Source organism: Sorex araneus, chromosome 6, assembly GCF_027595985.1.
Source record: "Sorex araneus isolate mSorAra2 chromosome 6, mSorAra2.pri, whole genome shotgun sequence".
Taxonomy (NCBI): Eukaryota; Metazoa; Chordata; class Mammalia; order Eulipotyphla; family Soricidae; genus Sorex; species Sorex araneus.
Window position 1 is genome coordinate 154,707,089 of NC_073307.1, and position 121,896 is coordinate 154,828,984.

A 121,896-nucleotide genomic window follows, 5' to 3' on the forward strand; every position below is an offset into this window, starting at 1 on the left:
GCACCCACCCTACACCACCAGGATCTGAGCACAGAGCCAGGAATAGCCCCTGAACTCCAGGTGTTCCCCCAAACCCCAAACAGAGTAGTTAGAACTATGAAGTTGAAGTGCTTCTGTACTTTGTTTTTATATACAGACTTTGTTTTTCCTGTTATTACTCTCTTTCTCTCCCCCCTCTCCCTCTCTCTCCCTCTCCTTCTCTTTCTCTCTCTCCCCTCTCTCCCTCTCTCTCCCTCTTCTTCTCTCTCTCCCCCCTCTCTCCCTCTCTCTCTCTCTCCTTCTCTCTTTCTCTCCCCCTCTCTCCCCCCTTTCTCCCTCTCCTTCTCTCTTTCTCTCCCCCTCTCTCCCTCTCCTTCTCTCTTTCTCTCCTCCTCTCTCCCCTTGTCTCCCTCTCTCTCCCTCTCCTTCTCTCTCTCCCCCCTCTTTCCCTCTCTCTCTCCCTCTCCTTCTCTCTTTCTCTCCTCCTCTCTCCCCTTGTCTCCCTCTCTCTCTCTCCCTCCCTCTCCTTCTCTCTCTCTCCCCCCTCTCTCCCTCTCTCTCTCCCTCTCCTCTCTCTTTGGGTTTGGGGGCTCCACCCAGCGATGATCAGGACTTACTCCTGACTGTGCCCAGCAGGCTCTCTCCCAGCAGCTCTTGGGGGGAGCATGTGGGAATAAGCAAGCACCTTTCCTGCGTGCTTTTTTTTTCTTTTGCTCTTTTGCTTTTTGAGTCACATCCAGCAATGCACAGGGGTTACTCCTGGCTCTGCACTCAGGAATTACTCCTGGCGGTGCTTGGGGAACCATACAGGATGCCAGGGATGGAACCAGGATGGGCTGTGTGCTAGGAAAACGCCTTCCCCGTTGTACTATCCCTCCAGCCCCGACGTCATTATTGTCTAAACAGATGCAGTGTAATGCTATTACACGGCATGTACATGGTATTAGGTTTTGTAAACAATTTGTGATGGTTTAAAAAAAAACAAAACAGGAGGAGAGGAGGAGGAGGAGGAGGGAAAGGAGGAGTCTGGGTTAGTTTAAAACATTAGGTCATTTTACTAAGTAGGGGACCTGAACACCCACAGTGCTTGGTATGTTGGGGTACGGAGAGGGGCGTCCTTGAAACAAACTACCCCCTTTTCGATAGGAAAAACAACACAGCACTCAGGGTCGCACTAGCGTGCAGCCTCTGGAAGCCTCTGGAAGCCTCTGGAAGTCTGTGCCAGCCTTCCAGGAGAGACTGCACATCCGGAAAGAAGGGCTGAGGTGCTGGGGGCCTGGAAGAACACGGAGCACTGGCCCGAGGGAAGTGTGGGCGCCAGTCACACTAATTACAAGCCCTGGGGTAGGCTCATCCATCACGCGGGGGTGACAGGCTGGCCGCAGCCCACCCGGCCCCCGGCCCCCTCCATCCCCCCTGAGTGACCGCCCATGGGCCCCACAGGGTCAGAAGCCCTCCGTCCTCTCCTGAAACGTAAACGAGGCGGTGCTCAGCTGTTAGCCGCCTGCTCTCCCGTGCTCTGAGCACTCCCGGGAAGGGGCTCCGACTGGCTGAGCCCCTTCCCCGCTGGGTCTTTACCCTGCACCTCCCACTGGGCTTCATGGTCAGTGTGGAAAGTCCTGAAACTTTGAGGTTTAGGTAATTCAGGGATTTGCTATTGTTCTGCCAGATCTGCCAAATAAAGGTTAGGGCGCTTTTAAGAAGGGGTGGGTGCTCGGTCAGCCCCTCACCCCCGCCGCCCCCTCCCACCCGAGCCTCAGAAGGCAGGAGGTGGATTTGAATGGGGAGGGGGTCTGCTTCCTGCTGCTTCTCCCAAGGCTGCCCAGACCCAGCGAGCTCCCTAACTCACCCGCTCAGGTTCCCAGCACTGGCTGCCTCCTGAGCGGTTCCTCTGGGCACAGCTTCCCCATCATCCCGCTGTAACCAGCAGTTGTGCTCAGGGTGGACACATCGGCCCTAAAGGCCACGGGTCAGAGGCCCAGCTGAAGATGCATGACAAGGGCCAGAGAGAAGCACAGCAGGTAGGGCGCCCACCTTGCACGTGGTCTATGTGGGTTCAATCCTCGGCATTCCATCAGTGTCCCCCCAAGCCTGCCAGGAGTCAGAGTCAGCCCTGAGCACCACTGGGTATGCCCCCCCCAAATGAAAATGCACACAGCAGGGGCTGGAGTGATAGCACAGCGGGTAGGGCGTTTGCTTTGCACACTGCCAACCGGGGTTCGATTCCCTGCATCCCATAGGGTCCCCTGAGCACTGCCAGGAGTAATTCCTGAGTGCAGAGCCAGGAATAACCCCTGTGCATCGCCGGATGTGACCCAAAAAGCAAAGAAAAAAAAAGAAGAAGAAAGAAAATGCACAGCGGGTAGGGCATTTGCCTTGCACGCGACTGACCTGGGTTTGATTCCCAGCATCCCATATGGTTCCCTGAGCACCACTAGGAGTAATTCCTGAGAGCATGAGCCAGGAGTAACCCCTGTAGATGGCCGGGTATGACCCAAAAAGAAAATAAAAAAAAAAAGCAGGGCAAGCATGGGAGGGGGGCTGAGGCTCAGGGGGGCTTCATAGTACTGAGTGGCTGTGGTCGCTGTCTGCCCGACTATGGGTTGGCCCCAGGGTCCGTCGTTCCTGCCTGGGCCCACCAAGGCGGCCCTCTAGCTGCGTGGCCCTGCAGTGTCCAGGCGGTGCCTCTGGGCCCAGGGCAGTGCGGGGACCTTCCAGGAACCACCCCCCCGCTTCCCTCCGGGAAGATCCGGGAGGGAGCACGCCTTTGTGCCCTGCCGGCACGCACAGAGCCTGCCCCTGTGGGCAAAAGCCACACAAAGCAAGACCAGGAAAAGGCGCTGGGGCCTTCCCGAGCGGCGGTCACACATCTCACCGCTGCCGTTCGGCCGAGTGCAGGGCGCTGCCCCGCCCCCCAGAAGTGGTCCCTGCCCTTCGCAGCCAATCGCGGCTGCGCCTCCTCCCGCGCGCCTCTCAGCACGCACGCCTTTGTGTCATCTGCTCTGCGCTCCTGCCTTTTCTCTCCACCTCCCCGACCCCCCCCTAAACCCTCCCACCCCCAAGAAGCTCCTGGGAAGCCGTCTAGGACCGTAAATGTCTTCTAAACGCGTTTGATTGAAAGCGTGCACCATCCATGGTAAAAGACTGCAGGTGATGGCACGGCTGTGATTCTTGTTGATGTGGCTCCTCAGAAGCCACTGGAGGAAGTGGGGGGGGGACCCCAAAGGGATGCTGTTATTCCCGGGGCTGCCGTCAGCTGGGGGGTGAGCCTGCAAGTTGTCTTTCAACCAGAGAAAAAAATCCCATTTCGATCTGGGCGATGTCCCTCCTGGCTGCTGCCTCCTTTGGTTAGGAGGTTCAAGATTTAGGGCTCTCTGGAGCCAGAGAGATAGGACAGCGGGGAGGGCGTTGGCCTCACCCACGACGGACCTGCCCGGCATCCCATCTGACGGTCCCCTGAGCCAGCCAGGAGTGAGGACTGAATGCAGGGTCGGGAGTAATCCCTGAGCCCCCTCGGGCGTGGCCCCCAAACCAAAATCAATACATGAAAATAAGAATAAAAGAGTAAGCCTTGACATTTCTTAATTTTATTTTATTTTCTCTTTTGCTTTTTGGGACACACCCAGTGATGCACAGGTGGGAGGCTGGGAATGCACGCATCAGCCTCGTGCAAGGCGAATGTCCTACCCGCTGTGTTATCACTCCAGCCCCTCCCCTTTTTTTTTTTTTTTTGCTTTTTGGGTTACACCCGGCGATGCTCAGGGGTTACTCCTGGCTCTGCACTCAGGATTACCCCTGGTGGTGCTCAGGGGACCATATGGGATGCTGGGAATCGAACCTGGGTCGGCCGCATGCAAGGCAAACACCCTACCCGCTGTGCTATCGCTCCAGCCTCTCCAGCCCCAATTTTATTTTATTTTATTTTATTTTATTTTTAGATAAATCAATATTTCTTTATTCAGTATTATTATATTCTTGCTAACATATATTTTTTGTTTAATTTTTTTATTAGTTTATTTTTAATTAGAGAGTCATCGTGAGGGTACAGTTACTGATCCATACATCTTTGTGCTCATGTTTCCCCCATACAAAGTTCGATAACCCATCCCTTCACCAGTGCCCATTCTCCACCACCAGTAAACCCAACATCCCTCCCCCCCTCCCCAGTCCCAGTCTCCCCCCACCCCACCCTGCCACTATGGCAGGGAATTCCCCTTTGTTCTCTCTCTCTGATTAGGTGTTGTGGCTTGCAATAAAGGTGTTGAGTGGCCAGTGTTCAGTCTCTAGTCTGTATTCGGCCTGCATCACCCTTCCCCCACATGACCTCCAACCACATCAAAATAACTTTTTAAGGTTGTGCCGGTGCTGGCTCTCTGAGGTTACACAGGGCTGGCTCTCTGAGGTTGCACAGGGCTGGCTCTCTGAGGTTACTCAGGTGCTGGCTCTCGGAGGTTGCACAGGGCTGGCTCTCTGAGGTTACACAGGGCTGGCTCTCTGAGGTTACACAGGGCTGGCTCTCTGAGGTTACACAGGGCTGGCTCTCTGAGGTTACACAGGGCTGGCTCTCTGAGGTTACTCAGGTGCTGGCTCTCTGAGGTTACACAGGTGCTGGCTCTCTGAGGTTACACAGGGCTGGCTCTCTGAGGTTACTCAGGTGCTGGCTCTCTGAGGTTACACAGGGCTGGCTCTCTGAGGTTACACAGGTGCTGGCTCTCTGAGGTTACACAGGTGCTGGCTCTCTGAGGTTACACAGGGCTGGCTCTCTGAGGTTACACAGGTGCTGGCTCTCTGAGGTTACACAGGGCTGGCTCTCTGAGGTTACACAGGTGCTGGCTCTCTGAGGTTACACAGGGCTGGCTCTCTGAGGTTACACAGGGCTGGCTCTCTGAGGTTACTCAGGTGCTGGCTCTCTGAGGTTACTCTGGTGCTGGCTCTCTGAGGTTACTCAGGTGCTGGCTCTCTGAGGTTACACAGGTGCTGGCTCTCTGAGGTTACACAGGTGCTGGCTCTCTGAGGTTACACAGTGCTGGCTCTCTGAGGTTACTCAGGTGCTGGCTCTCTGAGGTTACACAGGTGCTGGCTCTCTGAGGTTACTCTGGTGCTGGCTCTCTGAGGTTACACAGAGCTGGCTCTCTGAGGTTACTCAGGTGCTGGCTCTCTGAGGTTACTCTGGTGCTGGCTCTCTGAGGTTACACAGGGCTGGCTCTCTGAGGTTACACAGGGCTGGCTCTCTGAGGTTACTCAGGTGCTGGCTCTCTGAGGTTACTCTGGTGCTGGCTCTCTGAGGTTACACAGGTGCTGGCTCTCTGAGGTTACACAGGTGCTGGCTCTCTGAGGTTACACAGTGCTGGCTCTCTGAGGTTACTCAGGTGCTGGCTCTCTGAGGTTACTCAGGTGCTGGCTCTCTGAGGTTACACAGGTGCTGGCTCTCTGAGGTTACTCTGGTGCTGGCTCTCTGAGGTTACACAGAGCTGGCTCTCTGAGGTTACTCAGGTGCTGGCTCTCTGAGGTTACTCTGGTGCTGGCTCTCTGAGGTTACACAGGTGCTGGCTCTCTGAGGTTACACAGGTGCTGGCTCTCTGAGAGAAAAGGCCGCGCGGCTCGGATCTGTCCCAGTCCCGAATCCTGGAGCCGTGTTAGTTGCTGCTCAGTGTCGCCAGGGTTCCATCCAGAGAAGGTGTGCAGGCGGCACCTCCTCCCTCCGGCCCCCCGGTGTTGCTGGCCCCGATTCAGGTCCGGAGCATTGTCCGGGCCGCATTGCTCACCAGAATGCCTGACGCTTCTCTGTGGATTGTGGCATCAAGATGGCCGTCGATGTTCTCCCGGTCGCTGATGTGCTGTAGGTTGCAGCCCGTGTCCTCGCGGCTCAGGTCCGTGTCGGGCCGGTAGGACTCGAGGCGCGAGTGGGCATTCCTCCGGAGCTTGGGGCTGGACGACACGCAGCACGAGGTCGTGTTCCCCATCTTCGGCGGCCCTGCGGCGCCTGCGGCTCTGGCCTTCCTCGCCGTCCCCCGGCGCGGGGCGCGGGCCCCAATTTTATTTTTAAGTGAATCACCAACACAGTTACAAAGTTGTTCAGCTTTGGGTTTCAGTCATCCCATCTTTTTTTTTGTTTGTTTTTTATTTTATTGAATCACCGTGAGATAGTTACAAGCTTTCATGTTTGGGTTACAATCACTCAATGATCAAACACCCATCCCTCCACCAGTGCACATTCCCCACCACCAATATCCCCAGTATACCCCCCCCTTTCCCACCCTCCCCCTGCCTCCATGGCAGACAATATTCCCCATACTCACTCTCCACTTTTGGGCATTATTGCTTGCAACACAGACACTGAGAGGTCATCATGTTTGGTCCATTATCTACTTTCGGCACACATCTCCCATCCCGACTGATTCCTCCAGCCATCATTTTCTCAGTGATCCTTTCTTTATTCCATCTGCCTTCTCCTCTCTGCTCATGAAGCAGTCTTCCAGCTACGGGTCAATCCCCCTGGCCCTTGTCTCTACTGTCCTTGGGTGTCAGTCTCATGTGATACTATTCTATACTCCACAAATGAGTGCACTCCTTCTATGTCTGTCCCTCTCTCTCTGTCAGTCATCCCATATAACACCCATCTCTTCACCAGGGTACATTTCTCACCAATGTCCCTAATTTCCCTTCAGCCACCCCTCTACCACCCAGCCCCCTCACCCCTCCACCCTGTTTCTTTCTTCCATTCTGCCTCTACCTTCACTCTCTCTCTCTCTCTCTCTCTCTCTCTCTCTCTCTCTCTCTCTCTCTCTCTCTCTCCCTCTCTCTCTCTCTATCTATCTATCTCAGCCTTTTGCTATATGCTTATCATCTTTTGTTCTTGCTTTTTGGGCCACCCCTGTCAGTGCTCAAGGGTTACTCCTGGCTCTGCACTCAGAAGTTACACCTGATGGTGGGGGACCCTATGGGTGGTCAGGAATGGAACCTGGATCGACGGTGTGCAAGTCAGGCACCTTATCCACTGTACTATCTCCCCAGCCCTCTTTTTTTTTTTTTTAAACGCACCATTCCCAGAACCCATGCTGCCCCAGGAATTTGCTGGTAGTACAGGAGCACAGGTGTGCACCGTGGGAAAGGAGAGGTCAGAGAAGTGTCTGTGCCTCCTGCCGGGACTCCTTCGGGCTTCTCTGTTACCACCGTGCTCATGGCCCTCTGCCTCAGGTGAGAGGGGCCCGGGGCCTCCCTCCATCCACCTGCGAGTGCAGAGGGCAAGGCCCAAGTTGAGAGAAGTTCCTCTGGCTTTTCAGGCCCGCCGAACTTAGCGTGGCAAACCCCCTCCCCCACCCTGTGGACAGCCTTGCTGCAAGGGGTCCTCACCCCTTCCTTTGTTTCTTTTTTTTTCCTTTTTGGGTCACACCCAGCGATGCACAGGGGTCACTCCTGGCTCTGCACTCAGGAATTACCCCTGGCGGTGCTCAGGGGACCATATAGGATGCTGGGAATGGAACCCGGGTCGGCCTCGTGCAAGGCAAACGCCCTACCCGCTGTGCTATCGCTCCAGCCCCTCACCCCTTCCTTTGTAACAGAACCCCAGCTGCGGGCCAGAGAGAGAGAGCACCATCACTCCACTTCGGGCCGAAGTTTTGGATGTAGCCTGATGAGAAACCGTGAGCAGAGTAACCAGCTAAGCCCTCATGCGTCCCCGAGCCGCAGGGACAGAGAAGGCAATCCCTCCGGCCCTCGGGTTGGAACTTGCCTCTTACTACAGCCGACTTTCTCATGATGGCTTCACCAACATTTTGCTTTAAAGTGGCATATGTAGATTTTTCAAGAGAGTACAGCAGGCAGGGCTCTTGCCTTGCATGTGGCCTGCCTGGGTTCAATTCCCGAACACCCCTTACTGTCCCCAGAGCCCTGCCAGCAGTGATCCAGGAGTTCAGAGCCAGAAATAAACCCTAAGCACCGCCAGGTAGGTTTGGCCCAGAAAAAGAAAGAAAGAAAGAAAAAAAAGTTTTGGAGCTGCGCTAGGCAGCGCTCAGGTATGACAGCCAGGGGTCACTGGTGCCTCTGCTTACGGGACCACATGTACCAGGGAATGATCCAGGGCTGACGGCATGCAAAACAAGTGTCTTACCTTCTTAACTGTTCTAGAATCACCTCAATTAATTATTTCTCACACCCGGTCTTGCTGGCTTTCACGATGCAAACTGCCAGGTTGGAGATGCCCACATTGTAAGGAACACTGAGACCACAGCACCTCGACCCTCAGACCAACAGCCTTCAAGGAACTGAGCCCTCATTTGTGGAATATAGAATAACATAATATGAGACTGACACCCAAGGACAATAAACACAAGGGCCAGGAATATTGCCCCATAGTTGGAAGCTTGCCTCATAAATGGGGGAGAAGGCAGCTGGAATAGAGAAGGGGTCACTGAGTCAATGATGGTTGGAGGAATCCTTCAGGATGGGAGATGTGTGCTGAAAGTAGATAAAGGACCTAATGTGATAGTCGCTCAGTATCTGTATTGCAAGCCATAATGCCCAAAAGTAGAGTGAGAGTATGGGGGAAATTGTCTACCATGGAGGTAGAGAGAGGGTTTGAAGGGGGGCGGGTGTATACTGGGGACATTGGTGGTGGAAAATGTGCACTGGTGGAGGGATGTGACCCATACAATTGAGTTTCATTGTATGACTGAAACTCAAACATGAAGGTTTTGTAACTCTATCTTATGGTGATTCAGTTAAAAAGAAGAAGGAGGAGGAGAAGGAGGAGGAGGAGGAGGAGGAGGAAGAAGAAGAAGAAGAAGAGAAGGAGAAGAAGAAGAGAAGGAGAGGAAGAGGAAGAGGAAGAGGAAGAAGAGGAAGAAGAGGAAGAAGAAGAAGAAGAAGAAGAAGAAGAAGAAGAAGAAGAAGAAGAAGAAGAAGAAGAAGAAGAAGAAGAAGAAGAAGAAGAAGAAGAAGAAGAAGAAGAAGAAGAAGAAGAAGAAGAAGAAGAAGAAGAAGAAGAAGAAGAAGAAGAAGAAGAAGAAGAAGAAGAAGAAGAAGAAGAAGAAGAAGAAGAAGAAGAAGAAGAATTATCAAATAAATTTAAAATGGCTTGAAAAAAAAAAAAAGGAACTGAGCCCTGCCAGCGACCACCATCATGGGCTTGGGAAAAAGTCCTGCCCCCGTGAGCCTTCAGATGAGACCCCAGTTCTGGGTAAAGCTTTGATTGTAGCCTGACGAGAAATCATAAGCAGAATAAGCAGCCAAGCCCCGCACACGTTCCTGAGCCACAGGAAAAGAGAATTGGGGAGCGGGTCCTACCCAGCATCCCTCGGGGCCACTCCTGGCTCTGTGCCAGAGGTCTCTTCCAGGTCCGTGCTCAGGGGCCATGCCCGGTGCTGTTCTGGGCAACTTATGTACCAGGTTTTCTAGATCAGGTTTGCAGGTGCAAGTGCATGCAAGGTAAACACCTTAACCTACTAAGGTCTTAAGCAACAGTTTTGGGTAAACTTCTTACCCAAATAAGTTTATAGAAAACCGATACACCTGGTTCTGTGACTGTTCCTGCAGGGCCAGGGGAAGGGAGCTTCATGGGGAACTTGGCGACTGAATATAGAGGTCAGAGGCTCTCCCAGAAACAAAGCTGAGTGGTAAATTGAAGGGGGGCAAAATCTGAGCATGTGAGAACCTCCGAGGTCTACCTTAGTTGGCTCTGTAGGAATCACCTGCAAACACACCTGGAGATATGGATGTGACAGCGGGTCCTGCCTAAGGGGCGGCTGAAACCTTAAGACTAGACAAAACTGGGGCTGGAGCGATAGCACAGCAGGTAGGGCATTTGCCTTGCACGTGGCCGACCCGGGTTCAATTCCCAGCATCCCATATGGTCCCCCGAGCACCGCCAGGAGTAATTCCTGAGTGTATGAACCAGGAGAAACCCCTGTGCATCGCCGGTTGTGACCCAAAAAAAGCAAAAAAAAAAAAAACCAAAACTAGATGAAACTGTCTCCATAGAGAGAAAAGTCGGGGAGAGACCTCTTGAGAAATTCTGTCACTATCACTGTCACTGTCATCCCATTGCTCATCAATTTGCTTGAGCGGGCACCAGTAACATCTCCATTTTTTTTTTTGAGACTTGTTGTTACTGTTTTTGGCATATCGAATACGCCACGGGTAGCTTGCCAGGCTCTGCCATGTGGGCGAGATACTCTCAGTAGCTTGCCGGGCTCTCCGAGAGGGATGGAGGAATCAAACCTGGGTCGGCCGCGTGCAAGGCAAAAAAAGCCCTACCCGCTGTGCTATCGCTCCAGCCCTTTGAGAAATTATTAATTTCTAATTATCAATTGAAATTTATCATTAATTCACCAATAATTAAAGTACAGATAGAAAAAGAGACAGCGGGGAGAGGGTTTGCCTTGCACGCAGTCAATCTGGGTTCGATCCCCAGCACCTCCTATGGGCTCCCAAGCACGCTAGAAGTAATTGCTGTATGCAGAGCCAGGAATAACCCCGGGGCATCTCCAGGTGTGACCCCAAAAAATTTAAAAAAATTTTTAAAAAGAAAGGAACAAAAAAGAGACGAGGGTGAGGGCAGAGATATAGGAAGACATTAAATACGCTTGATAGTAGACAAATTCTCTTCATGTGGTCAGTGAGCTACACATTGAATGGGTCCCAACATGAACATTGCTGTTGAAAACAGTCATGTGGATATCTGAGCAACCCTGGTGGTTGGCTTTTTTTAATGGGGGCCAGAGTGACAGCATAGCGGGGAGGGAGTTTGCCTTGCACGCCTCCTGCCCGGTTTCAATCCTCAGCATCCCAGATGGTTTCCCAAGCACTGACAGGAGTGATCCCCTGAGTGTGGAGCCAGGAGTAACCCTAAGCATCACCAGATGCAGCCCCAAAACCAAATAAAATAAATAAATACAAAGAGACCATGGTGGAAGAGGAGGAGGTGGAGGAGAAGGAGGACCAAGGACAAATTCTTACAGAATGTATAGTGTTTAGGTGACAAGGGGAAGAAGAAGACTCCAGGAGAAGAGAGCTAAAATGAGATAGTCATTGAGGAAGGAGGGAACCCAAAGGAAGCCAGCTCCCCCAGAAATCATGGAAACCTCCAGATTGATAGGATCGATTAAGGAGAGGTTGGATACTGTGAGGCTTGAAGTGAAGGTTGGATCAGCAATCAGGAGGTCATTGGTGGTCCTGGAGGAATGACACTGAGCATAAAGTCCAGGCTGAGGACTTATTACAGGAGTTTAAGGATGGGAAGGAGAACTGTAGAAAGACTAGCTTTGCTAGAAGTTTCTTTTTGTTGTTGATGTTGCTATTGTTGATTTTTTTTTTTTTTGCCACACCTGGCAATACTCAGGGCTTACTCCTGCCTCTACACTCAGGAATTATTATTCCTGGTGGTATTTGGGGAGTCATATGGGATGCTGGGGATGGAACCCAGGGCAGCCGTGAGCAAGGCAAACGCCCGACCTGCTGTACTATTTCTCCAGTCCTGCACTATGAGAAACTTCAAGAGAGGCTGTGGGAAGACCTGAGCAGTGAAGGCTGGAGTGGACAGTCAGGACTATGTCCTACTCACATCTCAGGATCATTGTCGTCTTTTTTCCATGTCCCTTCTTTTCTGCTGATATTTTCATTGTTGGCAGAGAGTCTCTCATCCTTGTGCCTGGCTGTCTTCCTTGGGGCCCCTCGGAGGGGATGGGCTCCAGCTTCCCTCCTCACCCCGAGCAGAGCTCCCGGTGGCCGAAGACCTCCGGAGCCTAGCCATAGCCATGCTCAAGGCCCCTCTCCACAAGTTAGGACGAGCCTCATGCATGAAGGTACTGGCAGAGGAACCCAGGTGTATGGGACCTGGGGCTGAGACCTCCAAGCCTGCTCAATCGGGACCAGGCCTCTTCCGCCCAGATTTCCCATTTTCCAGTAGCTAGCCAGTCACACCCAGGGACTGCCTGCCTGCTGCCCCTGCCACCCCCACCCCCATGCCGTGCCATGTAATCCCATCAGTGGCCAACATCCAGAGACTTAAAAGCAAGCTCCCAGAATCCCAGAAGCCTACTTCTCCTCTGGGAGAAACTGGCAAGAGTTTCCTGCCCACATGGGAGAGCCTGGCAAACTCCCCCTGGTATATCCATATGCCAAAACCAGTAACAATGCTGGGCTGGAGCAATAGCACAGCGGGTAGGGCGTTTGCCTTGCACGCGGCTGACCTGGGTTCGATTCCCAGCATCCCATATGGTCCCCTGAGCACCGCCAGGAGTAATTCCTGAGTGCATGAGCCAGGAGTAACCCCTGTGCATCGCCGGGTGTGACCCAAAAAGCAAAATAAATAAATAAATAAAGTTAAAAAAAAAAACCGTAACAATGCTGGGTCTCATTCCCCATGAAAAAGCCTCCAATGCAGCACCGTTGGGAAGGATGAGCAAAGAGAGACTTCTAAAATCTCAGGGCTAGGATGAATGGAGATGTTACTGAGACCACTCGAGAAATTTGACGATCAACGGGATGATGATGATGATGATGATGATGATGATGATGATTTTCATTGTTGTTGAGATGACTGGGAAATCACATGCAGCGCACGCACACAGACACACACACACAGAGCTGTGTTGCTTGTGGAAGTGGCATACGTAGGTCGTGATGCTTGCACTCGTGCTCACCAGGGGGCAGAACCAAGCCCATTCAGGATTTGCTGTGGTCCTCACATGGATACTCATGAGCATCAACCTGTACACTCCTGGCCATGGTGCTCACACAGCTTGAGTGTGGTTGGCCGCAAGGCTCCAGAGACCATACCCTCCGTGACGGTGCTCAGGGCCTGGGCAGCTGAGCCTCATGCGTCCCAGCCTCAGGCTTGCTGTGCAGACACTCTGCCACTGTGCCGTCTTCTGGAACCTGATGGCTGCCACTCTCATCTTTCTGAGCAGTCATACAGCGGGGAAGGCACTTGCCTTGCACGGTGGCTGATTCAGGTTTGATCCCCAACACCCCACATGTTCACCTGAGCCCCACTAAGACTGATCTCTGAGCACACAGCCAGGAGTAATCTCTGAGCACTCTCAGGTGTGTCTTCCCAAAACTAACCATCTTTCTGTGATAACAGAGATAAAAACAGCTCACAAAACTAAACGTAAGCAAAACTTTTATCGTAAAGAGCCAGTTAAGAAATCGTCAGAGCAAACTGCCTCCAGGTGCCATTTAAGCGCATTGACGACCAAGATCCAGAGACTCATGAATGAATCTCGGAAGACTGTAGCTCACCACCAATTATTTAAAGTTTTAGATATCCAGGAGCGTGTGGCCACTATTGCAGCTGCGCGACATCCTATGCTATTCATAACAAGCTATACAAAATAAATTATTTAGCATCTGCCTGTGGGGCAGGCTTCAGTAGTGGTGAGAAAATTCAAAAAATGGTGGAGGGAAGGGGTAATGGTGGTGGGATTCATGTTGAAATATTGAATGTAATCAATTACTGTGAACAACTTTATGAAGATAAAATTGTTTTCAATTTTATTTTTTGATTTTTATGTTTTTGCTTTTTGGTCACACCCAGGGATGCTCAGAGGTTACTCCTGGCTCTGCATTCAGGAATTACTCCTGGCGGGGCTTGGGGGAGCATATGGGATGCCGGGGATCAAACCCAGGTTGGCCACGTGCAAGGCAAACGCCCTACCCACTGTACTATTGCTCCGGTCCCAAAATTGAAAAAAATTTTTAAAAAAGAAATAGTCTGAGATTTGCTGGCCATCTGGTCTCTGTCACAACTACTCCACTCTGTCATTGTAGCTCCAGATTGACATTCGAACACTTCACTTTTGAAAAGCAGGCAGACGGCAGTATTTGGCCTGTGCTTTGGCTTATGAAGAGGGACCCAAGAAAGGGGCAGTCCTAGTGCCTACCCTATTGAGGGCCCAGTGGTCCACTCACCCATACCTGCTTCTGCTTGCGTTTATTTACTTCTTTATATATTTTTTTTTTTACTTTTTGGGTCACACCCTGTGATGCTCAGGGGTTACTCTTGGCTCAGGCACTCAGGAATTACTCCTTGCGGCGCTTGGGGAACCATATGGGATGCTGGGAATCGAACCCAGGGCGGCTGCGTGCAAGTCAAACGCTCTCCCCGCTGTGCTATCGCTCCAGCCCCTCTGCTTGCATTTAAATGGCCCACCCCGCATCAAATCTCAAAAAGAAGCCCCCGCCACACCAAACCACATAGGCCAGGTGCTATGGTTTGAATCATCCTAGTGATACAAGTGCTGGAGTGTGTGGCCACATCTGCAGCCACTTCACATCTCCGAAGTTCACAGTCTAACAGTCTCGTAGGAACAGGATGAACACAATGACACAGCAGTGTAGAAGCCCACTAAGCTCAATTAGTGAAAACAATACCACAGATGCTCCACTAGCACTTAACAGCTCATCAAATCCTTGGACAATAACTTTAGTAAACCTCTTATGACATATGGGCTGGAGCGATAGCACAGCGGGTAGGGCTTTTGCCTTGCATGCGGCCGACCTGGGTTCGATTCCTCCACCCCTCTCGGAGAGCCCGGCAAGCTACCGAGAGTATTTCACCTGCACGGCAGAGCCTGGCAAACTACTCCTGGCACATTCGATATGCCAAAAACAGTAACAACAAGTCTCACAATGGAGACATTACTGGTGCCCGCTTGAGCAAATTGATGAGCAACGGGATGACAGTGATACAGTGGTTATGACATACATGTTGTAACAAGCAATCTAAAGTCAATTATTTAGTGCCTGTCAAGGGGGCAATTTAGGGGCATGGGTGGGTAACATGGGACACTGGTGGAAGGAAGACCACACCCACACTAGTGGTGGGATTGGTGTTGGAATATTGAATGACTGAAATGACTGTATAATAAACAGTTTTGTGAATCATGGTGTTTGAAGTGGGAAAAGCAAAAGGGGCCCCAGATATAATAAAGGGGGCAACAGATGAAACAAGACTAGGATTAAAACCTCAGGGAGGGGCTGGAGCAATAGTACAGTGGGTAGGGCGTTTGTCTTGCATGCGGCCGACCCGGGTTCGATTCCCAGCATCCCATATGGTCCCCTGAGCACTGCCAGGAGTGATTCCTGAGTGTAGAGCCAGGAGTCAGCCCTGAGCATCATCGGGTGTGACCCAACCCCCCCCCCAAAAAAAAAAACCCTCAGGGAAATTTGCCTGAGAAAGAAGGGGGTCTTGACCATCTCTTTGGGGGTCTTCATTGCAGTTTGACTTCCTCTTTTTTTTTTTTTTTTGGTGCTCTGAGGTCATTCCTGGCTGAGCTTGGGGGATCCCTGTGGGCTGCAAGGGCTCCAACCCTGGTGAGCTGCATGCAGGGCAAGCATCTTACCCGCGGTACTATCTCTCTGCCCGCTAGCTTCCTCCTTATGTGTCTGTTCTGGATCAGCTGCGAGCTCCTAGAGGCCAGGAACGTTTCCCGGAAACAAAAAGCCTACCACATCCAAGGGGTTAGAGAGACAGAGGGACCTTACAGTGGGAGGAGAACCAGGTACGGATGAAAAGGCCTCCACGGACTCAGTAAATGAGAAACCATGCCGGGGCTGGAGAGATAGCACAGCGGGTAGGGCGTTTGCCTTGCACGCAGTCGACCCGGGTTCAAATCCCAGCATCCCATATGGTCCCCTGAACACGGCCAGGGGTAATTCCAGAGTGCAGAGCCAGGAGTAACCCCTGTGCATCGCCAGGTGTGACCCAAAAAGCAAAAAAAAAAAAAAAAAAAAAAAAGAGAGAGAGAAACCATGCCATCAGCCATTCGCAGCGAGGCTACCTCCGTGGATATTCCGGGAGGGAGGGAACCATCCGTTCTCCGCATTTGGGATCCGGTCCTTCCTAGAAGCTCAGGAACAGAAAAGATGGTCTCCCCTCCTCTCCCACACCCGTGCCAGGATTATCGAATTCAATGTGGTGGACCCAAGTCGGAGAGCTGGGGATTAAGGAGGAATGCAAAAGGGGGTACTTCCAGGGTGCACTCGGAGCTGCTAGGTTCGGGGAGAGCCAGGGAAGGGAGGCGGCTGTAAGGCCCAGGTGCGTTCGTTCTGGAACTCGGTAGGAGGAGGGGAGGATGTGGAGGTGGGGTAGGGTGGCTGGGAGCCAAATAACTCCTGGGTACATTTTTCCACACTCCTGTAACAGGTTGGACCATGTTTGGGCTGTTCCTGAGCTCCACGTTCCACCCTTCCCTGAGGACGGGTGGGGGCTAGGCAGGCCGGCAGAGTGCGGAAGGGGGAGTGGGACAACGGGAGCCGTCTGTGTGCAGTGCACGCCCGGGCTCAGTGCACGTCCCTTCTCAGAGACGATGTCTGAGCTGAGAGGGTGGTAGGAGGGCCCGAGGCGGGTCAGGGACTGGAGCGGTGAGAGTCTGGGGGACACGGGTGGGAGTGTCTGTGCGGGGACTGCAGCCTGAGGTAGAGGCAGCAGGGGTAGCTGGACGGATAAGTGGGGGTGTCTCTCGGCGGGGAAATGGTCTAGGGGGTGTTTTTTTGTTTTTTTTTTTTTTTTGCTTTTTGGGTCACACCCAGTGATGCTCAGGGGTTACTCCTGGCTCTGCACTCAGGAATTACCCCTGGCAGTGCTCAGGGGACCATATGGGATGCTGGGAATCGAACCCGGGTCGGCCGCGTGCAAGGCAAACGCCCTACCCGCTGTGCTATCACTCCAGCCCCGGTCTAGGGGGTGTTTTCATGAAAAATGACGTCACGAGCTGAGCAGAGGCTAGAGGGGCACGTTCAAGACTACCCTCCCCGGGGCTGGAGCGATGGCACAGCGGGTAGTATTTGTCTTGCACGCAGCCAACCTGGATTTGATTCCCAGCATCCCAGAAGGTCCTCTGAGCACCGCCAGGAGTGATTCCTGAGTGCAGAGCCAGGAGTAACCCCTGTGCATCGCCGGGTGTGACCCAAAAAGAAAAAAAAAAAAAACCTGCCACGCAGATCGCCTGCACTGGACTGGAGAGGGGGAGTGGGTGTAGGAGGTGAAGTGCTCGTCTCTACCTTGCCCGGATCCGTACCTCAACACCACCAGGCATCTCTCCTGAGCACAGAACCAGGAGTAGCTCCTGAGCACCTCTAGAGAGGGACCCTCCTAAAAGCATAACTCCCTAAAAAAAAAAAAAAAAACTGAACTCTTCCCCTACCCCTGCCATATCTGTCCCAGCCTGCCTTCTCATTCTTATTTATTTTTTCTTTTTGTTTTGGGCCACTCCCAGCAGTGCTCAGCGACCACTCTCCTGGCTCTGTGCTCAGGGATCACTCCTGGCAGGCTTGGGGGACCATCTGGGGAATCATCTGAGAATCTGGGTCAGGGCTAGAGCGATAGTACAGTAGGTAGGGCGTTTGCCTTGCATGCGGTTGACCCGGGTTCTCAGCATCCCAGATGGCCTCCCGAGCACCCCCAGGAGTAGTTCCTGAGTGCAGAACCTGGAGTAACCCCTGAGCATTGCCAGGTTTGACCCCAAAAAGCCAAACATCACTAAATAAATAAAACCCAGGGACTGGAGCAATACCACAGCGGGTAGGGCATTTGCCTTGCACGCAGCCAACCCGGGTTTGATTCCCAGCATCCCATATAGTCCCCTGAGCACCGCTAGGAGTGATTCCTGAGTGAAGAGCCAGAAGTAACCCCTGAGCATTGCCGGGTGTCACCCAAAAAGTTAAAAAAAAAAAAACCAGCAAATTAAAAAAAAAATTAAGGGGCTGGAGCAATAGCACAGCAGGTAGGGCGTTTGCCTTGCACTCGGTTGACCCAGGTTTGATTCCCAGCATCCCATATGGTCCCCTGAGCACAGCCAGGAGTAATTCCTGAGTGTAGAGCCAGGAGTAACCCCTGTGCATTGCCGGGTGTGACCCCCCAAAAAAATGCAAAAAAAAATTAATAACCCGGGTTAGCTCCATACAAGGCAAATGTCGTCCATGCTGGACCATCGCTCTGGCCCTCCCGTCTCATTCTTGCTACTCTCCTCACTCATCCTAAGCTCCCCCTGAATTCCCAGCCAATCCCGGATCACAGATGCCCCAATTCAGCCCGCATGTTGGTCCTTCTCCTTGGCAGTTCCTTATCCTCCCTCCCATTACCTAGTGTCTAAGATCTTTCTCTTCTTCCAGGCTTCGATGCTCTTTCTTCCAGGAAACCTCTTTAGATTTCATTCTCTGTTGAGAGCAATCCTTCCCTCCTCCAGTCGCCGTATCTGTGGCCCAACTCCTGAGAGGTCATTTAGTGATGTCCACCTGAGAGGAAAGGAATATAGAGGGCAGAAGTCCTCCCCCAGGTGACTCTGGGTCTTCCTTGCACCCGGAGCTTCTCACGCAGGCAGAGACCCTCAGGAAGTGAGGGCTGGACACATACCGTGCAAGCTGAGTCGGGGGCAGCAATGCACTCTGCCGGGCTCGGGGTCCTGGTGGCAGCCAACTTAGCCTGCAGCTACCAGCATCCTGGGGCCCTTCTCTTTCAGAAGCCCCAACCCCTTGCTGATGCCACGTCCTGTTCAGCCATTAATGTCACAGTGGTGTCTCTCAAACACATTGGTGCAGGGACGGGACTCTGGCTGCCCCTATTTTTGGATCCCAGGAAAATCCAGGAGCTCCAGGTGTGTGAGTGCAGGTTAGAGAACCTCCCTGGCCCTTCTGTGGAGTTGGCAGTGTCTTAGTATGAGACAAACTCCTTTCCAGCCCAATTCACACTTGTGCCTGTACATTCGTTGAGAAGTACAATCTTTTCTTTTTTAAAAAAATGTTTTATTAGTGGGGCTGGAGCAATAGCACAGCAGGTAGGGCGTTTGCCTTGCATGCGGCAGACCCGGGTTTGATTCCCAGCATCCCATATGCCCGCCCCCCCCCAGAACCACCAAGAGTAATTCCTGAGTGCATGAGCCAGGAATAACCCCTGTGCATCGCCAGGTGTGACCCAAAAAAGAAAATAAATAAATAAATAAATAAATTTTTTATTAGTGAATCACCGTGAGGTACAGTTACAAACTTACGAACTTCTGTGTTTGCATTTCAGTCATACAATGATCGTTTACCCATCCCTGCACCAGTGCCCATTCTCCTCCACCACTGTTCCCAGTATCCCTCCCCAACCCTGCCTCTGCGGCAGGGCATTCCCTTTTGTTCTCTCTCCTTTTGGGTGTTGGTTTGCAACAGAGTTATTGGGTGGCCTTCATGTTCAGTCTACGGTCTACTTTCAGCACGAGTCTTTCAACCCGAATGGGTCCTCCCAACATCCTCTACTTGGTGTTCCCTTCTCTATCCTAACCCTTGTACTACCAAATGTAATATATATGTATCTTTTTTTTTTTTCCAGCTTTTTGGGTCATACCTGGTGATGCTCAGGACTTACTCTTGGCTCTGCACTCAGCAATTATTCCTGGTAGTGCTCGGGATGCTGGGGATCGAACCCAGATTGGCTACATGCAAGGCAAAAGCCCTCTCAACTGGACTATCACTCTGCCCCTTGTATGTAGGTATATTAACACCTGTACTATCAAGAGAGAATAGAGGAGCAGGAGCAATAGCACAGCAGGTAGGGCGTTTGCCTTGCACACGGCCAACCCGGGTTCGATTCCCAGCATCCCATATGGTCACCTGAGCACCAGCAGGAGTAATTCCTGAGTGCAAAGCCAGGAGTAACCCCTGTGCATCGCCGGGTGTGATCCAAAAAGAAAAAAAAAATACAATAAAGACTAAATTGTCTAAAAAAAAAAAGAGAGAGAGAGAAAATAGAGGTTAGAGAGATAGTACAATGGGTATGGTGTCTGCCTCTCACATGGCCACCTCAGGTTCGAGCATGGCATTGTATAGGGTTCCACAAGCATTGTCAGGAGTGACCCTTGAGCACAGAGCCAGGAAGTAATCCCTGAGCACTGCCAGGTATGGCCCCAAACAAACAAAAAGGGGCTAAGAACTTTGCTGCACACATGGCTGAACCCCCAGTTCAATCCCTGGCACCACATCATATATCCCCCTGTGCACCTCCAGGAATGGTCCCTGAGCACAGAGCCAGGAGTGGTCCCTGAGCACCGCTGGGTGTGCCCCTCAATGTTGCGGTATGGGGTGTGTGCCCCTTAGCTCTCTGGCCAGAACAGACATGGGAAATCTTGGACAATCTTTTTTTTTTTTTTCTTTTCAAAGAAAGGGGCTGGAGCCATAGCACAGCAGGTAGGGCATTTGCCTTACATGCATCCAACCCAGGTTCGATCCACGGCATTCCATATGGTCCCCCAAGCACCATCAGGAGTGATTCTGAGTGCAGAGCCAGGACTGCACTGAGAATCGCTGGGTGTGACTCAAAAAGAAAAAAAAAAGAAAGAAAACGAAAAAAAGAAATGGGCAATTTTATGGAGAGTGCTAGTAGGGATCTGAACCTTGTTTCCTGGCCACTGACGCCTAGGACTTGCAATTTCCATTCTGGGGGCATCTAGAGTGTTCTGTAGCTGATTGAAGACAAAGAATAAGGCCTCCCCCTGCCTCCCCCCAGTCCCTAAGCAGGGGTCATAAAATGTGGTTGGTGGGCAGGACCAAGGGATTCTAGACTTGTACCAAGGAAGACAGTAGCCAGAGGTTATTTTAAATGAAATAAAATTTGAAAGGCCCCCCCAATCCCTGCAGCTGCACGTGGCTGGTGGCTACCATCTTGGATGACATTTTCCATCCTCATGTGCAAACTTCTATAGGACAGGGCTCTTCTAGACCCCCCCCTTTTTTTTTTGTTTCCAAGAGAAAGAAAGAAACTGAGGCCCGGAGTGGGTGGACGACCTGAAGGAGCATGCTACAGGCAGCTACACCCACCCCGCCCCTCGCCCCCCGCCCCCAGACCTTTCCTGTCCCCCCCTTGCTGCCTCTTCCACCCAGGCCTCGGGAGAGGGAGCTGAGGGCCCCTTGGCGGCGGGGCTGGTCTGGGGGCCGTGTGAGACGGAGCAGAGCTCCAGATGCTGCACATTCCTGGGAGGGTCAGACCTGCCCCGCGGCCCTCGGGGAACCAGCTCTTTCTCCAGAGCCCCAGATCCTCTTTCCGGAACTGCCCCGCTTCCTGCGCAGCCCCGGAGAGCGGGTGGGGAGGTCCCGGGGCGCTCGGGAGGCCCGGGGGGAAGGGGGAAGGGGGAGGAGAGGGGGAGGAGAGGGGGAAGGGAAGGAGGGGGCTGCAAGAGCGCGCGCGTTCCCGGGGGCCGAGGGTCCTCCTGGCGCAGGAAATCGCACCTCGCCCTCGCCTCTGCCGAGGTGCCTGGAAAGTGCGGCGCCGGGGGGCCCGGGACGCAGCGGCCCTCGGCCCGGCCCCACGCCCCGGGGCCGCATTTGGCGGGAAGCGCGTGTGCCCACACCTGCAGCCGGGTGGGTGCGTGCGTGCGTGCGTGTCCGCGCGTGGGGCGGCCGGGCGGCCGGGCGGCGGGCGGGGCGGGGAGGCGTCCCGGGCGGGGGGCGGGGGCGGGGGCGGAGGGGCGCCCGGGAGCGCCCTGACCTCGCCGGCTGCTGCTCGGAGGCGGAGGGGGATGGGGCGGGGGGGGGGGGCAGAGGGGAGCCGCGCAGCCAATGGGCGGGAGGATCTCGTTTCAAAAGGGTTAACCCGCAGCCAATGGGAGCCCGGGGGAGCGGATCCTGCTCACTCCATTCAAGAATCCCAAGTATTCAAGATGGACGGCAGGGAGTGTGGAAGGAGAAAGGGGGCGCGGGGGGCCCGAGGCCTGGGCGCCGGGGTCCGCGCGGCGCGGGGAGCCGGAGCGCGGCCCGGGAGCGCGGCGCGGGGCGCGGGGCCGGCGGGCGGCCGCGGGGGGCGCGGGGCCGGGGGGCGCGGAGCCCGGGGGGGCGGGCAGGGCCGCGGGAAGAGCCCGGGCAGGAGGAGGTGGCGGGGCCGAGCCAGGCTCCGAAGCGCCCGTGCGGGGAGCGGAGCGCCCCGGAGGGTAACGCCGCCGCCTCTCGGCTCTGCGCTGGCGCGGGGAGGGGGCGGCCGGGGGGCTCTCCCCGGCGCCTCTCCCGCATCCATTCTCTTCCCCCTCGTGGGCATCTTTTTGATTCCCTTTGGAAACATCCCTACCTGGGTCGCCCCGGGCCTGGCCGGCGGCGGTGGCTTCCCTGGTCTTTTTTTTTTTTTTTCCTACTTGGGGGTGGGTGTGGTGGGGATGGTGGAGGAGGGGGGGCGCCCTGGGGTGTGTGGGTGGGTGGATGTTGGGGTTCAGGGGCTTGGAGCAGGGCAGTGTGTGTATGTGTATGTGTGTGTGTGTATGGGCGGGGGGGGGGCGTCCTGCCAACTGAGAAGTTGTGGGGTGAGCCGAGGGGGCCGTGAGTGGGGGGGAGGCCGGCTCTGGAGCTGAGAGTTGTCGGGGGGCATCCCGGGGGTGTGGGGGAGCTGCGCGCCCACGCGCCCCTGCGTGCTGTCGGGGTAAGTGCGGGAAAGGGCTGAGTCGTGCGGCGAGTGTGCCAGAGAGTTGGTGCGTGCGCGCGTGTGGTCCAGCCTGGAGGTGTGCGTGGGGGGTGTGGGGGGGCGCACGGCGGGGGGTTGGAGGGAGAGCGCCCCTCACCCCCCTTTCTCATCCCATTCACAGAACTTAGCTTTCAGGACTCTCCTGGCCTCCTCCTCCTCCTCCTCCTGGTCGCCATGGCTGCGAGGAGGGGGTGGGAGGAGACAGTTGGGGCCACCCCGTGCCCCCGCCGCTCCAGCTAACCCTCCACCTGCCCTTTCTCTCCCTTCCACAGGCTGGGCCCCAGCCCCTGCTGCTCGGGGGGCCGGGGCCGGAAGATGGTGGCCAATGAGGAGGGGGAGTGGGGAGAACTTGAGCCGGGCCTCCCCTCCCCCATTTCCTCCTTTGGAAGGAGCTGGGGGGTGGCTCCAGGGCCGCGGTGGGGGAGGGGCCCCGCGGGCTGCTGAATGGCAGGGCCCCGCTGCAGGGCCTGGGGAGCCCGGACCCAGCCCCTCGTGCCGCTCTGCTCCAGGGGCGCGCCGGAGACGGAGACACCAGCCCCTGGCCCCGGTTGGCACCATCGAGTTCCCAGCTGGGCCGGCTTGACCCAAACCCAGGCGCCCGGGCCTGAAGGCTGACCCCCAGCTCGGCCTCGGTGTCCGCCCACCGGAGCTGGACTGGGGGTTAGGAGGGCCTCCGGGTTTGCAGATGTCAGGGACGAGGCTGGAGGGGAATCTCGGAGCCTAAGGGGTGACGGGCACCTCCCAGAGGTGCGCCCGGGACTCTGCCAGGCTCTGATCCTTTGGCTGGGGGGGTGGGAGGGGGGATGTGCCCCCAGGGCAGGCTCCTGGCGCTGGGCTTTAATCCCTGGCAGGACTTTTGTCCATCCTGGCCATGCTCAGGAGTGATTCCTGCCCCAGGAATCACTCCTGGGGGTGCTCGGGGGACCATGTTGGATGCCAGAGGTGGAACCCCGGTCGGGTGTGTGCAAGGCAAGTGCCCTCTGCGCTCTACTACTGCTCTGGCCCCCTTGGGTAAAACTGGGAACTCTCCAGATTCAAATCTCACCGCCCAAAGCCTGCCCTGAGGCTCCATCCAAGAGAGGGGGACCCACCCCCCAACCCTCACTCAAGGCCTCACCGTTTTTGTTGAATTCATAGACTTTGAGGAATTCCCCAAGGAGATGGGTGGGGGGAGGCAGAGCTGGTACCTCAAGTCCTAAGAAGCTTCTCTGCTACCTGGGGACCGGGAACTCCCCCTCTCTCCCTCCTGAACATTCACTAAGGCGCAGAACTCTCCGGCACCAGAGTTGGACAGGTCAGGGAGCGTCCAAGTAGGAAATCAGAGAATTGTGACCCTCGCCAGCCCCCAAAGGGCAGTGAGTGGTTCCCTCGATGAGAGTTCGCGGCTCCCCACAATTGGCGGGGTTCCTGCTAGCCTCTTATCCCTGAAGTGCCAGGCTCGAGGTGTTAGCCACCCCCTTCAACCCAGCACCCCCTGTCCCCACCACCCTCGGGAACGCGAGGCGGAGGGTGGAGGTGAAGGGCTGAGCGGGCCGGGAGCGGCGGGGCGCGGGGAGGCAGGGCCAGCTCCCCTCCACTGCTGGCCGGAGCTCTTTTCACATTGTGCTACTGTCTGCACCTGTCACTAGCAGTGCAATGTTAAAAGGGCATTGGCCGGGTAGTGCTCCTCAGCGCTGCCTGCCTCCTCGGCGTCCGCTCTTCCTCTCCCATCGGGTACCAGCCTGCGGCCCTCCTGGGTAGCAGGGAAGCCTTCAGGTCACAGTCATGCTAGGAGCTGCTGTTGACAGGGCCTGAGTTTTTGGGGGGTGGTGGGGGGGGTTTGGAATTGGAGGCACATCTGGCAGTGCACTAGGGCTTCCTCCGGGCTCGGGGCTGATACCACTCCCGGTGGTGTTTGGGAGACCCAGGGTGTGGGGTGCTGGGGATAGAACCGGGGTCTGCCGCCTGCAAGGCTATCGCCCTACCTGCTGTATTCCGGGCACACGGGGCCAGGCATTCCCCGTAAGGTGTTGAACCCAGATAACTCGAGAAGCCTGCACCCATTTCGCAGAGTCAAAACTAGAGCCCCAGAGGTTGGCTTTTGGTGGTTCTGGTTTGAGTTGGGGGCCACACCCTGTAAATACTCAGGACTTGCTCCTGGGGGGACCAGGGATTGAACCCTTGGTTGGTCCTGTGCAGGAGCAAGCACCCTGCTCGCTGTACTATCGTCTCTCTGGCTCAGGCCTGCAAGGTTTACGCAGAACTGGACCGTGAACAGCAGAGCTGACCTCTCCGCGGGGCCGGCTGGCATCATCCCTTTGTGCATCCATGTGGAGAGGTGTGAGAGTAGGTTCTCCACGTGCAGGGCTCCTGCGTGGCCGGCGGCGGGCTAGGGCGCCATCTGCAGGTTGTCTGCGGGTACGTCTCCAGCTCTCAGCTTTTTAAGGATAAAAGCGGTGGTTTAGCTTTGGCTAAAGAAGGAAACCTAGGACGGGAGGGTGGGTGGAGAAGATGTGGGGAGCAGCATTCTGGGGACCCAAATAGACTCTAGGAAGAAAAGGTGCCAGGGAAAGGAAGATGGGCTAACCTGAAAGGCTGTCTCCCTGGAACCAGAATCTCTTGCCCCCCTGGCGTGCCAGGCCTCTAACTCCTACAGCCTGGGTCAAGGACATAGACAGGAAACATCCCCCTCCCAATTCTCCCTGACTCACGCACTGCCCGGCGGGAGCCCGTGGGAGCAGGGCAGCTTGATAATGCTGCATCTGGGTGTCCGCATTTGCCCCATGACCTGATCATCTTTGAGACTAAGAGGCATCCCTGAGCCAAGCCCACAGAAGGAGCTTTCTGGGAGAGTCCCTGGAACTTGAGAGCAGTGACAGTGCCATTTGCTGGTTCCCTCCCTGCCTTCTCCTCGGGAGCGCTGGTTCTGTGTACGGCGCTTCAAGGAGGCAGCTAGTCTTTGCCTGATTTTCAAGGTCAGAGCGTGGTGCTGGCAAGGCTCCTTGAACTTGGGTGCAGGAAGCAGGACTGAAAGGGGCAGGTTTTCGGGGTTCCTGGCTGGAGCCTGAGGGCAGGGGTGGGTGTTCTCAGCATCCCCACAGACCCCACCCTTAATGAGGGTTCTCTTAATTAGAGGTTCCGGATATCTCTTCATTTATATATTTTTGCTTTTGGACCACACCTCGCTATGCTCAGGGCTTACTTCTGGCTCTGTGCTCAGGGATCAGTCCTGGTAGGGCTCTGGGGACCAGACGGGGTTCCAGTGATTGAACCCACTTTGCCCTTGTGCAAGGCTAGTGCCCCACCCGCTAGACTATCTCTGCAGTCCCAGCATCATTCTTTTTTTTTTTTCTTTTTCACTTTTTGGGTCACATCCAACAATGCTCAGGGGTGCTCAGGGACCATATGGGATGTCGGGGATCAAGCCCAGGTCAGTCACGTACAAGGCGAGCACCTTACCCGCTGTGCTCTTCTTCCCACCCCACCATCCTTCTTTCATTACCTCTCACACCAGTTTGCTCTTGCCACTCAGCCTTTTAAATTGACAGCATTTGAGGCACTAGTGCAAGAACATTTCCATTTGAGAGCCTCTCTGGGCACAAAACAGTCATTTGATGAGGACATGCTGCTCTTGAACACATACACATAAATTTTCCACTGTTTTCCCAAGGCCCTGAGTAAGATTCGCTGTTTGTGAGCCCCCGGTCCTTGCTGCCACTGTCTCAGACACATGCACCTACATGACAGAGAACCTCAGGGTCACTGAGCTGAAGGCACTTGACACGGTTGGCCTGAAATAGTCCCCCTCCATGTGCTCCTGCCCTTTGTAACCCCAACTTCCCATCCTGGGGTGCTGCCAGAGTCATCACTTCCACAAAACCCTTCCAACTCCAGCCTCAACCTCCCCCTTAGACACCCTCCCCCCCCCAGCGGCCTCTCCTACTGACATCCCCTGATTACTCACTGTTCTTCCATTAGACTAGACAAAAGCTCCCTGAAATCAGACCTCAGCTGCCTTGTTCTCCAGTGCAGCCTCATTGCTTAAGCCAAGCCAAGGAACAGGCACTCGAAAGACAGAAAGACATTCACAGTTACCGATGGATGAATCTGGAAGTACGAAGCTACCTTACCGGGCAAGTGATTGAACAAGTGATTTGGTTTTGTTTGGGGGGGGGGTACACCCAGAATTCTGCACTCAGAGATCACTCCTGGCGGGACTCCGAGGTCCCTATGGGGTGCCAGGAATTGAACCTGAGTCAGCAGTGTACAAGGGCAAACACCTTACCCATTGTATAATAGCTCCAGTCAAGTGATTTTTATGGTTTTTTTTTTCCTTTTTGGGTCACACCCAGCAATGCTTAGGTTACTCCTGGCTGTGTACTCAGGAATTATTCCTGGCATTGCTCAGGGGAACCATGTGGGATGCTAGGGATTGAACCTGGGTTGGCTGCTTGCAAGGCAAACACCCTGCCTGATAGACTCTTGCTCTGGCCCCAACAAGTGATTTTTAAGGTGGCTACCACATCCGCCCTGCATTTTGTTGATGATGTAACAGTCTCAGAAATTTCATATCATTGCCCCTCAAAGACATATGGACCACGTGATACTGCCATTATGAGCTGTTTGGTCCCCCTTGTGTCAACTTACAGGGTACTGCCTTGGCTAGCTGATTAATTGGCAAGGGCACCCACACCCGGCAGTGCTCAGGGCTTATTCCTGGCTCTGTATTAAGGGATCACTCCTTGCAGGGCTTGAGGAACCATATAAGATGCCAAGGATTGAACCCAGGAGGGCTGCTTGCAAAGCAAGTGCCTTACCTGCTGGGCGCTATCTGAAGATTTTTGAGTGGGGAGGGGGGGATGTCACACCCGGTGATACTCAGGTTACTCCTGGCAGTGCTCTGGTGGACCGTATGGGATGCAGGGGATCAAATGTGGGTTGTCCACGAACAAGGCAAAACTCGCTACTCGCTGTGCTATCCCTCTGGCACCTGAAGATTTTAAAAAAATCATTGAATGTGGCTCTGAGCTGATCAAACCTGGCTGAAATGCAGTGAGACCAACTTAACCCTTGTTCTAGGATGAGTCTCTTCCAGGTGCCAATTCTGGATCTGAGCAAAGGGGGACTCAATTGTCCGGGACTTCGGAAGGGGGGCGTTTTGGGTGCTCCCGCTAGAGGGAAGATTGTTCAAAAAGCCATCAGCCTTAGGGCCCGGGAATGTGGCCCAGGAGAAGAGCACTATGGCCTTGCATTTGTGAAGTCCAGGATTTTGATTCCCAGGACCACAACAAAGAAGGGAAATAAGCCATGCCTGGTTTCTTAGCCTCACCTGGAAACACATTCTGGGCTGAAAGCGCCTGTGGTCTCGACCCAGACAAAGCAATTGCTGCCCCCTAGTGGCTGGAAGACACAGGTTCCCCCAAGAGGGGTGTGTGTCTGTCTGTCCCTGGGATGCACCAGGCGCCAGGAAGGAAAGTCAGAGGACAGGAGTCCCTCGAGGTGGCTTTTTGCCCTTTTTATTAAAAATAGACCCAAACACTTTATGTATCATACAAAAGTTTCATTCGCTGGTGGCAGCCACGAGGAAGCCTGGCCCCGCAGCTCTGATTCCCCACCTCCCCTCTGAGGGACCGGGCCCCAGGGAGCCATAGTTGGACCTCAGAGAACATTCTGGAAAACAGCCAGTTGGCGGTGGGGCCCTGTCTAGGGCCGCTTGCCCCACCCACCCCATGGCAAAGGTTAGATACTCGAAAGTGCCTCTTTTAGTGCCAAGATAAACTAAACAAGTGGAGTGAAATGGAAACCCCTGCATTTCTCTCTTTCCCAGGGCCTGGGATTTGGGGAGGCGGGGGGGGGGTTGGGGGGTTCCCCTCCACCCCTCACCCCAGTCCTTTTCCTATATGAACGTGGATGGGTGGGAAACTTCACCCTCAGAGACCCTGGGATCTCCCGGTGTCTGAGGCCAAAACTTCACTCACCCAGGCCTTGTGGCATCTGTTCATCTGTGGCCTGGGATGGGCTCCTCAGCCTCTGCCCCCCGCTGTCTGCCTGAGTCTCCGCCCTGCTGGCGGCTCTAAACGGGAGGAGGACCTTGGGGCGGCCAGGTCCGCCCCCTGCCATCCCTTTCCCCTCGTGCTGTCTCCCTGACTACTGCCCACTCCTGAGCCTTGAACACCCCGGGGGTACCCCAGACCCCTGCTGCAGAGGGGCAGGGAATGATGAGGTGGAGGCGGGGGAGGGTTGGGCTGGAGCCGGCTTCCCCCCAGGGCTGGGGCTGGACTCATGCTGGTATGGACTGCTTGACAGGGCCAGGGGACAGGAGGGGGGGCGGGGGGCCATGCGGAGGGAGGGCGCAGCCTGCGGGCGCCCCTCAGTCCCAGCCGTTGTCCTTCACCATATGTGACATCTCAATGATGTACTTCCCTTCCTTGTACTTCTGGCTCGTCTCAAAAGCTTGTTCCTGGGGGAGGAGAGGCCTCTATGGATAAAGGATCAAAGGTACATGGCCCCTGCCCCACCCAGGTCAGTGACTAGGCCCTATGGAGCCAGGGGGCCCCCCGGGGAATGTGAGAGGGTGGATGGGGCGGGGGTGGCCCCCCAGGTACTTACATACTTCCAACCCAGCGTGGTCTTGCAGCTCTCGCAGAATATGTCCGCGACCGAGTGCAGGCCGGTGAGCAGGAGACGCTGTTCGGCCGGCCCGCAGCCCACGTTGACCCTGTCCCAGGAAACAGGAAGGGCCGGGCCCCCAGTGGGGTTGCCCTGTCAGTCCAGCCCCCGGGGGGCACCCTGGGGGACCTCCACGTGGAGACCTTCACCCACCCATCCAACTGGTCACCCGCAGCTTAGGACCAGCGCCTGGGCCTTCTTCCAAAGCCGGAGGGGAGGGAGGCAGGGTTGGGTCCAGACTCCCCCCACCGCCATGGAACCCCAGAGGGGAGAGGCACTCCCAGAAGGCGCAAAGCTTGCATGGCCCCGTGGACCCCCTGGTCCTCCACCCCCCCCATCCCCCAGCGAGAGCGGGCACGGGGAGGGAGGTAGACTCACACGGAATTAAACAGGTAAGCTCGCCCATGGCTGCCCTGGAAGGACTGCAGGAGACAGGACAGAGGTCACAGCCGTTCCGTCCCGCTCCCCCTGGGGCTCCCCCCTCCCCCACCCCGCACACGCACACCGGCCTACCTTGGAGATAAGCTCATCGTGCTTGGCCAGGTGCGCGCGGCAGTGCACGCAGCTGTAAGTGCGGTGGCAGCGGGGCAGGTAGCTGCGGAAGGTCTTGGTGGGGAGGCAGGCGGGGGCCGGGCCGGGGTCGCAGCTGGGCATGACGGGCTGCAGCACGATGCCCTGGCGGGCGGGCGGGGCCGGCGCCGTGCAGCCCCCGCACAGACGGTCGCAGGTGAAGCAGCGGAGCAGGTTGGCTAGAGCCGTGTTTCAGGGCAGGAGGAGTGCGGGGGGGCTGCCCGGCCAGGGCCCCCCCAGACGTGAAGCAGATAGAAATGGATGTCACCTGGCGGAGAGGAAGCCCCGGGGGGTTGAGGGCGCGGAGCAGCGTGAGGGGGGGGATGCTGCCCCCGCCGCTCCGCCCGCCCGCCCCCATCCCACCCCCACGAGCCTCCCCCGCGCCCGGTCCGCTCCCGCCAGCCTGGCGGCCCGTGCCAGGCCCCCCGGTGCCACCGCCCGGCGCCCTCCTGGGGCGCGAGCAGCCTCCACCATTTTCCACTGAGAGCTGCGCGCCGGCCCCGGCGCTGCCATGGGAGCCGCGTGCCCCGCCAGGGCCCCGGCCCGGGTGCCCAGCGCTCTAGTGGGGGTGGCGGAGACCGGCAGCCCCCTACGCGCGGGGGCGCTGCGTCCCTGGGGTGGTCGGCGCAAACTTGGGGGGCACCTGGCCGGGGTTGGGTTTGCTTTTTTTTTCCCCCCCATGGTGCGGGGCCTCCTGCAGTGCCGCGCGCGGGGTCCTCGCTGGCCTTTGCCGGCCGGGCAGCGGGCAGGTGCGCGCATCCCAGAACACAGCACCCCGCCGCGCCACCCCGGGCCACCGTGACACGGCCGGGGCGTGTCGCCGGCCCAGCGCTGCACCTTGCCAGTGCCCCGAAGCAGCATCGATGTCGCCGGCCGGCCGGGCCAGTGTCTCCCTCTGCTGCTCGCGGCTAACTGTTGCCGTCGCTAAGTTAAGGCCTCGCTGGCGGAGGAGGGCGGCCAACCTTGGGAGAGGAAAAAGCGCTTTTCCTCCGGGCGCCTCTGCCAGCAGCGAGGCGGGGGTCCCCTGGGAAATCGGGGCCACGTGAGGGAGGCGGCTGGCACTCCTGGGCCCGGCGGGGCTGTGCGCTGGAGTGTGGGAGCAGCAGAAGGGCAGGTGTGTGTGTGGGGTGGGGGGAAGGGGAGGTTGGGGGTGCCGGGGTGGTACGAGTCTCTAAAGATGGACTTGGAGACCCAAGGCAGGGAAGGTTCTTTCCCATCTTCTCCCACTGGCTGGGTCCAAGCAGCCGCGTCTGGGTTGACTTAAGAGATCAAAAAAAAATTGTCGCTGGGTTGTGATGGGGATAAAACTGAGGGTGATGTGGGTATCGGGCCAAACTCCAGCCCTGGCAGTGGCTGAGGGGCTGGGGCAGCGGATAGGACGGGAGGAGCCCTCTGCTGTCAATGATAAGCAGGAGGGGGTTGGGGTGGGGGCAGGACCTCCTGGCTCCTTGGGGGGGCGGGGGGGGGGGCGGTTGACCAAATCTGGTTCCCAGACGAAGGTGGATGCGCCCGCTGTTCCAGGCCATTAAAGCCAAGTGAGAGGCCAGGGCCAAGTGGGCTTCTGTCCTCCGGGGTGGCCAGGCGTACCCCGGCTCTTCCAGCCTCTCAGCGAATTCCCGAGAGCGTCTGAGGATCTTCGGGGGTCAGTCCCCCGCCCCCCGGCCGTGCGTGGGGGTGGGGGGCGGGAAGAACGCCTTGGGCTGAGTGCCATGTGACGTTGGGTCCTGGCCAGCGTCCCTCTGCAAGTCGCCCTCCAACTTTGCCTGCGTGTTCCCCTTGGCCGCCGCCGTCCCCCTTGCACACCTTCCTGGGGCGGTCCTATGCGTGCCGGAGTTGGGGGGGGGGAGGGCTCCCCTCCGCTGCCTCCCCATCCAGCCCTGGAGAGGCGGTGCCCCTAGGCCGGAGTAGCCCCCTTGGGAGCAGAGGAGGTCATTTCCCATCCCAGGGCGAAGCCAGGGGGGCAAACGACGGGGGTGTGGAGGGGATGGGGGGAGGTCGCGGGAGGACAAAGGCCAGTTGAGCAGGGGCGGAGGGTGGGGGGGAAGATAGCCTCCAAAAGAGCCTGCCAGAGCTGGACGGTGGGGGGGGATCGTCAGGGGGAGGGGGGTGATGCTGAGCAACCAGCGCGGACAGCCCCGCCGAGGCGGCGGCTCAAGGAGCCAGGTGCAAGTCCCGTGCCTCTTGGGGTGGGGGCCGAAGGGGGGGGACACCTGCTCACAGCGGATTTTCTCATCTGCTGGATGGAGGCTGGCGGGGGCCCCCTCCCCCGGGCTGGCAGTCGCAGTATGGTATGGTCCAAAGAATGAGCAGCGCAGGCAGCTCCCAGGGCGGGTTCTTGGTGGGGGGGGGGGGTCTGCACCAGCCGCAAAACAATAAACAGCGATGCCTGACGCCAGAGTTGCCAGGGAAGGGGATCGGAGTGCGGGAACCGGCGGAGCCTGGCGAGGGATGGAGGAGCCGAGAGAAGAGCGGCGGCGGCGGCAGCGGGGAGGGGGAAGGGAGGACAAAGGGTGCATGAATAATGCTTTTGCCAAGGGGAGAAAGCAACACGCAGCAGGGGGAAGAAATTGGCAAAGGGGGGGAGGAGGTAGAAATTCATTCGGAGAAGGGCTGCCCCCTCACCTTGAGGTCGGCTCCAGAGATCCGTCTAGCTCTCTCTCTCTCTCTATTTCTCAATCTCTCTGATCACTCTTCTCTCTTCTCTCCGCTCCTTCAATTGGGAAGGGAAGGGGGGGCGGGGAAGGGTAGTTAGGGGCTCCGGACGATGGGGGGGGGATTGCAAAGCTGGCCAGCTGCGGGGGGCCAGAGGTTGTCTCTCCTCTGTACCTCGGTCTGTGGGTGAATGTAGCTGTGTGTTGTGGAACTGCATCATAACACTGTGACTCATCCGTCCCCCCACCCCCCTCACCTCCCACGTCAGAGCAGGGCTGGGAGACACAGGAGGCGGTGGGGAGGGAGGGAGGGAGGCGGGCATCGAGGGATGGGGCAGGGGGAGTCGGGCAGGGGCGCTGAGGAGGAGGGGCGGGTGCCCGAGGGCTGGCTGGAGGGCGAAGACCCGGAGTCAAGGCAGCGGGACCGAGGAGAGGGGAGGAATCTTGGGGAAGGATCAGGATGGAGTCCCGGTGACTGGGCTGGAGGCAGCAAGGTGGGTGACAGTGAAAGAGGGATGCAGGGAATCTGCCACGCACGCACACTCGGGGTGAGACATTTCCTATTCCTGCTCCGAAGGCAGCCCTGACTCAGAAAGATCTGCTACTTGTCCCGAATGCCAAACTGAGTCCCCCCAAAATGCCACCCGACCCTCTCCACCAAGCTGGTACCGGGCACCTCCACTCTCACAGCCTCAACTTAATAACCGACACCCCCTCCCCCCCACCGCCGGCCCGGGCGTCACAGAACAGTTCTGACAACCTGACATACAGCCTATCTTATCAATTACCTCCAAACGTCGGGCGCTTGGTGAACAGACACCCCCATTACATAAGGCTCTCCTGGGCTGTAAACTTTCTGAAGCAGGTCCGGGAAACTGCATCCTAGCTCTGCAGTGCCGCTGCTCGCGAGCACAGCGCCTTCCTACTGGAGATGCTCATACCAAAAAAAAAAAAAAAAAAAAAAACCCAACCACCAAATAAACGGGTGAGTTGAGTTCTTCAGCGTGCCCCACTTGGCCCTCAAAGGGACAGGCACTGGAGTCCCGGCTCTGCTAATCAGGTCGCCAGGAACCAGTGGGCAAGTTACCGGACCTCTTTGGGTCCCTGTATTCAAATGAAGCTGATAGTATTGACCTCCTGGAGATGTGACGTGAGACAACATATAAACTCCAAAAAAAGCCCTTGGCACGTGTAAGAGGCACTCGGTCCAATTGCGGCTCCTATTATTTCAAGATAATGTTCTTTTTTTGTTTTCTCCTGTTCTTCTGAACCACTCGACTGTGCTCGAGGCTTGCTCCTGGCTCTGAGGTCAGGGATCACTGTTGGCGGGGCTCAGGGGGACTCTATGGGGTGCCGGGAATCGAACCTGGCATGGGCTGGCTGCAAGGTCAGAGCCTAACCTTTCCAAACCGGCCCCTCCACATAGCGTTAATTAAATGTCCTCAAAATCTAGATAGGATTTCAAATTCTTCTATGTCAAGAGACACAAGCCACATTTGGGAACTGTAAGGAAACGACATCTTTCAGTACAATTTTTCTATGACCTTCCAGTTATACTTAACAGAACTCAGAATATTTCCCCATGTATGCCACTCAACTATACGGGCACAGGAAATACCCTCCAGGGTAAAAGCCCCCATTTCTAATGGACTAATATTTAAAAAAATGAAGTGTGGGGCTGGAGTGATAGCATAGCGGGTGGGCGTTTGCCTTGCACACAGCCAACCCGGGTTCGATTCCCAGCATCCCATGTGGTCTCCTGAGCATGGCCAGGGGTAATTCCTGAGTGCAGAGCCAGGAGTGACCCCTGAGCATCGCTGGGTGTGACCCCAAAGGAAAAAAAAAGTGAAGTAAAGATAGGGATGTTTAAAAAAAAAAAAGGAGCCTTAGAGTGTTTATTTACTTGGATGATTTTATTTTGGCTGGTTATTTTTTTCAGCGGTAACCTTTGCCCCCTTAAAGGTTAGGTCAGTAGATAGGAAGATGGGAAGCATCATCCGAGCTGTATATGGAAAAATAAAGACCACCAGTGCTTGGTGAAAGATAAATGTGGGAAAGGGAACAGAAAGATAGTACAGGGGGTAGGACTCTCACCTAGCATGTGGTCAGCCCACAGTTTTTTGTTTTTTTTTTTAATGGTAGATTTAATGATTTTATTTTTTATTTATTTTTTTTCTTTTTGGGTCACACCCGGCTATGCTCAGGGGTTATTCCTGGCTTTTGCACTCAGGATTTACTCCTGGCGGTGCTCAGGGGACCATATGGGATGCTGGGAATCGAACCCGGGTCGGCCGCGTGCAAGGCAAATGCCCTACCCGCTGTGCTATAGCCCCAGCCCCACAACCCCCAGTTTGATCCCTGGCACAGCATAGCCTTTCTGAGCACCTCAGGGAGTGATCCTTAAGAACTGAGCCAGCTGTAAACCCTGAGCACAGCTGGATGCAGCCCAAGAAAACAGAAGGAGGCAAAATGAAGGGGCCAGAGAGAGTGGGTAGGGCAATTACCTTGCACACAGCTGACCTAGGTTCAGTCCCTGGCACCGCTAAGTATGATACGAAGGAATGATTCCTGAACACAGACCCAGCAGTAAGCACTGAGCACCACTGGGTGTGGCCATAAAACAAAAGGAAGCCAAAGGGAGGGCTGGAGAGGTAGTACAAAGGGTAAGACTTGCAAGCAGTGGAGGAGGGGGGGGCGGGGCTTGAGGGAAAAATCCGGAGCACTACAAATGGCCCCTTCCCTCCTCCTCTCAGGAGTGAGTCCTGAACACTGGTGTACCCCAAAAATCCGAAGCCAAAAGTTGCAGCAGTAGCAGCATCAGTGGAGAGAGGTCCAGAGTGCGAGCGTGGTGTCTCAGCTCCCTAAAAGTTCAGCTTGAGAAGGCTGCACAGTATCCAAATAAAGTTGACCTTCAGTAATTGGGAGAAATTGCCTCCAGGGAGAGGGTGTGGAGGTGAAGAAACAGATCTGGAAGAGAGGCCTTGGAAACCGGAGGATGAGCTCACTCAAGGGGGGGAAATTTGCAAAGGAAGCCCGGGAGCTGAACATTTGAAGCCTGGCAAAAGGTTAGGGAAACACATAGTCGCTAATTGGAGAACTAATGCATGCCTGGTGAATGAATGAAGTAATCAAAGCAAACCATCAAAGGAACCAAGTGTGCATGGCACTGCTTATAAAGTGAGTGTTAAGGTGGGGCCAGTGGGAAAGACAACCCGGGAAAGCTTCCCAGGCGGCTCAGACCAGATTCACCATGTGATCTGGACAGAAAAGAAAAAAAAGTATTCATCTATAAAGTAGGGATGATGATTATAGAAAGTACTTCTCAGAGGAGAATTAAATACATCCGTATTTGATAGAGCCCTGGAAACAATGTCTGGCATCCAACATTATAGGTTTTTGCTTTTATTGTCATAAAAAAAAGTTGGACTCTTGAGACTGGAGAGAGTGTTTAGCCAGTAGGGGACTTAACTTGCACGTGGTTGAACAGGGTTTGATCCCTGGCATCCCATATGGTCCCCCGAGCATCTCCAGGAATGATACCTGAGCACAGAGCCAGGAGTATCCGTGAGCATCGCCAGTGTGCACACCACAACCCCCCCCCGAAAAAAAAAATTTGTACCCGAGGCCAAAATCCTGAGTATGAACCCAAGCTTGGGCAAGTTCCTCCACCTCTCTTACTCAGCCTCATCTGATTAAGGCTCTTTAAGGAGGAACCTGAAAGTTCTTAGGATGGCTAACATTATTATAGCACCCTCTTCTCACTCTATAATGGAAACTTAAGTGAACATCACATGATCAGTTACAGGAATTGGGCTTAAGTTAGCACTTTACATGTATCTTTGCCTTCCATCTTTAAAACAACTTTAGCGACTGGGTAGTTATTTTTTATTTATTTATTTTTTGCTTTTTGGGTCACACCTAGCGATGCACAAGGGTTACTCCTGGCTCATACACTCAGGAATTACTCCTGGCAGTGCTCAGGGGACCATATGGGATGCTGGGAATCAAACCTAGGTCGGCCGCGTGCAGGGCAAACGCCCTACCCACTGTGCTACTGCTCCAGCCCCAGGGTACTGTTATTTTTTCTTTTTATTTTAATGAATCCCCGCACAGCAGAGCCTTGCAAGCTACCTGTGGCGTATTCAATATGCCAAAACCAGTAACAAGAAGTCTCACAATGGAGACGTTACTGGTGCCCACTAGAGCAACTCCATGAACAACGGGAGGACAGTGCTACAGTGCTTTAGTACTTTAATGAATCACCGTGAGATAGCTACAGACTTACAAACCGGCATGATTACATTTTGGTCATACGATGTTCGAGTACCCATCTCTCCACCTGTACCCATTCTCCATCACCAATGTTTCCACTATCCCTCCCTGGGTACTGTTACTATCCTTACTCTACACACCAGAAACTGGGTCTGAATTTATGCCTGTGATCTGCCCAGTCACAGAGGGAGCAAGTAGCACAGCAAAGAACTCAAAACTGGGGTTGGAGCGATAGCATAGCGGGTAGGGCGTTTGCCTTGCACGCAGCCGACCCGGGTTCTAATCCCAGCATCCCATATGGTCCCCTGAGCACCGCCAGGGGTAATTCCTGAGTGAAGAGCCAGGAGTAACCCCTGTGCATCGCCGGGTGTGACCCAAAAACCAAAAAAAAAAGAACTCAAAACTGCAAAGCGCCAAGTCTAGAGAAAATAATGTCTGAGGGGGTAAAATGATCTGGACAACTGTCAGGACCCTGGAAAACTGTCAGGGAGTTAGGGAGGGAAACAGTCCCCAACCAAACGCCAGGCTCAGGGGGAGAGGTTATTATAGCAAAGACTTTTATAGAGCAAATGGAAAAAATGCCTAAACTTTTATTATCAAAAACTTTTAAATATGCCAAATCCCAAAAAACATGTCGGACAGGGTTTAACAAATCCAGATTAGATTCTAACACGCTGTTTTCCCCCCAGTTCCTACTTCATCCTCCGCCCGCCCCCACCCCCGCCCCCTCGGGACTTAATTTCTTCATTTCTTCGCAGGTGGTCCAGCAGGCTCTCAAGGGACCTAGACAGTGGCACCTTCCCGTCACCTTTCCCTTTCCCAGGCTGCAGGTGAGCTGGAGCACAGGGTCAAGAGTTCGCACGCACCGTGCGCCCCTCCCCCCCAGGCCTCGCGGATCCTTGGACCCTCCACCTGTCTCCGCCCCACGTGGGGGCGTGGCCACGCTCTCTCCTCCTCCCTCCACCCTTCCGGCTACGCCACAATGACGGCCTCCGCCCCGCCCACCTTTGACGTCACGAACAAAATGGTTCTTAACTACAACTCCCAGAAGGCCAAGCGGCTGCGCTCGCGCGAGCCTTCGAAACCCAACTACAGATCCCAAGGGGCGTCGCGAGACTTCGGCTCCCGGCACTGAGCAGGCGCGGAACCGTCTCCGTTTCCGGCGTGGGTCGCGGCTGGCGCGTCTGGCACTGAAAGTCCGTTCGGGACTGCCTCAGTTTACCAGGAACTTCTTCGAGGCTGTGCCAGGTGAGTTCATTAAAACTCCTGAATTTCAGCCCGCCACCTCCTTGGGGCCTCGGCAGATTTCGGTGCTTGAGGAGACTTGGCTAAGTGCTGTCCGTCGAGCTCGTGTTCGGCTTTGGACATAATGCTTCACTGTTGGAAGTAATTCTGGAAATGTTTTGGGAATAATTCTCGGCACTTTATGAATTGACGAAGGCGAGTTAGTTTTCCTGCCAGCGATTGCTGTTGATCCCCCAAAACACAGTCCCCCACGCCCCTTGTTCCTTTTGTTTTTTGGGCCAGGCTCGGGGATGCTCAGGGCTTACTCCCGCTGACTCTGCACTCAGGATTTATTCCAGGCGCGCTCAGGGGACGATCTGGGATGCCGGGGATCGAGCTTGGGTCGGCCGTGTGCACGGCAAGCGCCCTGCCTGCTGTGCTATCTTTCCAGCCCCCCAAAACACACTTTATATGAGGAAATTCAAGTGTCTCTGCGTGACAGCTGTAAAAAGGGTTCAGAGGGGCTGGGGTGATAGCATAGCGGGTAGGGCGTTTGCCTTGGCACGCGGCCGACCCGGGTTCAAATCCCAGCATCCCATATGGTCCCCTGAGCACAGCCAGGAGTAATTCCTGAGTGCAGAGCCAGGAATAACCCCTGTGCATCGCCAGGTGTGACCCAAAAACCAACAAAAATTTAAAAAAATAAAAAAGAAAATAAAAAGTGTTCAGAGATGTTAAAAGATGTGTCGCAAGACACTAATTATTGTAATTGCTGACCCGGGCTCTTAATGTTGTTTTCCAAGTTTCTTCACAGCTGTTGTGCTCCCCCCCCCCCCTACTAGCTTATTGTGTATTGCAGATGCCCTCACTAGCATCCCAGTGAGTGAAGGAAGCAACGGAAGTGATAGATTTTTGTCAACCTGTAGATAGCAACTAGCACTGTATCACTGTCCTCCCATTGTTCATCGATTTGCTCGAGTGGGCACCAGTGACGTCTGCATTGTGAGACTTGTTGTTACTGTTTTTTGGCATATCGAATGTGCCAGGGGTAGCTTGCCAGGCTCTGCCATGCAGGTGGGGCGGGATACTCTTGGTAGCTTGCAGGGCTCTCCGAGAGGGACGGAGGAATCCAGCCCGGGTTGGCCACGTGCAAGGCAAACGCCCTACCCACTGTGCTATCGCTCCAGTTCCTAGATGTATTTATTGAGATGTTTATAGGTTTCTTGACCCTACTCTTAGATTCCAGATTTAGCAGTACTAAACAAAAGTGCTCAATCCTTGGGGGCTGGAGCGATAGCACAGCGGGTAGGGCGTTTGCCTTGCACGCGGCCGACCCAGGTTCAAATCCCAGCATCCCATATGGTCCCCTGAGCACCGCCAGGAGTAATTCCTGAGTGCAGAGCCAGGAGTAACCCCTGTGCATCACCAGGTGTGACCCAAAAAGAAAAAAAAAAAAGAAAAAAAACCAAAAGTGCTCAATCCTTAACATTCTAGAGGGAATAAATATAGTGTGACTTTATTTAGAAAAAAAATAAGGCAAGGTAAGGGGAAACATCGCATTTCACTGCATAATATTTCTTTTTTTTTTTGGCTTTATTATTATTTTGCCAAAAATGAAGATAAAGGCGTCAGAGCAATAGTACAACAGGTAGGTCATTTGTCTTGCAAGTGACTGACCTGGGTTCAATTGTGGTACCTTATATGGTCCCCAAGACCCTACGCCTGAATGGAGAGACATAAGTAAGCCCTGAGCATTGCTGTGGGACTGTGACCCCAAACAAAACAAAAATCAAAAAATGGGATTCAACTAATATTTAAAGCTTGCCTGCCTTCCTCCCTCTTTTTGTTTTTGTGGTCCTTCTTATATGGACCACATTTGGCTGTGCTCAGAACTCTGCACTCAGGGATCACTCGTGGGAGGGCTTGGGGAGTCATATGAGGTGCCAGGGATCAGACTTCAGTTGGCTGTGTACAAGGCAAGTGCTCTACCTCTGTACTATCTCTCTGGCCCCCTATTTTAAGCTTTTAAAAAAAGTTTGTGCTGGGGCCAGAGCGATAGCACAGCGGGTAGGGCGTTTGCCTTGCACGCGGCCGACCCGGGTTCGATCCCCGGCATCCCATATGGTCCCCCAAGCACCGCCAGGAGTAATTCCTGAGTGCAAAGCCAGGAGTAACCCCTGAGCATCGCTGGGTGTGACCCAAAAAGCAAAAAAAAAAAAAAAAAAAAAGTTTGTGCTGTCAGGGCTGGAGCGATGGTGCCAGGGTTGGCACACTTGCCCTGCAAACAGCTGACGGGTTGGATTCCTGGCACCACATAAAGGTTCCCAGCCCCACCAGGGATGATTCCTGAGCTCAGGACCAGAAGTGAGTCCTGAGCACTGCAGAGTGTAGCCCAGCCTCCCCCAAATCTTGCTGGTATCACTGAAAAGAAAATTGGGTTAAAAAAAAAAAAATAGGACGCAGTGCGGCTGGAGCAATAGCACAGCGGGGAGGGTGTTTGCCTTGCATGTGGCTGACCCAGGTTCGATTCCCAGCATCCCATATGGTCCCCCGAGCACTGCCAGCGGTAATTCCTGAGTGCAGAGCCAGCAGTGACCCCTGTGCATCACCGGGTATGACCCAAAAAGCAAAAAAAAATAGGGCGCAGTGATAATGAGGGGTGCGGTGGTGGTAATACCATAAAATAGGCACCCACTAAAGATTTTGAATGTAGTCCTAACTCATGTTTCGATCTGATTAATTTGTATTCAAGTCACAGCAGCCGCACAGGAAAGATGGGAGAGGAGGCCAATGACGACAAGAAACCAACAACCAAATTTGAGCTGGAGCGAGAGACCGAACTTCGCTTTGAGGTGGAGGCATCTCAGTCGGTTCAGCTGGAGCTGCTGGCTGGCATGGCAGAAATCTTCGGCACGGAGCTGACCCGGAACAAGAAGTTCACTTTTGATGCCGGTGCCAAAGTGGCTGTCTTCACGTGGCACGGCTGTTCTGTCCAGCTCAGTGGCCGCACCGAGGTGGCTTACGTGTCCAAGGATACCCCCATGTTGCTTTACCTCAACACCCACACAGCCCTGGAGCAGATGCGAAGGCAGGCGGAGAAGGAAGAAGAGCGAGGCCCCCGCGTGATGGTTGTGGGTCCCACGGATGTGGGCAAGTCCACGGTGTGTCGTCTGCTGCTCAATTACGCAGTTCGCTTGGGTCGCCGACCCACTTACGTGGAGCTGGATGTGGGCCAGGGCTCGGTGTCCATCCCCGGGACCATGGGCGCCCTCTACATTGAGAGGCCTGCGGATGTTGAAGAAGGATTCTCTATCCAAGCGCCTCTGGTGTATCATTTTGGCTCCACCACTCCCGGTACCAATATCAAGCTTTACAACAAGGTTAGAGCCGGAGCTGAAGCGTGGGGCGGTGGGAAAGGTCGAAAGCTGCTGCGTCCCGCGCAGCCAACTTGAACGTGGGCCCGAGGGAGGGAATGAGAGCTGAAGACAGGGCAGGGAGGACCGTACGGAACATACAACGACTTTATTCCAAAGCTCATTTTGTTTTACGGTATGAATACTCTGTGGGAAAGCCGAGGGTTCCAAGTTTGAGCGAGCTCCGTTATCTGTTGTTCTGTCTTGCAGCTGTGTATGCGAGTAGTTCCTTGAACTCTCAGGAATGAGAATGTGACCCCTGGCCTGGCCAAGGCGGATCAGGTGCAGCCTTCCCTTCTGTCCGCTTAACAGGGTCAGCCGCCAGGGTGACTCCTACACGCCCAGTTTTCTCCCTGCTCAATCCCTTCTCAGGGACCAAGGCCAGTCCCCAACAGAAAGCTGTGCTAGGTTGCTGGTTAGAATGGCCGGCAAACTTGGTCTTTGCTTCTTCCCAGCTGCCCCACGGTTTTGGAAAAGCATAGTGAGATATGCCAGCCTGAGGGTTGGAGCGATAGCACAGCGGGTAGGCATTTGCCTCACATGTGGCTGACCCAGGTTCAATTCCCAGGATCCCCTGTGGTCACCCAAGCACTGCCAGGAGTAATTACTGAGTACAGAGCTAGGAGTATTCCCTGTGTATCGCCGGGTGTGACCCTCCCCCCAAAAAAAGCAAAAAAAAGATATGCCAGCCTGAGATAGTCGTTTCCATGGGCTTATTTTCAGTAATTTGTTAAATTTCCACTGACGACCTGAGATGGGGACAGAAGTAACGAAATAAGTAATTGAGGGGTTAGAGAGATAATATGGGGGTCAAGATGCTTAGCTTGGGGCTGAAGTGATAGTACAGTGGGGAGGGTATTTGTCTTGCATGTGGCTGACCTGGGTTCGATTCCCAGCATCCCACATGGTCCACCAAGCACCGCCAGGAGTGATTCTTGAGGACATAATCCAGGAGTAACCCCTGTGCAATGCTGGGTGTGACCCAAAAAGCAAAAAAAAAAAAAAAAAAGATGTTTGCCTTGGGTTGGAGAGATAGTATGGTGGACAGGATGCTTTCCTTGCATGCAGCCAACATGGGTTTGATCTCCGGCACCCCGTATTGCCCCCCAGCAGTGCCAGGAGGGATTTCTGAGTGCAGAGTCAGGAGTAACCCCTAAACATCGCTGGATGTGACCTCCCCCACCCCAAATACAAAATAAACAGAGATGATGATTGGCTTGCATGTGACCCACCCGCATTTGGTCCCTGGCATCACATGGTCCCTCTCTCCAACCTCCAGCACCACTGGAGATGACCCAAGTTCCCTCTTCCCCCACCCAAAAAAAGTCCAGGGGACAAAATAGCTTGGCTTTGCTGGGGTGGCCAGTTTGGTAACCGTTCCCTCACCGTGGTTCTTTGCTTCCGCAGATCACGTCTCGGTTAGCTCATGTGTTCAATCAGAGGTGTGAGGTGAACCGAAGGGCTTCTGTGAGCGGCTGCGTCATCAACACCTGCGGCTGGGTCAAGGGCTCCGGCTACCACGCCCTCGTGCACGCCGCCTCGGCTTTTGAGGTGGACGTGGTGGTGGTTCTGGATCAAGAGCGACTCTACAATGAACTGAAACGGGACCTGCCGCACTTTGTCCGCACCGTGCTGCTCCCCAAATCCGGGGGTGTGGTCGAGCGCTCCAAGGACTTCCGGAGAGAGTGCCGAGACGAGCGTATTCGGGAGTATTTCTATGGCTTCCGGGGCTGTTTCTACCCCCACGCCTTCAATGTCAAATTCTCGGACGTGAAAATCTACAAGGTTGGGGCCCCCACCATCCCAGACTCCTGTTTGCCCTTGGGCATGTCTCAGGAGGACAATCAGCTCAAGCTGGTGCCCGTCACCCCCGGCCGCGACATGGTGCACCACCTCCTGAGCGTCAGCACTGCCGAGGGCACCGAGGAGAACCTCTCCGAGACCAGCGTGGCCGGCTTCATCGTGGTGACCAGCGTGGACCTGGAGCACCAGGTGTTCACAGTTCTCTCTCCGGCCCCCCGCCCGCTGCCCAAGAACTTTCTTCTCATCATGGACATCCGGTTCATGGACCTTAAGTAGAGGAAGGAAGCCCTGCTCCAGAAAGATCTTCTGGCCGTCACCAAGACAGACGGGCTAAGGCGTGAGACTCTCTTGAAGGCGGAGCAGTAAAGGCAAGACTAGCAAAAGCCTAGATGCTACCTCTTAAAACGGTGGGTCGTTGAACCTAAAGGAAAAACCAAACCATAGAAATCCAGGTGGGGTTTGAGATCACCCAAGGCGCCACTTTAAATCCTCTGAGGCACTGGAGAATCCAGTTTCTTTCACTGTGATAACATGTGGACTACTTTTTACTGTGGATTTTTTTCCCCTCCACTGTTTTATATTGTATATCTTATTTGTTACTCATCTAGGATTAGAGATGATATCAGAACTCCTTCCAATAAAGTTGCAATTTGGGAAAATAAATATTTTTACTATATCACGGGATTTGGTATAATTTTTAAAAATTAATTTTCTGTATGTTACAGAAACATTAGAATGATTTATTGGTACACGGTTAGACGAGAGGAAGGCAAGAACCAGTGACAAGCCAAGCAGGTGGCTTTATGGTGATTCCACTTGACTCTGTACCCAGCACTTAGATGCTAAATGTCTCTTTAATGCCGAGTTTGCTTTGAAGAACTAAAGAGCCTACTGATAAACCTGGGATGAGGTCACAGATCTAGAGTTTTCCAGAGTTAGCTCATGTCTCAGTTGTGGCTGTCTTGTTTGATTTTTTTTTTTTTAATTTTGGGGCCACACCCAGCAGTGCTCAGGGCTTACTCCTGTCTCTGCCTCAGGAATTCCTTCTGGCGCTGGTAGGGATGCTGCGGGTCAAACCCGGTTGGACACAGCCTCGTGTTTGATTTCCGTGTTTGATTTCTCATTGGAAACACTATCGCTGAGTTACATCCTGGGCCAAATCAAAGGTGTAGATTGATCTTTCGGATGATCTTACTAGGAAAGCCCTTTTTCTTTGAACTCTTACAAGTAACTTTAATCACCCAAGTTTGGACTTAATAAAGCCCTTTGGGGCTGGAGCGATAGCACAGTGGGTAGGGCGTTTGCCTTGCATCGAACCCGGGTTCGATTCCTGGTATCTCATATGGCCCCCTGAGCACCGCCAGGAGTAGTTCCTGAGTGCAGAGCCAGGAGTAACCCCTGTGCATCGCCCTGGCGGTCCTCAAGGACCACTCATAGTGGGGCCTGAGAGACTACACAGGGGCCCAGGGTTTGATCCCAGCTCAGTCACATTACAAGACAAGCAACCTACTCACTGTATCTATACAACTCCCCTTCACTTTTTGTTTTCTAACTTTTTTTTTTTTTTTGGCTTTTTGGGTCACACCCAGGCGGTGCTCAGGGGACCATATAGGATGCTGGGGATCAAACCTACGTTAGCTTTGTGCAAGGCAAATGCCCTCTCCACTGTGCTATCACTCCGCCCCTCCCCTTCACTTTTTTGTTGTCATTTTGGGAGCACAGCTGGTGGCGCTCGGGGCTTTTTCCTGGCTCTGTTCAGGGATCACTTTTTTTTTTTTTTTCTTTTTGGGTCACACCCGGCATTGCACAGGGGTTACTCCTAGTTCATGCATTCAGGAATTACTCCTGGCGGTGCTCGGGGGACCATATGGGATGCTGGGAATTGAACCCGGATCGGCCACGTGCAAGGCAAACGCCCTACCCACTGTTATCGCGCCAGCCCCTCGGGGATCACTCTTGGTGGTGCTCAGGAGACACTTCTTTGGGTTTTGGTTTTGATCAATACCCAGAGTTGCTAACAGCTTAATATCCCTGGCTCTTGCACTCAGGGATCACTCCTGGCAGTGTTCTGGAGACCATAGGTAGTGCCAGGGATCAAACTTCAGCTCCTATACTATCTCTGACCCCTCATCCGTTCATTTTTTTCCCTCACAAATATTTATCACACAGCCAGCCACTATTTGTCAGGAACGATCCTGGCTGGGGAACAAGACGTAATTTTCAGAAGCCAGACCAGATAGCTCCACAGACTAGAGTATGCATGCGGAAGGCCTGGCTTTAATCCCCTGCACCACATGGCCTCTGAGCACCATTTGGATGTAACCTAAAAACCAGAGAGAAGAAAAAAATTAGAAACTTTCCTTGTAAGGCAAAAATCAGTGCTATACAGAAATTTAAAAGTGGGCTGTGGGAGGCCAGAGCATTATTAATACAGTGAAGCTACCTGTGTGCCTTGCATGCAGCCAACCTGAGCTCAAAGCCAGGAGTACTCTAATCCCCGAACACTGTCTGGTGTGACCAATAAACCAAAACCCCCAAAAAGCACTGGGCCGTGGGGTGGAGAGATAGTGAAAGATAGTGGGTAGGAGTTGCTTTGCTTGCAGCAGGCAGTTAAATCCCCAGCACCCCAGACGGTCTCCCCAAGCCCTACCAGGAGTGGTCCCTGAGCACTGCAGGGGCCCAGAACCGAAAAAAAAAAAAAAGGCTGGAGACATAAGATAGTACAGCAGGGGCTGGAGCAATAGCACAGCGGGTAGGGCATTTGTCTTGCACACGGCCGTCCCGGGTTCGATTCCCAGCATCCCACATGGTCCCCTGAGCACTGCCAGGGGTAATTCCTGGGTGCAGAGCCAAGAGTAACTCCTGTTCATCGCCAGGTGTGGCCCAAAAAGAAAAAAAAAAAAGTACAGCAGGTAAGGCAGCTGACCTGGGTTTGAACCCTGACATCACAGATGGTCCCCCAGGACCACCAGGAGTGATCCCTGAGCACAACGGTGTGGTTAAGAAACAAAAATAATAAAACCCTAGAAATTTGAAATACGGGCGCTGAGACTGTAACTCAATGGTAGAGAACATGCTGTACACCTACAAGATCCTGGGCTGGGTGCCTGGTTCTTCCTCCATGAGATAGATTGCGATACTTTTTGGAGCGGCCTCACCCAGCATCACTTCCCAGCCTCTAGTATGGGTCACTGAGAAGTCCTGCCTCCTAGTTACCTGCTTAGCAACCTGTTTATGCTCCCAACTTTCTCACCATACTCACAGGGTGGTGATTTATTTATTTATTTATTTATTTATTCATTCATTCATTTATTTTGCTTTTTGGGTCACTCCCGGCATTGTACAGGGCTTACTCCTGGCTCTGCACTCAGGGATCACTCCTGATGGGTTTAGGGGGAACATATAGGATGCTGGGGATTGAACCAGGGTTGGCCGGGTGCTATACCCACTGTACTATTATTGCTACAGCCCCTGGTTGGATACTTTTTTGCTATTTATTTTTGCTTGTTGTTTTGGTGGGGTTTTTCTTTTTGTGTGTGTGTGGGGGTTGGGGTGGATAATGGTGATGGTAGTAGGGCATATTCAGCACTCCTGGCTGTGTACTCAGGAATCATTCCTGATGATTCAGGGAGCCATATGAAACGCAGAGGATGGAACCCAGGTCAGCCACAAGCAAGGCAAGCGCTCTACCCACTGTGCTCTCTCTCTGGTCCTTAATGCATTGCACTGGGGATCAAAATCACTACCCCTGGGGCTAGAGTGATAACACAGCAGGTAGGGTGTTTGGCCTTGTATGTGGCCGACCCAGGTTTGATTCCCAGCATCCCATATGGTCCCCTGAGCACTGCTAGGAGTAATTGCTGAGTGCATGAGCCAGGAGTAACCCCTGTGCATTGCTGGGTGTGACCCAAAAAGTAAAAGAAATAAGTAAATAAATAAATCACCACCCTGGGGGGCTGGAGCAATAGCACAGCGGGTAGGGCATTTGCCTTGCACTCGGCCGACCCGGGTTCAATTCCCAGCATCCCATATGGTCCCCTGAGCACCTCCAGGAGTAATTCCTGAGTGCATGAGCCAGGAGTGACCCCTGTGCATTGCCAGGTGTGACCCAAAAAGCAAAAAAAAAAATTAAAAAAAATAAATCACCACCCTGTGATCATGGTGAGAAAGTTGGGAGCATAAACAGGTTGCTAAGCAGGTAACTACGAGGAAGGAACTCTCAGTGACCCATACTAGAGGCTGGGGAGTGATGCATGGCCCATAAATCATAAGTTATGATTCAGAACGGAACAGAAGGACCCGAACCAACCTGTTGCCTAGGCTGGAAGGGGAGAGAGGCCACCGAAACAATGAGTAGATTAATAAATACACGGGACCTAAAACAGAATTATCCACCACAAGGAGTCCCAGCCACGGTCCCTCTCTTAGTCCCATGTTTTGCCCCTTCTGACTCAATGTACTCAGTATATTGTCATTAAGTCTAAGTAACCAATCAGGAAACCCCTTTAGAGAGAAAAGTGCCTGCCACAGAAGAAGGCTGGGGAAGGGTGGGGGTTGGTAGGAGGGAAACTGGGGACACTGATGCTGGGAAATGTACACTGGCGGAGGGTTGGGTGTTGAAACACTGTATGACTGAAATCTTATCATGAACAGCTCTGTAAAGGTCTTATCTCACAGTGATTCAACAACAACAAAAATCTTGAAAAAAAAATAGCCTTTCGGGACTGGAGCAATAGCACAGCGGGTAGGGCGTTTGTTTGCCTTGCATGCGGCCGACCCGGGTTTGATTCCCAGCATCCCATATGGTCCCTTGAGCACCGCCAGGAGTAATTCCTGAGTGCAGAGCCAGGAGTGATCCCTGTGCATCGCCCGGTGTGACCCAAAAAGCAAAAAAAAAAAAAAAATCGCCTTTCTTCTGCTTTTCTCCCCTTTATCCCACAAGAGTGTGCTTGGGGCCACAATTTCAGGTGATTGCCTGATTGAGGTCCTTCTTGACATAAAATAATGAGAAATCTTGCTTTCTCACCTAAAGATGCTTTCATGCAATTGATGAAGCGAATTCTGTTACAATAGTTGGATACATGCAAGGTCACACTGAGCTGCATCCCTGGTCAATGAGGGCTATTGTAATTTTATTTGGTGCGGGTAGGGGTGGAACTGTGCCACATCTGACTGTGCTCAGGACTTTCTTCCTGGCGCATATGCTGCCCGAGCCCATGTGCTGCTTGTGTCCTTGTGGCGGGGCACATGCGGTGCCTGAGCACAGGTGTCGCCCGCATCTGCCCTCTCGAGAGGTGGACTTTCCTGCTTCCATGTCTAATGCTGGAATGTGTGTAGGGGCTCTCCCCGCCCTTGGAGAAGCCTGAGTTCTCTCTTGAGCGAGTCACTCTCTGCTCTCTCCCACTTTCTCTCCCTCCTTCCCTTCAAAACCTCCAGTAAAAACTGTAAAATTAAAAAAAAAAAAAAGACAAGACTTTCTTGGGGCTGGAGCAATAGCACATCAGGTAGGGCGTTTGCCTTGCATGCAGCCGACCCAGGTTCGATTCCCAGCATCCCATATAGTCCCCTGAGCACTGCCAGGACTAAATCCTGAGTGCAAAGCCAGGAGTAACCCCTGTGTGTCCAGGTGTGACCCAAAAAGAAAAAAAGAAAGTCTTTCTGACTCTGTGCTCAGGGGTCGCTCCTGGCAGCCTGGCAGAGCTTGGAGACCGTAAATGTGCTGTGGATTGAACCTGGGTCGGCTGTGTGCAAGGAAGCACCTTACCTGCTGTACTATCTCCAGCCTCTGGGAAGGCTAGTTTAAACTGAGTGGCCAGGTAGGGTGGCCTGAGCATCTATTTTGAACTAAGATTGAAATGGTGTGGGGATTCACTGGAAGAGGGGATGTCCTAGAGTGGTCAGCTATAACAAAGTACCGTGAACAGCAGCTTACAAACATTGGAAATTTCTCAGTTCTGGAGACTAGGGAGTCAGATATCAGGAGTCAGAATGCTTAAGGTCTGATGAAGGCGGGGCTGGAGTGGTAGTACAGCAGATAGGGCGTTTGTGGGTTCAATTCCCAGCATCCCATATGGTCCCCCAGCACCACCAGGAGTAATTCCTGAGTGCAGAGCCAGGAGTAACGCCTGAGCATTGCTGGCTGGGACCCAAAAAGCAATAAATGAATAAATAAATAAATAAATAAATCTAATGAAAGCTTGTTTCTGAGTTGCTGATTGCCCACTAAACTGTCTTCATGTGGTGACAGGGGCAGGGGAGCACTTGTCCTCTTAGAGAGGTACTGCTCCATTCAAGAAGGCTGTACTAGGGGTCAGAGTGATAGCACAGAGGGAAGGGCATTTGCCTTGCATCTGGCCAACCAGGGTTCAATCCCGGCATCCCATACATCCCCAAGCACTGCCAGGAGTAATCTTTGAACCTCGCTGGCTGTGACCCAAAAGCAAAACAGAAAAATAGGCTTTCTCTAGCTGGAGAGATAGCTCAGTGGACTGGAGTGCATGCTTTGAAAGAGGCCTGGGTTCAGTCCTGGTATCACAAGGTCCACAAAGTACAGCCAGGGTAGTCCTGGGTGTGGCCCCCCTCCCAAAACAAGAAAGGCAGCTGCTGGTTCTACCTGCATGACCTATCACCTAAGCACCTCTCAGAGGTCCCGCCTCTTAGTACCATTGTTTGGGGTTTGAATTTCAACATATTTGAGGAATATTAGGACATTTGGACCATAGCAACTTATATACAAAGGAAGGTGTGTAATCTAATTTACGTTTTGAGAAAATCATCTGTGCAGAGTGAATTATAGACAAGAATAGAAAGACAATGGGCTGGAGAGATAGTACAGGCAGGCACTTGCCTTGCACACAGCCAACCCAGGTTTAATCCCGCACCCCCCACCCCACCCCGTGGTCCTCTGAGCCCCAGCAGGACTGGTCCCTGAGCACAGAGCCAAGAATAAGGTCATCTGTGGCTCCCGCTCCGAAAGAAGGAGAATAGAAAGGCATAAATTGAAGATGATGCAGTTCTTCTTGTGGGGGGAGGTGGCGGTGGGGGGGGCTACACCCAGCAATGCTCAATCCTGGCTCCACTCAGGAATTACTCTGGGCAGTGCTTGCTTAACCGGACAATGCATTTTTCATATGAGAATAGAGGGATTTTTACCTAGAGCAGCAGAGGTGGAGCTGGTGTTCACGTAGCCTTAGGTTATTTTGGAGGTAAAATCTGATAGTACTTGTGATGGGAGTGATGAAGAAAAGAAGGATGATTCCTAGATTTTATTTTTTACTTGAGCAACTAGATTGGCTATGAGATTGGGAAAATACTGGGAGGAGATAAAGGAAGAGCACGATTTCTACTTGGGGAATGTTTAGTCTGATTTGTCCACATGCAGATGACACGGAGACAGTTGGAAATATGAATCTGGAGAGTTGAATAAAAATTAAAAAGCTTCAGGGGCTGGAGCGATAGCACAGCGGGTAGGGCGTTTGCCTTGTACTCGGCCAACCCGGGTTCGATTCCCAGCATCCCATAGGGTCCCCTGAGCACCGCCAGGGGTAATTCCTGAGTGCAGAGCCAGGAGTGATCCCTTTGTATCGCCGGATGTGACCCAAAAAGCAAGAAATTAAAAATCGGAGGGACATGCAGTAAAGGGATGATTGTTAAACTGGGGAGAAACTCCTTTATCACAGACATTTCATAAGGACAGGCAGGAAGGCAGTAGTTAAATAGGCTGGGGGGCTGGAGTGAAATCTAGGAGGTAAGGGGCTTGCCTTGTATGCTTCAGAGACCCGGGCACCACATGGTCCCTGAACACTGTCAGAGATCAATCCAGGGCACAGAGCCGGGAATAACCCCTGAGCCCTGGGTGTGGCCCCATTCCCTCACCCACCCACCCCTCCCGATAAATAAACATAGGGGCTGCTGGTGCTACTAGGGTTAAAAGATAGGGAATTCTTCTCTGAATACTTCTGAAACTATTTTGTTTCTTGCCTGTCTTTTTTTTTTTTCCTCCTGTTTTGACAGGGGCCAACATCTGGCTGTGCTCAGGGCTTCCACCTGGCTCTGTGCTCGGAGGTCACTTATCACTCCTGGTGGTGCTTGAGGTAGAATGCGGGTTGGCTATGTGCAAGCAGTTTGCGCTAGACTATTACTTCTGCCCTTCACAGCTCTTTTTCTTTTATTTTCTTTTTTTTAAAAATTTTTGGGTCACACCTGGCGATGCACAGGGGTTACTCCTGGCTCTGCACTCAGGAATCACCCCTGGCGGTGCTCAGAGGACCATATGGGATGCTGGGAATCGAATCTGGGTTGGCCTCATGCAAGGCAAACGCCCTACCCGCTGTGCTATCGCTCCAGCCCTCAGTTCTATTTTTTTTTTCAACAGTTGAAAGTAGAAAAAGTTCCTTAAGTTGTTGAGTTAAAAGTCTTAAAATGCAAGAAAAAATGTACAACGGAAAATATAAAATCTGATTTTCCTCCAAAGGAAATATAACCTTGGCTTAGACATAAAAATAGGCCGGGAAGATACTTCAGAAGGCTGGAGGGCACACTTTGCAGACAGGACCCCCAAGTTTGATTCCTCAGCGAATCCATGGATCTAGGAGGGGATGACCTCAGAAACACTCCACAAAGGATGTAATCACTTTCCATAATACTCTTACTTTTGTAAAAATTTAAATACTTAAAAATACTTTAAGAGGGGCTGGAGCAATAGCACAGCGGGTAGGGCATTTGCCTTGTACGCGGCCGACCCGTACAAGTTCGATTCCCAGCATCCCATATGGTCCCCTGAGCACCGCCAGGGGTGATTCCTGAGTGCAAAGCCAGGAGTTACCGTTGTGCATCGCCAGGTGTGACCCAAAAAGAAAAAAAAACCACTAAGATATTGAGGCCTTGAGAGATCTGACAGTGGGTAAGGCGCTTTCCTTGCAGGTTTGACGCCTAGCATCCCTTGGATCCAAATGTGGATCCATGGACTTGCTGAGGAATCAAACTTGGGGGTCCTGTCTGCAAAGTGTACCCTCCAGCCTTCTGAAGTATCTTCCCGGCCCTTTTTTATGTGTAAGCCAAGGCTGTATTTTGTTTGGAGAAATATCATGGGCTCCCAGCAATGCCAGGGTTGATTCCTGAGAGCAGTCACTGATCATCGCTGGGTGTAGCCCCCAAGCCAAAACAACGGAAAAGAACAACCTTTAAAATATTAAAACGTTGTCACTTGTCAACCCGCTGCTCATCGATTTGCTTGAGTGGGCACCAGTAACATCTTCATTCGTCCCTGTTGAGTGCTAGTTTAGCCCAATGGCGCCGGCTCACTCCAGGAACACGAAGAACATCAGTTTGTTCAGGGTCTTGATGAAGAAATCTGACCATCTTGTAGGTGGGCGGCTAGGAGTTCTTTTGACAGCAGGTAGAATCCAGTCGGTAACGGCTCTAGTCCAGCTGTCATCTCCAAATTGCATTACGTGTCTGGCCCATCTGATTTTTGACACCTTGGCAAACAAGGCAGCGTCCCTGTCCCTGATCCTCGATCCTTGATGGAGGTCAGAACTCAGAACTCTTGAGTGATACTTGAAGCATAGCTCTTTCTTCCTGCACTAACATACGGCCTCAGAAATCTGGGCCCTACGAAGACAGGATGAGAACAGTCGAAAGAGCTATTAAAACGTTACCTTCTATAATTTTGTAATTTTTCCAGCTTGGGGCCACACCCAGAAGTATTTAGGGACTACTGATAGTGCTCACCCGTGTGTGTGGGCTGGTAACGAAACCCTGTTGCCACATGCCTGGCAAGCGCCTTAACTCCTGTACTCTGGCCCTAGCAAGTTTGTTTAAAATATTTGCAATAAGTGGAGGATTGAAGTCCTTATCAGGCCTGAGCTAGAACCCGATATATATGCCATGTCAGAGAATAAACTAGGCTAGATCTAGGAAAACAGGGGTTTCCTCCTTTACTCGGCTGCCTACTGCTAAAAGTATCAGGCCACAATTAATCCAACACTTTACACTGTATCCAAGGACAAATCTCAGGCTTTAGAAACACTTCTAGAGATGAGGAACTTTAGCCCATAGAGAGCCGTAGAAGGGTCAAGTTTATGTAATAGAGCTGCTTTCCACAGAGAGATGGCCTTGAGCTAAAAGGAGGCGAAAACACCTGGCCTTGCTTGGGGGTCACAGCTGTCTCTCGGGCTAATTAGGGCAAAGGGGCGCCATGATCTCCGCAGAGTGAGCCAGCAGCTCGCCAGAGGAGGGGAGTCTCCTTGCAGCACCGTCTCTGGGCGCCCACCCGTAGTGTTGCAGCGAAAAACCACCGGAATGACGAAGCACGAGGAGCAAAGATCGCGGGAGACGGTGGGCGAGTAGCCCTCCCCACGCCTTCCCAGGCGGGCACGGACAGCAAGCGAAGTTCGTCCCGCGCGCCTTCTCCGCCCTCCTCGGACCTTCCCGCCTGGAACTTCGCCCCCGCCTCGAGAGGACGACCCTCTGGAGCCGGCTCCCCTCTAGTTCCAGGAGGAAATCACGACCCACACCACTCGCATACTCCCATGCTGCTGGTCTTAAGATTAAAAACATGCCAGGGCAGAGAGGACTGCTTCGTTAGGAGGGTTTCAAATAAAGTTTTTGTTGTTGAAAAAAAAAAAGAGGGGGCGGAAGATGAGAAGGGCTTTGCAGGCGACTCGCGGCTGGCCAATGCTGGAAGGGGGTGAAGCCGCAGACGGTGGGGGTCTCTCGGTGATTGGTTCTGCCAGAAGCCTGTCTGGACCGTACCACGCTTCCTCTCAGGGAGTTGGGTGAATTCGGGAGGGTGGCCGCTTGCTTTCGAGTAAAAAGCCAGTGCACACCGAATTATTCCTCATTTCCTCGGAGCTCTGTGTGTGTGTGTGTGTGTGTGGCGGGGAGTGGGGGGGGGACAGCGCAAACAGAAACGAGGCGGCAGGGGACAGGGAAGCCGACCCAGGTCATTTCCCTATTTCCCAGAGCACCACGCCAGCACGTCCCGTCTCCCCGCAGCCGGCGGCGGCGCCCCCGCGGCCCGGCGTGCGCGCGCCCGTGCTCTCGCGTGCGTACGCCGCTCGGCGCCCGCCGCCAATCCCGACGCGAGGTCGCCGCGGTCGCCCGGGTTCGCGCGCACGCCCTCCAGCGCCGTCGGGGTGGGGGCCCGGGGGTGAATGGGCGAGTGAGCGGGGGCGGGCGCGGCGGCGCGAGCCGCATGAATGAGAGAAACGTGCCCCGCGTGAGACGTCGCGCGCGCCCGGGCCCGGCAGCCAATGGGAACGCGGGGCGGGCCCGAGACCCGGCACTGAGGGGGGGGCAACGGCCGCGCGCCTGCCTCGAAGACGAGCGTCGCCCGGCGGGAGCGCGCGGAGCAGGGCGGGCGGGCGTGGAGCGTGCGGGGGCCGCGCGCTGCCTCTCAGAGGCCGGACGGCACTGCCGGGAGGCGGCGGCGGCGACAACGACGGCGGCGGCCGTGACGGGGACCGCGCCGGGGGGTGAGTGCCGGGGACGCCGACCCCTGCGGAACCGGAAGTGCCGGGCCACTGAGGTGGGAGGGGAGAGTGACCTCTAGGGAAGGGGGGGACCGGGGCGGGGGAGCCGCTTCGGAGGAGGCCCCGTTCCTCCGCCGGGCCGCCTCATCCAACTGCGGCGGGGACTCGATGGCCCCGGAAACGGACGGCGAGGGGAGAGGCCGGGCAGTCGGGGGCGGCCGGCGCCCCGAACGGGTTAGTGCCGGGCCCCCGGGTGCTGGGTCGGGACCCCGCTTTTCCCCCCCGCGCCCGGTGCCCAGCCGCCGCCCCTTCCGCCCCCGGGCCGCGCCGGCTCCCCGCAGCCCCCGTGGGCCCTGCCTCCGCGCATTCCGGCGCCCGCCGCCGCCGGCCCCGACTCCGGGGTGGGGGACCCGGGCGCTGCGCCCCTCCGCCCGCCGAGCCCCCCACCCGGCGCGCCGCCGCCTGCGCCTCCAGCTTCCCCCCCCACCTTCTCTCTCTCTCTCACCCTTCTGCCATCGCCCCCCCCCCCCACCCGCTTTCTAGAGGGGACTTTGGACAAGTGGGAAGCTCGGATGGGTTCGCCCGTCTTGTTCGCCTCTGAGAAATCGCTGGGACCCCCGGGGGTGGGCGGGGGCGCGGAAATTTAGAAAAGAAAAAAAAAAAGAAAAGTGTGCTGCGGTCGTCTCGGTGGAACACAAGCCCGGAAAGGAGAAGTGAGAAAGTGACTGAAAAGTTGTGGCGGGGCGCGAGGGACAGGGTCCGCCCCGCGTCTGGCCGGCCCCACACGGTGGCTGGACCGCCTGGGATGTTTCGGATGCCTGCTCCCCCGTGCCTCCTCGCCCAGATGTCATCGGAGGTCCCCATCCCTGCCGTCGGTGCGGTGTGGCACATGGCTCCAGAGGGCTCATGATCGCTCTTTCAGGGAACCCCCCTCCCCCAGTGCTCACGGGTGTTACATGACCATGTACTTTGCTACCTTGCTACATTATAACGCCCGTGCTGCAACTCCCTCGCCCGGCGTGCAGCCGGTTTTCCATGATCATTTGATTACGGTGCATTTAGCTGTCCTCTCTCACGCCCCTTTCTTTCTGCAAACAGGACTTGGCCCTATCTGTAGGGGCGCGGGCACTACTTCCCTTTAACCCTTGTGAAGGAAGCGAAGCGCCACGGGTAAACCTTCGCAAAAGCCACCAAGCCACATATTTCGTATTGTTTATGTATACATACTTCCATTCCATAGGTCATTCTGTGCCTGAGTGTGTCAGAGGCATTCTTGTCCACCTTTCTCATGCTGATGGCCCACACTCGCCCTGCCGTCTCAGCCCTCACAGCCCGCAGTAAATCCTGTGAAAACTTGGGGTGTGGGATAACGCCTGGTCAATTGTTTGGTTCCTTCCAAGGCCTGTGCCCCAGCGGCTCAGTCGCTGGCCTCTTCTAGTACGGTGCTCTGGGAAGGGCCGCTTGTGATCCTTGCTTTACTATGGCACTGTTAACCCAGGTGCGTGCCTTTTTCTCTGTCAGAAAAAACAATTTGACTCAATATCGGGCGGCTAAGTTATATCCTAGTAGGGTGATTTTTCCTCTGTTTTGGGGGAGGAGCAGGTGCTGTTAATTGAAGCCAGCGATTCATACAGCAATTTTATTATTTTATTTTGCTTCGTTTGGGGACCACACCCAGTAGTGCTCCGCTGGACTCCTGGCTCTGTGCTCAGGGATCACTCCTGACTGACTAGGGGGCCATACTAGGCGGTGCTAGGGATTCGAACTCACCTTTGACTGAGCGCAGGGCAAGGCCCTACCTCTTGTACTGTGGCTCTGTTCCCTGTAAGTTTCACGATCTTGAGGGAAACCTTTAATAATATTGTTTAAAAACCAAAAATTTGCCCCCTTTTTGGCTTGTTTTTATTTTGGGGCCACACACAGCACTGCTCAGGACTTAGTCCTGACCCTGTGTTCCCTCAGCACTCCTGGTGATGACAGGAATCAAACTGGCTCAGCCCCTGAGTTAATCTCCATCCCCTGTGTTGCGTTAATAAAGTTGCTTAGGCCTGAACTCAAAGCTTGGGTTTTGATTTTGATACCTATAGGAAACAGAGGGTTAGATAATTAAGTTAGGGATTTTTTTTTCCGGGGGAGGGGTGCCCACAGTTAGCCACTGACTGAGGATAGGAGGTACTCCTGACAGTGCTCAGGAGACCAAGCAGTTACGGGGAGTCAAACAGCCTCACACATGTGAGGCAAGTGCTCTTCCATGGAGTCCCATCCATGGTTCCAAGTCCTTTGTTTGCTTTGGGCTGTATTTTGGGGGTTCACATCAGGCATGCTCAGTGCTTACTCCTGGCTCTGCACTCAGGAATCACTCACAGTAGGGCTGGGGACAGCCATGTACAGTGTGAGACAAGGACCTTACACGCTGTGCTCTCTTCTTCTCTCTCAAGTCTACTTTTTTGAGGGGAACCAAGTTTTCACTTTTTGGGAGGGGTCACACCCAGCTACTCAGGGCTTCCTCCTGGTTTTGTTCTCAGGGATCACTCCTGACAGGCTCATAGGACCAGATTGGGGGCCAGGATGAAACCCAGGTCCACTGTGTCTAAGGCATATACCCCACCCACTGGACTGTTGCTCTAGTCCCTCAAGTCTTTTAATAGAACTAACAACTTTTTGTAATCTCTTTGGGGATTCACTCTATGCTCATATTGTTTGGTTCTCTAAAATAATTTTCTCCAGAGTGATGATGGATGTTGAAAGAAGGTGCTTTTACCTTCTTCATGCCACAGGTGAAAAAGGAAGTGACAAATTCCCCAGCATATTCTTTTTCACTGTTTGTTTGTTTGTTTTCCTTTTTGGGTCACACTCGAGATGCACAGGGATTAACTCAGGAACAACTCCTGGCGGTGCTTGAGGGACCAAGTCAGATGCTGGGAACTGAACCCGGGTCAGCCACATGCAAGGCAAATGCCCTACGTGCTATGCTATCGCTCCAGCCCCACTATTTCATTGTTTGAATTCTGACATTTCAGTCTGGCCTTTTGTTATTAAGGGAGATGCTAGATGGCTTGAATGGAATAAAGTATTTAAAATATTCTAACAAGTTAAAAAAAAGGTTCCCCCTGCCCCCCTGGATTCCTAACTGTGTGGGCAGGTAGTGTAAAGGATAAGAAAGAGGTAGTAAGAGTTTGTGTTGGCGAAGGGGCTTGTGAACTCTTGGGTTCTGAGCCTGACTGCTCAAGTGATTCAGTGAAATGGCTCCAGGCATTCTCTAGCCTTCAATTTTACAGAGTGGGATAAGGGGCCATGTCACCAGATAATGTGAGTTAAGTGCTTTGAGATCACCAGATGAAAAGCATTCTATAAAATGTAAAGTGATGGTGTTGTTTTGTTACTACCATCAACAGAAAAATAATTGTTGCTCTTAATCATATCTGAGAAGGTGGGGCTCAGTGAACTACTAATCGCCAGTGTTGGGATAAACTGTTAAATTGGGAAGAAAAGCATCAGCCATCTGACTGACTTTCTTATTGAAGACATTTTCCTTTCAAGGCAGGAATGTTTCTCATTCAAGTCCTTTTGTGGGTTATTCCAGAATTAAAAAATTTAGTTTTTACCTTTTCAGAATTATAACTAAAATGCATAGAGATATGAGAGACTAAAAGGAAGTGAGTCTTAAGGTCCCAATTGTGATATTTCAGTGTCCTTATTTCAGTGTGGTGTGATAAATACTCTTTGTCAAAGAAGAATACCCTTCACTTTTATGTGCTTATTGGTGGTGGTAGAGTTTTAATGTGCCTATCCCCCCACCCCTTGAAATACTGGGGATCAAACTCAAGGCCCCATATATGCTTGGTATGTCTTCTACCACTAGGCCATATTCCTGGTCCAATTTGACCCTTTTTTTTTCCTTGGTCACAGCCAGCTATGCTTAGGGGTTGCTCTTGGCTCTGCATTTAGGAATTACCCCTGGTGGGGTTTGGTAAACCATATGGGATGCCCGCATCAACCCCAGGTCAACAAGGCAAACGTTCTATCTGCTGTACTATCTCTCTCGCTGCAGTTTTGACATTCTTAATATTTATTGTGCCTTGATATTTGTGTCAGATGAGATGGGCCTTTATAAGAGTTTGTTTTTTGACCTTAGGCCAAATGAAGTCATGTTTTTCTCTTTCCAGTATGACCAGAAGTTAGGATAGTGAAGAATTCTGACTCCCCATACACATTCACAAAGTAGAAAAATATTTGGGGCCCCATGACAGCTCAGAGAGCTGGAGTACAAACTCTGTGGCGAGAACCTTGGCCTGGCTTGGTCTCTGAACACCCTTGGGTGTGGCCCAAAAAGGAGAAGAAGAAAATGAAAATAATCTTTCACTAGGCATTTTTAGCAGAGTAGCCTGAGGGCCTTTAGCCTTAATGTTCTTAAGAAACTTACTGAAAAGAAGTTTTCTGATCAAGATGATTTGTTTTGCTCCAGGTGAGGCACTGTAATCCAGTTGAACTCTGCATCCAGAAACCCCAAGATTGAAGATAGATCGGAGACCTTGATTAATCTGGAAACAGGGACCTCTTTGGAACTTGACTTTCATCCATAGTAACCTTTCAAAAGTATCTTCGGAGTGGCGTTAACTGAATTCATCTTCTTTTGCTTATTGGAAAGAACATGGCTTCGGGGATTTTGTATTTTCCTTTAGTTTTGTATGAACTCTGTAGAAAACAAAGTTCTTAGAGGACTTGGGAACAACAAGAAGAGATCGAAGACAAATCTCCTTGTGCTCCTTTCTGTTTTCCCTCCCTCTTCAAAGAAAAGGAATTACAACTCAGCCTTGTACCAGCAGCTGCCCTGCTTCAGCCATCAACAGGAAAGAAATCAAGTTAAATCAGTGCCCAGCTGAAAGCCCTGAAGTCAAGGTGTGGGAGTGGTGACTCGAGAAAACTGCCCAGAGGGACTCGACAAACTGCTTTTCTTTCCAGCAGCAATGGGCTCTGGGTTCCTTTGGGGATTGAAGTAGAAACTCTGGGCACACTTCTTTGAGGTGTGGGTCGTCACCCTCAGTGGACGCGTGGTCGGTGTGGAGCTACCCTCGTGTCTCAGAAATTTTTTTTTCTTTTCTCTGAAGTATTCCGCCCTCCTCCATTCTCGGCTGACTTTCCTTTCGAAGAGTTGCGTCCATCCATGAGCTGTCCCTTGACCTGCTTGACTGCCCATGTTCTCCACTCGCATCCATTTGCACGTGTCCGGCCTACCGTTGGTTTCCAGTTTCTAAACTGCACAAGTTGTGTCTCTTCATCACTCTGTCTGCCTCACTCTGGGGAGGTGGCTGTTGCTCGGCGGGCCCTCGCCTTTCCCCCTCCCATGCGCTTTCCTTCATTGGCAGTCTTTTGACCTCTGGTTTTATTTGGGAGGGGGAAGGGTGACACCTCAACATTTCTGTTTCTTGGTTCCCTTCGGTACTTCTCTCTCCACTGTTTCTCCCTCGTCCCATTTTCTTGCCTGTTCTGCCGCTGTGTGGGCCTGGGCTATGCGGCAGGGCAGATCTCCCATCAGAGCTCCAACATGCCCGCAGAGTCTGGAAAGAGATTCAAACCCAGCAAGTATGTTCCGGTCTCAGCAGCCGCCATCTTCTTAGTAGGAGCCACGACGCTCTTCTTTGCCTTTACGTGAGTGTTTCCCAGCGGTGGTACCAGGGTGGGGGCGGAGGGTACTGTGTGGGAGGTGAGGAGGGGGGGGGTGTCTTTTTCTCTTGAAGTTTGCTAGTTACTGCTAGTAGTGCTGATGTCTGATGAAAGTAAATCTGAATCCCGGGGATAGAAAGAAGAGTGAGGGAAAAGCCTGTCTTCAGCCCGGTAACTACTGCTTTATTGAGTCCTCCGCCCTCTCCCCTTCCCCCTGCCTTTGGAATTACAGATGTTCTCCTAGTTTCCTACCCAGTTTCATCCTTAGATGATCCTCAACTCGGAAAGAAGTGGGAGGATGCCACCAGGAGAGATGTGACACAGATTTAGTGATCAGTTCTCTGAGACAGAACTAGAGCATAGGAAAGGCTGTTCAGGAAATGGTGACTTACCTCCAGGATATCTGAGATTCAGATTTCGAGACTGTGGGGACTTTTAGGGTTGATTTAGAAGATACACTGATGGGACAGTTCTGGCTTTCAATGCTACTTAGACAGATTTCTCTGTAGTATGAAGAGGCAAGGCATAGGGGAGTGAAGGCCACTGGGAAAGGCGTGATTTCTGTAGGAGGAGTGCTGGAAGACTGGATTGGCAGAGGGGTATGTCCAGTGGTGCTCAGGTCTTAGTCCTGGCTCTGCACTCAGGGATCTTTCCTGGCTGTGCTCAGAGGCTCATATGTGGCATCAGGAATTGAACTGTGTCTGCAATGCAAGTTTGCTGTCCACTGTACTCTCTGTCTGGTGAAAGACGACATGATTTCCTGCTGAAAGGAAAGGCAGTTTCCAATTGAAATCTCCAATTTCCCGTCCTTTTAGAAAAAGCAGATAGTTTCGGAAGATTTCCCATTTAAGATGTTTATATTTTTGGGGGCTGGAGGAACGGTACAGTTGTTAGGACATTTGCCTTACATGTGGTCAACCCACATTTAGTCTCTGGCATCCCATATGGTCCCCCGAGCCTGCCAGGAGTGATTCCTGAGTGCTGAGCCAGGAGTAACCCCCGAGCACCTTGGGTGTGGCCCCCAAACAAAGATAATTTGTTTTTTGTTTTATTTGGTTTTGGGCCACATCTGGCAGTGCTCAGGGCTGACTCCTGATTCCGTGTCCAGGGATCACTCCTGATGGGGCTGGGGAGCCAAAAAGAGTAGGCTGCCGAGGACTGAACCTGTGTTGTATTGAGCCTGTGTGTGTCAGCTGCGTGCAAGTCAAGCGCTTTACCTTCTGTAATAACTCCAGCCCCAAGATATTAATGTTTTGCTATCTACTTATTACTGGAGGAGACTGAGTGATTTATTCCTTTTTTTTTTTCTTTTGCTAGGTGTGGGCTGGGTGTGTGTGCAGGAGTTTCCCCTGACTCTGCTCAGGGATCACACCTGATGGGGCTGGGGAGGGGGTCATACATAGTGCCAGGGGTTGCAAGGCAAACACCTTACCACTCACTGTACTACTGCTCGGGCTCCTGAATGATTTTTCTTTCCCATTTTTTTGCAATATTTTATTTTTTGGCTTTTAGGCCACACCTGTCAGTGCTCAGGGCTTATTCCTCGCTCTACGTTCAGGGACCTTCTGTGCCGTGTATGCAGGGCAAGTGTCTTACTACTATGCTCTTTGGTCCCCCAGTATTATAACTGTTTTTACCACTTAGCAGCTTTCTTAGGGGACGTAGGGAGCTTCCCCAGCAGTTGGTGGGGCCACTCCCTGGCTGTACTTGAGCCAGGCAGTGCTGGCATGACCAGGCCATATGGTGCTGCTCTGGCTCAGTGGTGCTCACTAGAAAGCATCTTGCTGTTACCTGTTAAATTAGCATGTACGAGGCTTTTGATTCTTAGAACTGTTGAGTCATTGAGTTAGTGTTTCACCCATAGCTCTTGAAACAATCAGAGCAGGCTAGAGTTTTCTGGGGCCTTACCTTGTTCAGGTTCAGACCTAATTGTGAGAGATTGCTGAGAGCACTGTGAGTGAGGTTGGCAGGAAGAGGAAGATAATGAATCGGGAGGGAACAAAGAGAATTTTGGCCCATTGAAGGTTGGATGAGGCAGGAATTGCTGCAGCGAGGGTAGTTTTTACAGAGGGGAGTGCAAGGCAGACTCTATACCTGAGGTCGAAGGGCAGGAAACAGCCCCAACTTGAACTCCCTATGCCGAAAGGAATTCTTTAAACTGTGGGTTGTGGACTGGGAGATAGTACAGGGTTCCCGTGCCTGACCGCAATAGAATTCTGGCACCACCTGCCCCCCACGCACTGCCAGGTGTAGCCCTGGAGGACGCCTCAACACTGTGGGACGTGACTGGTGCCTCCTAAGCACCTTTGGGTGGCCCAGTAGCTCTGGGCCCCATAGGGCCCAATAGCATTGCCTTCTCAGACCCGTATGTTGAACCACCGGCTCAGTTGGCTGAGAATCACAGGGCGAGGCCCCTGAGCACCACTTGGGAGTCCCCGTTCCTCCAAAAGTGTGTCCTCTGATTAGAAGTGATAGTAAGCAGAAAAAGGATGGATCAGTTATTCTGGGCTAATGGAAACTCTGGAGTCTTGTAACTGAATGTTTGTTTTAATATAAATTTTGTTACAGTTTATTTTCAGTAAATGTTTGATATGTTATTTTATTTATGTATCTGGGGCTGTGTAAAAATTTCTCCGGGGAAAGGAGGTTGTGAGTGAAGAAGTTGAAATTTTAATCTAAGTTATTAGCATCATTCCAATTTTCTTAGATTTTTTGCCCCTAGCTCTCCAGCCTACCAAATCCCTTAGTGATCTAGAACAGCCTTATTATTCTCTAGCTAACCTCCTTTCTCTAGAGCCTTTTTCTTTCTTACTTACGAACTTCACATGTCTAGAGATCTGTCCCCAGGAAGGAGTTAGTGAGTCTCCTGTGTCAGGCCTTTTGGTTTCTGCTATTATAGCAAGTAAAATCAACATTTTAACCAAGGGTTATTTGTTCAGAATCTTGGTTATCTTTGTAGCATTTGTAGTGCTGTATCAGAAGATAGATATGCAAAACCAGTTGACACCGTGGTGAGGGTTTTTTCTTTAAAAAGCCAAGCCCTTTGGAGAAGCTAGAAAATTGGAGGTGGGGGGGCGCAGTATGAAGTGGATTTTGTCTTTTAGCCTTTTTGTTCTTGAGATAGGGCATCAGACTCCTTGTTCTTAACTTGCTAATTCGGGAGTCATGAAATTGCTTGGCAGGTTATACCAGTTTCCCCACAAAGAGTTGTCCTGACATATGCATTTTCTAACTGATAGTTGAAGCCATTTAACCTACTTTCCCATCCCCTAGTGCCAGAAAAGTGGGGGCCCTCCTTTTTCCATGATCCCTTTGCCCAAGGAAAAAGAATGTCATTGGACTTCTGTTATTTTTTGTCTTTTTGGGCCACACCCAGTGATGCTTAGGACTTCCTCTCAGGCTCACTCCTGGTGGGGCTCTGGGGACCACAAGGGGTAGCGGGGACGGATCCTGGGTCAGCTGCGTGGAAGGCAAATGCCTTTCCCACTGGACTCGCATGCCTCATGGGACATAGTGATTTGATGTGCAGTTGCTGCTTCTAATTCAAAATTAGAAGAGCCTTAGACCATGTAGAGTCCCCCTTCACTGTTTCCTTTCTTTTTTGTATTCTTTTTGGGGGCCACCCCTGGTGTGGTGCTGGGTGTGGGGGTTGCTCACAGTGGTGCACAGTGGACCCTGTGGTGCCGGGATCTGACTGCTTCCTGCATGTAAAGCATGTGTTCTGGCCATTGAGATCTCTCCCTGTCCCCCTTCTAGTTTTCTTAGAAGTGATTTCTGGGCTCTTTCCCTCCTTACTGTCTCTCTTACTCTCTCACCTAGCTAGCTCTGAAATTCTTTTTTTCTATTCATCTGTTTGTAGCAGTTCCTCTGATTATATATGGGCTGAGGAGATTGAACTGGGGTCTGCTGAATGCAAGGCAAGTGCCTTAGTTGCTTTTCTCTCTCTCCAGCCCCTCAACAAGCTGCTTCTGTTCAGGCCTTTAAATCTGGCTTCTGGGGCCAGAGAGTTGGCTCAGTGCGCTGGGTGCATGTTCGGCCTACAGGAGGCCCCGCTTCCATCCCAGCGCCACAGTCAGGGGTGCCAGGAGAGTCAGGCCTAGTGTGGCCCAGAAATCTGGGTTTGTGGGGGTGGGAATGAAGGTTGACTTGTCATCGTCCTCTTGTCTTCACTGGATTACAGCTGTCTACTTCTACATCAGTATGAGATCCAGGTGAGAATTTCCTTGAGAGCTGAAGACTGGGAGTAGGAAAAAGAGCTCCTTCCAGCTGCCAATATCATTAGTGGAGGCTTGTAGACTTTAGCTAATTAGCAGTTTACCCATCATGGTGTTTTTTTTTTTTCAAGTAGGGAAAGCTATCAGCAGAAATTATTAGTTGGATTGATCATTGATTATAAAAAGAAAAATGATAGTCCTTAGAGCAGAGACTAATGAAGACTAATAAAACGGCTGATGAAAATATCTGGTTGTTCCCTCTCACTTTCTCAGTACTTAGCAGTATTGGGAGTGCCTTAAATCTTTTTCCCTTTTTGCACTTCAGCTAAAATTTGTTTTGTTTTGTTTGTTTTGGGGCCACACTCAGTGGTGCTCCATTACTTCTGGCTCTGGCAGTCAGGAATCACTCCTTGTGGTGCTCGGGGGACCTTAGGGGCTGCTGGGGATCGAACCTGGGTAGGCTGCTTGCAAAGCTCCTTGCCCAGCGATGCTCAGGGATCACTCCTGGCAGCCGAGGGGACTGTATGTGATGTTGGGGATTGAGCCCGGGTCTTGTGTGTGCAAGGCAAATGCCCTACCTGCTCTACTATCTCTTTATCCTCGCTATAAAATCTTCAGAGTAGTGCAGTCTGGTTCAAGCAAGACTGGTGTGTAAGGCCCAGCCACTGGTGTCTTCTCTTCCTTTCCTGGGGCCTTTGAGATCTCAGGCTCTTGGCAGTGCCAGTTGTATATTCTTTAAACTTCTCCTTGAGTTATGACAACAACTCATCTGTTGTTTTGTCTGTTTCTAAAATTGACAAGGGAGGGGCTGGAGTGATAGCAGCACAGCGGGTAGGGTGTTTGCCTTGCACCCGGCCGACCCGGGTTCGATTCCCAGCGTCCCATATGGTCCCCTGAGCGCCGCCAGGGATGATTCCTGAGTGCAGAGCCAGGAGTAACCCCTGTGCAGAGCCAGGTGTGACCCAAAAAGCAAAAAAATAAATAAATAAATAAATAAATAAAGGGAGAACTTGGCTCATCGTTTAATAAATAAATAAATAAATAAATAAATAAATAAATAAAATTGACAAGGGAGGGCTTGGGGTTGAATCTTGCTGTGATCCTCTGGGAATAAAAGTCAGGACCGTGAAAGCCATTTGCCATTCATAAGTTGGTTTTCTTTTTCTTTTCAGGTTTTTTTGTTCCTTTGTTTTTTTGTTTTGGGGTCATACCCAGTGATACTCAGGGGTTTACTCCTGGCTCTGCACTCAGGAAATTCCTCCTGGTGCTGCTCTGAGGACCATATGGGATGCCAGGCATTGAACCCGGATCGGCCATGTGAAAGGCCTACCCACTGTTCTATCGCTCCAGCCCCGCTTTTCAGTTTTTGTCTCTGACCTCTCCCAACCTGTTCATCCTTAGAGTTTGGCAACCTCTGTGTCCTCTGGCCCTTTTTTCATGACTGCCGAGGCGCCTGCATCTGATCTGAGTGGGAGCAGCTGATGATTTCAGGCATTAATTGAGCAGCGGTTGTTTCTTTCTCTCCCTCCCCATGTTTTCTCATCCCGGAATAAGTGACCAGGGCCTGTATATCTCATACGCAGCTGCTTGAAAAGCTGATTAATAGACGCATCACAAATCTAGAGTTGTAAGAGAAATTTAACTAGAAGGAAATTGTCTTCCCATGGAATCTTGAGAATCTCCAGGGACAGAAACTGGGTATTCATTCCATCCTGGCCTTCCTAACAAGGGTACGAGTCATACATTTGAACTATGTGCTAGGCATGGGTGGAATGTACTCACCTATTCTTCAGGAGCTTTAGTTTCTCTGTTTCAATTGCCCTAGAGTCTCTCGGGCCTCAGATCGTAGAAATGGAATTAAGGATGAAGGTGGAGCTGGAATGATAATGGATGATGATGGGGATAGTTAATAATGTTATTTTTGTGTGTGTATCTGTAGCTCAGGGAATGCTCAGCATTAAGCCAGCTGGCATAAAAGGAGTTCCAGGTTCTTTTTAAGCACTGTCTCCTTCATTCCTCATCACTATGTAGTTGAAGTAGTAAGCTTGGAGAGTTTCCTGTGGATTACCTAATACTACATAGCAAAGCATTGATCAAGCCTGCATTGATCAAGCCTGGGATTAAAAGTCAAAGCTTATGGACTCCTACTTTGTTTTCCTTACAAGGAGCAAAACTACTTTTTTTAATCCTAGGAAGTGTTAGGGAAGGCTAGGATTAACAGCTTTTCAGAATACTGAAACATGTTGTCCCGTTTATTATTTGTTTGTTTGTTTGTTTTTGTCTTGCAAACAGGAGTACTGGATGGGTGGGCAGAAGAACCTGTTCTTGAGGTGTTACAGGTCTGGGAGTCTCATCAGTGAGTCAGCCCGCCTTCTGGGCTACTGCCACTCCCTGTGCTTCTTGGAGCCTATGATTACTACCAGAGGCTGAGAACGAGCCCCAACAACTCCTCTCCTTAGCTCAGGCCTCATCTCCCATCAAAGGCAACAGATTCAGACAGGCCATTTAGGGTGGTCACCTAGGAATCCGGCCAAGCAGTCGAGCAGCAGCAAACCTCTTCTCAAGACAAGCTGAGTATGGAATATTCTGGCAGGACTAGGTTTTGCTCCCACATGCCTCCCTTTCGTTGGGTGTCTTCTCAGCTGCACTGCTCAGGATGGGAGCCACAGGTCTTTGATTTGACTCTGAGGAACTCTGAGGAGCAAACACTGCCTGTAAAGTTGACTTACTTGCATCACCTAAATTCTGCTCTTGTGGGGGCAGGCTATCTGGCAACAGATAATGAAACTCAGTTCCAGGATTGCACACTTCGGTTGGGACGGGTTGCTATCAGGAAGGTGATCGGGCTAGAGTTCATCATCGTCCATATCCAGGGGTAGGTGATAGGTAAAATGCCCAGGAAATTGGATGATTTTATGTGTGAAAATGCAGAAACTGAGTAAAGAACAAGGTCTTGGAAGATTGACACCTAGGCCTATTAGGGGAGTTGATCTCTTTTTTTCATTCTCCGTAAGTTTCTTTAGGACACCCCCTTTCCCTTCCCCCCAAACACTTGGGGCCATAATGGCCCAAGTCTAAAAAGGAGATTGAAGAAATTTTAAATCCTGGGCATCTCAGTGTTCTAAGGTTTAATTTCTTTTCCCCTTCTAATTATCTTCCCAGGCTGTAGGAGTTCAGTGAGTCATCCTTTCTCCTCTTCCCCTGGCGGAAATTGAAGGACAGCTAAGTACTAGGGAGGGGCTCTGACCTGGATGACTGGTTTTCAGTTTCTCTCCCTCCCTCCCTGCCTCCCTCCCTCAGTGGAGCCTTGGAGGTCAGGTTTTGGGTGGGGCCTTGTAAAGACCCTAACCCTTCCAAGGCTGAGAACTTGTGGAAGTGGCTTCTGGACTGCCTTGTCTCTAGCCTGTCTGTTCAGGGTTGTCCTTTTTCTCTTGATGGCGACAGACTACCTCTCTGAACAGAGCCCAGGACTGCTGTGGATTAATTAATTCTCCAGACTCCTAGTGCTGTTTTGTTCTCTTGGCCCCATCTTTTCTTCAGTGAACTAGGAACTCTTCCTCTCCTGTTCGGACCGGTCTCGATATAGGGGAAGAAGGCAGATGCTGTCCTATTTCTGGAGATTGAGTTGTCAGCCACAAAGTAGATTAGGGTACTTAGCCACTGTCTTGTCATTGAGGGCTCTTCCTGTATTGGAACAGGGAGAGAATTTTGATAACAGTATCAGTCCTGACAAAGCAAGCACCAAGCATATCATGTTTTCTGAAACTTCAGTTCCTGGGAAATTATCAAGCTAGAAATGCTCAGGAGGCATTCTTACTTAGGCTTTTATCCTGAAAGTTTCTGCAGCACTTTTTCCCACCCCCAAGGAAAAGTTACCAGAACCCCCTATAGAGTACTGAATGTGTTAATTTGGTTTCTTACATAGGGAATTAGAGCTGGTTTAGTCTGATGATTTTTTCTTATCTTATTTATTTTTTGGTTTGGGGACCATATCACTCACTGCTCTTTTGCTTTATTTAAAAAGCAGTTGAGGTTCCAGACTGACCATACAGTGGTTAGGGCACTTGCTATGCATGTGACCAACCCAGGTTCTATCCCTGGCGTCCCATATGGTCCTCTGGGCACCACCAGGAGTGATTTCTGAGTGCAGAGCCAGGAGTAACCCCTGAGCATTGCTCTGTGTGAACGCAGAACAAAAAACTCAATGTCCTGGTGTTTCTCCTTATGCTTTTCTTTCCTTTGTCCCACCATGACAACTAGCCTCTGGTTGAATAATAAAACTCTTAGTAACATTTCATGAACATTAGGTGGTTGGGGCCAGAGAAGTAGGACAACGGGTGAGGCGCTTGGTTTTTACATGCCAGGTCTGAGTTCAATCCTGGGCATCCCATATGATCTACTGAGCACAGAGCCAGGAGTAAACCCCAAGGACTGTCCAGCATGGCCCCAAAACCAAAACAAAATTAAAAAAAAAATAAAAGGAAAAGGAAAAAAGCTAGGTATGTTGAGAATAGTTCAGAGCTTTTTAGGAGTGGCCTGACTGGGGTTCGATACCTAGCATCTCATATGGTCCCCTGAGTCCTGCATAAATGATCCCTAAACACCGCCAGTTAGGGCCTAAAAACAGAAACAAACAGACAAAAAGAGAAAAGCCTGCTGGGAAGAGAGCATGGGAGCCAGAGCCAGAGAGACAGGTGGTATCCCATGCTTTCGGCTGATGTACATGTCAGTGGGGCATAACTGGAAGCCAGAAATCTCAGGCTGCTCAGGGAAAGGAAATGCTTCCGGTGTCAGTTACATACTCAGACATTGCTCTTACACCTGGTTAAAAGGAGAGAAGAGTTAGACTTGTAGGCACGTGACAAGAGCCACAGGGAAAGAACACAGCCCTTACTGTAATGGGTTATGGTAGAGAGTCAGTGGTACATCTTAATCTAAAATCATTTTCATGGGAAAGTAGACCCACTTGTAAGAAAGGGTAAAATTAACTTGACAGTAAAGGTGACCCACACTAGAATTTTGTATAGGTATGTGTATGTGTATGAATATTTACAGATTTCTCTATGGTTGGTGTTCAAAGTGTAGAAGGCGGCTTCTCATTGTTCTTATTTATCTGTGCAGCTGCCCAGGACTAAGCCTCTATGTGTCACCTGCAGTGCCCATCTACAATGCGATTGTTTTTCTCTTTGTGCTGGCCAACTTCAGCATGGCCACCTTCATGGATCCAGGGATTTTCCCTCGAGGTAAGATTTCCCCTTGGAAGCTCCTTCCTGCCTTTGAGAAACAGTTGAGGACGGGGGTAAAGTTCAGGAATAGTGCACTGGTCTTGCATATATGAGGCACAGTGTCTGATCTTCCCCAGCACTGCAGGCAGAAGTGATTTGCAGACATACACATTTTGTCTAGGATCTTAGGAGTTCTAGAGTTTGGGGATACTTTTATTTTATTTATTTATTTATTTTTGCTTTTTTTGGGGAGGGGGGCTTCACACACAGTGTTGCACAGGGGTTACTCCTGGCTCATGCACTCAGGAGTTACTCCTGGCGGTGCGCAGGGGACCATATGGGATGCTGGGAATGGAACCTGGGTTGGGCGCGTGCAAGGCAAATGCCCTACTTGGGGACACTTTTTAAAAATGTTAGTGGTACAGGGGATTGAATCCAGGGCCTTGTACATGCAAGTCATATGTTCTACCCGTGAGCCACATTTACAGTTCCTTGGAGTACTTCTATAATGAAAAGCATGTTAGCGTCTTAAGGAATATCTCTGTCAAAACTTAGAGCCACTTTGGGAATAATACTTTAGTTTTTGGTTACTTATTTGATTTTTTTTTTTTTTTTTTTGCTTTTTGGGTCACACCCAGCAATGCTCAGGGGTTACTCCTGGCTTTGCACTCAGGAATTATTCCTGGCGGTGCTTGGGGAACCATATGGGATGCCGGCCGGGTCGGCTGCGTGCAAGGCGAACGCCCTACCCGCCGTGCTATCGCTCCGGCCCCATTTGGTTACTTATTTGGCAGAAATCTGAGTATATGAATTGGATGTCGTTTGCTCTATAAAATAATATCTAAGAAAAATTAGTTAAAATAGTGGACACAAACTAATGGAGGCATGAATAAAGTTCTATGACAGTGTAGAATATTTGTGCAGATAAGTTGGGCTAATGCTGGGGTAAGTAGGTAAGAAAAACACGAGTGGAAGAAAAGGGCATCGTTCTAGGCAGAGGACGCAGCATGTTCAGAAGTTTGAAGCCATGAAAAGTCTCTGTGGGCTGGGAGATAGAATACATTTTAGGGCCAGGAGGGATAGGAGATAAACTCAGAGCTAAACTGTAATAGGTGCTTCGTGTGCTAAATTAAGTAGGCTGTATTTTCCCTCTGGACCTGGAAAGAATCTCTTTAATCAGAAGAATAATGGAATTGGATTTCGTTTTTTGTTTGGGGGCCATACCCAGTGGTGCTCATAGACTAGTCCTGGCTTTGTGCTAAAGGGTCACTCCTGCTGCTGCTGGGGGTTGGGTATATGGGGTGTTAGGGATTGGACCCGTGTCTGCTGCATGCAAGACAAGTGCCTTACCTGCTGTACTCTCTGCGTCCTCAAATTTCTGCATGTAAGAATTCTTTCATCCTTAGAGACTGAAAGGCAGGTAAGGCACTTGTCTTACACTAATCCCTGGCGCCACATTCCCCAAGAGCCACCAGGAATGATCTTTGAACAGTGAGCCAGGAGTAAGCCCTGAGCCCACCACTTGTGGCCCCAAAACAAAAATAATGCTTGGGTTGGAGAGTTAGTACCGTGGTTACGGTGCCTGCCTTGCATGTGGCTGGCACTGGTTTGATTCACAGCATCACAATTCAGTCCATTGAGCACAGCACCAGTAGTAAGCCTTGAGCACCCTAAAGTAGGACTCCAAAACAAGATTCTTCTGGGAAGTGCCAGGTAACTTGGGAGGCTATTGTAGTGACGCAGACTAATTAAGCACTTGATTTTGAGTCTGGATTTATGGATTTTTTTGAAGTGTATGCAGTAAAAATTTTTATAACAGTTGCTTATTGGGAGAGAGTGAGAGAGTCTGTAGTAGTCCCTGCATTTCTAATATTGAGTCATCCAGTCTAGTTACCCACTTACTGGACAGTGGAGTGTTTAGACCCAAAGCCTTGGCTTTAGAGTCTTCAGCTCTGTGATATTTGAAGCATGGGCATTAAATTTTTTTTTTCCTGTAATCCAAGATTACAAAAGAACCAAGATGAGACCCAACTACATTTGACATTTTATTTATTTTTTAATTTTTTTTATTTTGTTGCTTTTTTGGTCACACCCAGCGATGCTCAGGGGTTACTCCTGGCTTTGCACTCAGGAATTAACTCCTGGCGGTGCTTGGGGGACCATATGGGATGCCGGGGATCAAACCCGGGTCAGCCGCGTGCAAGGCAAAAACGCCCTACCCGCTGTGCTATTGCTCCGGCCCCTACATTTGACATTTTAATAGTGAGCAAAGGAGGAGGTGCCATTGAAGTGGGACTGAGTAAGACAGGTCGGTGATAGGAGAAAGTAGACAAATGGTAAATAAGGAAAAGCTATCAGGTAACTGATAATTGACTTTTTTTTCCCCCTGAAGTAAAAAGAGATTTTATTTGGAGGTTTTTAGGAAGGGGAAGGAGGGAGAGAAAGTGAGAGAGAATAACACACTCTAGAGAGAACTCGGCTTCTTCAAGGGTGGAAAGAGCCCCTGCACACACCCCAGCATTAGACAGGAAAGCATAGAGTCCACATCTCAAGAGGGGAGATGGGACACAAGCAGGACATGGGTTCAGGCAGCATATGCGCCTGATAGTTGACTTGAGCAGCAGCTAGATTTCTGCAGGGCTGGGGCTCTGGCTCTGCCCTAGAATGCTTGCCTTGTAGATGGGAGGCCCTGGGTTCATTTTCCCGGTGCAGCATAAAAAGGAAAAAAGGTTAGATCCAATAAGTTTTGTTTTTGTTCTTGGGCACTGTGGGGCAGAACTTGGAGGCTATTCCTGGCACAGCGCTGGGGAATTAAGCTTTGGTTCTTATGCACACACCCTGGCCCTGAGCTATCTCCTCAGTGCTCCAGTCGTTCTCTTAGCTTCGAGTTGAAAGGACACACGGGTAAAGAGATAGGAGATGTCTTGAGCCAAAAGACAATTCTGACACTCATACAGTGAATTGATAGAGTGATGATGGTGGTGGGGGGCACGGGAGCGTGCGCGCACGTGCACACACACACACACACACACACACACCCCTTTTGTCAAGGATTTTGTGCAGAGAAATAATATTGGATTGCTGTAGTTCAGTTAAGTACTTCTAGATGTCAAAGTCACACGAATTCATATGCTACACTTTGATATTTTAAATTACCTTCTGTTTTGTTTTTGGGTCTAACCTGGCAGTGCTCGGGGCAGCTCTGGCTCTGCTCTGGGGTTGCTTGTGGTGGTGCTCAGGGGACCATGTGATGCTGGAGGTTGAACCTGGGCCTCATGCATGCAAGGCAGAAGCTCAGCCTATTAAGTTTCCTAGCCCTAAATTATTTTTTTAAAAAAGCATAATTCATGATAAAGTTAGTAATGCCACAATCTCCTTATCAGGGCCACCTCTGAGTCAGTTTTTCTTTGTGTGCTGGCAATGAAATCCAGGATCTTGTATGTGTTCCACCACTGAGCTACATTCTGGGCACCCTGAATTAGATTCTTTGGACCTCATTTCTCCCTGATGAATAAGTGACTTCCTCAACATCCCCATACTGTAGTATGGGAGCTGGCAAGTTTGAGTTCCTACGTACTAGGCTGTGTCTGTGGGTTTTTTTTTTTTTTTTTCTTATGTCACACCCGGCAGTGACAGGGGTTACTCCTGGCTCATGAACTCAGGAATTACTCCTGACAGTGCTCAGGGGGCCATATGTGATGCTGGGAATCGAACTTGGCGTGCAAGGCAAACGCCCTAACCACTCACTCCAGCCCCTATTTTTTTTTTGTGGTGCTAGTTATCAGACTTAGGACCTTCCATATGCAAAGGAAACTCTGCCCCTGAGCTGCAGCTCTGTTCTCAGATGCCCTGTTGGAGTCTAGTTGCAGCTTAAGTGCCTAGCATAGTTCTGGTATTGTCAGGGTCGAACCTGGGTCAGCCTCATGTGAAGCAAGTGCCCCCCCCTGCTGTACTATCTCTCCAGCTCCTTGACATAGTCATTTCATTTTTTTTTTCTTTTTGGGTCACACCCGGTCATGCACAGGGGTTACTCTTTTTTTTTTTTTTTTTTTTGCTTTTTGGGTCACACCCAGCAATGCTCAGGGGTTACTCGTGGCTTTGCACTCAGGAATTACTCCTGGCAGTGCTTGGGGGACCATATGGGATGCCGGGGATCGAACCCAGGTCGGCCGCGTGCAAGGCAAACGCCCTACCCGCTGTGCTATCGCTCCGGCCCCACAGGGGTTACTCTTGGCGGTGCTCAGGGGACCATGCTGGGATTTGAACCCGGGTCGGCCGCGTGCAAGGCAAACACCCTACCCGCTGTGCTATCGCTCCAGCCCCAACATGGTCGTTTCTTAATTGATTTTTTCTCTCTCTCAAGCTGAGGAGGATGAAGATAAAGAAGATGACTTCCGAGCTCCCCTTTACAAAACAGTAGAGATCAAGGGGATCCAAGTGCGCATGAAATGGTGTGCCACCTGCCGCTTCTACCGACCTCCTCGGTGTTCCCACTGCAGTGTCTGTGACAATTGTGTCGAGGTAAGAACCTGTGAGTGGGTTCAGTCTTGATTTAACAACCCAAGTTACCTTTTTTGTTGGTTTTTTTTTTTTTTTTTTTTTTTGGCTTTTTGGGTCACACCAGGCGATGCACAGGGGTTATTCCTGGCTCTGCACTCAGGAATCACTCTTGGCGGTGCTTGGGGGACCATATGGGATGCCGGGGATCGAACCCAGGTCGGCTGCGTGCAAGGCAAACGCCTTACCCGCTGTGCTATCGCTCCGGCCCCCATAGATAAACTTTTTAAGAGTTGCCCTCGGTTTTCAGTTAACTTTTGGAGAGTGTCCTTACTAATTACTAGAGTGTGATGTGCTCCATGAGTTGGTTTGTAATTTTGTGACTTTTGTGGTGAACATGATCACAAAAAAAAAAAAAATAAATACACACACACACACACACATACGTGTATATATATATATACACACAAATTTTTTTTTGGTCACAGCTGGCGATGCACAGCAGTTATTACTGGCTCATGCACTCAGGAATTAATCTTGGTGGTGCTCAGGGGATCATATGGGATGCTGGGAATTGAACCTGGGTTGGCCGCATGCAAGGCAAATGCCCTACCCGTTGTGCTATCACTCCAGCCCCGACAAATATTTAAGTTTGGTCCTTTGCTCCTCTTCACTTGACAGAAATAGTCTAATGCTGTGTTCCAAAGATGCCTTTCTCTTTTTGCCCTTAGGAATTTGATCATCACTGCCCCTGGGTGAACAACTGTATCGGTCGTCGGAACTACCGTTATTTCTTCCTCTTTCTCCTTTCCCTGACAGCGCACATTATGGGTGTGTTTGGCTTTGGCCTCCTTTATGTCCTCTACCACATGGAGGAACTCTCAGGGGTGCGCACAGCTGTCACGTATCCTTCAAATCTTGTGGATTATGGGACTGGGTGGTGGGGAGAACGCAGAGTTGAGTCCTTTGGTAGTGTGGGCCAAAGGGGAAGGGGCCTGCAGCATCCCTCTGTTCTCCTTGACCGTGTGGCTTCAGAATGGCAGTGATGTGTGTGGCTGGCTTATTCTTCATCCCTGTAGCTGGCCTCACAGGATTTCATGTGGTGCTGGTGGCTAGGGGACGCACAACCAATGAACAGGTATGGGGAGGTCAGCCCTTAATTCTCTGATTAGTATAGAACTGGAGAGAGGTACTTAATACTTTTTTGAATGAGGTGCCCATGTTTCTCCGTTCAGCATTAGAACAGATTTCTTAGTTAAAGCACTTCCAGAATGCCTACCTATGTCCAGAATGTCCAGTTTCGGCTCTGCACCTATAAGAACAGGCTAGCCCTCAAGAAGCTTACAGTGCTACTTAAGAGTTACTTTTGTACACAGAGTAATAGTTGACCTGCTTACATGCATGTATATTAACTGCTTGCATATTAACTATCTTAGATGACAATATTCAGAAAGCATTTTGTCCCCTTTTACATGCGGGAATTAATATTGAAGGTCAGATAGCTACTCTGAGCTAGACGTAGGGTTTGAACTGAGGACTCTGACTTAGTTTTCGTGATTAACCATCACAAGGATAAGCTTCTTGAGGGTAGGATTATCTCTTACCCATTTTTAATCTCCCACATAGTGGGTACTTGCTGTGTATTTTAGTTTTTGGAAGTCTAGGTCCCATCATCTGACTGATGCAGCCCTTCTTTCCTCCCTCTAGGTTACGGGTAAATTCCGGGGAGGTGTGAACCCCTTCACCAATGGCTGCTGTAACAATGTCAGCCGCGTGCTCTGCAGCTCTCCAGCACCCAGGTACATCATTTCCCCTTTGCTCTAATGTTCACTCATCGAACATTTAAATGTCTTCAGGGCTGTTTGGGTAGAGGGGAGGTCGGGTGGGAGGTTGCTTTTTAGGGAGAGTTCTCTTCAAAATGGGAAACACGTGCCATCCTTCAGTGGGTCCTGAGTTCCGCTGATAATCCTCCGGTTTGAGGGTTGAAAGTTGAGTATGTGGGCTGAAGCGGTTACAGTAGGCAGGGGACTTGCTTTGCAAGTTTGAGCTCTGGCATCCCCTTGTCCTGTTTACCTCACCCTCTAGTCTCCATGAGCATGACCAGGTGTGACCCCAGAACATAGTTAACAACCAAAAGAAGAAAAGTTGAGTATATTTTACTTCAGAGAATGTGCTGCAGTTTTTTTTGTGGAATCACATAAATCAATTTAGTATTGATCTTTTCATGGACCTGGTAGGACTGTTATTTTGTAAGAATGCTTTACACATTTCACAAGTAAATGAAAGTCCTCTTATTCTTGACATTCAGATATTTGGGGAGGCTAAAGAAAGAGAAGACAATTGTAATCAGACCTCCCTTCCTTCGACCGGAAGTATCAGATGGACAGATAACTGTGAAGATCATGGACAATGGAATCCAGGGAGAGCTGAGGAGAACCAAGGTGAGGAATGTAGGGAGTTAAAATTAGGTAACTTGGGGATTCTCACCCCTAGCGAAGGATGGAACTTGCTTTTTTTTTAAATTTATATCTCTTTTCAGTATTTATCATCATATTTTATTAAAAACAGGGGACAGAGAGAGAGTATAGTGGGTAGGGTGCTTGTCTTTCATTAGGCCGACTGAGGTTAGATGCCTGGCATTTCTTTTTTTTTTTTTTTTTGCTTTTTGGGTCACACCCAGCAATACTCAGGGGTCACTCCTGGCTCTGCACTCAGGAATTACCCCTGGCTGTGGTCAGGGGACCATATGGGATGCTGGGAATCGAACCCGGGTCGGCCACGTGCAAGGCAAACGCGCTACCCGCTGTGCTATCACTCCAGCCCCAAGATGCCTGGCATTTCTTACAGTTCCCTGGGCACTGCCAGGACTAATTCCTGAATGCAGAGCCAGGAGTAACTCCTGAGCAGTGCTGGCTATAGCCCCTAAAACAAAACAAAACGAAAAATTACTTAAATATATATTTGTTATTTCCATGCCGTCATAGGACTTATTGTAGCTCAGATGGTAGGAGCTCAACAAGTAGTTGGTGATGAAAAGGGACAAGTTATTGACCAAATTAAAGCCCTTGTTGATTTTTTTTTGTCCCATTCTATCTGTAAACGCTCTTCATCTTTCAGTCCTAACTTGGAAATAACTGACTGATACCCTCATATGCCAATTTAATACTTGAAGTTTTTGTAATGCCTAGTTTTCTTCTTCATTCATCCAGTCTAAGGGAAGCTTGGAGATAACCGAGAGCCAGTCTGCAGATGCAGAGCCACCACCTCCTCCTAAGCCGGACCTGAGCCGGTACACGGGCTTACGGACACACCTGGGCCTTGCTGCTGAGGGTAAGGGCAACCGTAAGAAGGGAGGTTACCTGTGAGCTTGCTTTGTCACTAAGAATATTCAACAGGTGGATCCTGAGCCATTTCTTTGGAAAGCTAGGAGAAAGGGGGTGCCATTGAGCTACTGGCAGTGAATTGGATGTTTGTGGGAGGAACTCTAAGCTTTCAACAGATCAGAGGCTATCGTAGGGTCTGTTTGGTGCAGTTGTTCTCATTGAATTCCGGACTGGTGTCAGTCTTAAGTCTTGATTTCAGAAAAATCATTCCTTTGCTTTTCCTCCTTGGTGTATTTCTCCCTATCTTGTTCTTCCCTCTGTTTTTTGAACTCTGGTCAGATTAGAACAGTTTGTAAAATGATGTGTCTGTTTCCCTACAGAGAGCAGCCTCTTGAGCAAGGACAGCCCCCCGACACCTACCATGTACAAGTATCGGCCAACCTACAGTAGCAGCAGTACATCAGCTGCCATGCCTCATTCTTCCAGCGCCAAGGTACTGAGTGTCTTCAGTAGGGCTGTAGTCTTTGACAAAGATTTTTGGGAAAAGAAAGTTGGGAGAAAGAAAGGAAAACCAGAGGGATGAAAAGAAAACCAAAGGCAATTTTTACTAATTGTTTAAAAAAAAAACCATGAATCACTTTTGTTTTGAGAAGTTTTTGGGACCTATTTTTTGGTTTGGTTTGGTTTGGTTTTTAGGCCACATCCAGCTGTGCACAGGGCTTACTCCTGGCTCTGCACTTAAGTGGTGCTTGGGAGACCCTAAGGGGTGTCAGGGATTGAACCCAGGTTGTCTTTGTGCAAGGCAAATGCCTTACCCACTGCAAGATCGCTCAGGCCCTACTAGTTGTTAGTTTTTTGTTTTTTTTTTTCCCTTTTTGGGTCACACCTGGCGATGCACAGGGGTTACTCCTAGATCATGCACTCAGAAATTACTCCTGGCAGTGCTCAGGGGACCCTATGGGATCCTGGGAATCAAACCCAGGTCGGCTGTGTGCAAGGCAAACGCCCTACCTGCTGTGCTATCCTCCGGCCCCTACTTGTTAGCTTTTGATATGAGCATTTTGTCTGAATTCAAAGCCCACTGCTGAAACCATGAGAAATTTAATTTTCTGTACTTTTTCTCTTCTCTTTCCTTGGTTCACTTGTTCATTGTGGCACTGGAGGTTACAGATGGTGTGTGGCCAGGATTGCACTCAGCATGTGGATTGGGTGGTGCCTGGGGTCAGGGGTCAATTCATGGACTCATTAAAGGCAGGTGCTGTACCACTAAACTATACCTAGGCCCTTAATTTATGTATCTTATAATGATACATTGTTTGTTCCAACACATATACTTGCATAAGGGCTTAAAGATGTATTGCATGTGGAGGCTCGAGAGATACTACAGCGGGTCAGGCATTTGCGACTGACCTGGGTTTGATCACAGCATCACATTTATGTTCTCCTGAGCCCCAGCAGGAGTGATTCCTGAGTGCTGAGCCAGGAATAAGTCTTGAGCACTGCCAACAAGTGAAAAACAAAACGAAACACCATATAATGCAGTTAAGCATTCTGAGTATATTGATATGTGTCACTACTTTTTAGTAATTCCTTGGGCTCTGGGCTTTGGACTCTAAAGATTAAGAACCGTTTCACTTCCTCCCTTAGTTGAGTCGTGGAGACAGCTTGAAGGAGCCAACTTCTATTGCCGAGAGCAGCCGCCATCCCAGCTATCGCTCAGAACCCAGCTTGGAGCCCGAGAGCTTCCGTTCCCCCACGTTTGGCAAAAGTTTCCACTTCGATCCTTTGTCCAGTGGCTCACGCTCCTCCAGCCTCAAGTCGGCCCAGGGCACAGGCTTTGAATTAGGCCAGTTGCAGTCGATCCGTTCAGAGGGCACGACGTCCACGTCCTACAAGAGCCTGGCCAACCAGACACGCAACGGCAGTCTCTCTTACGACAGCCTGCTCACTCCCTCCGACAGCCCTGATTTCGAGTCCGTGCAAGCCGGGCCTGAGCCAGAGCCGCCTTTAGGCTACACCTCTCCCTTCCTGTCAGCCCGGCTGGCTCAGCAGCGGGAAGCCGAGAGGCACCCACGTTTGGTGCCGACCGGCCCAACACAGCGAGAGTCCTCCCCCGTCCGGTACGACAATTTGTCGCGCCATATTGTGGCCTCCCTCCAGGAACGAGAGAAGCTGCTCCGCCAATCTCCCCCACTCCCCGGCCGCGAGGAAGAACCAGGCTTGGGGGACTCAGGCATTCAGTCAACGCCCGGCTCAGGCCACGCCCATCGCACTAGTTCCTCCTCAGATGATTCGAAGAGATCGCCTTTGGGCAAGACTCCATTGGGACGGCCAGCTGCGCCTCGGTTTGGCAAGCCAGATGGTTTAAGGGGCCGGGGACTAGGGTCCCCTGAACCAGGCCCATCTGCCCCATACCTGGGTCGATCTATGTCTTATAGCAGCCAAAAAGCCCCACCTGGCGTGTCTGAGATGGAGGAAGTGGCCTTGCAGCCATTATTGACGCCCAAGTAAGTATTAGTTTCTCCTTAAAATTTGCATTTTGCCTTGTATATTTGCATGCAGGTGGATCCAGGGATATTCTGCCTTTGGGTAGTTCATTTTCACTCAACCTTGGCTCTTTTCATCTGGGCCACCCCATCAACAGACCGAGTATTTAATGCTTTTTTTCTTGACTTGTCTTCAAGAGTAATTATTTGTTAGGCTTTTAGTGAAAGAATGAATAGGAGAGAGAGGGATCAGGCCTACTAAAACAGGTTAATAAAAAGAACATGTTTGGATGAGAAATACACATGTAGAAAAACTTAGGGCCTAAGAGCTGGGTGCAGTCAGGGTCACCTTGGCACTTGCGTGGTTCTGGGGGACTAATCTTGTAACCTCAGGCTTGCCTTGGGTCCTTTCTAAGCCACTGGGGATTCAGTCAAGGCAAATGCTTGTGGGCAGCATGAGAGTTTGAGCTGTGTACTGGGACCTTGCACTTGGCCGAGCATGTGCTTGAAGTCACTAAACCATCTTCCAGCCCCCCAAAACATCTTGTTTTGTGGGTGCTTGTTTTTCTTACCTTTTTTAGCTTTGGGATCACACCCAGTGGTGTTTGAGCTTATTCATGGCTCTATATTCAGGGATGACTCCTGGAGGGGTTTGGGGGACCATGTGGGTGCTGGGACTCAAACCCGGGTGGGTGGTATGCCAAGGCAGCACCCTACCAGCTATACAACTGCTTTGGCCCCCAAAACATGCATTTTCAGCTGGCTTTCTTTTGAGTGTTTTGCATACTATTTGTGACACCTCTTCCTTTCCTCCCCTCCAGAGATGAAGTACAGCTCAAGACCGCCTACAGCAAATCCAACGGGCAGCCCAAGAGTATAGGCTCAGCCTCTCCTGGCCCCGGCCAGCCACCGCTCAGTAGCCCCACAAGGGGAGGAGTCAAGAAGGTGTCGGGGGTGGGTGGCACCACCTATGAGATTTCCGTGTGAGCCTTCGGCACCTCCCTCCCCCTCACCTCTGCACCTACACCAAAGGGCCCCAGGTGGCCACCTTTCTTTCCTCAAGGGGTTCCCCTCCCCTGCACGGACATTGTTTAAACCACCGATTCCGAGAGGATGAGGAGCGTTTTATAAAATGCAGTGGGGTCGGGGAGTCGTCGGAGAGTTGGGGCCCTGAGACTGGGGTAGCAACCCCTTCACCTTTTAAGACCTTCCTTCCCTTAACCCCTGGACCAGACTCAGTGGACATTTGTGCAATTGCTCGCCCTGGAGGGAACCAGATCATTTTTAAACCAGAAATAATTTTTTTTATTATTGTTACGGATTCTATTTTTTTCCTCTTCTGCGTTACCAGGTGTGTGTGTACATATATATATATACATATATATATATATTATAAATATCAAAGAAATTATATATCTATCCTGGGATGGGAAAATGAGGGAGGGATATGTATAAGGAAGGGAAACTTTTACTCTTCCTATTCCTCAGACGAGCAGGAAAAGAGGGAAGACATTGAAGTCTTTCTTTACCCCATGGTTCCCTCTTTTGTCCCAGCTACCTACTAAGGAAATAGCACCTCTTTATTGGTGCTAAGTGATAAACCTGGGGAGAGGCGAGTCTGGGGTCATCTTGGTCAGGAGGGAAGGACTTGGAGAGGAGAATTAGTTTTCTAGGCGCATTGGCACTTAGTTTCCCCAGGAGAGGAGTCAAAGCCCCGAGATGGTGTGGGGAGATCAGGAAGAGCTTGGCCCAGCTCCGGAAACAGTTCTGGGTAATCCCCACCGTTGTGGGGGAGGGACTAGGGTGGGCTGCTTCAACTAGCCTCTCACAGCCTTCCCCCAGCTCACACAGTTAACAAATCCAAGGCCAGGAATGAAGAGTCCAAAAAGCAATATTTTTCATCACATGCCAAAAACTGGGGATAGTGAGAAGGAGTGGCAGGCCTAGGCCCTCCGATTGTCCCTTGGGGGTGACCCCTCAGCCCACCTCAGAATGGTGCTGGGTAGAGGGGCTACCTGGGTTCTAACCTCTAGATAGGGGAGACCCCAGCCTCTAGACAGAGGCCCTTTTATTTTTTACTCTGATTAGCCATTTTAAACCAAGAAGGAATAAAAAGAAATCCTGATCTAACCAGCCCCCCCTGACTTGTTTGTTTTGTCTGCTTAAGGCAGGGTGAATGATGTCTGGTGGGAAGTTATAAAGAAAACTCCTAAGCTGCTCTCCTGCTGGTCTGTTTCTGGACAGGAATATTAATGACAACCATTTCCAGATTCTCTTTTTACTTATGTGTTTTAATTTAAAACTTTTGAAATTTTTTTGCCACCATCAAAGCTTCCTACCGTTTCAAAGCTTAGGGAAATCTTGACTGTGCCATAGTTGTCCCTTAGTTTGTCTCTGAAAAGTAATTTTGGTTGTAGCCAAAGATGAGACAGTGGGTGATCAAAGTATGAAAGCCTATTAAAGGCTGATGGATATATGGATGATAGTTTGGTTTGTGAAAGTAAAGGGCCATGTCTTTTTAAGATTTTTTTTTGTCTTTCCCCTCTTGGTGGTGCTGGGGATTGAACTCAGGCCGCATATATGCGAGGCATATACTACATGAGTGATACTCCGCCTGTGCCCTAGGATTAAGCGGGCATCAACAGACATTAAATCCCAAGAAACTGGCTGGAATCCTTTATGTTCACTGTCTAGAATCTAAATATATTAAAATCTTGCTCTGAAATCATGGATTAAAACGAGCTAAATGAGTGGTTTACTGTCTGATTTCACAGCAACAATTTTTAAATGTTGTGTCAAATTTAGCATAAAGTCACTACATTGGGTTTCTTACGAATGTTTTGTTGGCCCGCTCTAAAGACTGGGGGGTATATTTTATATTTTTCGAGGTCAGGCTGTCTTTTTTTTTTTTTGTGGTGGGGGGGGGAGTGGGCCCATATCTAGAGGTGCTCAAGGCTTACTCCTGGCTCTGCACTCAAGAATGACACCTAGTGGTGCTCCAGATACCATATGGGGTGCCAGAGATCAAGTGCTTTTCTCTGGTCCCCAGACTGCTTTTTTTTGTTGCTGGCAAGTTTAGAGATGTTTTCATATCAGCCATATGGTTGTACTGTCTTACAGAATTTAGAAGCTAGAAAAGTCAATTTTTTTTTTGTGGGGGGGGGGGGTAGGGAGACTGTCAAACCCAGCAATGCACAGAGGTTACTCCTGGCTCATGCATTCAGGAATTACTCCTGGTGGTGCTCAGGGGACCATATGGGATGCTGGGAATTGAACCCGGGTTGGCTGTGTGCAAGGCAAATGCCCTACTATTGCTCCAGCCCCGAAAAGTCAAAATTTCTTAAAGAGACACCAGACGCATTTACCTTTACTTGCCAGAGGTTTATTTAAAAAAAGAATCACAGGCTTGACCAAGTAGCAACCTTGTTGAAATAATGTGATTGTAGGTACTTCTGTATGAACACCAAAGTAACCTAAAACAACCGAGCTCTGACTGGATCAACTCTTCATACGGTGCCTGAAAAATCATCCAGGTGCTTGGTTTTCATTATCACAGTCAAAGTTATGTGTTCTTGGTGGACAGGTTAATTAGCAGGCCCTGCCTTTTAGACCTACTTTTGGTAGGGTATTTTTTTGCCCACTAAGATGACATAAAGATGACCCAAATCCCTTCAGAACTTAGCATGCCTTGGCTTAAACCCTAACTCAGAAAGGCACTTACCTCTTAACAGGCAGTAACACTTCAGTCAGTTTGATAAATGCAAAAAAAAAAATCAGACAAATTGCACACAAAAGATCACTAGAAAGCTTCCTGGGAGAGGAAGAGGTCCATGAGGAAGCAGCCTGGGCTGAACCGTAGGGAAGCGCAGTCCTTCTGTGACACATTGATCCTAACTGTCCCGCTGTGGGGAGACGCCCAGAGCCTGGAGAGCAGTCTGTCAGCTGGTTCAGTGCTGCGGGCCGGTCCCGGGGCAGCCCAGGGATCCTCTTAGCGGAGGCTGCTGCTGCTGCTGGCTTGCGAGCTGCCCATGCCCGGGTGATCTGGACTGTGTCGATTCTGGGAAGACAGAGGAGAAGGGTGAGAGACAGCCAGGCAGCAGCCCTGGCCTTGCCTGGGTCTCCAGGGAAAGGAGCAGGCTTCAGAACAGGCGGAACATGGCCAACATGACAGCCTCTACCTTCTTTTTCTTCTTCTCTTTCTTCTTCCTTTTCCTTTCAGGATCCTCCTCTTTTTTCTTTTTCTTCTTCTTGTGATCTGAATCAGATGGTGTTTCTGTAGGAGATACAGAGCGTGTATCATCACCGCCAGACCTCAAAAGCACCCAAGGCTAGAGGCTGTGCAGTAGGCAGGGTGCCTGCCTTGCACCCTGACGACCTTGGTTCAAGGCCTGCCAGAAGTGATCCTTGAGCTGAGCCGGGGATGGCCCCTAAACCAAAAAAAAAACAACAACAAAAAAAACAGGGGCTGGAGAGATAGCACAGCGGGTAGGGCGTTTGCCTTGCACTCGGCCGACCCGGGTTCAAATCCCAGCATCCCATATGGTCCCCTGAGCATGGCCAGGGGTGATTCCTGAGTGCAGAGCCAGGAGTAACCCCTGTGCATCGCCAGGTGTGACCCAAAAAGAAAAAAAAAAAATCAAAACAAAAACCCAACAAAAACAACAAAAAACAACCCAACCCTACAGCAAGGAATTCAGCAGATTATAGGAAAACCCCTAGAGAAGAGCAATTTTTTCCCCTTCAAATAGAATATAGAGGGGTTGCTCCATCTCTGCCTCAAGTCCATACCTGAAGAAGACCCCAGTATATCAGCTTTTTTTGGGGGGAGGGCCTGGGAGACTGGCAGAAACTTCGCAGACTGTAACAGGAAGTGGGTAGATTGCTTGTCTTGCATGTGGCCTGCCCAGATGTAATCACTGACACCCCATGATTTCCTGAGCCTGGCCAGCAGTGATCCTCGAGGGCAGTCCGGGGTAAGCCCAGAGCAGCGCCACAAGTGGCCCAAAAGGAAACCGCCAGCCTCTGAATAGGCCATTTCTTACCTGGGGGGACAGGATCCTGGGTACGGCTCTGTTTGTTGTGCTTGTGCTTGTTCTTCTTCTTGGGAGGCTGAATATGCATCAGACGGCACTGCTCTGGCAACTGGAGGAACAAAGGAAGGTCCACATGAGTAGGGGGGGAGGAATCCCCCCATCCCCTCCCTCTGGTCTGCTCCACCACTTAGGAACAGACTTGAGCGGTAAAAGCACCTCTGCCTTTCAGGGCTCCCCACCCGCCCGCCCTCTTCCAGCGGGACTCACCGGACCAGTGTGGAGGCGGAAGCCAGCCAGCATGGTCCCCGTGATAGGGTTGAAAGAGCCGCCCAGAATAGGAGGCTTCTCGATGAGGGAGCGGAGGCTGCTGTTATCATGGGAACCAGGCAGATCAATCATCCCTGGCAGGTCAGGCAGGAAGTTACTTAGCTTCTCTTTCACCTTCTTTCCACAGAATTTGTTATAGGAATGCTCCAGGTTGTAGTGTGTGATCAGATTGGTGCTGCCGGTCAGCTCTGTGCTCCCTAGAGGACACACGAGAAAAGAACTGATATTATGCCTAAGAGGAGGGAATTTTTCTGAAGTCACTCAGAAGTTCGATCCCCTGGCATCCCACTGTCAGGAGCGATCCTGCGTGCAGAGCCAGGAGAGCCCCTGTGCATCGCCAGGTGTGGTCCAAAACCAACCAAACCCAAGTACTTGGGGAAAGTGAAGGACTCAATCTAAACTGTTTAAGTGGGAATCCTCCAATATATTTTGTGTATATGTGAAACAGCAAAGTACAGGGCAGGAGAGATTGTGGATAGGGTAGCTGCCTCGCATGTGGCTTACCCGGGTTGATCCTGGCACCCAGATGGCCCTCTAGCCCAGCCAGGAATAAATCCCGAGCACTGCCAGGTATTATTTATTACTCCTCCCCCCTCCCCAAATAATAGACACAATCTGATGCTATAGAATTGTAGATGGGAATGGAAAGAAGGGAAGAACAAATTCAAACAGCGCAGATATGAAAATGGCTAACCGTCAGACTAGCCCAACTAATGACCTATACAGTACTTAAGCTGTGCTCCCCACCTTTTGAGAGCTTTGCATAAAATGTACAAAGGAGAAACTACATGACGAGCATACTACTTCACAGCTAGGCTATAGCCACGCTAAGGGTCAAATATGAGTCTTGTTAGACACCCCCTTCTGCACACCCACCCCCTCAATTCTTGGTGCTGAGGATCTAACCTGGAGCCTCACCTTTTTCAATGTGCTCTATAGTTTCGATTTTGGTTTTTGTTTGGGGGGGCCACACCTGGTGATGCTTGGGTTACTCGTGGTTCTGCACTCAGAAATTATGAGCAGCAATGCTTGGAGGACCATGGGGGATGCCAGAGATCGAACCTGGGTCTGCTGTCTGCAAGGCAAGCACCCTACTCACTGTACTATCACTGGAGCCCAGTTTTTTTCTTTCCCTTAAATAGAAAAACTGTCTATGCAGAAAAAAAAAATTATTCTAGCAATTGCTACATAACACTATCATTGTTTTTATTTTTCCTCAACATCAACCATAATTCTTTATCTAGAAGAGATGCTTGGTTAGAAGCTGGGCAACTAGAATTCTGTGATTTGGGGGCAGGGAGCAGAGCTGGGTATTTGTGTCATTCAATCCAGCAGTGCCTGAAGGTCACTTCTGGTGGTATTTGGAGCCATGTGATACCAGGGACCATACTGGGCCTCCAGCAAAGCATACACCTGTCCCCGAATTCTCTCTGGCTCTTCAACTAGAACTCTAAAACTAACTGTCCTCTATGCTTCAGTTCCTTTTAATCTATGAAATCAAGTAATAGCGATGCTAAGCTACTTAAATGTGGTTTTCAGTTACATACAGAAAAAGTTATTTTTTAATATTTAAATGAATACTGAAAACGGGGCTGGAGTGATAGCACAGCGGGTAGGGCGTTTGCCTTGCGCACGGCCGACCCAGGTTTGAATCCCAGCATCCCATATGGTACCCTGAGCACCGCCAGGGGTGGTTCCTGAGTGCAGAGCCAGGAGTAACCCCTGTGCATCGCCAGGTGCGACCCAAAAAGCCAATAAATAAATAAATAAATAAATAAATAAATAAATAAATACTGAAAAGTGAGAAGTATACACACTTTCAAAGCATTATTGATATAAACAATAGTTCATAGCTGGGCCCAGAAAAAGAGCACAGCAGGTAGGGCACTAGTCTCGCATATGGCCAACCTGGGTTCACCCCTGGCACTCCATATTCCCCCAAGCCTGCCAGGGGTGATCCCTGACCACAGAGCCAGGAGTAAGCCCTGAGCACTGCTGGGTGTGGCCCAAACACCAAAAGAAAAAAAAAAAAAAGGCAGGGCTGACTTTTTTTTTTTTTTTTACAAATATATAAACTTAGGGCTGGAGCGATAGCACAGCGGGTAGGGCGTTTGCCTTGCATGCGGCTGACCCGGGTTCGATCCCCGGCATCCCATATGGTCCCCCAAGCTCTGCCAGGAGTAATTCCTGAGTGCAAAGCCAGGAGTAACCCCTGAGCATCACTGGGTGTGACCCAAAAAGCAAAAAAAAAAAAAAAAAAAAAATTACAAATATATAAACTTAGTAGGAATTTAATAAGGATCTATGGGCATGGGTGGCAAAATTTAGCCTACAGCTTCATCAGCAGTGACAGAGCAGCTTGTTCTAATCACCTGGGAAAGCTCAGGTTCTTAACTGTGAGCTCCTCGAGGGCAGAGATACTGTGTTGTTTATTCACCAATCACTGGTGGCCAGTACAGTGCACACACTTGGTACTCAAGAAATATTAGGGGCTGGAGTGATAGTGCACAGTGGGTCGAGCATTTGCCTTGCACACAGCCAGCCTGGATTCGATCCCCAGCATCCCATATGCATGCTCCCCTGAGCACCACCAGGAATGATTTCTGAGTATAAAGCCAGGAGCAACCCCTAAGCATCGCTGGGTGTGGCGTCCCCACCTCCCCCAAACACCCCAAACCAGTGCAATCTTATCTACCTCACTCATGCTGTATTTCAATCCATATTTCCAGATAATTTTAGAAGCAGTACTCCTAGTTCAAAATCTCAATACCAGTTATCCTCAGGAAAATGTTCAAGTTTCTCTGACGGGCATGCAGATGAATTAAGCAAATCTTGATGTTTAAATTAATCTTTAAAGTTTACTCAACCAACAGTTCCCCATGCAAAATTTCTGATCCTCCTGAAAGACATTAACATTTTCTGGGGTAGGTGGGGGCATATTCCTCTTCTTGTTTCCCCCTAGAAAATGTGTTTTAAGAAACTTTATTTTAAAATTTTTTAACAAAGCCCAGCTCAAGTGACAAAATTATTATTATTATTTTTTTTGGTTTTTGGGTCACACCCGGCAATGCACAGGGGTTACTCCTGGCTCTGCACTCAGGAGTTACCCCTGGCAGTGCTCAGGGGACCATATGGGATGCTGGGAATCGAACCTGGGTCGGCCACTTGCAAGGCAAACGCCCTACCCGCTGTGCTATTGCTCCAGCCCGACAAAATTATTTTTGTATCTTGTGTAACAATGCGTTTTGAAAACCATCATGCAGTTCTTAACAGTTTCTGTATGTAAGGCCTGTGACCACAATGTAATGAAGGTTGGCTGACAAGAAATATGGTCAGGGACTGGAGCGATAGCATAGCGGGGAGGGCGTTTGCCTTGCATGTGGCTAACCTGGATTTGATTCCCAGTATCCCATATAGTCCCCTGAGCACCGCCAGGAGTAATTCCTGAGTGCAGAGCCAGGAGTAACCCCTGTACCCCTGTGCATCGCCCGGTGTGACCCAAAAAGCAAAAAGAAAAAAAAAAAAAAAAAAAAAAAAAAGAAAGGAAATATAGTCATTACTTCATCTTTAAACCACACATCTGAGTATAAGTGAAACAAGCTCCTTAAAAGCAAGAGAGGCTGGGGGTGGACAGGCTGGAGCAATAGCACAGCGGTTAGGGTGTTTGCCTTGCATGTGGTCGACTCGGGTTCAATTCCCAGCACCCCATATGGTCCTCCGAGCACCGCCAGGAGTAATCCCTGAGCACTGCTGGGTGTGACCCCAAAAAATCGAGAAGTAAAAAAGGCAAGAACCAGGGCCTGAGAGGCAGCACAGAGGTTACGGGTGTGCCGTGCATGCAGCTGCTCCAGGCTCAGGCTCAACCCCTGAACACTGTGTATGTGACCCAAACCCCAGCCCCTCACCCCCGAAATAAAGCAAGATCAGGCCGCCCGCCTCCCACAGCTGCTCCTCTGATTCCGGACTAAACCTCCCAGGAGATACATGCCAGGCCCCGAGGCTACAAACTCCAAAGCCCCCTCGGGAGCTGGGTGGGCAGCGCACCTACACCCCATCACTGCAGCCACGCCAAGGGGCCAAGGGGTCAACTCCACCGCTTCGTGAACATTCTCTGCAGTGACACCAATTTGCAAACAATTCCAGATAGCCGGGTACCCAGGCCTAGAACTCTGGTGCTTTCCAGAGTTGGGGTGCGCAGTCTCCTCGTCAATCCCTCATACTTCTGGAAGCCTCGGCATCCATGCTCACTTCCCACAGCCGCTACCATCTTGGCCGTGACGCCTCCTAGAGCAACAAACAGCTCAACAAATTCTTAGATAAGGACTAACAACCCTGCAATCAGATATGACAACTGTCACAGAAATGGATTTTTAACCTGTTGATTTTGTATTGAAGACTTACTATCTAATCAATTTTAATTCTAGAGTTGTATCAACAGTTTTATGCCATTTTTCTACATTAAAATGAATTTTAAAATAATTAAATAAAGCAAGATCAGGCTAATCTTTCATCCCTTCCCCCACCCTGCAGCATTTACCCAGAACAGAAATTCATTATCTGTCAACTGAGTGATTTAAATAGGTACAATCAGTATAAGTATAGATAAAAAAACTTCTGGTGACATCAATCACTAATGGAAAGCTGCAGTGTTGTCAACTATACAATAAGGATAATATTCCTGATATTGATATTGGGGTCAATATCAGACAGCAGCAGGGCGCTTGCCTCACATGTGGCTGGTTGGATTCAACCCCACATGGCCCCCCCAGCCCTACCTGAGTACAGAGCCAGAGTAAGCCCTGAGCATCACCAGGTGTGGTCCAAAACCAAAAATGTCAATAAAAACTAAAGATTTTTTTTTTCTTTTTGGGTCACACCCGGCAATGCACAGGGGTCACTCCTGGCTCTGCACTGAGAAATTACCCCTGCCGGTGCTTAGGGGACCATATGGGATGCTGGGAATCGAACCTGGGTCGGCCACGTGCAAGGCAAACGCGCTACTCACTGTGCTATCACTCCAGCCCTAAACTATCTAAGGATTAAAATCCTATTACTATAGGTTTTTTTTTTTTTTTTTTTTTTTTTTTTTTTTTTTGCTTTTTGGGTCACACCCAGCGATGCTCAGGGGTTACTCCTGGCTTTGCACTCAGGAATTACTCCTGGCAGTGCTTGGGGGACCATATGGGATGCCAGGGATCAAATCCGGGTCGGCCGCGTGCAAGGCAAACGCCCTACCCGATGTGCTATCGCTCCGGCCCCTACTATAGGTTTTCTTATGGGGGGGTAGGGTGCGGTGACAACTGACAGGGCTCAGGGGACTCTGCAGTGACAAAGGCTGAACCTATTCGGGACTCTGGCATGTAAATACATCCTGTAGTCTTTTGAGCTTATCCTCTGACACCTAAATTCTATAATGTACATAAATGCACTGTGAACTTCCAATATAATAATGAATATACCAATCTATAATGCACATAATACACACACACACACACACACATATACACATATATGTATTATTTCCCTCAATTTGATGTAGCAGCAGGACTTGATGAAAGGCATCTTGAAGACTCAACATGTCCAAAGTGACACACTACAAGTTATGTTTATCTTTGTGTGTGTGTGTGTGTGTGTGTGTGTGTGGTGTGTGTATGTGGTGGGTGGGGCCTCATACGTGTCAAACCTGTGCTTTATTGGGCTGGAGTGATAGCACAGCAGATAGGGCGTTTGCCTGTATGAAGCTGACCCGGGTTCGATTCCCAGCACCTCATCTAGTCCCCTGAGTACTACCAGGAGTGATTGTGAGTACAGAACTAGGAGTAACCCCCCGAGTATCGCTGGGTGTGACCCTAAAAGTCAAAAACCAACCAACCAAAAAACCCTGTGCTTTACTGCTGAGCCATATTGCCATCCTGCTAATGACTCTTGATTTCACCTCCACAAACTTTCAGCCCAGCCTTAGTATTACTTAGTATTCCCACCCACCAATTACTCAAGGCACGGGTCCGCAAGTCATCTTTCTTTCCTGTCTTCCTTGGGGTGACACAAATCCCTCCTGACGGCCAGTTCTCCCACTAATCTCTTGCGTTCACTCACTGCTTTTCTCCGCTATAATCTACTTTAAAGCATTTCTATTTATTTTTCATCTTTTAAACTTAGTCACCCTGAAGAGACAAAGTTATTCATGATTGGGTTTCAGGCACAGAACATTTCAACACCAATCCCTTCAGTGTCTACTTTCCTCAGGCAAGGCGTTTCTTTGCTGGACTTCTAAATATGAGAATGTGCCCTCTTTCCATTTCTTTTTAAAAAAGAAAAAAAATGGGGGGGCTGGAGCAATAGCACAGCATGTAGGGCGTTCGCCTTACACGTGGCTGACTGGGGTTCGATTCCCAGCATCCCATATGGTCCCCTGAGCACCGTCAGGGGTAATTCCTGAGTACAGAGCCAGGAGTAGCCCCTGTGCATCGCTGGGTGTGACCCAAAAAGCAAAAAAAAACCAAAAAACAAAAAAACAAACAAAAAACCAAAAAAAAAACCCCAAAACCAAAACAAAACACGTTGTTGGGGTCACATTGGCAGTACTCAGGGTTACTGGGGCCATATTTGGTGGGATTCAGGGATCATGTGGTACTAGGGGTTGAACCCAGAGTCACATACCGGTTCCCTCTACTATCTCTATTTTTTGGGGAGGGTTGGGAAAATGGGTTGCCCCTGTAATGCTCAAGGGTCACTCCTGGCATTGCTCAGGGCACCGTATGGATTAAGGGTCAGCCTCACGCAAAGAAAGTACTTTAACCCTGGTGCTATCTCTCTGTCTGGCCATTTTCATTCTTTTTGTGTGGCTGGGCTATACCTGGTGGTGCTCAGAGCTTACTTCTGGGTCTGTGCTCAGGGATCACTCCTGGTAGGTTCGGGGGACCATATAGAGTGCCGGGAATCGAATCCAAGGTCAGCTATGTGCAAGGCAAGCACCTTATCTGCTGTACTATTCTTCCAGCCTGCCTTTTGTGTTCTTAATATGGTTGCTTGATTAGAATTAAGTGTCATATTACTCTTCTATGTTAAGATAGCTTGCCCCAGCAGGTAAGGTGTTTGCCTTGTACGCTGCCGACCCAGGTTTGATTCCCAGCATCCCATATGGTCCCCTGAGCACTGCCAGGAGTAATTCCTGAGTTGCAAGAGCCAGGAGTAACCCCTGTGCATTGCTGGGTGTGACCCCAAAAGGAAAAAAATAAAATGATGGCTTGCCCTGGGGCCAGGGAGATAGCCGAGAGGCAGCAGTGCAAGTTTGCATGCTAGAGTTCTGGGATTTTATTATTTTTTTTCTGCGGGCTGGGGGGAGTGACACCCAGCAGTGCTTAGGCGGTACTCCAAGCTCTACTCTCAGGGATCACTCCCGGTGGGCTCAGAGGAGCATAATGGGTGCTGATGATCAAACCCGGGTCCACTGCGTGTAAGGCATATGCCCTACCTGCTGTACTGTTGCTTGAGCCCCAGAGTTCTGGGTTTGATCCCTTGTACTTCCTTCTCCATCCCCTGAGAAACAGGAAAGCTCTTTCTGAACACGAAGCCAGAAGGAGCCCAAAACAAAACCAAAAAGAAATAAAAAGGCTTCCTGGGCTTACACCTAACATCTAAATGCTTTATAAACCCCCCTGTCTATTCCTTCGATCTTCATCTCCAATCATCATTCAGATCATGGAGTTTAACCAGATTTCTTTTTTGGTGGGGGTGCACACCCAGCGATGCACAGGGGTTACTCCTGGCTCATGCACTCAGGAATTACTCCTGGCAATGCTCAGGGGACCATATGGGATGCTGAGAATTGAACGCGGTTGGCCGAGTACAAGGCAAACGCCCTACCCGCTGTGCTATCGCTCCAGCCCCAAACCAGACTTCTGTTCCTCAAATATTCCAAGACTTTTTCTCAAATCACAGTCTTCTGTTTTTTTTTTGGGGGGGGCACACCCAGCAATGCACAGGGGTTACTCCTGGCTCTGCACTCAGGAATTACTCCTGGCGGTGCTCAGGGGACCATATGGGATACTGGGAATCGAACCCACGTCAATGCATGCAAGGTAAATGACTTACACGCTGTACTATGGCTCCAGCCACCAAAACACAGCTTCTTATTTATTTATTTTATCTAGAATTATTATTCCCTCTCATAGAGCCAGGACTAGCTTTTATTTTTACTCAGTGTGGTCTACTGGGCAGAACTCAAAAGTCTGAGGCACACGCTTTTTCTTTTTGGGTCACACCTGGCAATGTACAGGGGTTACTCCTTGCTCTGCACTCAGGAATCACCCCTGGCAGTGCTCAGAGGACCATATGGGAACCCGGGTCGGCTGTGTGCAAGGCAAACGCCCTACCTGCTGTACTATTGCTCAGCATTTGAGGCACATGCTTAGCATGTGGGAAGCAGAGTTTGATCCCCAGCACCAGTGGAAGTAACCAAGAGCACCGTCCCTGGAGTAGCCCCTGTACACTGCAGTATGTGGCCTCAAAATAAAATGAAGCAAAAAGGAAAAAATGTGGCCTACTCAAGAATTCACATATCAGCAAAAGTAATTCTTATTTACAAAAAGCCCTTCTGTTCTTTATCATGTTTTCCCTTGCAGCACTAACCACTATTTGATACTATCTTGTTTAAGATTTCAACAGAGAAGAGAGAATACTGGAGAGATAATACTGTGGGTGGGGCACTTGCAAGTACTTAGCAGATTGAGTTTGATCCTAGCATCCCATATGGTCCCCCATCACTACTAGGAGTGATCCCTGAGCAGTCTGGAGCCCTAAACAAAATAATCTCAAGGAAGGTATTGTCTTTTCATAGCTGTAGCTTCAGTTTTTGTTACTGTATTGTGACACCTGGAGTTCAGGTGTCACATCCGCCAGGAGTAGCCATCCAATGGTGAGAGATCTCTGCCTACAGTGTGCAAAATCATGCTATGCCACTAACAGAACCTAGTCACTTTGCAAGCAACCATGCCCTCCTGCCCACTGAGCCATTTCCCCAAGTTCCTGTTATCAACTTTTATTTTTAATTTATTTGTTTTTACTATCAACTTTTTTTTTCTTTTTGGGTCACAGCGGTGATGCACAGGGGTTATTCCTGGCTTTGCATTCAGGAATTACTCCTTGCGGTGCTCTGGGGACCATATGGGATGCTGGGAATCGAACCCGGGTTGGCCGTGTGCAAGGCAAACGCCCTACCGGCTGTGCTATCGCTCCAGCCCCACTATCAACTTTTAAAGCAAAGCTTGTTTATTCATACTGCTCAGTAAAAAAAACAAACTTTTTTTTCTTGGAATGAAAGAATTTGCTTTAATTCTAAAAACTTCTTCGAAAACATAACGAGGCAGTGGCCCCGAGAAGGGAGGGAACATGTTTCAAACCAACTGCAAGTTTATGGTACATTAGAAACTAAACCTTAAGCTCAAGGGGGTGTTCAAACAGGACTCACAAGTTCCAAATTCAAAATATGAAATTACAAACCCTAAATGTCGGGCTGCGGCCAGATCTGGCCTGAGAGATGGTCATGAATACTAAGGTGCATCCGCATCCTCAATCCATCCTCCACAAACTCGTCATCCCTTTGTTTTGTTTGGGGGCCACACCTGACAGCGCTCAGAGCTTAGTCCTGACTCTGCACTCAGGGATCACTCCTGGAGGGGGCCGGCGAACCAACTAGGCCCTTCCAGTCCTCCCTTTGGCTGCGATTCTTCAGAATTCTTCGAACTCTAGGGTCCCAGCACGCGTTGCCTAGGTTACCCCGCACTTCCTAAGTGGAACTTAGAGCCACGCCCATTACCTCCTCGCTCGGATCCGATTGGCCGGCTTTAGCCAGGCCTAGGACTCACCTGGCAGCTCCCGCATTAGGTAGAAGGGACCACCGCCCGACGCGGACTTGTCGGCGCCAGGAGGGGCCGTGGTCGCAGTGGGGGGCGGGGCTGTGGCGGGTCCTCCTCCCGGAGGGGGGGGTGGCGGGGGCGGAGGTTTCCCAGATCCGAAGCCTAGTGAGGTTGGAGGCGGTGGTGGCTCAGCCTGAGTCCCGAACAGCGCCGTAAAATTCTCCATCGTTCCCTCCGCCCCGCCGCGGTCCGCGTTGTCTGGCGTCGGTGGTTTTCATTGGACAGTCGTTTCACGGTGTACCGCCTTCTTCCTGCTACAGCCGCTTTTCATTGGACGCTTCTGGCCCCGCCCAGCGACTTCCGCAGCTACTTCCGTCGCTTTATGAGCGCGTTTAGGAAGTGCCCTCTAACCTTATTCAATCCTGTTCCCTCCGGCGGCTACAATCGCATAAGCCAATAAAACGTCTCAGGCGGAAAAAGCAACAGCTACACTGACCAATAAGATAAGAAATCCCTCGAACACTTGCCGCCGAGGCCAATGAGAGATCTGCTTCCGGGTTTAGAGGCGGGCCTTCGAGACAAGGCCCAATAGGAGGCTTTAAAGGCGAGAGGGCGGGACCAAGACTACCAACGCGGTAGATCGGCGGGTGCTGCGAGGGCCGGGAAGATGGCGGTTCTGGCACCTTTAATTGCTCTTGTGTATTCGGTGCCTCGGCTTTCGCGATGGCTGGCCCAACCGTACTTCCTCCTGTCAGCGCTGCTCTCTGCTTCCTTCCTCCTCGTGAGAAAGGTGCCCCCCCTCTGCAGCAGTCTCCCCACGCAACGCGAAGACGGCAACCCGTGTGACTTTGACTGGGTGAGCGACCCCCGCCCTAGGACCCCACAACCTTGAACCGTCCCTGACCCTGCGGTGGCCGCTGGGGAGCTCTGCGGGGTCCCCTCTTTGGGGGACACTTGCCATCGCGTGCGGACTTTCGGACCTAGCGTGTGCGGCTTGGACTGTCCCCGAGAGCATGAGCCCTTTACTGTATGTGAGATGGGCAGACTGCGGGGTGTTCTGCGTTCCAGCCCGGGCACTTGTGGCCCTTGACCCGGACCCTTTCCATCTCCTTGTCCATCCTCGCTGCTCCCCACCGTACACGTGCAGCGTTTTCCCTTGCTGCCGGTTCTCTGAAACCAGCGAGGTAGACGACCCAGGTACCGGAGCCCCTGAGAGGCGCCTTGTCCAAGGTCATGCAGCGGGTGACTGGAGTTTGACAGCACTCCTCTGGCCTTAGCACCCTCCCAGGGCTGTTCCTCACTGCCTCTCCCCCCACCCTTCCTGCCTTTCCTTATTGTGGGGGCCACACCCTGTAGAGCGGGGGGTGGGGATCCACTGGGGTTCAGGGCATCCAGCACTGGGACTCGCACGTGCAATGTAGTGCTCGATGACCTGAGCCGTATCCTGTCATTTCTTTCCCTTTCCTTTTTGTGTGTGTGTCGGGGCCACACGCGTCTGTGCTCAGGGCTGACTCCTGCTTTTGTGCTCGGGAATCACTCCTGGTGGGGGCTCGAGGAACCCGTCTATCGTGCCCAGGATTGAAACGAAGCAAATGCCCTCCCCACTGTATGATCTCTCCGCACCCTCCTGTCATTTCTTTTTCTTTTTCTTTTTTTTTTTTTTCGTTTTTGGGTCACACCCAGCGATGCTTAGCAACCGGTTACTCCTGGCTCTGCACTCAGGAATTACTCCTGGGAGTGCTGGGGGGACATATGGGATGCTGAGGATCGAACCCGGGTTGGCTGCATGCAAGGCAAATGCCCTACCCGCTGTACTAAGGCTCCGACCCCCCTCCTGGCAGTTCTTAACTCAATTAAAATATCCAGAGTCCAGACTGTGTGCCACTCTGGACCGTGCTTCTGCTGTGTATGTGTAGCTGTGTTCTGAGGAAGGTGGCTTGTGTGAATTTTTAATTTTTTCATCCCCCTAAATGAGCCTGGACCTTTACGAGAAACAGTTCCTTTTTCTTTATCCTTCAGTCTTTGTTGACTCACTTCATGCTCGCTCTGTCCTTTCCCTGCTGTTTAATTAACCTCATATGTAGCCATGCTATTTCAGAAGATCCTATTTTTAATCTGACATTCTATAAAACTTTAACCAAAATGGGATAGGATTAAGTGCATAACAGGAAGTCTCTTACTTATTCATTTACTTTTGGCTTGGGGGGACTCAGCTGCCCTTGCTTATTCCTGACTCTGCACTCAGGGAATCTTTTTATTTTTTTTTAAATTTTTATTAGTGAATCACCGTGAGGTACAGTTACAAGCTTACGAACTTTCATATTTGCATTTCATTTACATCCCTCCACCAGTGCCCATTCTCCTCCACCAATGTTCCCAGTATCCCTCCCACCACCCCCACCACCCCACCCTGCCTCTGCGGCAGGGCATTCCCTTTGTTCTCTCTCCTGTTGGATGTTGTACTTTGCAATAGAGGTATTGAGTGGCCTTCATGCTCGATCTGCAGTCTACTTTCGGCACACAGCTTCCAACCTGAGTGCGTCCTCCCAACATTCTCTACTAGGTGTTCCCTTCTCTATCTCGGCTGCCTTTTCCCCCAGCATGTGAGGCCAGTTTCCAAGCTGTGGGCCAGACCTCCTGGTTCTTAACACAGGGATGAATCTTGACAGGACTCTGGGGATCATTTTGGGTGGGACAACTAGGGTGTTTTTGTTTTTTCTTTCTGAGGGGGCACAGGTTGTGGTACACACATGGCAGTGCTCAGGCTTTACTCCCAGCTCTGCTCACAGGTTACTCCTGGTGGTCTCGGGAGACCATCTGGGGAGCGGGCGGTTGAACTTCCTGGGAGGCAAGCACCCTACCTGTGTTACTATTCCTCCGGCCCTAACAATAAGTATTTGTGTATAGGGGTGTTTCCTCATTTCTAAATGATTTAGGACTCATTATGAATGTTTCTTTGGGAAATTGTTTGTTTTACTCATTCTTGGGGTGGTTGGGAAATTAGGATTTTGAGGTTAGTAGTGTTAGCAATAACAGATAAACCTCAAAATTTTATTGGTTTCACAGCACTGTAGCACTGTCATCCCGTTCGTCGATTTGCTCGAGTGGGCGCCAGTAACGTCTCCATTGTGAGACTTATTGTTACTGTTTCTGGCATATCGAATACGGCATGGCTAGCCTGCCAGGCTCTGCTGTGTGGGTGGATACTCTCCGTAGCTTTGCCGGGCTCTCCGAGAGGGACAGAGGAGTCGAACCCAGGTCGGCCTTGTGTAAGGCAAACGCCCTACCCGCTGTGCTGTCGCTCCAGGGTTTCACAGCATAACCTTATTTTATTAAATGAAAGAATCAAACATTTTACTTCTCCTTTATATTTTATCTTTCAGAACAACCAAATAGTTGATAAGTGAAAGTTGATTTCTTAGTAGAACAAAAAATTGAGCTAATAAATACAAAAGGAATGATAAGATTCAAAAATCTTGGCTTGGAGTGATAGCACAGTGGATTGGGTGTTTGCCTTGCATGTGGCTAAACTGGGTTTGATCCCCAGCATCCCACAGGGTGTCCCAAGCACCGCCAGGAGTGATTCCTGAGTGCAGAGTTAGGAGTAAGTCCTGAACATTGCTGGGTGTGGCCCCCAAACAAAACAAATCTTTAGTGTTGGAGCTATAGTACAGTGGATTGGGTGTTTGCCTTTTATATGGGCGACCCCATGTTCCATCCCCACTACCCCATAATCCCAGAGTGTAGAGCGAGGAATAAGCCCTGTGCACAGACAGGTGTGACCCCCTGCCCCCCCAAAAAAATAGTTCTTTAGCAGTTCCCAGTGAAATAATAAACAAAGCATGTGCTGGAGAGATAGCTCAGTGTCAGGGGCACATGTCTAGCCCATTGAAGGTTTCGAGTTCAGTCCCCAGGTCTGTGTGAGTGCCTGCCCCCTTATGCCCCAGTACTGCCTGGTGTGGCCCAGGTGACACCTGGTCCAGGTTGCATTGCTAGGCAAAGTGTTGAACCATCAGACATGGTTGGATGAGAGTCACCCAGACTGGCTGCTTGGAAAGCCCGCCCCCCCCCAGCCCCAAGCCCGCCCAAATAAAAGGGAAAAACCCGCAGTGATCATCTAATGCTGAAATTATCAGAGGTTGATTATTTCCTTTGAGATGATGTAGTAGAGTACCTAGCACCATTCATGGTCTATTTATTAGGGGTTTTTGGACCACACAGGGCTCTTCCTGGCCTTTTGCTCAGGAGTGACCCCTGGCAGTGCTCAGGGGATCTTATTTGCTCCTGGGAAGTCTAATCCAAGTCCATGCATGCAAGGCAAGCTCTATTCTCTGGGCCAGAGAGAGAGTACAATGGGTAGGGTGCTTGCTTGCACACGGCCAACCTGGGTTTGATCCCCAGCGCTCTGTGTGTGGTTTCCCCGAGCCCAGGACTCTGAGCACAGAGCCGGGAATAAGGTCTGAGCACTGTTGGGTGTGGCCCCAAACAAACACCAAATAAAAAGTTGTTGCACTCTTTGGCCAGCTCTCGTGAGTTGTTTTTCACAAGAATTGGGATTCTTTTAATCAAACCTTGCATTTTCTTTTCCACTTCACATTCATTCCTAGATTACAAGAAATACAGGAGGCTGAGGAGCATCAGAACACATAGCATGAGGGGCTGGAGCAATAGCACAGTGGGTAGGGCGTTTGCCTTGCACGCGGCCGACCCGGGTTCAAATCCCAGCATCCCATATGGTCCCCTGAGCATGGCCAGGGGTAATTCCTGAGTGCAGAGCCAGGAGTAACCCCTGTGCATCGCCAGGTGTGACCCAAAAAGAAAAAAACAAAACACCAAAAACCACATAGCGTGAGTGTGCACGCGGCCAGATCTGCAAGGAGGGATGCGGACAGCACCAATGACTCAGCAGTCATTTGTGAAAGGCCGGGCTGAAAAGAAAAGGAAAGTGCCTTTTCTCTTGTTAGTTTTTGTGTTTTGGCCAGGTGCTGCAGTACTCAGGAGCTACTCGCAGCTCTGTGTTGGGGGGGTCACTCCTGGTGGTACCTGGGACCGTGTAGCGTCAGGGATCTCCTGTGCTCTAAGCTTTGAGGTCTCTGGTCCCAGGAAGAGTCTTGGCATGAGACCCTTGGAATGACAGATTACAGATAAGTGAAAGACAAGCGTTAATCAACATGAATGCCTTAGGTATACATAGCAGGGACCCAGGGGATAATGAGTGACTTGAAGAGGTGACTTAAAACTCAGGCTTATAGCATATTCAACAAGGATCGATTATGTTTGTTCATTTTTTTTGTTTTGTTTTTTGGGTCACACCCAGCGATGCACAGGGGTTACTCCTGGCTCTTCACTCAGGAATTATCCCTGGCGGTGCTCAGGGGACCATATGGGATGCTGGGATTAGAACCCGGGTCACCTGTGCAAGGCAAAGGCCCTACCCTACCCGCCCTACCCTACGCTGTGCTATCGCTCTAGCCCCTCATTTGTTTGTTTGTTTGGGGTCACACCCAGCGGTGCTCAGAGGTTCCTCCTGGCTCTGACTGCACAAAGGAATCACTCCATAGGAGTCACTGGGGATCGAACCCAGGTCAGCCCCGTTGCAAGGCTAGCGCCCTTCCTGTTGTGCTGTCCTTTGGCCCAAGAAGGATAGATTTATGGATAAGCAAGGGTGGAAGAGAGTGATTTGGGTTGGAGAACTAGTCCAGGGGTGATAGAATTTGCTGTGCACGGGAGGGAGGGGGGGGAGGTATACTGTGATTCTTGGTGGTGGAATATGTGCACTGGTGAAGGGATGGGAGTTCGAGCATTGTATAACTGAAACTTAAACCTGAAAGCTTTGTAACTTTCCACATGGTGATTCAATAAAAGAATAAATTAAAAAAAAAAAAGAATTTGCTGTGCACAGTTGGCCAGCCCTGGCACCAGCCCTGCCAGGAGTGACCCCTGAGCCCAGAGCCCTGAGCACCAACAGCTGTGGCCCAAAAACCAGGAAAAAAAAAAAAAGAGCGAGAGAGAATGCCGTTTTATTTTTTCAAGGGTATCAAACTTGCAAGGCAAACTGAAGATTAAGGCTGGTTTGCTCTGTAGATTTGTGTAATGCTCTCTCTCCAGGGCAGAGGTTCTAAAGTTAGTACTTTTGATAACTTTCATGCTTCCTGGTAAAGAGGGTTGGAGGAACACCTTTTAAATAAGTCAGGCTTTCATAGAGGGCGGGTAGGGAACTTTCCTTGTTTTGTTCTGGGGCCGTACCCAGCAGTGCTTAGGGTCCCAGCTCTCATGAATTGCTCAGGGATCACTCCTGGGGGTGCTGAGGGACCATGTGTGGTGCTTGGGATTGAACCCAGGTTGGCTGTGTGCGAGGCAGGTACCCTTCCTGCCATGGACTCTTTGGCCCCAGCTTTATATGCTTGTCAAGCCCAGAGAATCCCCAAATCAAGGTGGCATATTTTATTTATTAAAAAAATTTTTTTTTGGCTTTTTGGGTCACATCTGGCATTGCTCAGGAGTTATGCCTGACTCTGCACTTAGGAATTACTCCTTGTGGTGCTCAGGGGACCATATGGGATGCAGGAGATCAAATCTGGGTTGGCCACATGCAAAGCAAATGCCCTACCTGCTATACTATTGCTAAGGCCCCAAAGTGGCATTTTTTTTTTCTTTTTGGGTCACACCTGACAATGCACAGGGGTTATTCCTGCCTCATGCCCTCAGGAATTACTCCTGGCGGTGCTTGGGGGACCATTTGGGATGCTGGGAATCGAACCCAGGTTGGCCGCGTGCAGGGCAAAGGCCCTACCTGCTGTGCTATCGATCCAGCCCCACACAGTGGCATGTTAAAAAAAAAAAAAGACTTTTTAAATTGATATTCTGTGGTTTACAATACTATTACTGATTTCTTGTGCACATAAGTCTAATACCAACCATACCATACAACTACTGATTACTTGTGCACATGATTCCAATACTCACCTCTCTCTAAAGGACCCCAACATCCCTCACTCTGAAGCCCTCCACACCCCCTGCAATCTCCATCCACAGCTCAGTCACACGGACCTGTTCTCCCATTATATTGCCTTTGAACCTCAGGGTGGCGTACTTGAATGTAACACAGTCTGTGGCCCTGCAGTATCCTCTCTACTTTCATATATATTTAAAAATTTGGGGCTGGAGCAATAGCACAGCGGGTAGTGTGTTTGCCTTGCACTCGGCCGACCTGGGTTTGATTCCCACATCCCATATGGTCCCCTGAGCACCGCCAGGGGTAATTCCTGAGTGCAGAGCCAGGAGTAACCCCTGTGCATCGCCGGGTGTGACCCAAAAAGAAAAAAAAAATTTACATAATAGGGGCTGGTGAGATTGGCAGGGAGGATGTTTGTCTTGCAGCCAAACCCCTCCTCTAAAAAACCCCCCAAAACTTAATAAAAACCTTAAGAACATTGAACAAACACACCAACCCGGGGTTTCTGTTTCATATAGTCTTGAATCTAGTCTCAAATTTTTGTATGGCTGTAAAGTCACCCTGGCATTGTCTAGTCAGCTGATGAGGAACCAGCTGGAAGGCCAGGGTACAAGCTTTCTTAACGGCTTGGGCACGGAAGTTGCATTTTCTGTTCATACTCATCCAGGAGTACTGGTCACACAGTTTGTAGATACAAGGGGACGGTGAATCTGCAGGATGCCCGGAGGAAGACGGTGTGACATAAACAAATCCAGTCTTGAAATAGACACCCCTTCATTCTCTTTATCACTGGAGAATGTTCCTCTTACTCCTGTCTTTGATTTCCTGATAGACTGTAGTTAATTTTTTTTTTCTTTTTGGGTCACACCTGGCAATGCAGAGGGGTTACCTCCTGGCTTTGCACTCTGGAGTTACTCCTGGCGGTGCTCGGGACCATATGGGATGCTGGGAATCGAACCTGGGTCGGCCGCGTGCAAGGCAAATGCCCTACCCGCTGTGCTATTGATCCAGCCTCAGACTGTAGTTAATTTTTTAAAGCATCTTTTGGGGCAGGAGAGATAATATAGTTTGGTGGGGCACTTGCCTTGCATGTAGCTGACTTGGGTTGATCCCTGGTACCCCATATGGTCCCCCAAGTACTGTCAGGAGTATTCCTAAGCATCCCTGGTGTGCCCCCCAAACCAAGAAAAAAAAAAAAGATGATTTTTCACATGAAGATAGCTCAAAGTGTTTAAGGGTCCATGCTGTAAATCTTACTTCATTGCTTGGTCCTGTTTGTGTTTTCTTTTGGTTTGCTTTGGGGCCACACCTGGCGATGCTCAGTGGTTACACCTGGCTCTGTGTGGAAGTCGATGTGGAGGTCTCGTTCTGTTCTTGGATCACTCCTGGCAGGGATCTGGGGGCCATAGGGGATGCTGAGGATCGAATCCGGGTCAGCTGTGTGCAAGGCAAGCGTGCAAGCTCTGGCCCTGGTTGGTTCTGTCTGAATAATTATTGGCTTCCCGTGTTACAAAACAGAGTGTGTGAACGGCGTCTCACTCCGAGAATAGCTGCTCTTCACTCAGGCTTTCTCTGGGCTGCTTTTATTGCATGCAGCTTGTACTCTTTATTAACAGGATTGTTTCTTTGTCACTTTATTATCTGTCTCACTTGCTCACATGGAGCTTATGTTCTAGAAGGAAAGAAAGAACTGTCAGACAACACTTCTTTGTAAAGGGCTCTGGAAGAGCCTTTGAGAGTTCTGTCTTCAGTTTTCAATATTGTGTTAGAGTACAGATTATTATTGTGATTGTTGGGATTTTCATTGTGATTATTGGGCCACAAGGACTAACTTAAGCAAAGCCGGACAAAAGGAACAATCCTTTATTGTATTAACAGGGAATGAATAAGAATGAATGAATGAATAAGAATGTTTCCCTTTGGAAAAGATTCATTTTACCTGGGTCATACCAAGTTGTGATGGCTTGACAGTTTAGTCGATATACTCCATATGGTTCTTTTATGCCTATTATCTCATCCTTATAGTAGCATTTTGAGCCAAAAAAAAGAGAGAAATGGTGGTGGGGGGGGGGGAAAGGAGGAGCTCTGGGCCAGGGTTGGGGGCCTTGAGCCCCTCTGTGGTATAGAGGCAAAGTATCTCTAACTATCTAAACCGCTAGATCCAACACTGTCATAGCATGGGACCCAAACTAAAACCGTAGCACTGTAGCACTGTCGACCAGTTGCTCATTGATTTGCTGGAGTGGGCACCAGTCTCCATTGTGAGACTTGTTACTGTTTTTGGCATATTGAATATGCCACCGGTAGCTTGCCAGGCTCTGCCATGCGGGTGGGATACTCTCGGTAGCTTGCCGGGCTCTTTGAGAGGGACGGAGGAATCGAACCCTCTGCCGTGTGAAAGGCAAACGCCCTACCTGCTGTGTTATTGCTCCAGTCCTAAAACAATGAAACTTAAAAAAGAAAAAGTCAAGGAGTCAGGTGGGGGTGGGGCAGGTCGGGCTGGAATACAGGTGTCTAGGGCAAGGGGTAGGTGATCGGAACAGGGCGTGGTGGGTGTGGAGATGGGTCATCATCTGGGTCTGAAAACCCATTGTAAATAGCCACACAGATGAAGGCGTCTAAATGAATGAAAAGACAAATTTTTAAAAATTCATTTTTTTTTTCTTTTTGGGTCACACCCGGCGATGCACAGGGATTACTCCTGGCTCTGCGCTCAGGAATCACCCCTGGCGGTGCTCAGGGGACCATATGGGACACTGGGAATTGAACCCAGGTCGGCCGCGTGCAAGGCAAACGCCATACCTGCTGTGCTTTTGATCCAGTCCCTAAAAAATGCATTTTGAAGTAGCTTTAAGTGGTTTGCTGTGGGCACCAGCCGCTTCCTGCCTGGGCAGAACCTTCACCTCCGCCTTCCAGCTGGTCTTCGCTGTCCCTTAGCTGCCTCTGGTTCTTTATTAGCTCCGTTCCCAGTTGAATGTTAGGTGGGTGGGTTTTAGTCCACGTTTTGCCCCCGAAGCCCCCAGCCACATCCTGGCTGTTGATAGCATTCCTGTCCCTTTGGTTCTGTTGCAGAGGGAAGTGGAGATCCTGATGTTTCTCAGTGCCATCGTCATGATGAAGAACCGCAGAGCCAGTAAGTTTGGCGGAACTCGGAGTCGAGCACGCTTACCTCACTCCCCTTCGCAGGCGCTTCCATTCACAGAGGAGAGGGCCGTTATTTAGAACTAAACTATGCCAAGCTGAATTTGATCTTGGATTGGGCGGGGGGTGGTGGTGTGTGTGTGTGAGTGTGTGTGTGCGCGCGCGTGCGCTCAGGGTTGACTCCTGATTCTGGGGGGAGGGGTGTGTGTGTGTCTGTGTGTGTGCCTGTGTGTGTGCGCACACGGGCTCAGGGCTGACTCCTGGCTCTGTGCACAGGGCTGGCTCCTGGTGGGTTCGAGGGCACCATGTGTGGTGTAGGGGGTCAAACCCAGGTCAGCCACATGCAAGGCAAGGGCCTTACCCGCTCACTATGACTCCAGCCCCTTGGTGGATTTCTGTGCTTGCGCCCTCTCTCCATTTCACAGTATCCAGGGAGAGGGATGGCTGAGTGGGTAAGCGCATGCAGCCCTGCCTGACCCGTCCACTCTTTGCGTTTTCAGTCACCGTGGATCAGCACATCGGCAATATCTTCATGTTCAGCAAAGTGGCCAACGCGATTCTTTTCTTCCGCCTGGACATTCGCATGGGCCTCCTTTATATCACCCTCTGCATTGGTAAGGAGGACGCAAGGTTGGGATGGGCGGGGTCAGATTCCAGTCCCAGACCCGTTTCTCTATACGCTTTAGTATCCTAAAACCAGTAACACTGGTGTGTGGCTCAGATGATAAAAATTTATAGAGAAAATGGAGAGGACGGTGTCTGAAGGGCATTTTTTTTTTTTTTTTTTGGGTCACACCCGGCGATGCACAGGGGTTACTCCTGGTTCTTCACTTAGGAATTACCCCTGGCGGTGCTCAGGGGACCATGGGGACCATATGGGATGCTGGGATTAGAACCCGGGTCGGCCGCGTGCAAGGCAAACTCCCTACCCGCTGTGCTATCGCTCCAGCCCCTGAAGGGCATTCTTTGGTGTCTTTGCCCGAGGCCTTGTGTGTTTCCTGTGGCATCTTTTCTGTGTTTAGTGTTCCTGATGACCTGCAAGCCCCCGCTGTATATGGGCCCGGAGTACATCAAGTACTTCAACGACAAAACAATTGATGTGAGTCCCTCGGGTGCCTTGCGGGAGATGGCAGAGCGGTGCTTTCTCCTCACACTCCCGGTTGCCAAGGAAGGTCTCGGGAGCTGGGGGCAAGAGAGGAGCTTCCCTTGTCCCAGTCAGCAGGAATGGTTTTCCCACGGCCCGGGGAGAGTCGGGGGAGGGAGGTGCTGTGTGAGTTGTCTCTCACTGTTCCTTCTAACTGTGTCTGGCAGGAAGAGCTGGAGCGGGACAAGAGGGTCACCTGGATTGTGGAGTTCTTTGCCAATTGGTCGAACGACTGCCAGTCATTTGCTCCCATCTACTCTGATCTCTCTCTCAAGTGAGTAGTGCCACGGGAGGGGCGATGACCATTGACCGTCACCTTCCTTTGCAATTTTTTTGTTTTGTTTTGGGGCCACTCCCAGCTTTGCTCAGCGCTTACTCCTGGCTCTACGGTGCCAGAGGTCAAGCCTGGGTCAGCCCCGTGCAAGACAGGTGCCCTGGCCACCATACTGTCGCATCTTTGTTTCTGACCTTCATTTTTGCCCGTAACCACAGGCATTCTCCCTCCCCCCCAGATATCTGGATTTCCACTTCACTCTAATCCTTTCTCTCTTTGACTGTGCTAATTGACATTATTTTCAGGTACAACTGCACAGGGCTAAACTTTGGGAAGGTGGATGTCGGCCGTTACACTGATGTTAGCAAGCGGTAAGCGCTCGGGCACAGGGGCTGCGCCGGGATGGCTCCAGGTGAGGCGCACACATTGTCTTCACACAGTGCTTCCCGCGTCTTGTAGGTACAAAGTGAGCACTTCACCTCTCACCAAGCAGCTACCTACCTTGATCCTGTTCCAGGGTGGTAAAGAGGTCATGCGGCGACCCCAGATTGACAAGAAAGGACGAGCAGTCTCTTGGACTTTCTCCGAGGTACATGAAAGACTGGAGTAGGGGCCGGGAGATAGGCGTAGAACAGGGGGTGGGCATTGGCGCTCGCCTGGGTGGGATTCCCAGCTCTGCCACTTACTCTGGCTTTCAGAATATGGACTGATTATTAGATCTCATTCTTTCATTGACTCAGAAGGAAAATCTTCGTTTCTTGGGCTGGAACAATAGAACAGCGGGTAGGGTGCTTGGACCCAGGTTTCATCTCCCACATCACATAAAGTTCCTGGGTCCCCCCAGGCGTGATCCCTGAGCATAGAGCCAGGAGTAAGCTCTAAGCACAGCCAGGTGGGCCTCCCCACCCAATCTCTCTTGGGGCCACACTCAGGGCGTTGCTAGATGCCACTATCACTGGATCTCAGGGTCTCGGGTGCTGGGGATTGAACTCAGGCCTCCTGCATGCAAAGTGTGTACTCTCGCCCTTTGAGCTCTCAACAGCCTTCCACAAATTTATAGTATGCTTGAACCCAAGGAATAATTGTTAGGGTTCAGTCTCCAAGGCTCTGTATCTGTTGTTTGTGGGTTTGGGTTCCTTAGCAATCAATTGGAGACAGTGACCCTGCCTCACAGTCAAGTTTTTCAGGCATGAAATAATGTTAGTCATAATTTTGGGGTGGGATGCTTGGGCCACACTCCGTTGTCCTTGCAAGCTATTCTTACTTGGGCCTTGAGGCTTCCACCCAGTGTGCTTGGGGGATTTTGAAGCCTCAGGCGTCAGCATGCAAAGCCTATGCTCCATTTCTTTGAGCCATCTCCCTAGCCCCTTGACAGTGTGACTGGCACCTGATGAGATACTTAAATATTAATTGATATCTCCAGGTACCCCTCACAGTCTCATTCTCCTGACCCTGAAAGAGCCTCCAATTGTTGGGAAAGACGAGTAAGGAGAGGCTGCTAAAATCTCAGGACTGAGTGTAATAGAGATGTTACTGGTGCCCACTTGAGTAAATCAACGAACAACGGGATAACAGTGACAGTGATACAGTGATTTCTTTTCGCCACACCCAGCAGTGCTCAGGGATTACTCTTGGCAGGCTCAGGCGACCAATGGCAAGCTGGGGTTGCAAGCTGGGGATTGAACCCGATCTGATCTGTTCTACTCTCTCTCTGCCGGCCCCACTCCTCCCAAGCCCCACCCCTCCCGGGAGTATTTTTCTTTTCTTTTCTCTGGCTCTGCTGGAGTGGAGGTGGAGGGGGTCTCTTCTGGGAGTGCTCCTGCAAAGTATGTACTCCCGCCCACTGAGCTATACCCAGCCCCTAAAGTAGATTTTTGTCTGTTTTCTCTTTGCCTCGACTGTGGCTAAGTACTCCTTATTTCCCAGTCTTTGAATTCTCCCTTCCAACCTGAGCCCTGATGTCTGCATCTCTTTCGCACAGGAGAATGTGATCCGAGAATTCAACTTGAATGAGCTGTATCAGCGAGCCAAGAAGCTATCGAAGACTGGAGATAGTATTCCCGAGGAGCAGCCGGTGTCCCCAACGGCAGTGCCAGATGGGGAAAGCAAGAAGGACAAATAAGGCCCCCTGCCTTGACAGAGCTTTGTGTCAGGCCCAGGCACCTTGGAGGCCCTTGCCCCTTTCAGTAACCACAAGCCCCGTCTGAGGCCTTGGTGTGTTTTATTTATATTTTCCCTGTTTGTGCCTAGTAAGGGGCAGAGTGCTGCTTCTGATTCTAAAGAGGCATGTAGAGGGTTGTCACGCACCCTCCTGGAAGGTTCCACTGCTGCTGCCAAATATTTGGAGGAAGGGAGGGATCTCCTATGATGGAAAAGGAAATGCTTTTCCTCCAAGCTTGGGTCAGCCTGTCTGTCACCTGCTGTCCACCACTCACATGTCCACTGTGCTGTGTTTCCATTAATCATTAGTGGGTACTAAGTGGATACCAGCCTACGTAGATTAGATTCAAGCCTGATAGAAGATGCTAGAAGCAGAGTCAGCACTACAGTTTGTACCCCCTCCAGGATGAGTTGCTTCTTCGGGTATGGCTTGATCTGTGGCCTTCCTCATAAAGCATAAACCTAACTTGGTCACTGGTTCCAGGGCCGAAACCCGATTTTCAACACCCCTCCCCCTATTCCCTCCACGGTTTTATGGAGACTGAGAGAAAGGGGACTGGAGGTTTGAGATACTCCTTTGTGTGGTGATGCCAGGGGCTGAGAACCCCGGGGCAGGTTGGGGTTTCCATTTACCTTCCCTCCCCCTTTCCCCCTCCCCACAAACACACACACACTCACACACCCCGTAGGTGGTTTTCCATAATAAAGAGACTGGGATTTCCTTTCTTTGCGCCTTTTTTTTTTTTGTGTGTGTGTGTGTCCAAATGAATTTGAAAAGTCTTGGCAGTTTAACTGCAGGGGGTTGGTCCACTCCCTCAAGGCCCTACCGCGCAGTTGCACCGAAAACGCAACCGCGGCCCCCAGGCTGGAGGAGGCTGGGGCGGGGGGCGCGGACTCTGTTCCCTCCTGAGCGTACACTGCTCTGAGTTAGGGGCGGGGAAAGTTCGTGATTGGTCGGCGGGTTCCAAGCCGCAGGCGCGGGGGTGGGGCGGCGCGGCGTCCCGAGGCCGCTATTGGCCGGCCCGTCCCGCCGCCGGGCGCCCGCCCCTCGGCCCGGATGCCGGTGGTCGCGCCCGCGCCGGAAGGTCCCGCCCCCAGACCGCGTGTGCCCGCCGCCGGCTGCCGACCCTCCCGCCGCTCGCGGTCCGCACCGGGGCGCCATGGCTCCGCGCGGCAAGAAGCGCAAAGCCGAGGCGGCGGCGCCGGTGGCGACGGCCGAGAAGCGGGAGAAGGTGGGCAGCGAGCTGCCGGAGGTGGAGGAGACGGTGGTCGTCATCGAGCACTGGTGAGGGCCGCGGAGGGGCGCGGGCGGCGGGCGGCGGGGGCCCAGGGCCGCCGCCCTCACCTGCGCGTTCCTCCCCAGCACCAGCTGACGCGTCTACGGGCGCAACGCCGCGGCCCTGAGCCAGGCGCTGCGCCAGGCGGCCCCCGAGCTGCCCGTGAAGGTGAACCCCGCCAAGCCGCGGCGGGGCAGCTTCGAGGTGACGCTGCTGCGCCCGGACGGCAGCCGTGAGTTGCGGGGGGCCGAGGGAGGCGGGGGCCGCGCAGTGCGCCGCGGCGTGTCGGCGCGCGGTCACGGATGCGCTTTCCTGGGGGTCCTTTCCCAGGTGCGGAGCTCTGGACCGGGATTAAGAAGGGCCCCCCGCGCAAACTCAAGTTCCCGGAGCCGCAGGAGCTGGTGGTGGAGCTGAAGAAGCACCTCCCGTAGGGACGCCCTCGCGAATGAGGTTGGGAGTGGGGGGGATCGGGGAGGGGGCAGGGGTGTGGTGTAGACGGCCTTGCCAAGCGCCCGGGTCGTGGGAGCCCGTTAGTTTCACACGCGCACTTGGTTCCCAGAATCTCCGCATTGGGGAGTTACCCTTCTCCCCGTTTCACTGGGACAAAGTACTGAAACGGACACAGTTGTGTTTACTAGCTAGCCCGCCCCGTTTGCGGACCCCTTGGTGGCTTCGTTTTTTCCCCCTCTTTTTGGGTCACATCCGGCGATGCACAGGGGTTACTCCTGGCTCATGCACTTAGGAATTACTCCTGGCAATGCTCGGGGGACCATACGGAATGTTGGGGATCGAACCCGGGTCGGCCGCGAGCAAGGCAAACGCCCTACTCGCTGTGCTATCCCTCCAGCCCCTGGCCTCGTTATCGTTGAGATAAATTAATAGAGCTCACTGATGGTGACGTAAGGGATCTTGACTAAAACGCAGATTTTTTTTTTTTTTAAAAAAGATACGGTTTGGGGCTGGAGCAATAGCACAGCGGGTAGGGCGTTTGCCTTGCACGCGGCAGACCCGGGTTCTATTCCCAGCATCCCATATGGTTCCCTGAGCACCGCCAGGGGTAATTCCTGAGTGCAGAGCCAGGAGCAACCCCTGTGCATCGCCGGGTGTGACCCAAAAAAGCAAAAAAAAAAAAAAAAAAAAAAAAAGATACGGTTAACTGGGAGGAGGCAATACATTTTCCACATCTCTGTTAGCTTGTATCTTGAATCTTTGTAAATTCTGATTGTAAATGCTATTTAGTGAAATAAATTATCCCTGTTTAGTGAAAAAGTTATTACTTTAATAAAGTTACTAATAGGTACTGATAGGTTTTATAGTTATGTAAGGGCCTCTACTGGTAAAATAGTCTGTGCCTTCGCGTGCGCTCTCATTTATAGCGGGTAGGGCGTGCGGCCCTGGTATGCATCCTGTTAAGAGCTGGGTGTGACAACCATTGCATTAGCAGTCCTGGGTGACAAGGGTTTGATGGCGCCTGTCTCTAGTGCCTCCTTCAGTGCTTTGCCATGTTGGGTGCGGTGGCTGGGGGTGGAGGAGAGGATGCAGTCCTTGCTTGCCCTGGGTCCAGGGGCTTAAGAGCAGGGCAGGGGCACTTGCTTTTGCACATGGCCAACCGGGCTTCTATCCCTAGCATCCCACCACACTGCCACCTTCAGGAGTGATCCCTAAGCTCAGAGACAGGAGCAACTTTGGGTGTGACCTTAAATTTAAAAAAAAATCATAAGGGAAGGGGAGGTATATCTTGCTCAGGCTTTGGGTCGCCCAACTGCCTTCTCTAATTGTTCCCTCCCTCTTATATTCACAGCTTTCTGTTCTGGTGATGTTGGAGCATTGATGATGGAACATGACCAAACGTCAGTCATGTGCCTGAAGCCAAGTTTCTTTCTCTCCAGAAATGACAGTTCAGGAAACCCCAGTAAGGCACTGAAAAAGTCTTGGATTTGTTTTGCTTAACAAAAGTTGAAATAAAGCGTTTTGAATAGTAAAATAATTAAACTTATTCTCATGTTTAGCGACGGACTAAGCTATTTTAGGGTTTGGTCTTATCTTTCATAGACCACCAATTAACTCCTAAATTTCTGGTAGAACGTTTATATAAGGTGATGCAAAAAAGGGGCTGGAACGATAGCACAGCGGGTAGGGCATTTGTCTTGCATGCGGCCGACCCGGATTTGATTCCCAGCATCCCATATGGTCCCCTGAGCATTGCCATGAGTAATTCCTGAGTGCAGAGCCAGGAATAAATAACCCCTGTTCATCTCCAGGTGTGACCCAAAAAAGCCAAAAAAAAAAAAAAGATGCAAAAAAGTTCTTCAACTTACTTGCAAGTGATGGAGGTAGATGTACATCTTCCTGATCCCTGGAGGCATTTCGACTAAACTCCTGCTAAGGGCAGTGATTCTTTGGGTGCCAGACATTGTGGTACTATTTTTTTTTTTTTTTTTTTTTGCGTCACACCCGGCGATGCACAGGGGTTGCTCCTGGCTCTGCACTCAGGAATTACCCCTGGCGGTGCTCAGGGGACCATATGGGATGCTGGGAATCGAACCCAGGTCGGCCGTGTGCAAGGCAAACACCCTACCCGCTGTGCTATTGCTCCAGCCCCTGTGGTACTATTTTTACCTCAGTGCTGCTTCATGTTCGAGGTGGAAGGGGCTATTTTTTTTTTTTTTTGGTCACACCCGGCGATGCTCAGGGGTTACTCCTGGCTTTGCACTCAGGAATTACTCCTGGTGGTGCTTGGGGGGACCATATGGGATGCTGGGTTTGCATGCAAGGCAAACATCCTACTCACTGTGCTATCGCTCTAGCCCCTATTCTGGACATTTTTGCTATACAAAACCCTTGCCATAGGAGGTGATCTACCTCAACTTTTCTTGAAATGCTTCATGACCAGAGAATCTGGTGTTGGCTATTAACCACCCATTGCTGATAAGGACCACACAGTTTATTGACTTGTCATTAACTATAAAATAGAGTACAAAGAAATAAAATGGGTCAAGTTCATAATTTTCTAAGCATACTACATCTGCCTGGCTCCCAAACCTTGGGAGGGGAGGAGGGGACTTGCAGAAGAGCCAGGGGTATACCTGCCCCATGCTGAGACTGCATGTGCTAGCCTCTGCTGGGCATGTTTCTTTCTCCCCAGGGACCCTGCCCTCCCCTCCCTGTCACTACGTTAGTATATCAATCTCTGTTTCTGACTCAGAGGAAGGGTCAGGCCATACTGAAAGAATACTGGTGGGCTCCAGCCTCCCCTCAGATGACCAGTCCATCACATCGATCTCGTCCTCTTCTGGGCTGGCAGGAAGGGGGACCAACAATTCGGAGTTGCCAAATACCTCTTTTCCTGCCTCTGGTACAGAGTATAATATCTCGTTTATAGTTAGGGATGCTTCCAGCCCAGTCTCCACCCAGTTTGAACAAAGAGGTGAAGGGTCCTCATAGGACCTTTGAGAGTCAACGTGAAGGTGCTTGTCTCTCTGACTGTCTAGTGGCAGGGAGCTGGTAATTGCTAGGTCTGGAGTCCAGGAGCTTCTTCCTGAAAGCACCTCCCCTTCGCTCATCTCTGAGGTCATCACAAGGGGGCTAAGGAGCTCCATTGGCTCTTTGGTCTCAGTGGGCATGACAAGGGGGCTAAAGGGCTCCATTGGGTCTTTGTTCTCACCGACAGCTTCCTTTTCCAATCCTGTGAGCTCTGTGGGCCAGAGTTCCATGTCTTGCAAACACCATTCTTCACCTTCAATCCAGTTTTTTCCTGTTTCTGTCAGGTCATAACTGGGGGTCCTGCAGCTTTCGGCCTCGGGACTTTCCAGAGATCCTATGGGTGGCTCAATACCGGAGCCACAGAGCATGAAGTCCAAGATCTCCTCCAGCTCGCTGGTGGCAGCAGCACTAGTGATTCGGTACTCCTCAGCCTCACAGGGCTGCCCAAGCAGACTCGTGTCAAATGTACACAGGGGCTCTCTGCAGTCAATAGCCAACCCAGCTTCCTTCCCTACCACCTCTGGACTCGACCCAAACTCGGATTTCACCACCGGGTAGTCAGGGGAGCGGCTGGCAGAGAGTAGAATGTCTTGAAGCCTAGAGCACATGGGTGAGTCCTGACACGGGTCCAGTCTTGGGGACGACATTTCTTGCTCATTCACAGAGGACAGCTGGGTCCCTGGAAGCTCATCGAAGTCTCCAGGTTCTGGTACCTGAGGGCTGGCTTGTGAATTGTTGAGGGGAGGCTCCTGCACCACCTCCCAGCAGGTGCCATTGACAATCTTGCGGAGCTTGACTCTCCCTACCTGCCCCTCCTCTGCAGGGTCGGAGTTAGGTGCCCGGGTCTCAGGGCTCCGCTTTTTATTCCCACCTGTCTTTCCAAGACCTGATGTGCTCGGGGTACTGGGTAGAGGACTAGCTTCTTCTGTTTTCTGCTTGTCCTCTGGTACTTCCTTTATGCTCTTCTGTCGCCAAAGTCGCCGGCCAGGGCTGGGTCCACTTACGATGCCGGAAGGTTTGGCTGTACATACATCAGGAGGTGGCTTTGAACGACTCAGCCGGATTTTTCTGGGCAGAAGCCGTTCGTCCACAGCAGGATACAGACTGGGGGGGGAAAGTGCTGCTGGACCCAGGCTAGGGGTAGTCTTGTTCTCTTCAGGTGCTGGGCTGTGGCTTGATGGTGACGAGTTTTTTTCTTGTGTAGTTGGGCAGGTTTTGGCTTTCCTCTTGAGCAGGTGAGTTCTTGACAAGTTCTCGGCACTCTGTCGATTGCTCTTCTCCTGGGGCCCTTCCTCCTTCCCCGAGGATTTCAATCTGACTGCCCCAAGAGGACAGGGAGTCTGGGTAACAGGCAGTGGAGTTCGAGGGCCGTGGCTGGATGCCACTACCCTGGCAGAGATTGGTGCAGTACTTGGCGGTTGTAAGCACTCACGGTTTAGTCTACGGCCCTGAGGAGCCTTGACTAGCTTCCCACCCTCTAGCTGAAGGGATTCTAGCTCAGATACACGGAGTTGACGAGCAGCAGAAAGCACCTCTTGGGCTTCTTCCTGAGATACTTCCATCTCTGAGGTATAGAGAAAGTCCACCAGCTTCCTAAGTGTCCTAATCTTCAGGCCTCCCAGCTCCAGCACCACCTTCCGACCCTGAACCGGTCTCTCCTGCTCCAGTCGCTCTGTAAAGAAGGGGCTACAGGCAGACAGGATGCAACAATGGGCTGGGACTGCCTCACCTAGAGAGAAATCCAAACACTATCATCTCATGCAGACTGACAGAGGCTAGACATTAATACCCAAATTAGCTGCTACTTCTCTCAACTTCCATGTACGTTCAAGTAATAGGAGAAATCCTTTTCTATTCTTTTTTTAGAATTTACTGTTTCGGCAGTTTGATACTAAAATTAAAACCGAGGGCCCCAACCCCCAGGATCATATGGTTCCCCAGCCAGCCAGGAGTGATCCCTGAGCACAGCCGGTGTGGCCCCCAAACAAAACCAAGGGCGTGAGACATAGTACAGGTGTTAAGATACTTTTCTTGCATACCACTGACTCTGGTTTGGTTCCTGGCTTGTATGTAGTCCTGTGAGCACGCCCAGGAGTGACTCCTGAGAACAGGGCCAGAAGTAGCTGAGCACTACTGGTGAGGCTGAACTTTGATTCCCTCCCCCTTCAAATTAAAACTGACTTAACTCAATTTTTATCCTTCAATATTTTATTTATTTGGGGGGGGTTGTGCCATACCCAATGATACCCAGGGTTTACTCCTGGCTCTGCACTCAGATCACCTGGCTCTGGCCACTCAGATCACCTCCTGGTGGGGCTTGGGGGACCTTACAGGATGCCAGGATAGTATCTGTTCATGGAAAGGGCCTTACCTGCTGTATTTTCTCCAGCCCTTTCAATAGTTAAGAAAGTCTTATCCCACCCCACCCAAGTCTATGTTAGCTGCCCCTGGAGAAGGAAAAAGACTTTGTAGCAATCATTATCACTTAGCTGTCTCTAGTGTAGTATCTCCTTTACTACAAACTTTTGTTTTGGGGCAATATCCTGAAGTATGGTACTTTGGGTTACTCCCATCTATGCTCAGGGGACCATGCAGTGCCAGGGATCAAATTGGCCTTGCACGTTTGGCATGTGTTTAGCCCATTTAGGTGTTGCTGGCCTATAATCTGTTGAGGATAGAAACTGTATGTCTTGCTCTTTTACATATAACGGCTGCTTGGCACAAAGTAGGGGACCAAATAGTTGCTGAATAAATATTCTGGAGTTAAAAAAAACTTGCTGAAAAATTTTTAAGTGTTAAAAAATTATATGGGGGTTGGAGCCCAGCGGGTAGGGCGTTTGCCTTGCATGCAGCAGACCCGGGTTCAATTCCCAGCATCCCATATGGTCCCCTGAGCACTGCCAGGAGTAACCCCTGTGCAATGCCGGGTGTGACCCAAAAAGCAAAAAAATTAATTAAAAAAAAAAAGTTACATGGAGCAATAATACAGGTTTTAAGTGCTTGCCTTGCATGCAGTTAACTGGTTTTATCCCTGGCATATGACTGCCCAAACACCAGAGGAGTGATCCCTTCCATTTCTGAGGAAGTAAGCCCTTGAGCACCTCCTGAAATAACCTAAAAATTCAGGACAAATAACCCTCCCTCCTTCCCACCTTAAACCTGTGCCCCCAAAAGAAGTAGCATGTGTTTTAACAGAAAGAATGAACAATGGGTATGCGTAATTAAGATTCATCTCTCAGGAGCTCTAGAAATTGCCACCTGTCCTGAGTTTCTTCCTGTAAGGGCACTTTTCAGGCAATCTCTCCCAAAGCTTCAATTACCGAAGCCTTGCTGAGCCTGTCTCTAGGCAGAATCTTTTTTTTTGTTTGTTTGTTTTGGGGCCATATCCTTTGATGCTCAGAGGTTACTCCTGGCTATGCATTAGAAATCGTTCCAGGGGCTGGAGCGATAGCACAGCGGGTAGGGCGTTTGCCTTGCACGTGGCAGACCCGGGTTCGATTCCCAGCATCCCATATGGTCCCCTGAGCACTGCCAGGAGTAATTCCTGTGTGCAGAGCCAGGAGTAACCCCTGTGCATCGCCTGGTATGACCCAAGAAAACAAAAAACCAAATCATTCCAGGAGGTGGGTGCTTGGGGGAACCACATGGGATGCCAGAGATGTAGCCCAGGTTGGCTGCATGCATGCAAGAACCCTACCTGCTACACTATCACTCTGGCCACTACAGACAGAATCTTTTCTGATATATTCATATGCCACAGGTTGCAGGTCTACATGCATGTCCAAGTACCCTCTCTAATGCAAAAGAATTTGTCATTCCCCATTTCTCAAACCTCTACTATCTCTTACCCAGGTCTCATTCACATAGTGCCTAAACCTGGTAACTAGAGATCATCTGTGATTCTTTCTCTGTTATTCACTATACTTAAAAGATTACTTAAGTACATCGTTTACAGCAGGTAGGATGCTTACCTTGCCTGTGGCTAATCTAGGTTTGATCCTTTGCATCCCATATAGTCCCCTGAGCCCTCTAGGAGTGATCCTTAAGAGCAGAGCTAGAAGAAAGCCCTGAGCACCACAGAGTGTGGCCCAAAACCTCATCCCTCAAAAAAAATTAAAACTGATACCTTGAGTCATTATTTATAAGCATTGTTCTAAGAGTCATATAAGCACTGATTCATTCTTCACTGCAAGCCTGTGACTTAGTTATTGTTGTTGCTGATAAGTAGGTTATGTCGTAGTTTAGAAATATGCCCACAATTCTACAGACAAGGGAGTCACTACAGAGATTTTATTCTTTCAAAAAAAATTTTTTCCCCCTTTGACTTTTTGGCAACACCCAGTGTTTCTCAGGGGTTACTTTTGGCTCTCCACTCAGGAATTACTCCTGGTGGTGCACGGGAACCATACAGTATGCTGGGGATTGAACATGGGTTGGCCAAGCGCAAGGCAAGTCCCCTATCCCATTATACTTACTATCGATTGGTCCTGAGTTTTTGCTCTTAACAACAGCCAAGTTTTAAAATTTTTTCTAATAGTTCATAAGTCATGTATTTCTATCAAGGAACAAGTCATCATTTCCTTTCTTCTGGACTACAAATCAGCCTCCTATCTGGACTCAAAAATAGCCAGTGAAGTTTTCCTTCTTCATCCCTGAGATTAGCCTGTACCTCAACCTAAGATGTGTGTACTGGGCTTCCCTCCTCCTGAAGACTGTCATCTCTTGAACATGTAACTGTTTCTCTTATTCTCTTCCCCACATCCTTCTCTAAAGAAATTTTTTATTTTATTATGATTATTATTATTTTTTGGCTTCATGGGTCACACCTGGCAGTGCTCAGGTGACTGTATGGGATGTTGGGGATCAAACCGGGGATCCGCTGCATGCAAGGCAAACACCCTACCTACTGTACTATCGCTCCGGCCCCTAAGGCAATTTCTTTAAAACAATTATACTTTACATATACACACACATACACAGATCCTTTTGCTAAAGACACAGTACAGAGATCACAGTGCTTGCATTTCATGGGAACCACACAGAGCTATTTTGCATTCAATTCTGGAACCACTTGGTCCCCCAAACACCACCAAGAGTGACCATAACACTGAAAAGAGTGATCAACACCCCTTCTCCACCAAATCCAATCCAGCAATTCTCATGCAGTGTTTTTTTCACACTTTATTTTTTCTTTTTTGGTGGTGCTCAAGGCTTACTCTTGGCTCTGCTCAGGAACCACTCCTGGGGGGCTTTGAGAAATCATAATGGGGTACCAGGGATCAAATCACAAAGGACACGTCTCTGACCTCACCTTCTTTTTTTTTTTTTTTTTTTTTTTTTTTGCTTTTTGGGTCACACCCGGCGATGCACAGGGCTCACTCCTGGCTCATGCACTCAGGAATCACCCCTGGCGGTGCTCAGGGGACCATATGGGATGCTGGGATTCGAACCCGGGTCGGCCGCGTGCAAGGCAAACGCCCTACCCGCTGTGCTATCACTCCAGCCCCTGACCTCACCTTCTTAAAACAAATTTCTCCCCAAATAAAACATTAAAAATCATTTTTCAGTGTTCTGAGGACAAAACCTGTTCCTGTTGAGGGGGAACCTATTCCATCTCCCCTTCAGTCCGGGATGGAGCCCAAGGTCTCATGCTGACTCTACCACTATACCACATCCAGAGCATAATGCGTCTTTTGAATAATGTTTTGGATCTTAACATATCTGCTATTAATTTCTCTAGTCATATCTCTGATCAATATTCATTGCAGTCTATGCTAGCTAGCTCTAAAGAACCAGTTACAAATCCCTGTTCATGCCTCCAATCTCTACATGCTGTTATCTCTGCCTGGGAAAATCTTTTCCCACTTCCGCTTACATCTGTTTTGTCCTTTAGATCTCACCTAAGGGGTTATTAACTCCAAGAAAATCTTGACCTCCATCCTCTAACTTCCTCTTATCATAAAGGATGGTTCTCTTTGTGCTCCTCTACCAGTCTATACTTACTGAATGTGTTATTAATACATTGCACAATTACTTGAATGCAACAGTTGAGTGTATCCTCTTTACATGATTTCTTTACATGGAAGAGCTTTATCTTCATTTATAATGTATGCATATGTTAGTATCTTGTACTTACATACAATAGGTAATGTAAGTACACTATTTACATTTACATTACAATATTTAGCTTTTTTTAAAAGCTAAACATTATTTAAAAGAATGAATTGTAACTCTGCACTTGGCAAGGGAATAAACAGAGAAGTCAAGCACTTAATGCTATAGGTCCTCAATTTGTTGATCTGTAGAAATGAAACCATTTATTACGGGTCTCACAATACTGTTATAAGAATCAAATAAAACATTTTATGTACTCTGCAAACTGTTAATTGCCACACAATGATGACTGTCATAATATATATTTGCAAATGAAGAAACTAAGCTTGAGAAAAGAAATCATTTGCCTATTTGTGACCTAGTAACAAAGCTAAGATTAAGGTTCTCATAAATGATGCCTTGGGTTTGATAATTGGCACCACCAAAATTTAATAAACTCTGGTTGTCCTGACCCCTCTTCTTACTATTTTACATTATGCCATTGTGTTGTACTTCAGGTTGACCTAACATTTCAAGTGTAAAGATAAGGGATGGAAATAAGGTATACTTTTAGACCTAATAGTAAGCAACAAAAGCCATCAATTTGAAGATAAGAACTGATATTATTCGACAGCTTGGCAAGGAAATGGGAAAATAGGTATCATCCATTACATATATTACTTTGCATCTCAACTGCAATTTTAAGTGCTTTAGGTATGTTAACTTCACAACTTCCCCATTAACATATTACTATTCATTTAAAAAAAAAGTTTTGTGTGGTGTGAGGATCAAATCTAGGTAGGTACAGCCAAAACTCACCTAGATTTGGCTGTACTATTTCTCGGACTCCTTTATTCCCCCTTAAACTCTATGTCATACCTGGTAGTGCTTGGGGACCACTCCCTGCAATGCTTGGGGAATCATGTGGTGCCAGAACGGAACCAGAGTTGACTGCATGCAAAGTAAGCACTTTAACTGTGTACTATCTCTCAGGCCTCCCCGTTGTTTTTTTTTTTCCTTAGGAGAATTTGGAGCCACACCTGGTAGTGCTTAGAGGCTATTCCTGCCTCCGTTGCTCAAGGTTGCTCCTGGCAGTGCTTGGGGAACAAGGTAGTGCTGGGAACTGAATCCAGGCCTCCTGGATGCTAAACATGCAGTTAGCCTGTTGATGTGTCTCTTTAGCTCCACACCCCCTCCCACCTCCAGTTTAGCTTTTTGTTTTTAAGTCATACTGAGCTGTGCTCAGGACTTATTCCTGGCACTAGGATCATTAGGGGAACATTCTGCATTGTTTGGGGTGGGGGGACCATATACAGTGCAGGGACTGAGCCTAGGTCAGCTGCATGCAAGGCAAGGGGCCTTACCTGCGCTGTACTGTCTTTCTGTTCCCCTAGTTTAACTTTTTTTTTGCCTTTTGGGTCACACCCAAGCGATGCACAGGGGTTAACTCCTGGCTCTGCACTCAGGAATAACTCCTGGCGGTGCTCGGGGGACCATATGGGATGCTGGGATTTAAACCCAGGTCGGCCACGTGCAAGGCAAACGCCCCACCGGCTGTGCTATCGCTCCAGCCCCCCCCCCACCACCAGTTTAACTTTTAAAGAGAAAAATAGCAGTCTACTTTTTACTCTTGAAACTCTTGAGTTGTTCCTAGAAGGAAACAGCTCTTTAACAAATCGTTTGCAGTGCTCAAAGGCAAGCATGTTTTCCTGGTATTATTTACAACCCCCAGTCTTAAATTCAGCTTTTTAAAATTCTTTGGTGAATTTCCGACTGATTCCATATTAGCTCTTACCTTCTGCCTGCAGAAGGACATCACAGAATACACCACTCTGTTGCTGATGATGAAGGTGCAGAAAAGCTACACGAAGGAAGCGAGGATTCCTATACAGGATTTTGGGACTGGCGGGGGAGCACATGGTGGTCTCTTAACAAACCGAGATTTTCATAGATCAGATTCCTGTGGTGAGATAATAAATTTCAGAACCATCGTTTATACCTTATGTTTCTTTGCTTTTGTTGTTTTGTCTCTGACATGGAGAATTTTGAAATTTATAGATAAGAGCATGAGTTGAGGAACTAATCAGCCCAGAAATTGTGCCAAGGGTATCTCAAGAAAGAATATGAAAGAACATGTGGGAGTTGCAGATAAATCTAGACTTGAATCTCAATTTTGTTATTAGACTAAGCTATATAACCTCAGGAAAATTACCAAACATTTCTGAACCTCACCTTTCTCGCCCATGAAATGGGAATAACAGTACTTACCTCATAGAACTGTTTTAA

General features: G+C 50.8%; 7 protein-coding genes across 13 annotated transcripts; 4 read left to right on the forward strand and 3 right to left on the reverse strand.

Annotated features, from left to right (window-relative positions):
• Window positions 1-27,871: 27,871 nt before the first annotated feature.
• On the reverse strand, window positions 27,872-33,190 carry YPEL4 (yippee like 4). Of its 3 annotated transcripts, XM_055143891.1 has the most exons (6): window positions 33,060-33,078; window positions 32,243-32,330; window positions 29,564-29,888; window positions 29,429-29,472; window positions 28,991-29,099; window positions 27,872-28,841 (listed from the first exon to the last, which is right to left on the reverse strand). In XM_055143891.1, the coding sequence occupies exons 3-6, from the start codon at window positions 29,702-29,704 to the stop codon at window positions 28,752-28,754; spliced, it is 384 nt and encodes a 127-aa protein (XP_054999866.1). In that variant the 5' UTR covers window positions 29,705-29,888; window positions 32,243-32,330; window positions 33,060-33,078; the 3' UTR covers window positions 27,872-28,751. The 3 variants fall into 3 exon arrangements, with proteins under 3 accessions (XP_054999866.1, XP_054999867.1, XP_004620451.1); XM_055143892.1 differs by lacking the exon at window positions 32,243-32,330 and having other exon boundaries at window positions 33,060-33,190; XM_004620394.2 differs by lacking the exon at window positions 33,060-33,078 and having other exon boundaries at window positions 32,243-32,378.
• A 4,469-nt stretch (window positions 33,191-37,659) lies between these two features.
• CLP1 (cleavage factor polyribonucleotide kinase subunit 1) lies at window positions 37,660-43,659 on the forward strand. Its single transcript, XM_004620395.2, has 3 exons — window positions 37,660-37,791; window positions 40,520-41,147; window positions 42,588-43,659. The coding sequence occupies exons 2-3, from the start codon at window positions 40,542-40,544 to the stop codon at window positions 43,257-43,259; spliced, it is 1,278 nt and encodes a 425-aa protein (XP_004620452.1). The 5' UTR covers window positions 37,660-37,791; window positions 40,520-40,541; the 3' UTR covers window positions 43,260-43,659.
• Window positions 43,660-54,200: 10,541 nt separating this feature from the next.
• Window positions 54,201-82,690, forward strand: ZDHHC5 (zinc finger DHHC-type palmitoyltransferase 5). Of its 3 annotated transcripts, none has more exons than XM_055142695.1 (12): window positions 54,201-54,513; window positions 58,923-60,106; window positions 69,457-69,578; window positions 73,924-74,081; window positions 74,789-74,961; window positions 75,093-75,195; window positions 75,765-75,856; window positions 76,366-76,498; window positions 77,267-77,387; window positions 77,761-77,873; window positions 79,028-79,887; window positions 80,688-82,690. In XM_055142695.1, exons 2-12 carry the CDS (start codon window positions 60,003-60,005, stop codon window positions 80,851-80,853), a joined length of 2,145 nt encoding a protein of 714 aa, XP_054998670.1. In that variant the 5' UTR covers window positions 54,201-54,513; window positions 58,923-60,002; the 3' UTR covers window positions 80,854-82,690. The 3 variants fall into 3 exon arrangements, with proteins under 3 accessions (XP_054998670.1, XP_054998668.1, XP_054998669.1); XM_055142693.1 differs by having other exon boundaries at window positions 54,201-54,460; XM_055142694.1 differs by lacking the exon at window positions 54,201-54,513 and adding an exon at window positions 54,549-54,691.
• A 536-nt stretch (window positions 82,691-83,226) lies between these two features.
• Window positions 83,227-95,337, reverse strand: MED19 (mediator complex subunit 19). The gene is made up of 5 exons (XM_004620397.2): window positions 95,093-95,337; window positions 85,167-85,423; window positions 84,909-85,008; window positions 84,045-84,139; window positions 83,227-83,923 (listed from the first exon to the last, which is right to left on the reverse strand). Exons 1-5 carry the CDS (start codon window positions 95,307-95,309, stop codon window positions 83,855-83,857), a joined length of 738 nt encoding a protein of 245 aa, XP_004620454.2. The 5' UTR covers window positions 95,310-95,337; the 3' UTR covers window positions 83,227-83,854.
• SELENOH (selenoprotein H) lies at window positions 95,332-112,010 on the forward strand. Of its 2 annotated transcripts, XM_004622801.2 has the most exons (5): window positions 95,332-95,337; window positions 109,908-110,042; window positions 110,121-110,266; window positions 110,365-110,484; window positions 111,836-112,010. In XM_004622801.2, exons 2-4 carry the CDS (start codon window positions 109,918-109,920, stop codon window positions 110,463-110,465), a joined length of 372 nt encoding a protein of 123 aa, XP_004622858.3. In that variant the 5' UTR covers window positions 95,332-95,337; window positions 109,908-109,917; the 3' UTR covers window positions 110,466-110,484; window positions 111,836-112,010. The 2 variants fall into 2 exon arrangements, with proteins under 2 accessions (XP_004622858.3, XP_054998588.1); XM_055142613.1 differs by lacking the exon at window positions 95,332-95,337 and having other exon boundaries at window positions 109,839-110,042.
• On the forward strand, window positions 95,702-109,483 carry TMX2 (thioredoxin related transmembrane protein 2). The gene is made up of 8 exons (XM_055142612.1): window positions 95,702-95,939; window positions 105,111-105,171; window positions 105,680-105,793; window positions 106,202-106,278; window positions 106,491-106,597; window positions 106,903-106,968; window positions 107,057-107,186; window positions 108,579-109,483. The coding sequence occupies exons 1-8, from the start codon at window positions 95,751-95,753 to the stop codon at window positions 108,717-108,719; spliced, it is 885 nt and encodes a 294-aa protein (XP_054998587.1). The 5' UTR covers window positions 95,702-95,750; the 3' UTR covers window positions 108,720-109,483.
• A 999-nt stretch (window positions 112,011-113,009) lies between the features above and the next one.
• On the reverse strand, window positions 113,010-121,676 carry BTBD18 (BTB domain containing 18). 2 transcript variants are annotated; one of them, XM_004620412.2, is made up of 2 exons: window positions 121,406-121,676; window positions 113,010-115,246 (listed from the first exon to the last, which is right to left on the reverse strand). In XM_004620412.2, exons 1-2 carry the CDS (start codon window positions 121,527-121,529, stop codon window positions 113,205-113,207), a joined length of 2,166 nt encoding a protein of 721 aa, XP_004620469.2. In that variant the 5' UTR covers window positions 121,530-121,676; the 3' UTR covers window positions 113,010-113,204. The 2 variants fall into 2 exon arrangements, with proteins under 2 accessions (XP_004620469.2, XP_054998394.1); XM_055142419.1 differs by lacking the exon at window positions 121,406-121,676 and adding an exon at window positions 119,029-120,040 and having other exon boundaries at window positions 113,010-118,823.
• Between the last annotated feature and the right edge of the window lie 220 nt (window positions 121,677-121,896).

What these genes read in the sequence shown, in the direction of transcription:
- ZDHHC5 (XM_055142695.1), top strand. Translation starts at nt 60,003, where the DNA reads ATGCCCGCAGAGTCTGGAAAGAGATTCAAACCCAGCAAGTATGTTCCG. An exon ending in TCTGTGACAATTGTGTCGAG is followed by an intron (nt 74,082 to 74,788) that starts GTAAGAACCTGT and finishes TTTTGCCCTTAG; the next exon opens with GAATTTGATCATCACTGCCC. An exon ending in CCTGGGCCTTGCTGCTGAGG is followed by an intron (nt 77,388 to 77,760) that starts GTAAGGGCAACC and finishes GTTTCCCTACAG; the next exon opens with AGAGCAGCCTCTTGAGCAAG.
- CLP1 (XM_004620395.2), top strand. Translation starts at nt 40,542, where the DNA reads ATGGGAGAGGAGGCCAATGACGACAAGAAACCAACAACCAAATTTGAG. An exon ending in ATATCAAGCTTTACAACAAG is followed by an intron (nt 41,148 to 42,587) that starts GTTAGAGCCGGA and finishes TTGCTTCCGCAG; the next exon opens with ATCACGTCTCGGTTAGCTCA.
- TMX2 (XM_055142612.1), top strand. Translation starts at nt 95,751, where the DNA reads ATGGCGGTTCTGGCACCTTTAATTGCTCTTGTGTATTCGGTGCCTCGG. An exon ending in GATGAAGAACCGCAGAGCCA is followed by an intron (nt 105,172 to 105,679) that starts GTAAGTTTGGCG and finishes TTGCGTTTTCAG; the next exon opens with TCACCGTGGATCAGCACATC. An exon ending in TCTCTTGGACTTTCTCCGAG is followed by an intron (nt 107,187 to 108,578) that starts GTACATGAAAGA and finishes TCTTTCGCACAG; the next exon opens with GAGAATGTGATCCGAGAATT.
- BTBD18 (XM_004620412.2), bottom strand. Translation starts at nt 121,529, where the DNA reads ATGTGCTCCCCCGCCAGTCCCAAAATCCTGTATAGGAATCCTCGCTTC. An exon ending in TGTCCTTCTGCAGGCAGAAG is followed by an intron (nt 115,247 to 121,405) that starts GTAAGAGCTAAT and finishes ATTTCTCTCTAG; the next exon opens with GTGAGGCAGTCCCAGCCCAT.
- YPEL4 (XM_055143892.1), bottom strand. Translation starts at nt 29,704, where the DNA reads ATGCCCAGCTGCGACCCCGGCCCGGCCCCCGCCTGCCTCCCCACCAAG. An exon ending in ACGATGAGCTTATCTCCAAG is followed by an intron (nt 29,473 to 29,563) that starts GTAGGCCGGTGT and finishes TGTCTCCTGCAG; the next exon opens with TCCTTCCAGGGCAGCCATGG. An exon ending in CCACGCTGGGTTGGAAGTAT is followed by an intron (nt 28,842 to 28,990) that starts GTAAGTACCTGG and finishes CTCCTCCCCCAG; the next exon opens with GAACAAGCTTTTGAGACGAG.
- MED19 (XM_004620397.2), bottom strand. Translation starts at nt 95,309, where the DNA reads ATGGAGAATTTTACGGCGCTGTTCGGGACTCAGGCTGAGCCACCACCG. An exon ending in CCTAATGCGGGAGCTGCCAG is followed by an intron (nt 85,424 to 95,092) that starts GTGAGTCCTAGG and finishes TGTGTCCTCTAG; the next exon opens with GGAGCACAGAGCTGACCGGC. An exon ending in AAGAGAAGAAGAAAAAGAAG is followed by an intron (nt 83,924 to 84,044) that starts GTAGAGGCTGTC and finishes CTGTCTTCCCAG; the next exon opens with AATCGACACAGTCCAGATCA.